Source organism: Aplidium turbinatum, chromosome 4 (genome assembly GCF_918807975.1).
Source record: "Aplidium turbinatum chromosome 4, kaAplTurb1.1, whole genome shotgun sequence".
Taxonomy (NCBI): Eukaryota; Metazoa; Chordata; class Ascidiacea; order Aplousobranchia; family Polyclinidae; genus Aplidium; species Aplidium turbinatum.
Window position 1 is genome coordinate 33284965 of NC_137475.1, and position 116312 is coordinate 33401276.

The following is a 116312-nucleotide window of genomic DNA, read 5'->3' on the forward strand; positions in this document are numbered from 1 at the left end:
TCTAAAATAGGGCAACTCCAGTTCATTCAGAAGTGCGATCAAAAGAAGCGCTTGTTCATGTTCCCACCAAATAAACTAAAAAAAAAAACATCTAAATTTTCTGTGTTTTTTAAAATTATTTCTTGCTTTTTTCACTCGCTCCATCATTGCTTGCCTACAAGTTGACCGACGGCACTAATCACGTCATCATACTCGTGCGGTTGTTTGGTTTAAATCTTTATCCTCGGACTGACAAAGCCTCTGATAGATTATTCCTGGCACTTTCACATACTTGTAAAGGCGTTGAAGCAGTGACGGCTGATTACCAATTTTGGCAGAATGAAGTCTCTGCTTGTTGTTGAAGTGTAGCCTGGTTGTCTGTAAATTATACCATCCACTAGGTGCCGCTGAATGGAGGGCAGTTCTGAAATGCGTTGCTCAACCGCACACCCCAACAGCCAAACCAGCGCCGGTTAATTTTGAGGTTTCTTTGTGTAGAAAGTCAGGCGCTTAACCCCTGAGAAAAAGGGGCGGACGTCTCAAATTAACAGCTTAGCATATCATAACTGAGAAAACATTAAGAAACAAAAATGTCTTGTGGTAAAAACGTGAGCTTTGCCTGAGGTAAAAAAAGGTTTTGAAAAACATAGTGTAGGTAGGGAGACACGTTGGATGGGTTTTCGAAATCTCTCTGTTAGTGTTAGGCTACATGAAAATCTTCTATTTCCGATTCTTTGGACCCAAAATTTTGCATTGCCTATCTTTATTAAAATTTTAATTTGCTAAAAAGTTTAATGTTCTCTCAAATGATTTTACAAATTATGTATGGGCACCGGAGTTCCAATAAAGCGCACAGCTCATCATACAGCAGGGGGGGGGGGGGGGGTCAACAACAACAAGTTTCTAATAAATTTTACCACGTTTTGGTCACTTTTTGAGTATCTTGAGGTCTAACAATTTTTGTTGTTGTTGTTGAAGACCCACACTTTGTGTTTGACTAAATTTGTCAAATTGATATTTACCCGATGGGTAGACAAGGATCCCAGTTACTTAGCCTCTAAGAATGAGAAGATAAGGTCTTCTTTATTCTAACCCATATAGGCACAAACGAGAGTAGGGTGGACTTCTTTTCTTCAGCCGCATTTCTTCTAGCAACAACGCCCACCAACTGTTAATCTATTATAGGACTGGGTCAAAGTGAGCGGTGTTTTTTACAACCAGCCCGGATGTCCAAGCTTGTTCTCAATTTTCAAAACAGGCGCATCCGCTGTGTCATTCCTTCCTCCTTTACCAGGACTTTAATTTACTGCAAGTGTTGGTTTATTTTTTTTTAATTTTGTGTGTTTAAAAATACAAACATATTGTAGCTACAGATAGCCACAATCAAATAAGGTTACATAATATGCCAGTTGCATGCTGTGTCACTGCATAAGTTATAGCATATAAAGTTTAAACTTGCAGCTCATATACCCGTTTCCGGGTGTTGGTTGAACAGTATCTTGGCAAAGTCTGCATTGGAATTGCTTTGATGCTGTTGTCGCTCTCAATCTAGCACTTCCTGGTTTGTGACGTTATTTCGCTCTGTCATCATGTTATGGTTGTGACAAGTCGATTATTAATGCAGGATTTCTTTCAAAAGGTTGTAAGCCTGTTGTTTTTGCTTGATGGTGGCGTAATCAGCAAAAAAAAAACGCTGCTAGTGCTTCAAGCTGGCCTTCGATTCTAAATCAAGTCATACCAAAGACTTTGACAACGGATTCCATTGCGTTCTTTTTTGAGTACAGCAGTGTAGCCTATAGGCTACGGCGTGACAAAAATTTAACATTAAAAATTGGAGGTATTTCAAACACACCGATTTAAACTGCGTATTGTCAGTTGCATTGTCTGCATATTGTAAAGTTGGCTACTTGAGTCTATAAGTTTAATTCTAGGTCCCGTGGGGGGTGGGTGTAAGAATGTTATTCACATAAATTTTGACAAATTTCATCTTATATTGGTCGTTTTTAAGTAACTTATCTGTGTCTCTACATGCGCTTCTTGCTTACTTAAAACGTACCTTCAATTGCTGGAGATTTAACTAAAGTACAGTCAACAAATCGAAACTGGGTTTTGTAGAAATTAAATTTAAAAGCTTTGGTTTAAATTTTAATTTAAGTTTAAGGACATTTTTAAAAACAACTGAAATTAACTATATTTTGGCAACATTTTCACTTTTGAAGCCTTGTTTGATTGAGATAAAGCGGGAACAGTTCCAAAGGAGAACTACTTCGAACAACTTCTTTCTCGTTTAGTGACTTTATTCATCTGAATGCTGAAAAACTTTAATTAAAAACCAGCATTCTTTTTCCTTTTATTTATGGGTTAGGATACATGGTTAATTTTACTATCTTCTTCAACCTTGTTTTCAATCCACCACTTAGTCAGAACAAACCTGTCTTTATAGGCTGTAGCTCATGCCATTGGGTAATCTAATGCTGGCTCAATGTCATTGAGAGAGTAAAGCGAGAAAAAATGCAAGTATTAAGAAAAATTGCTCTATTTTGTCTTTTGGAGCACACAAGGAGGTAGGCCTACCCTCCAGATGCAGTGATAGAAAGTTATGATAAAATTGGAATAGAATGATGCAAGATTGTCTTCCATCTAATTCCATCTTTGATATTTTCCATTTTAAAATATACATTTCATCCCATGATGTATCCTGCCTATTATAACAAAAATTCGGATTTGCGTTCTTTAACCCTCTGTCTACCGAAAAAAAACATGCAAGTTTTACCGTTGGGGTCCATTGGACCTCAAATTTTAAAGTACTTGTTTTGAACAAAAAAAATCAGCTCCGATAATGAAATTAAAGCTCAATAGAAAAGGACGAAACCGACTACAAAAATCATAACTTATAAACACTGTAGAAAAAACAAAATACTCAAAATTTAACAAACAAATCACACAGTAGCCCGGCCTTGCACCAAGCAAACTGATACGGAATTGGTCTATTCTTGAGCAATGGCCACACTATTGAGAGGTTTGGCTAAAAAGCGCATATTAGGCCTACATATTAGTTCATAAGAAATGTTGTGAGTTTATATATTATTGAGTATATATATTATATATTCGTTGCGAATGAGTTGCGAGTGTTCTTGGCAAACGTTGAGTTTGCAAGTGACACAGAATTGTCTGCACTTTTGATGTTTGTGTATTTCGCAAAGATAGCATCTAGCCTTTTTTGATTTTAGCGCCTGATCTTCAACAGCTGTTTCTTTTATTTTGTTGCGGATTTAGATGTCTTGTTGATATTGAAGTCGAAGCTGGTAATCCAGCAAGCTCTTTTCCTAGTTGGATCTAAAAGTTTCATCTCTTTCATGCATGCATGCTTCAGTGTCGTGCTGCTATTTTGTCCTTGCAATTGATGCCATACCACAAAAGCATTGACAGCAGTGACATCGATCATACTGTAAAGTAGAACTATCGGCCATCTTCTCATCATTCTTTTGGAAGTTTATTTCCTAACCATTGTGTCAATAGTGTCGACTACTCGTTTAGTGCTGTACAAGATTACTCCGAATGCAGCAGGCTTGGGGTCCGTTGGACCCCACGGTACAAGATGCTATTATTTTTTTCTAGGCTACCTACTTTTGTTTCAGATCAATAATTATTATATTCTCCTAAAGATCAAGCAAAGCTGTGAAAAGTCAAGGTATATCAATATCGCATCTGCTATATGTCCTGAGATATGGCAGAACAAAATTTGTTTTGGGGTCCATTGGACCCCACGGTAGACAGAGGGTTAAGGTATCATTAGGATTCGCCAAACTAAAATATTTAATATGCGATATAAACATTATGACATTAAACACAACGACTAAGAAAACGACTCTTGTCCTTATTGTTGTCTTTTATGAGTGCGCGTGAATCGTTGATTCAATATGCTTGGCCAAGCATGTTCTTTGGCCACCTTTTGAACTAAGATATTAGTTCCTTGATTAGGAGTATTAAATAATAATGCAGTATATCGAGGCAAATTTTGTCAAACCAGTAAATCAAAATATATCTTTGCGTGCAAGAAAGTATTTTTTTATTTGAAAATGCCGTTAAAGTGTAGACTGCAGACGTTTCTACCAGTTTTCCTCAAATATGAAACTGCAACTTGGTCGTTAAAAGTGTGAAGCAAACAGAAAAAAATTGCTCTGTTTGTGATAAAAATTGCATTGTCATCGCAATTCTTGAATGTTGCCAGTGTTTGGCAGTGACATGTGTGAAAGTGGTTCCTCTAATTAATGACCGTAAAAATGTTCATTCATCATCGTAATTCATATATTTTATCACAACCTGATGTGATGATGTTTCAGGCAAATAAATAGATCAGGGCCTGAAATGATTTAAGAAACCGTAACATTTTCAAGGGGCCTGGGAACGAAGAAACCAATTCGTATTCTTCAGATATAGTAAGGTTTCTTGGAAGTGTCTTTATTTTGGGCCGGAAGGTCTCATTGGTACCGGGCCTAAACTATTAACCTATCTCAACGGCTCGTCTCCAAGCAGTTAAAATGTTAATACCAGTTAACTTCTTTCTTATATTTTGCAAGCCTCAATCAGAAAATAATAACCTATTTAAATGTGTACATTTAAATTTGTTTTGCTAGCTGGCTCGTTGTTTGTGGAAATTTGTATATTCCGTCTGAGTGATGAAGAAGCAGGGGCAGATCTAGCAAGTAATTGTAAGGGGAAGAGCGAACAAAACACAGTGATGTGCAATGTATATGTCTACAGTCTACACTAAAACAACCTTGCAAAAAAACTCCTTAAATGCAGTCACTTTTCCGTGTTTTAGGATGGAGGGAGCGCGATTTTCCAACCCACCCTCCCGGATTCGCCACTGTTTAGAAGTTATGAAAATCTTTGGGAGGCAAACAAAATCCTTCAGCAAATAACATCAAAGAAATACTTGGAAGTGTGGGCATTGATGATGATGATGAACGACTCAACAAAGTCATTTCTGAGCTGAAAGGAAAGAGCATCGATGAAGTGATGGCTGCAGGTTGTGAAAAACTTGCTAGTGTGCCTTCTGGTGGTGGAGCTGCTGCCCCTTCTGGAGGTGCTGCTGGTGGTGGCCAAGCCGCTGCGGAAGAGAAAAAGGAGGAAGTCAAGGAAGAATCAGAAGAGGAATCGGATGATGATATGGGATTCGGTCTCTTCGATTAAAAAGCTTTTAAATGAATAATAAAATAAAATTCTCCACAAATTCGAAAAAAAAATTCTCAACAACCCTGTTAGTTCAACCGCAAATCTTTATTCAACGACATCTAACGGATAGAATAATTTAAAACCAAGAGGAGAAAACTTTAAAATGCCGCACAGTGACTGCTGGGTCTGTGTCAGTGGTATGAATCTTGTGCAAGGATACAAAATTGCACATGATTAAGCCTTCAATGAGGCTTGAGTTACTCAATCCGAAAATAAGACTTTCACAATCAATTTGCTAGTTCATTTTCAATTCTCGACAAAAATTTATAGCATTGTTGAATTTAATTTTTAGTTTCTTGCAAGTATTTTCATTATTCCTTCAAAAAAGTCCATATTAAGTGAGTGAGTTCTGTTTTTATCAATTTCATGTAAACTCTCAGAGATGGCTGTGTCAATAAATGTATTAACCAAAGTTCTAAAAGAAACCATCTTTTTGTGCTTTAAATGCCCTTTAAAAGACAAGAGGAAATACGCCACATGCAAACGATTAATTTCCGGCTTAGTTTGACTCACGAAAGCTCGCTAGGTGTTTTCCTCATCAATTTAAAACACAAGCAACAGTGGTGAATCTCTGAATATAAGTTACCACGTATTAAGTTTCGTTTCATTCCAGCAATTGCTTAGCAAGGAAATGGGCGACAAAAGTGAGTACCGTACGATTGTTTTTAAATTATTGAAGTAATATTGATTAAAACTGCTTTAAATTATACTAATTCAAATTATTAAAGGAAGTGTACTTCTAATCGGCTATAAGTGAAAAGACTGAAGTATGAGGTAAGTTATTATGTTATTTTTAGAAAGATAACTTTTCAGGGTATGGGTTGTGATTTGTGAACCCACTCCCGGACGCAGCAAAGCCGAAAGTTTTGTTCACTTCACCATCTAAACCTGTATGAATTAAAAACACATGCATTTAGTGGATCTTAAAATATTCCGAACTTAAACAAGTAGGCCTAAAATAGTCTACATTAAATACATCGTTTCATAAATGGTTGCGCAGATTTTGTTTTTAATATTGAATAAGCTCATTTATTTGTTTACACAACAAAAATACTAAAGTTACAGACGTGGATAAGGAAATAGCGGCAGTGATTATCGGTGTCGTAAAGGGCTTGAGTTCGAAAATTCAATAGAAAACGATTGAATGAAGCAAGCTAAGTTACCATAACAACACGAACAGGAAAGCTGATGCTCAAAAGGAAGGATACAGAGAGAGCGGGATGAGTGATCTACGCACAGTCTTTACGCTTTGCTTTCTGTGAAGTGTAAATGTTAAACATTTTTGTTTTATTAAAGTGGCTTTAAAACTATTGGCAAGGTGTTAATGCATGAATATTGGGCTATGCTGTGCCCCGCAGCAGCAGCATAAAAATACCTTGAGCGGAATTGCAGCTCATCGTGCTACACTTTGCGAACAAAATTTTTGCTCACAAGTCTTCAACATTTTGACAAAATTGGTTTTGTGCTGCTTTCTGGCAGGAGTCAGTTGCAGACTTTGTGCGAATGATAGTGTCAAAAGTCACAATATGCAGTATCCTAAGTAAGCTACTTTGCATGGATCAAATTACAAGTGTGTTCGCAAAAGACCTCATGTTGCATTAAAAGACATACGCAAGGAAATAGCAATTGAATTTACTTCTGAACAAGACTGCTGTGAAAAGTGAAATGATCATTTTTTGTTGATCATTTTTTGTTTCAAATGTGATGAGATAATAACTATTTAGGATAAACGATCAAAGAAAATAGTTGAATGTAGCTATAAGTTTATTAGTTTTGTGTCTTTTCGACGGAAGTATGGTGGTGTATGGTTTTTAGACGGTATGGATATAATTTTTTCATCTCGCATTTGCACGTCATACTTTCAAGAATCAAGCGGACATTACGCAACATGTGTCGTGAGCAAGCCTCTTCGCAGTGTAGGAAGATATAGCATCCGGTGAACTCTTTTTATATCTCTTTTATTCTCTTTGAATGCTCTCCCTCTCGCTCACGATTCTGCCAGTGGGAGATTCTTGAGCGAGAGCAGTGAAGATAGCTGATATTAACAGCGGCTTTTTCCAATCAGTAGTTAGATGGCTGCTTGAATGATAGAGGAAGTAAGGGCCCTACCTGGCATGCAGTATTGGCTGCAAGTAGATCTTAAACACTTAAGCTGGTTAATCAGCATAACTGACGTAGTTTACTCGTAGCTTACTAAAGCTTTATTACACCCAAGCTGTTGAAATGAATTCAACGTAGCCTACTGTTACGTAAAGCACAATGAGCGTGAGTGATGACAAAAGCAGCTTCTTTTAAGTCAAAGTTAAAGTACTATCTTGAGATTAAAATGTTGTGTAGATACAGAAACTGTAGATTCATTCCTGGCACGGTAACCGTCCTCTTTTGGTGCAAGCAGTCTGCAAACTGACACCTAGCACCATTAGAAAATGGTAATTTTATACAGGAACTATCATCTCTACGTATCACTGAGGTTACTATAAGCTTTCATAAGGATTTATAAAGAGCATTAAAGCACCAGGAAAAGTGTAACTGCATCTCTTCTTTTACAGACTGGCACACATTTAGACTTTCGGTAGTATATCTGGAGAGCGCTACATCTTTTGAAGCGCAACTCTCCAGCATAGCAGTTTTTAATCTGTCAAAAAACGATGTGAATCATTTCAGCTGTTCACTAAACCTGCAGCTCACTTTTTGTTGGATACAAAGCTGTCTTGACGTAGCAAACATGGCAAAAAACAATTAAAATTAATTTGACAGCTCATTTTTCTTTCAATTTGAAGTAGGCCTACTTGATATAGTTGATCATTGTCTCTTCTTTTAGAAACTTCAACAATGAATTGACTGCGCACATCTTCTCTTTGCGTATGAAGTGCTGGTGGCAGTCACGTTATTTCATCCAGACGCTGTTTATGGTTTGCTTGAAAATTTTCTTCACATATTTTAATGTAGATTAAGCTAGCGGCTGCAGAGTGGTAACCTTCAAGCTATTAATCTTTCAAAATAGTATCGTTGTAACCTACGTTAGCATTTACTATTCTCCATTCTGTCACTTTCAGTAGCTCATAGGCTACTTATTGAAACAAACAGTTCTGTTTCCATCTGCGCATTTACCATATGCCATGCCCATGGCATCCTATACGAAGAAAAATTTTACTCGCTTTCGTGGAGTGGCAGATCCATCATGTAACCTTAAAGGGGGAAGGCAATTTCAACAAAACACAATGATGTATAGGTCAACATTAACCTGACTTTGCAAGCTGCAAATACGCCGTAAACAAAGTTTTTTGTCTGTTTTTTTATGGGGGAGGTGATCGTTCGCATGGATTCGCCACTGCTTTCGTGCAATAGTTACTGCAAGCAATTTGTAGTAGGCCTATGTAGCCTAGGCCTAAAATTTCTTTAAAGAGCGTAGCTTAAAAACATCTAGGTTTTTTAAAGGACACCTCACAGTTGTAATAATCTAGAATAGATAACTTGCAAACAGTTCTGTTTAATCTCGTGCTTTCGGTTTACCTTTCGTCGGCTTAGACTGGTTGTTGAAGGAAAAAGGGTTTACCACTAGGCCTACTCATGTCAGCCTATTACAAAATCGAGTAGGAATCGTTGATGAAGAAAAGGCGGCCGAATAAAAGGAACCGGTTCCCTTTTTGTACTTTCCAGAACCGAAAGCCTGGTAGGCTACGTTGCCAACCTTCCGTTTTCATCTCCAGATGCTTGGTATTTAAGTATGCGGCCGTCACTTGACGTGAGAAGCTTTGTGTTGCGTTAAACCATTTTTATTTTTCAGAAATGATTGGCCGATTCTCTCTACGGAAAAAAAATATCTTAGTCTTTGAGAATTACAAATTCGTCTTTTTAACTAAACGGACCAACGTTACTTTGCCCAGCTGGTATTTTAACATATTTTATGTATTTAGGCTACATTGATGAGCTTAGATTTTCTTCCGCTTGGAGATGTCCTTGGTACGTTTTCACGCTCATGCTATGACATCTACATGCTGTGGAAAGAATATCCTAAACAAATCAGGCCTTTTCCTGCAATTTGATGAATATCTGTTTGCTGTAAGCATAGTTTCAGCATTCGGAAATGGAAGAATCATGTTTTATTTGGAGTGGTTGCTAAACTGCTTTTTGTCACAAGCATATAAACCACTCAAATAACAAAATAAAAATGCACTGGACATGTCTTTTCAGCTTTCAGTACCAAACAGATACCAAACATTTATGTTGCAGCGGACAAAATCGGCTACAATTGACCAACTTATTAACACATCGGCTACAACTCACAAATTTGAACATATGCCTACCAGGTTGACACACTTCTTGCTTGAAATCCTATTGGGAACTTAACAACTTAAAATAAGTTACTATAGCTGTTTTCTTCTGGTCTCAACTAGCGCATTTTTACCCTATTAACGGGCAAGATAGAATAACTAAGTCTAATCAAACAATGGTGATACATGTAACTGTAGAACATGAATCTCAAACAATAATTTGCACATAATAGACCAGTTAGCTTATGTAAGTTATTCATTTTTTTTACAAGCCTAGATTTGCACACTCTAGTCTAGTTCACGACTTCCACCACTGGCAGGCCAAACACTGAATGTTGGATGATAATGCGCATCATCTTACATTTCTTGATAACATAATTTTGTGTCATTTTTTACGAAAGAACGTTATGCAGTCAACAAATAAATTTGATGCAATCCCGGACGCATGTGAGACAGTTTATTTCACCCCAGCTTGCTCTGAAATTTCCGATAAGCTGGTTTGTTCAATAAAATACTTTTTTACTTTGAAGTCAGGAAAATATATAAATAAAACAAATGGCCTGAATATACCTAAAACATTGAACAATGTGCAAATGGCGATTTTGATTTGTTGAATAATGAAATATTTCGAAAACCATTTATCATAAAACAATCGTATTTATCAATAGCTTTTTGCATTCTGATTTAAAATAATTGCATTTGTAGTCTATGTGATGGAGACAAAATTGCAGCTCAAAATTAAACATTTGCAACCCACAAATGGTATGTAAAAATATTATCATGTCGCAGCTGATATCTTACTTTTGTATTCATCATAACAAAACTGACGCAATATCACTTCCACCTGTGTGACGATTATAAAACCAGACCAGATCTGACATTTCAACACAGAATGACCCTTTCGGTAATAGGTAGTTCCGTGTAGGCTACGTTTCGCCGCATTTTCTTTTGCTGTAGCCTAAATTGCTAAAACAATAAAACGTTTATTTGTTCTTTTTCGACAAAGTTCAGTCGGTAAGTCTTCGTGGCTGCATAGGCGAGTGGTGAGAGCGCTGGAACGCAAATCGAAAAGGCGCCGGTTCGACACCGCTCAAGAGCATGTGGCTATGTCTTAGGCAGGACGCTTAAAGGCATGCCTGAAGGTGGAAATGAAAATTGCCTTTTCGTCCACTTAATCTAAATCTTCAACTACCAGGTGTAAGCCTGGATACGACAAACAATAGGCTACAGCGGTAGCCAAATGAGGAAATTTGTTATGATTTACGACTTACGAGAGATGATAGGCTATAGCGGAACGTGAGCTAGAGCTGGAGTCGGATCTGCAACTGATAATAGCTAGGGAGATGGGGTTCAGAACCGCTGGTGTGAAGTCAGGACACTTCGGAGGTGGAGCGAAGCCTCTGTTTGTACTATAGTTGTAGTACAGTTCCTAAACTCCAAATAATTGAAAACCACTGTACAACGTGATGCTAATCATGTAATTAAAAAGTAAGAGGCAAATAAAACACGATATCATTATTACATTGTACAAATTGCAAAAGTAGAAAGCAGTGTCAGAATACAACTTTCCTCTTCTTTAATTTAAATGGAACTCACAAGCGTTAACTAGCTGTCAGCTAACGTTACTATTTTAACAGGCAAAAATCGTTTAAATCTCTTTGTTGTGGTGGTACCTTTACACTGGAGACGACACGCGTGACAACAATGCCATAAAATTCCTTGTAGGCCCAAACATTCTGCTTTAAAGGAAACAATAAATAAATGATTCGGGACGTTTCGTGGCCCCACTTTGTAGTCTACTGTGTTAGTGTGAACTTTAAACTTATTACAAGTTATACAAAAACTACCTCAGGCAGACCATACAATAGTAAAATAGGTCTTATTGCGCAGTAATTGCAGAACATATTGTCGGCTACCATCAGCAAATGCCAAACGATAAAAAAATCTAACAATTTATAATCTTTTAAGGAAAAAAATATAAGCTACTTCTCGCTTACAAGCCTACAAGTAAGTTCAAAATCGGTGGTCTGGTTTTCAGCCAGTGCAAACAAACCCACTGAATGCGGTCAGTGATCACTTTGTATTCGGTTGTCAAGGCCAGTGGTTGAAAGAACGCTAAACGCTTATACTACCAATCTCAGAAATATCTGCGTCATGAGAGAATGCGATGACAGGCCATGATTTAATCAGTTATTGGCTGCCCAACGCACTCAGTGCACTGGGCCATGTTTCACATCATTTTATATTCCCCCACTTATTTGTTTCAAATTATTTGTTTAAGATATTTCAAGCAACCTTTCACTGTCTTGGTTTTTTTTTAATAGAATTCATGCAATGGCTACAAACGTCTGGCAGTATTTGATAAATCGTAATTTAACGAAATAAAAGTAATTTTATATTTGCACCATCACAATTTTTTTTTTGCTTGATGTAAAAGTGATAAAACCAGTGGAGATTTGCAATGTTGAATTTTCCTTATCACCTCTCTTAAAATACCGCTTTCCTGTACCAAGTTAGAGTATTTTTTTGTATGCCGTGCTTTGTCACCTATTATTTCCATCGCGTATTTTTATGACGCTTGGTGTCTGGTTACGTTTTCGTGGATAAGAAGATGAAGTATGTTGTCGAGTAAACGTCGCAGTTTGATAGTTCAGTAGACTTCGTAAAATGAGCCTATTCATTGCCATTGGCCTGAGTTGAAATTATCCTCGCTTCGGTGAAAATGGAAGGTACGTCTATGAAATTTTTGTGGATTAGAATGTTTCTTTCTTATATAAACTAAAGCCGGTAAACAAAGCCTAAAGATGCTTTGCTTCTTATTGTTAGAGAAAACAGGTATCTCAGTTGGAAGCAAGAACAGCTTTCATATTGAGAAGGTTGAGTGTGACAGTCACATCGTTTACTGAAAGTATGATAGACTTATTTTGGCAATAATAAACTAAAATTTTAGTACTGTTTGTGCTAGGCTACTTCTATATGAAAATCGGTTTAGTATATTTAACGTCAAATTGAAACAAATTACTTTTTTTATCAATCTAAAAGCTGTGGTTTGACATAAAAACTTCCGTAAAATCTACAAAAGGACAGAGTTTGTGGAATATCCAACTGCTATTAGCTGCAAATTTTTGACCAATCATCAGCTAATACAATCAGTGAAATGGAAAGCCCAGTGAAATCCGCAAAGCGTGTTGTGATTCGAATTGATCCAGTGCCTGATGTATTAGATCACCCAACAGCGAAACAGGAAATTAATAACCTCGGAGATGCAGCTCGTTATTTGACACCAAATCAAGCAAAAACCGGTAGAGATGACCACTTCAAAGTTTGTTGTAGCACTTAAAGTTTCTTTGCCACGAAACTTAGTTTGTATTCAAAATCATTTAAATATCTGCTTGCTGGTTTGGTTCGGTTTATGAGGGGTTTAGCCAGGGGCGTAGTCAGGGGAGCAAAAGAGGCAATTACCTTCCTCCCTGAAATATTTTGAATACATTTGAAATATTTTGCTTCTGTTACAGCACATTTGACAGAGTTTTACTATAGGCTTAAAGTACTCTCGGAATGCGCAATTTTAAGGTATTTTTCAAATTTTTTTGGGGAGAGTCTCCAGATCCCTCCTCCGAGTGATTCACTTTCGCCAACTCGTTGCCCGGCTCACTCACACGTGCAAATATTACATGGCTATATGCTCTCCCCGCACATTTTTTCTGGCTACGCCCTTGGGTGTAGCCCACTAGCTACCTACTGAACTGGAATAGAATAGGCCCTATAGTTCTATCTTGTTTTAGCCACTTCTATTGCGTCATTACAATAAAGAAACACAGTGATATTTTCTAAAGACACTTGTTACAACCAAAAAAGTTTTTAAATTCTCTTGCAAAATTAAACTACTTACCCCAGCACATGGTAGCCCTGGAAAGGGTGTAAACTGTGCAATTGTGAGTTAGAACGAGCTGGCCACTTTGTGGGCTACCACTGTGTAACAGCTTGTGTTTTTTGTTCTTAGTTTTTGTTCATAATTTTCATTCTTGTGCATAAGCTACACTACCGTAATTCATGTAGATTGTAGCTGTAAGAGAGTAAAAGCAACTCTACTGTAATATCTTCAAACTGGGTAAAATGATCATTAGTAGCTATGTTGCATGGCTTACCTCAGGGATGGCGAACCACTGACCCGCGGGTCACGAAGTGACCCATCACAGATTTTCAGTGACCAACTTGTCTTTTTTAAAATAAGGAAATTTAAACAAATCTTTCATCAAAGAATAAATGTTTCACTAAATATTTGTAATAAGGCCCCACCCTATTTTAATCTAGTACCGTACCTAATTGCCATATAGCAGTCTGACACAACTAAAGCTAATTAAATCGAATTGTTGGAAGAAGTACAACTTTTTTTAGCTGAAAAAAATCAAAAATAACCAGAGTTAAGCGAAAGTACGTGGTTGAATGATTTACATTTTTTCGCTGATTTCACAATGCATTACAATAAGTTAAATACTAAATTGCAAAGCTGTGGAAATATTGTATTATCCATGTTTAGGCACATTAAAGCATTTGAGAAGAAACTCGCTATTTTTTCTGTAGACCTTGAACAAGGTCAGCTGAAATATTTTCCTCAGTTGTTGAAGCACTTTACCAGCACCAATTTAACTTATGAACAAAAGCAAACTGCACTCAACAAGTAGGCTATGTTTTACTGACGAAAGAGGCCAAAACTGTAATGTCAGAAAGGTTTACCCAGTTCCGAAAGCTAGATACTACATTGCAGTTCATTCTTTTCCCGCATGCAATTCAACTTGAAAATCTTGAATTAATTATCGAACTTCGAATGGCTTCGTCTTTACAACTTGGAAATGGAAATGATAGACTTTCAAGAAAGTGCAGTTTGGAAAACAAAATTTGTAGACTTAAATCATCTCCTACAAAAAATTGAAATGAAAACGGATATGGATGGCTGTGACTTTCCTGCTGTTGAAAACCATGCTGAAAAGATAATTCTTACATAGTGGAACTCCCTGCCAAATTCGTTTGAAACTATGAAAAGATTTGCGGTAGCTCTGTTAACGTTGTTTGGTTCTTCATATTCGTGCGAATCTTTATTTTCGCACATGAATTTTATACAATCAAACACACGGAATCGTCTCAGCTTAGATATGAGTGCTGCATGTGTAAAGCTAAAAACTACGGATAACCAAGGATAATAAGACTTGCAGAGAAGATGCAGCAGCAAGTTTCGCATTAACATGTAGTTTCGCATTAACATGTAATTAAATGTATGACCCACTTTTTCTTTTTCAAGGATTAATATATCTTTTGTGACCCGTGCACTAAAAAAGGTTCGCCATCCCTGGCTTACCTCGTTACGCAAGTGCTCGCACTAAATTGAACAAAATTAATGGAACTTTGATGCAGAACTTCGTAAATCTCTTTACAATTTTTTATGTAGTTCTCAAATCTTCAAATAGTTGTTACATGAATGCTCTCTGCAATTCCAACGCTTTTATTACTTGTGAATATGGACTTGTTGGTTTGATCAGTAGCGCTAACATAGAGGTTCAGGGGGTACTATTGAACTATGGCCGGGAAATTTTAGGGGCGCAAGGGCCTTAATCTTTCCAAGGGGCCCTGGAGCTTGAAGAGACCACCACGTATTCTTTGGATATAGTCAGTGGTTACTGGATTTCATTCGTACGGGGGCCAAAAATAGTAAAAAAAACAACATTTAAATGATTTAAATGTATTATAAGCAACGTAATCATAGCCTACCTTGCAATTTTAACTTCATAATACTCAAATTTTGTGGTTATTTCATACATGTTTTGTTTTATAGCCTACAGTTTCAATACTGTTTTCTGTACATATAATTCAGTTTCAATACGTTTCAGAGGGACATCCAAAGTCATCTCTCAAAGCAGGAAAACGTCGGCAGTCACTGCTGGTTGTAACAACACCGCCATCGTCAGAAACGACTGTTTCCGCTAGACGATTATCTGAGCCATCGTTTTCAGAACAAGATGACCCATTTAAGCAACATCACCGCACAGAGATTGAAAAAGTCTTGGAAGAGGAAGAAGAAGTTATTCCTCAGCATCACCAGGTAGTTTCACTTTCTGGTGACATGTTTTTACTGATAGCTTTCAAGGCAGTTTGTAAGGCTATGCTCACAAACCTTTATAGTACCACACACAGTTGATTCAGTAATGCATTGCTTCATTCGGTTGCACACTGCAGCTTATAACAACACCTTACAAGGAGGTATGCTAGCTTAATTTCTATCATCACAATCAAATCTCATAATTTTTGCCACGTTATATCAGATGATAAACAGTGTCATATTTTCTTTGTCCAGCTTGCATTACGTTAGTAGGTAGTCTCACTTCCGCATTGGAGTACCTGCCTATACTCGTTCAACAACAAAAAACTAAAGGAGCATGTATCAATAAATTCTGTTTATTGATGCAATTAAACAAATTCAAACAATAAAAAGTTTGCTAGGCCTGCGTGTATTGGAGAATTACACCTACAAATACAAAGTGTTGATAAGCAGCTGCGTGCAAAAATTGGTGATAGCATTTTTAAATGCTTTGAAGGCATCCATGCTTTTGTGGCAAATGTGCTATCAGTTGGTGCCAATACAGTTTAATCAAGCAACAATGCAACTGTCTGAAGACGTGTACATGACAAATGCACTGATTTATAAGCCAACAATGATACTTTCAAAGGTTTTGTATGATCTGCTTGGATCCGACAAGGCGGAATCAATTTTAAATCCAAAGATGGAGGAACCATCAAAGACTGTAGATGACACGTCGACAGGAAACGGGCAAAGGAGGAAGCTGCCAGCAGGTTAATTGAATTTTGCTGATTGCATTCGTTAGAGTGCGATTTATATTCTAAATTTGAATGACACAAAAGAACAAATACTCACATCTTTAAAATGTTTGCTATTTTATATGTGTTTTAAGTGTTTTACTTTTCAACAATACTTCTTTTTAAAGAAATGTTTACTGTTGATGCTTTTGAACCCAGGAGTAAGGTCGTTGTACATCCAGTACTTTTTTCCAGTACATCCAGTACTTTATCGCTTGTCTGTTGGTTGATGCATTGTTTCATTTGTAGTAAAACAAGATCCTGTGAGGAGGGCATCACATGCGAAAATATATGTAATTCTATGTAACATTTACGTCGGTGACATGCGTGAACGACCTCGCTCTACGCTACTCATACGCAATACGCTGTACTCATACGCTATACTACTCATACTGTATGCTACGCTACTTTACGAGTATTTCATTAAGTTAAGAGAAGGACTTAATCTACAGCCAAATATGGCTTTAATTTTGGATCATGGGAACTCAGATTGCAGAGACTTAGACCAAGCTCAGCCAAAACCATTGCAACATGATACCATATAAATTCTTAGCACCAAAAGAAAGAAGCAATTGCTCACATATAAATAGCGTAATGATGCTCTCCGTGCCAAACTTTTAGCAGGAAATGATTTGCTTAGACGTCTGGCTGGATCGTCGTGGGGCGTTAACATTGTTGTACAAATGCTCTTGCACTAATGGCACCACTGAATATGCCTCTCCGATGTGGTACCGTAGTGCACATGCCTCCAAGTGTATTGATATAGCTCTCAATGACATCAAGAATTTCACAGGATGTACGCTACACTCATTGGTTCCCCACCTGTATTGTCATGTATCAATTCATCCAACTTGGGTAGAGACAGACTGATATATCACCAACGCAACAAACTGCATTAGGTAATGGTAATCGCCTAATCCAGGGGTGTGCAACCTTTATTACAAGAGGGCCACATATAAATAACTGGGTGAAACCGCGGGCCGCACGTTTATTTAACATATGATTTCTAGTAGTTGCAGGCACAAAAAAGTAGTTTTTTTGTTTTTCATGTTATTCTTATGGCATTATTAGGGGTTATTTCCTTGCAGAAATAATAAGTTAAGACGCATAAATTTCTGAAGAAAACTGCTATTCAAATTTATTGTTTCACCGTCTTTAAACGAGTTCAGTGAGAAGTTTGCAGCAGGCTTCTTTTCCCGACGGCTTTTTCCAAATTTACTTTAATGGAAGTGCTAGCAATTCGAAGTCCATTTTTCAAGTGTTCGTCTGTCAGAACCGATCGATAGTGAGATTTCATCCATTTTTGAAGCAATGAATTTTTTTAAATGTGGAAAGTCATCTTGGTTGAGATGTTTTCGGTAAAAATAGCCAACATTCATTTCTAAATAGGCTACTTTGCTTTCAAATCCGTTTTCTCTTGAAGATCAGTCGGTTCAAGTTGGATATCAGCTGGTGCTTTGCTAATGTCTGTGTCGAATGGCGAAGAGAATATACCAAACAAATATTCATGAAATTTGAAGTCCTTGAAACGAGCCAAAAATTCATACAACAATTTTTCAAATTTAGTTTTCTCAGGATGCATTCCATAGTCTCTCAAAGTTGGAAAGTGGAAAAGATTTCCTATCTGTATGTGAGCTTTCCAAAGTCGTAATTTGTTCATAAAGCCTTTTATGTGACCATACATTTTAACGTTCCAAATAATTAAACACGATGATGATATAGCGGTGGCCGGTGGGAGATTTCTAAAATGGTTAACAGAAGGTGCGAAATCTATAATAATCCACTCCACAATGAATTCTTCACACGTACCAGACTAAACTAAATTATAAACGCGTTTCGCGGATCGTACACAATTCAAAATTGGCATATCTATGCGGGCCGCACAATTTTTCTTCGCGGGCCGCATTTGGCCCGCGGGCGGCACGTTGCACACCCCTGGCCTAATCAATATTGTTTCTCGAAAGACCAACTTGCAAATCTCAACTGCAAACCCACTGTCTCATATCTTTCTAGATTGTGGTCTTCTTGGCTTTGATGCCAACTTAAGCATTTTAAAAGTTAGTCTGAAGTAATAGTGGAAAAGAAACTGCAAGACCATAATAGTTGATGTAGTCTGCTAAAACATCAAGCTTTCATCAGTATAGCAAACACGAAAAAACTGTTTGAGGCCTATGGCCTCCTCACTGGCCACTACGCCACACATCAGTATGTATAAAGGAGGCTGCTTTGTCGCATCGCCATTCCGTGAATGTGGACCAGAACCCCAGATCGCACAACACATCATTTATCGCTACCCAATTTACCAACATCGAGATGACGATATGGAGCTCGCAGTGCTGAATACCAATTGCAACTCAGTTCAATGGCTGAATTCCTGTTGAGAACTTTATAGTCGTCGATAGCGATCGACTAATTGTTTAGGCTACACATGTGGTTGCTTTAGTTAACTTTTGGGTGTTCTTTAGTGTTGCCCCAGGCAGCAGAATCCGTCATTTTTACATTGACTCAACGTCTACATTAATAATGTATGTAAAATATACATTAATAATGTACTACAATAATGTAAAAATGACGGATTTAGCTATCTGGAATGTTTGAGAGAAACGAAACCGATGAAAACTGTATTTGAATGCATTCCGTCATATCCTACAATGAAGTAGATATGTTCACGACAGACCCTATCGACTTCCTGCATAAAACCGTTAAGTTTTTCTCGCTGTTGATTGCAAACAGCAAATTTTCTTATTTTTCAGTTGACACTGGTTTGGGTGCAGATGTGCTGTGGGGCATTTTGAAAACTGAATCAGACAAAAAGTTGCACAAAATGGACAAACGAATTCCTGAAGAATGGAAGGTATAGGCTGGGAGTGATGTTGCTGCTAGGTCACATTCCTATTTGGCACGTATATAAAGAACTTTTCTTAGCTTTGCCCATAAATTTTTTGCATTTTAATTTTTTTTCACTGGATACATCAAAAGATTTAGCCTAAACAAACTAAATCATTGATATATATCTCTATTGCCCTTAAAACAACGATTGTATAGTAATTAGTTTAAACATAAATTAACTCCAAACGTTTACTACTTGCGTTGATGATTAGGCTATGGTTAAACACATTGAACATAACAAGAAGTATTGCTATTGTAGTAAAGAAAAAAACAAAAATAAAAAATACGCCATTTCTAATAAGCAACTGCAAAGGTAGCTTCTTCTCCTCAAAAAAATGTGTCTTCGGGCCACTCTAATCATATATCTACTGATCGTCCATGAAAAAAATTACATCTAATAACCTACTTTCCTTTGTTGTCCAGCCGATGTTATACCCTATTTTTTAACCTACCTACCCTTTATCTTAAAATATAAGTAATATTAACATATTTGCTTCTTACCTTTTTTGAGATGATAGAAGTCAAATGGATTATTTTTTTATTATGACAAAATAATATCTATTTCAAAATCTTGCTTCAACTGAAAACGAATATGAAACAAGTATATCTGGGTGCTATTTTAGATGTGCACGTAGGCTACAATTCAAAGCAGCTTAGGTTTAGGAACAACCTAATCAAAATGACAAGCATCTTGCGATAGGTTGCTAAACTGCTGAATTTAAAACTCGTTTGTATCAATATGTTGCGTTGTCAGTTCCATAAAAATTTAGCCCTACGACGTAGAGTGAAGAAGTAAAGATGAAGCAGGTAAATTATCGTAAATGACGAAGAGGAAATTAATCTGAGATATCATTGTTTATAGTCAATATTTTTGTAATAATGCAAGGGACCGTTTGTTTTTGCGCCAAAGCATAAATACATTGCCACGATAATTTACATAACAAAAAATCCTTTAATCTTTGTAGTCTAAAAAACATAAAAATCTTGCATTTAGACCGCGTTGCATCCTAATTTCAGACGCCGATAGCCTACAACAGGCACCCGATTCACATTGCCTGTGCTCAATTAGACCTTTTTGCCACTGAAGATGGCGTCCTTGCAATCTATAGTAGGGGTGATCAACTGATTATTCTCAAATCAGAAACAAACAAACAAACAAACGTGCATAACATTACCACGAGAAGTTGTTGTCGGTTTGTTTAGACAAGCTAGGGTGGCAGAATACCGTAGTTGCTAATGTAAACTAGCTATTAAACTAAATTGTTAGTTACCAAAATGCAATTTGTGGTAATATTGATTGTTCATGGAGCTTCCATTTCAGCATCACTCAAAAGTGTGGAAGCTTTAAGATCCCTAAAATATCTTCTAAGGCCTCTGAATGACAAAACCATACTCAATCGCCACTAGCATACAAATTCTGTCCATTGTTAGGTCTAGTTACGTATAGCAATGACTTACTAGTATACACCTCCGGTCGTGCCTACTTTCAAAAGTAAGGAAGCATTGCGGTTGCACTTGACAGCCGAATTGTCCGCTCTTCTCTACCTTCCCAAAAAGAAAAATCTATAAAATTACAAGACATTAACTGACTGAAGGGTCAATTACTCGTAAACTTGTCAATGAAAGAGATAATTTAGCACCAAAAAAAGTTCTCTTTGAAAAATAGAATCCGAAATAGACGCAAATGTGTTATAATACTCAGGTATAGAAAAACAGGAATTTTCTTCCATTTTCCCGTTCCCAGGAAAGATTCCGAGCGACTGAAATCATTCCGGTCTGAACGTATTCCTTGCCAGTGATGCGTATGCAAGAAAAAAAAATCAGTTTCAATTGTTACCCACTCAATCGCATGAAGGTAGTTATCAAAGGGACACATATGCTCGAATACAGGCTCTTTTTAAAGTTAATCTTCAGATCTTGTTTGCATTGATTAATGCTCTTGTACAAGACACACAAGGTCTCATAAGAAGGCAAAACAGCTCAATAATTCAGTAAGTTCAGTAAGATGATGTGGCAGAGACGCAAACTTTGGCTTATAAGTTTTTGTAGCCTACCAACAGGAACTACGCATTCGGTAAACTATGTGACTGTACTCAAATGTGAAAAGTTGCATTTTTGATTACACCCCAAAATACAATGAATAGAAGTTGCATGAAGCAAGGGTGTGGTTAAAACCTCCACCGTGCTTTGCGGTCGGAAATATGATAGGTCACTTCATGTTACCGAACAAAAGATAGCACATAACAGGAAAAGCTAGTCATATCTATCAACAATACGTCACAAAATCGTGCTGTCTGAATAGGAAATTGCATGACAGAAAGCAGATTACTGATACGATTGCACCACGATCTTAAAGTTTTCTGTCGCTAGTATATGATGAATTGCAAACAAATTGCCTTATGACTACTTGGATATCTCTGTAAAGCAAATCATGATATGTGTATTTGGAAGAGCTTTGTGACTAACAATTTTTTTCACCCAAAAGTAATGCTTACAAATCAAAACTAAGTTTATCCTTCTTATTTTCAGTCTTGTCTTTGCTTGAATAATTAATCAATCAAGTCATCAGAAGTAAAGGTTGTACGTTTATTTTTGTATCATATTTACAATGTGGTCAGAGTATTGAAAATCAGTAGCGTTGGCACGGGGTCCGGGAGGTACTTTTGGACCCTGGCCCGGAATGATTTTTGGAGCCCTGAATCTTTTCAAGAGGCCGGGAAACATGAGAAAGCTCTCTTACTTTTGAATATAATGCGTTGTGTTTGGAAGTATCTTGATTTAGGTGCCGAGGATCTCATTGGTACCGGGCCCAAACTATCCTTTCAACGACTCTGTTGAAAATATAAGGTTTTCTCATCACACTAGTCCTTCAACACTCCCGAAATTACAATGGCAGATCTTTTCTTTAGGCCCATTTTCCTTTAGTAACTACGCCTATCCAATTCATTACACAATGGATTGAGATGAGCTGCGTTTTTCAAGTAGCAAGGTTAAGCAGGATGCAAACCAGGGTCACATGAATGAAAAGAGAGTGCGGGTGCATCGTGAAATTAAGCAAAGCTGCAAACTAAAATGTTCATTTCAATTGTTCACTCTCTGAATGGTTTGTTTTTGTTCTTTTCACTTTTGCATGCAATCTCACGTGAATTGAACCTCATTTTCTTTCTGCAGACATCTTATGGAGCATTTTTGCGTGACAACATCAACAAAAACAAGCCACTGGTTCACCGAAGCTTTACCCATCACACTGACGTGCCTGAACTCACAAAGTTACTGGACAAGAGATACAAGGTAATTCAAGTTATTTTAAGTCAAAAAGATTTTGAGTATTGACGTGGTTGTGAGTTAATTTATTACGATTTACGTAAGTATCTGGTATTCACTCAATTACCCTGCAGGCTGCATACCATACTGTACGCCAGGGTTACTCAACTAATGTTAAGAAAGATCCGGTTTGACAAGCTGAATGTTTTTAGCGGTCCGGTGAATAAATTATTTCGTACGCAACCAAGCAAGTTAAACTATCAGTGCCATTACCGAACCATTAATTTAGGTAAAATGTATCTCGACTTGAATTTGTGAGAAAGTGTTCAGAGATCTTGATGGCTTAGCTACTAAGATAATCACAGAAAATTTTGTTTCCTCAGTAGAAATATGTTGAAAAAGGCCCTGAAATGTGGCAATAAGGTTATTTTTTCAGAAGCCCGAGGTCCACCATCAACACCCAGAAGGTCCGGATTCGGACCGCGGTCCGCTGGTTGAGTAGCCCTGTGTACGGCTGTACGCCCTGTGTGAAGCCAAGGATAGGCTTTATCGTACTGTAGACATTCAAAAATCTTAACAAGTCTTCCAGAATGTCTGTTTGAAAATGTTTGCACTATAGGTAAAACGTGCACTCGTACAGTACAATTCAGTTTCATTACTCACCATTAAAGAGAAAGCAAGACTTGCCGCAATAAAGCAAATGATGTAGAAAAGACTAGATATAATAACACGTTCTCAAGGTTGCAATAAGGTAGGCTACTAGCCTAAGTAAATTATAAAAAGCAAGGAAGAAAACTTTTGTGTCCACCTTTAAGCATACTGTTAAATTTCTGGTATATCCCCACCCCTTTGCTGTCAAACCAACAACCTTTTTACTGTTAGTCACTCCATAGTTACGCACTACGCAGTCGAATAACCTACTGTAATAAGGAAACAAGTAAAGTTAACAGGAAACAAGCATAAATGGTAACCATGGTTGTTTTTTTAGTGTCAATATCATGATAAGCCGTAGCCTACTGCACCAACATAGCCTACATTGACTTTCCCATTGGAGGCAAAGCAAGCCAGTTTACCAAAGTTGACCCTTAAGCCGTTGGCGACGCTTAAGTTATGGAAAGAGATGACTTAAGTGTGCTAGAGCTAGAAAACTACTGAGCTCGCTCAACAAGGGTCTATCGAACAAACAATGATGTTTCACAAAAAATAACTTTTGTGTAACGCACTTGTAAGCCCTCTCCTATATTTCTACAATTGCACCATTTCTACATCACTTTATTGACAAAAAATTTCGGTGGCAACTTCAATGCCTGAATAAGCTTAACGTTAACAAAGAAAAGTAAACATTTCAACCAAGGCTTACTCTTGTTGACATAACTTACAAGAACAGCGTGAAATTCAACGACAGGCAACGTTGAAGCGATGTAAAAATGATAAGTTTTGTTATCTGGGCTAGTATGTTTGGAATAATTAAGTTGCTTAATTGTGGTTAAAGTTGTTTGTCAAGTTAGGTTTGGTTATCATTGGTATAGAATTTGTCAGTGAGACTTTCAGAACCACGAATTTGCTATGGGTGGTTGTGAAAAGCTTGATCTGCACACTTTACTAGTTTTAACCGGATCCAGAGATAAATGCCGTGTGCAAGCAAGTGCAAGACCAGAACTGATAGCTTTCATATGTGCTAAAACATTTTCAATTTTAATGATACTGCCGGACCAACACCAATAGCGCTGACGATGATGTGGGGTGTAGACAGTTGAACAACGAGATGGGAAATGATGTAATGCATTACTTCATCGCAAAGCCCGGGCAGGATAATATTTTTCCTGAGATCAAGCTAAGTTTTGACTGTTGAACCCTGCATGGAAATATGCCAACAAAAGTTTTAATAAGAGTTCGTAAAACAAAACTTTGTTTTGTAGGAACGCGTAAGAAAAGCACGGCACCACACTAATGTGATGTTTCGGTCTTCTGAAAACAATAAGAACAAAACAACATTGTTATTAAACAACAATCCTGTACCTGATTACAATGACCGGGAAGGAAGAGATACATTACAAAGGTAATACAAATTAAGAGTGACATCAATTTTTTTTTAAACTAATCTGAGTAGCAAGGTTAGGGCTACTAGACTAGCTTTAGCTCGAGCTCAACATTGGTAAAACACGTAGGGGACTGGGTCTGTGAACAATGTAGCCTACTCGGTTGCGTCTTTATCCGCCTGCGCTGATACTGTTTGCTTTGTAAAGCGCTGAAGCAACACGACATATACAGCGTAGGGATGCATTAAAGCGCATTATTATTGTTATTTGATTACACTTCTTAAGTATAATGTTAAAATATTACACATTTTGTCCAATTTTGTTCAGGTATTTTACCGACATCTCTTGTGGAGAAAGATGTATTGCATCCCGAGAGAGTGTTCGATTGCCAGATGTGCCAAACTCCACAAGCGCAATGCAGATAAACAAACGTATAAGAAGCCAGTTTGACAGCCTACGTTTTCTTACCGAGAATGCAGCTAGGACAAAAGGAACGTTTTATGGCAAATATGATAATGTGGATGTGATAAAAATGGTAAGGCGTGGTTTGTAACTTTTTACATTTGCCTAAATACTGACAGTTGTTCTTTGCGTTGATGTGTTTTAGGTATGTTACCTCTGTACCGACATCTTGTGGCAGTGTGCAACTGTTAGCAGAGTTTCCTTGCACTTCGCTGTTTTTAAGTATTCCAGGAATCGTATATTGGATAACAATATTTGACTTGACAGCATACAAACATTTTATGTTTATAACGAAATGCTCTTCTGCTTTCTTTTAGGTTACCGATTTTCCAGGATATAATGCTAAACTGCCTCCTTCCCTCAAAGAAAGAATAACTGTGAGTGCTCCAGTTCACGACATGACAGGAATTCGGTCATTTTCAGCACATCGTCGAGTCTTTTCCCAAAATGCTTCACCCTTGAAAAGAGATCCCACATGGCAACCTCTCACTGTTGGTGCGCTTATGGAATACGCTTCCACCAAACACGTATACGGTTTGGGAGAATTTAGACACGGCCAAAATCGAAGATGGCAAACAACAGTTTCTTCCACTGGATGATGCAGTGTTTATAATAAAGTTAAAGTCTTCAGAGATTCGTCGCTTTTTTGTTATTTAAAAAAAAAATGTTTTGTTTTGATAATTTTTCATCTTTCCCGAGTGTACTGTATAGTCAAGTAAAACTGCCCCATAAGTTGTAGTTGAGCACTTATGTACCGAAAAAAAGTGATTGTGTCACAAATATATAATTGAGTGTTTTGCACGTGAAGGAGATTAAAAGTTATTAACAAATAACCCTGGTTGATTTGGAAGCGGTATAAATGGAAATTAAGTAGACTGTAAAAAGCTTAAGCAGCACAAGTTCTCAACAGTGTTTCTGGTTGCAATAAAGTGAGACTACAACAGTAGCCTATTGCAACGAACAACTACAACAGTAGCTTATATTATTATGTCAACAACCGCTTTTAGGGCTAGGCGTTTGTCACTCTGCATTTTATGAGTTCTATGCCCGGTTCTATGTAGCCTATTGATCTCGTGAAACACTACAATGTGCGATGTTCAAAACGAATAAAACGTCTTGTACTACAAATTAGGTTACTGCAAACTGCAACGAGCAAAGCGTAGCCTACGTTTGACTAGGTTATTATTGTGTTGAGAGGATAATTTGGGCCCTGTACCAGTGAGATCTTCGGGCCTACAAATGAAGACTCTTCTAAAAAACGCACTAGCCTATATCCTAATAATACACTGTAGTTTCTTTGTTCCCGGCTCCCTTGGAAAGATTAAAGGCCCATGAAACCATTCCTGGCCGACTTTTTATTGAAATCTGTATCCTATTTTACATATCAAAAGTAAAAGAAGAATGGCATTTACTAAAAAAAAAAATACAAATAAATAAGCTGGTGGAAGTGTTAGCAGCTGGTGGAAGTGTTAGCAGCAGGCGTATAATTTACCTTTTAAAATAATTCCGAAGAAATTTAAGACTAATCTGGTACTTGTACAAAAAAACAAAGTGATTTTTAGTCTTCAGTATTAGTTTATGACATCACAATTTTTCAAAAAGTAACCTCAAAATAGCCTGCACTATTTAAATTGTTATTATTATAAAGCTTGGCAAACTAACTTTAATTTTTTACGTACAAAGCAAAAGAAAAGATGGACGATGGCCCAAAACCAATGACATCATGCGAAAAAGTATCAAAAAGAGGTTTAATCTCTCTAAATAGCATTTGTATATTTGGAGGTATTTTGGCAATTATTGTGGGAATAATTATCAAAATCAATGTCTTCCAATACATCGATCGCATTGCGGTAGGTAAGTGGCTTCCAGCAATGTTGATGTTAGGCAGCAGCACAGGCCTTTAGGTTACTTAGCCACAGCAAAGGCGGTATTTACTGGGCTTACAATTAAAAAAAAACTTATGACACGACTTTTAACTAGAAATAGCTTATTATGATTTATTTACTTTGGTGAATTGCTTATTAAGACAAAGAAGGAACACAAAGTTCAAACCATTTCATTCAAATGCTCATATAAAGTCTTGCAAGTTAGGCCTATTTACAAAACGATAAAATATTGTAGTTGATGCTCTATGAGTCAATGGGCTATACCACATAAAGCAATGAACAACGCAATAAACGAATGAGTTGAGCAGTCTGGTATATAAGCTATAGTTTACTACAGCACGCTACTGGTTAACTTAATTAGCACTATTGACATGAACTATAAAACTAGACTAAAAGTATTCTTTCTTCAAGCTTTGTCATATAGCACCAGCTCAATGGAAAAGTCAAACTTTTTACTACACTGCCTGCGATTGATCCTATTCGAGCCAGAGCCTGCAAAGGACTGTGGAGTTTGATCGAAACTACCCATCTCTTAATTTTTGACAGGGACCCGACCTTCACAATCATGCTGATTATTTATCTTAATCGTAATCTTAATCTAGCATTCTAAATTAAAACAATTTAGTTGCAGAGGGGAGCAAGTTTCGAAGAATATTTTAACTTTTAAGAACATTTTATATATTTTTTGAACTCTTTTAGGAAGTTTGAAGGTCGCAGCTGAGTTTCTTGCCACAGCTCCGATATTGATTTTGCTTTTAGGCATCGTAACTGTCATAATTTCACTCTGTGGATGTTGTGGGGCATACTTAGAAAAAGTTTGGCTTTTGAAAGTAAGTGTGATTTGCGTAGGCCTATATGAGGAAAAAATGCGTGTATATAAAATGCAATTTTAATATTTAAGCCTACATTACGAAAATAGCCTACTGGTACCATCGAGATGACAATTTTGTGGAAAAGTTTAAAATGCACGATGGATCATGCCAGTGGCGTGGGCTACGTAAAAATTTTCATAAAGAAGTTTGAAAAAAAATTGCGTGAAGCTACATGAAACCATTGATGAGTGTAAAATGTCATAAGGAATCAAACAATAAAAAAGAAACAGATGTCATGCTCAATGGGGGCTTGAACTTAAAACCTTCTCCCTTTGCGTAAGCTGATGGGTTATATATTTTTATGAAAGACAAAAAAGGTATTGTAGGTTAGCATACAACTAATCAAAACAAAAAATTGATCAAACTTTTAAGTCTGTGAAAATAAGTTTACTTGTATAAAAAATAGCTCAATAAGCTTAGGCTACCTCTAGGAAATATGAAGAATAGCATAATATTAGTCTTATTTGTGCACAGATATATAAAGTGATTTTAATTGCGGTGTTGGCTGGGTTGGTCATTTTAGCCGGATTGACATTTGTCTTCAGAGCATCCATCCAGCAAGCATTGCAAGATGTACTACGAAGTAAGTTCAGTTTTTCTCCAACAAGCAGTTTTAATTTACAATCCGTCGTTCCTGGAAAGCTCAATAAACCTATAACAGAGAGAATTTTTGAAAGCAAAAATTATTCCAATATGTAGGGGAGACCGGGGCTAGTTGTAACATTTTTTGAATTATTTATTATATGTCTGTAAAAACAAGTCTGAGCGAATTTTTTGGAGATTAGTTGTATAGGTAGACTATTTACGCATATTATTCCACCTAAAGCCCTGTGATATATATGAAGGATTTTGAGAAAATTGGCCTAGAAAAACTTTAATCGGGCGTTACAACTTGCCCCGGATCTGGGGCAAGTTGTAATACAGGCAGAGGCAAGTTGTAACAGAATATTTTTCCTGCGAATAAATAGCAAACACTTTACTAAACATTCACTTTTCTTCAAGAAAGGTTTATTCACTCCTCAAGGTCAGAAAATTTTCACCAGAAGGTACACACTGAAGCAAAACTGCACACAATATAACAGGCATTTCAAAAATTCACATTTTTCCTTTACTCCTCACAAAGGTGACAATAATACTTTGGCAATCCCTCGGTACATTGAGAATGCGACCAACCATGGCACTTTTCACACCTGACCCAATTTTCTCCCGGTCTACTGTTCGAATACGCTCGAAAGACATAGGCCTACAGGTGTTCAATGTTTTTTCTTACAATCAGTAAGCTATCTTAGGTAGGCTAGTTAAGTTTACCTTTAACTTTCTTAACCAGTCTGTACAAAGTCACATGGCATATGTTGTAATCTTTGGCAATTTTTCGAATAGACTCATTTCCAGTGATGGCTTCCTCAGCAGCACGTTTTAATACAGCAGGTGGAATCTTCCCACGTTCACTTTTTCTTTTATAATTACGCATAATTGTAACAGTTACCAAGTAATCTAGCTCATTTACTGCCAAAGAACATAACACAGCTCTTGTTACATCTTGCCCCAATAGCAGTTAGCCATGAACTGTTCGATATTTCACCAATAAAATGCCACATATTTTTGGTCACCTTTAATTTTTTAAATACCTAAGTAAATGGTTATATCAAAAAAAAAAGACCAGCCCTTTAGCTTACTTTTTCTTGTCGTAGTAACTACAAGTTTATTTTTCTAAAATTTTACTTTCAGTAGGCAAAAAATGCTTTTCGTTATAACTCAACTGTACGGAGAGATATTGAAACGAGGGTTTATCTGTAACTTAGCTACAATACACTTGATAGAGGGCGCAATAGAAAAATACATTTTTCTGTTTAGTTGGGGAGAAAATGATAGTGTTACAACTTACCCCTGTTACTTTTAGCCCCGGTCTCCCCTATTGTAGGCCAGGGACACTGAGAGAATAATTTGGGCCCGGTACCCCTACCGATATCAATGCGATCCTCGGACCCCAAATTGAGACACTTCTAAGAAAAACGAACTAGCCTATATCCACTCATACGCGGTGGTTTCATCAAGTTCCATGGCCACTTAAATCACACCTGGTCCAAGAGAAGCCTTCACCTCCTTGTCAACACTAAGCTACTGCTATGGGCTAATAGATTTAGCCTGTATATTATATGCTCGGGTGGTTCAACGACTTTGTGCGTCCGCCAGTGTTTATAAAGGCCTATATTTGAAATTGATCATAATTTTGATTTAAGCATTCTTTATATAAAGTGCCTGCCAGTTTTTTGTGTTAAAAAAGCATGAGGACAAAAATATACTTACGAAATTCCATGCTTTAGACAAGATATTACCGAAGCCCGAAGGTAATCAAGCATGCAGCTTATTATTTTGTTGCTATATAATGGCCTACTACTACTTTGTTATAGTAAGCTAGGCCTATAACCAGAGATGGGCAAGATCACCAATTTTGGTGATGTTAAAGTTCAAGATCACTTTTTGTGTACCGTAAAAATGAAGTTTTTAATGAATGATGTTGCAAAAAAAAATAAAAAAGAATACTACAGTATAACCAACTTATTTGAATGTAGTTGGTATTTTTAAGCTTTTAACTACTCGATCGCTTGTTACTACTACTCGATTGCTTTTAACTACTCGATCGCTGGCCTGAGAATTGTAATAGCCTAAGTTAGCGACTGTTGATACTCAGGGGCGCGGAACGATTTTTGACTGGGGGGGCAAGATTACGAAAAAAGGGCACTTTTGTTTACTAAAAGGCCAATTTTTTTTCAAGTTTTAAAATAAGATATAGCGATAATGCTAATCTATCAGCTCACTATGTATTGAGTAATGATAGCTTACAAGTGTCCGGTATACAAAGAAGGGCATCATGCTATGTTATAATGATGTAACCTTCTGTCAAGCCTTAAAGCAGCCGGCGGCCATGGCCGCTAAGTAGTGCTTGAATGACCGCCGGTGCTACCTGTGCTACCTCCGGTGCTACCTCCTCAATCGGCCAAGTTTGGCCGCCAGTCTCTTCTAACCGATTATTTAATTTCGCAGTAGAAGGATTGTGGATTAACTGTCGAAAATATGTAGCCTAGTATCAAAGAGTGGCGCAAAATTAGGTCAGCGCGTCATAATCGCCGCTGTTGCGTTGTGCGAGAATATTTGTTATTGATGGAATATTATTATCCATCTGCGATTACCAGCGCTGTAAGTTTGTTTAAGTCAGTGTTTCTCAAACTTTTTCCAATCGCGTACCGCTCATTTGTTTTTTAATACACTGCGTACCACCTGGCTGGTATTTATTAGTTACCGCATTACTATACCATAACACCAATGAATAGCAAGAAAATACAATTTAATGCGATGGATGCAAGTGTTTCCTCTGCACAAGCATGTCTATTTGGGGTACAACCTTACTCACAGCACATCGGAAACATAGGCGTAGCCAGGGGGGCGAACGGGGCCATGCCCCCCCCCAAATTTTCAAAGTTTGGATTCCAAAGTTGAACCCTTTGTTGAAAATATAATATAATTTGTATAAATTTATATTGTTTTCCAAGACATCTGGCTATTAACACCCCCCAGGACTTGTTTTAGACACACAGAAAGACACCAATAAATTTTGCAAATCGTAAATCGCGCAAAGTTTACCCGATTTACGCTTCTTTTAACTAATCAGTGGAAGAAATTTCAGAATCGCTTACTCTGTAGGGTTTTTGTGTAGCTGAGTTTTTTGTGTTCTTTAATTTTAGCTGCAGTTTTTGCCCGTTCGTGTGTAGATAAGAGCTACCTTTAATAAGTTAATAGCTGTTTATCTGCTAATAAGTTTCATACAAATATTACCCTGAAAGTGTTTCCAGAAAGCGTTATAATCCATTATTTGAGTGTAATTTTGCAAAAATTTTTCGGATGAGCATGCCCCCGGACCCCCCTAGAATACGCGTGCCTTCGGCACGCTCTAACCCCCCACCAGCTTTATTGCTTCCCTTGCTTAACCCACCAGGATGCGCCACTGCACATCAGGTGACGATGTCTTAAATCAAACATTTTGTCGTTCTCTTCAATTCATCAAATATTTGGCTCCCCCCAAAAATTTTTTCTGGCTACGCCACTGATCGGAAATCATGTCCAGGCGCAGTTAGACGATTTCGGCTCTTGGACTTAATAGCCAAGGCCGAGAACCCTTGCTCACACCCCCATGTAGAAGGGAAAACGAGTAACTGAGGGACAGCATTTCGGGCCAATGTTGGGTAAGTGGAACCCATGATTAGCCAGAAATCTATAGGGGAGCATTCCTTCTGCTTTGCTTTTGCTGTCTCGTCAACTTGAATATCAATTACCGTATCTCTTCTTGTTCTCCCGTTCCTACGGGTAGAAGAGCTGAATCGATGCAGAATGGATTGACAGCGTAGGTGCAACTTACTAAATCTGGGAAATAATGCATTTTATTAATTCCGTTCTGAGCAGCTTAAGGTGATCACCAATTTCTTGAGATAATTTATGACTGGGGTCCACTGGAAGAGTGGTAAGGAGTTTGAACATTCCGTACTGTTTGCTCTCCACGTTTTTAGTCCAGATACCTAGTTTGCGAATGAATGCTTCCAGCTGTGTAATATTGTTGTTCGATCCTTGGAACGAAAGATTCACAAAGTTAAGAGCCTGGAAAATATTCGACAAGTAGGCCAGCCGTGAGATAAAATGTCAGTAATTCATGCTTAAGTTCAAAGACCCTAATTGTCACATTTCCACGGGAAAGCCAGCGGACCTCTGTGTGGAAAAGGAGACACTTATGATCAGAACCGAGATCTTCACAGAGCCTTGCAAAAAGACGAGTATTCAGAGCTGATTTTTTTATGAAATTCACAATTTCAATGATTTTGCTCAAGCATGACATTAAATCAGAAGGGAGCACTTTGGCGCAAAGTGCATGAAAACCCTTTGAAAATCGTTTGCATGAAAACCTTTTCTAACGTTGAAGTATTTGTGACATCATGTATTTGCAGTGGTTTTGGCTACTGCAAAGTGCTGCAAATTGTATAGAGTAGACTAAATACAACAAAAAACCACCGAACTCTTTGCGTACCACTTAAAAAGCTCTCGCGTACCACTAGTGGTACGCGTACCACAGTTTGAGAACCACTGGTCTAAGTCTTGTTTGTAATTCTAGACGTTTAGTTTAACAAAGTCTTAATCCGAAGTGCTATCAGCTGGCAATATTGTCGTTTTTATGTCGATTCGATGTTGTCGGTCATTGAATCGTTGTTAAAAAGAAGAACTAGGTTAGTTGACATCCGAGGGAAAAACATTCTTTGATCATATTTTGCAAAAATTATGCTTCTTTTAGTACCGGTAATGTCCTTCACATCATTGAAATGCTTATTTTATTACCTTGCCGTCATCGTCAACACATGTCGAACGTTGTTTTTCGTTGCTAAAAAGAATTCTAGGGGAGTGGCGAACTTCTTTAAAATCAGCCACATTGGAGACATTCGTGCGAGTATCGTTAGATGGTCCCGCAGTAGGCTACTGGATTACAATCCCGATAAAGCAGTTATTGCGTGGTGCAACGATTCTATTGTAACACGTCGCCCAGGCCCAGACTTCAACAACGCTAAGTGATCATTTTAGCATTGTTGCAAGTTTAATTCTATTTAGCCTACTTGTGCTATCGTTATTTTTATTTTGTATTTTGGCGCTAAGCACGCAGATTTGGCCGCCGAGAAGGAGCTCCCGGTAGGCCACGATAGCTGCCGAAAAAAAAAACGAGTTTTAAGGCCTGTTACCTGTTTTGCAAAATTTTATGCCGTAAATATTATTTTGAGGCAAAAATGAAAGATTATAATTAGGCTGAAAGCGAATAGCAGAAAATGTTATATTGCAAAATGTGCAGTAGCTTACATGACTTTAAAAGGGCACCATTGCCCACCCTGCCCCTCCATCTGCAGAAAAATTGAGGGCAAGGGGGGCATCCGCCCACCCTGCCCCCCCGCTTCCGGCGCCTCTGTTGATACTAGGCCTATCTATCACTGTCGTAGTTGGGTAGCATCGTAACATGCAAAAACGTCTCCAGAGGTCTGATTAACGTGTTTGGATATCTCTTGTTGGTTGTTTGAACTGATGAAAGTTTAATTATGTTACGGAAAAATGTTACAATCAAACCACTTAAATTGATACTTCACTGCCCTCCAGTGGCAGTATTACAATAAGCCAGTGCCCGAAACGAAACCCTCACACCATAAAAAGGGGGCTATGCCAAATTCCGTTCAAATTGGGTGAGTGGTTGCCAAGAAAACGCAAATTACATTTTCTCCACTAATAACAGTAGATAAAATGAGTACTAGTATGCCCATGTCTCTAGACACAATCAGGGCACACATTTTTGAGTGGTGCAGTAACACAAGAGCTATTTTTAAAAGTTACTTTAACGACATGGCTTTAAAATAGCGTTATCTAGTGACAAAAAGTTGAATTTTTTTACAAAGTGGGTCACAAAACTTCTTCTGTCGGCGGGGTAAACATTGATAAATTTGTTTTAATTTTGGATTCATGATCAACAAGCATTAACACAAAAAAGTAAAAAAAGTCAAGCAAGTTTAGATAAGAATTTCAATTTCATGGGGCGTGTGCAACACCCTAACACAAACACATATTAACAGCGACTTAATGTTAGTAATTGCCACTAATTGCTTTGTATAGTAGGTTACGATTTCTAAGAAAATGCCTCAATCTAGTTAGTAAACTTCAATTTCATATAGCGATCTTGATCTTATTGTTCTTCAAGATCACTCAAAAAAAGTGGTCTTAGATCAAGATCACCAGAATAAAAGCGATCTTGAAGATCACTCCCGTCTCTGCCTATAACCTACCTTAGAATGAGTGGTTGCAAAGCATTTTTTTTCTTCGAAAGCAAGAAGTTGGGTGAACAGGTTTACATTCAGACGGTTGGTCTATGCCAGGATGGAACAAAAGCAAAAGATATAATCAAACATTGAAGAGGCTTGTTTAGATCATCAATGCAATTTTTACAGGGGGCAAAAATGCGAAGTGGGGGTTCTGGCTTGAGCCTATATTATAGCAAGTATCAATAGAGTTTGACAATTTAACACAACACAAAGTCTTTGCTGTTCAGATTTTTTGGAAACATACATAAATACCAATGAGGTTATGGATTTAATGCAAAGCCAGTTAGACTGCTGCGGAGTGGAGTCAAGTATGGACTGGCAAAAAGTTGAAGGGTGGAAATCGAGAGCTTCAGAAAATGCCTTTAGATAGTACGTAACTAAGTCTGCAATCTACTGTAAAAACAACGTAAAATTAAACATAATTTGCTAGCCATCTCCCAATATTGCTGTAATTTCATCAAAAACTTACGACAAAGTCCCCGGACAAAGTACAAATGATTTTTTTTTTGTCGTATCCAGGCTTAGACCTGGTGGTTGAAAAATTAGATTAAGTGGACAAGAAGGCAATTTTCATGTCCACCTTCAGACATGTCTTTGTGTCCTGCCAAAAACACAGTCGCATGCTCTTTAGCGGTGTCGAACCGGCGCCCTTTCGATTGCCGTTCCAGGGCTCTCACCAATTGGCAATAGCCTACAAATGATGTTATAGTTGAAGTACTTTCTGTTTTATAGCAATCGAATATTGGGCACCAACCCTGTTCCAGACAGCTGCTGCATAGACAAAACAAGAGATGGAGAAGGATGCGGTCTCGGAAACTCATTTCGTTTTAACTCAACAACCGTTTACACCGATGGATGTTCGAGCGTTTTATGGGGGCGGCTATCTACCAATGGGTCGTTAGTCGGGCTATCTGGCCTGATACTTGCCGGACTGCTACTGCTTTGTGTGATATTCGCTTGCAGTGTCATTGCGTTTGTTGATGAATCTCACGGAAGAAATTACGCAGCATAACATTACAATGAAAGCTCGCAAGTGCTGTTCAACTTACGGATTGTGCAGAGGAACGCTGTAGGCCTATCGTTGTAACTGTATAATGATGTATATGAAGGCAGTGATATGATTAAAACAACAACAGAATAACTGTTTGCAGAATTTATTAAACATAATAAATACTTTCAAAAAAATTTTTACAACATAGGTTATTTCAAAAAAAAAAAAAAAAATCAGGCCACTTGTCTAAAATCAAAACAACAACACGAAATTCTGTAACACAGACGTCACAAAGGTGGCTAAAGTAAAGCGATAACCAAAATAAAAAAATTGATGTCACACTCACAGTGCAACTAGCTATTTCTCCAGTGAATTATATGTCGTATCAAATCTTATTAGTTGCAATTGATCCTATGCCAAGCACCAAATGCGATCATTTTTATATCTTGCAAATGTGGTGCTGAGGAACAGATCGCAAACCACATCATCTTCGATTGCACCACCTTCAACCCACCTAACGCAGCAATAGGTTTGTATGTCTTGTACGATGAAATCAAAGACTGGCTGCTCTTCAGCAGCTTCCCAGTGTAGCATCGTAACTCATGGGTGGAAAAAGAACAGATCCTCGGCCCCACAAGCTCAAACGAAGAATGTGTAAAAAAGCTTTTGCTGGTGGGGATAACAAAAAGTAATTGCAATTTTAAAACAAAAACATTAAAAAATCCAGCTATGCGTTCGGTTGTTTTCAAGCATTACCGTAAGATGAAGCAAATGATAAAAAAATACAAGGTTGTAAAAGTACGCAATCGTACAAAGGTGTATAAACGAAACACTTTTCTTTGCTTCAGTTAATTCCCATGAGAACATTGTTTGCTTAATTGAAATTGCTATATTGCCATGGAAGAAGGCAAAATGTTGCAATTTTTTCTCGAAAATGCTATTTTTTGTCAAAAAAGCTTTTGATCGAAACAGAAACTTGTCTTTTGCTCGTTACTGTTTTCAATAACATTTCAGGCTTCGATCTATTGTAAGAATTGACGATCCTGGGCGGTTTTCCTTTAGAATAATCCAACTGAAGTTTAACAGCATTTCATTTCGCATAAACCAAAATAAGATTGAGAACAAAGAGTATCAAATGACTTGTACAAGTATATTCCCCCGACTACAGATCCACAATCGAAGGATGCCTGATTTGGCTCACCTCCAGCCCAAACTGCCTTTTCTCCGGCAACAGTGTTGTCAACCTGCAGAGTATGGAAATTTATTGAAAAGTTCCTCGCCAACCACAACCCCATAAACTTTGGCAGTGAAAAACACGAGAAATATAGGCTACGTGTATTACACGAGTTTCCTCAGAATTTCACGTGTTTTTCACGAGCCAATGTTTATGGGGAACTGTTCACTGCTCAGCCTACTTTCATGTAGGCCTAGATGCCTGTCTGATCATTAGTAATGAACTAATGCAGATTTCTGCATTGCCTTAGAAACATTTCGTGCTCGTGTACAGGGTAGGACAGAAGTACCCTTCTTTCGAGTGAGTAACGTTTGAAATTAAATTTTACAAAAATTTATACTGACCCAATAGCCGTACAAGACCAAACCATTTTGGGGGGGCAGAACGTAAATTTACCCAAATCTGCACGCTTTTATAGAAATTGCCCAAATATAATGTGCGGTGCATGATCACAGTGAAAAATTAACATAACAAGATCACCAGCTAAGCTAGAATTTCTTACCAAAGTAATCAAGATAGAACAACTGAATTCATCTTTGAAGATACGCATGCAGCTTGCCAACATTTTTTTGCAACCAGAAAAAGCAGGTCAAGTTAATGCAAACAACTGGATCTGTCTCCACAGAACAGAAGTTAAGATATTAATGAAAATAAGTGGAGCTGCCATATTTCACACAAGATCTTGCAAAGCAAAATATTTGCGAGCTTGCATAGCAGGTTGTGAGTTTGGAAAGCTTTGAAATAAATGAATGTATTATGATTGGTTTGAGATTATATATTTCAGCAGTAGCATTTTAAATGTTGGTGAAATTAACATGACATAGTTGCATAAACAAACTAAATATTATTTTTGGTGCGCAACTGCATCATTTTAGTTTGGGTAGTTTTATAAAAGTAACCAAACAAAGCTAAGCAACACCACAACATCAACATTACATTTAACAGGTATAACATTTTTTTGTTAAATGCTGTAGTGTTGCTTATAGCTATGTCCGTTTATGGTTGAAAAAGTACTGTAACCTCTCCACCCGAATTGTTTTACAAAAGTATTCACCAGATTTATATAAATTCATATTTTGTAGTTGCCCAAATCAAGGTGATGCATTTATGAATATTATGAAAAAAATTAAAGACTTTGTAAATTTTGATGCCGAGGCAACTGCATCATGCCAATTTGGGCAGTTTTATAAATAGACTATGATCAGATAATTTCATATTTTTTTGTTGCCCAAATCTAAACGATACAGTTATGTAAATGGGAAAAATTAATGAATTTGTTCATTTTGTGGAAACTGCCTCACGCTAATTTGGGCAGTTGCATAAACAGACTAATCAGTTTCATCAGATAATTTCATGTTTTCAGCTGCCCAAATCAACACGATGTATTTGTGAAAATTAATAAAATTAGCTATATAGCAAATTTTGCGTTTTGATTTGGGCAGTTTCACAAAAGTATTAGAGACATATTTAGGTGGCTGCCCAAATTGGCATGATGCAGTTGGTTACATGTATTTCGTACTACAGTTTGATCACCATGCAATACAATACATCAATATGGGTGTGCTGAATGAAAATTTTGCGGCACATTTCTTGTGCAAATAAAAGGCTGTACTTGGTTTGATAGGTAAAAGATATTAATTTATAGTTTTTCTTAATTCATGCAATTTTGTAGCTTTTCATATAGCAATTTTTGCCCTAATAATTTCAAGATTTTGCTCAAATTCGCGATGTTTTGAAACAACAGGGTGGCAGCTGCCCCCTGGCTCGTACGGCTATGACTGACCCAGACAGCAAAATCTATCATTTTTATTTGATTCGTCATTCAACGTTTTCAGACGTTGAGCCAATGTAAAAATGACAGATTGTGCAGTCAAAGGCAAAATAAAAACGATTATTCAAGACTCATAAGGAAATTCGAGCGATACACAATAACCTTTGCCTCGTTAAAGAGATTCGCTATCATGTGATTGAAAAGTAACGCACAAGACTGCAACGGGTCAAGCGAAAAGTCACGACCACTTAAAGTGAAACCAAAATTTATCCCCAATAACATTAATCTAAAACAAACACGAAATATCAAAGCGGAGTGAAGAAAGCTAAAAGTCTATGTTCTCTCCAACCGGAAGAATACCAGTTGATAAAGTTACAGTACGCTCCAACAAAAATGAGTGTTCCATATAGTCTATACCGCATATTCATATACCGCATGCAACAGATTTTATTAACATACCGTGGCAAAAAAGTACTCATTGCCAAGCAAAACATTTGAGCAAAGTGAATTAAAGCAAATGATTGGTACTTTCCTAAAACCTTTATTCTGCTCACCCTTGGTGAGATCGTCAGAAAATTTACAGCACAAATACATAGCACGATGATTGACGATCCATCCTGTCAATCCCATAAAAAGGGGCAACTTTTATAGAATGAGTTCAATTCAGAGATTTTTGAATCTTACCCATTTCCAATCCCTTTCATTGGAGTTGTAACTGAGCCCAATCCAATATGGCTGTAAAGCGTCTGCGATGGCGATTGTGGTTAACCGCCTAGAAATAATCAAATTCAAAAACTTCCCCTGACAACCGACTACGTGCGACAAATTCCGTTACAACGTGTTGTTTATTTTCGTCCAAACGTAGGCTACGGTTGTTCACTTTCAAAGTATGTTAAGCAGCAGGGGGATTGACGATGTTGTTGATGTCATTGATATCGGATCAGGATTTCTACGAGCCGTTATTAATTCAAGAAGAAACATCATGTCAGTCCTAGGCTATATTCTCTGTCGCTTAATCAAAACTTCTAATATCATTAAAGAGCAAAGACACTCAGTTCTTTTGCAACTCATTGACAATATTTTTGCTCTTTTTCTTTGGGCAGCGGTTCTTAACTGGTGCGCCGCGGAAGGTCGCCAGGTGCGCAGCATGCAAATCGAAAAAATATTGAAAGAAATCTGTAAATTATTATTTTTAGGATTAGGGTTTAGAAAGCATGAGCTCTCTGAATCTGAGTCAATGAAATGGGTAGTTCAGTTTATTAAATGGGGAGATATTTTTTGTAGGTCTGTGTCACAATCAATGTGCAAGGCCTCGCGTCGGGCTGCTTTGCGCCTTGACAGAATGTGCTGTTTTCATTATGGAATTTTGAGCGATGTGTTATTATCGGTTATGACCTGAAGTAACCTTGGATTGCGAATCTTTGTTATGTAACGTAGTTCTGGACCATTCTGTAAGATGCGAACCTCGTTACTTCTGTTGTTTTCTCAATCACTAATTATCGTTTGTCATGATGTCACAAGGATGTTTACCAATGGAACTCTGATTGCGAAATCGTTATTATGTAAGAGTACTCTACCCTACGTGACCTTCTTTAGACTTCTTTAAGCTTCTGCTTGTTGACATTTATTGCAACTTGACAGAACAATGTGACATTACGTAACCTTCCCGATGTTACTAGACCGAAACAACTTTCTATAAATAGTGGTGTAGTTTGCGTAATGATTATTATTGAGTTGATTATGTGATTATGGGAGTTGTATTATTATGAGTTGATTATGAGAGTTGTGTTATGAGTTGTGGATTGGTAGTTGGTGCAGAAATTATTGTTGATTGAGAGTTGAAGTAATCGAATACAAGTAGATGAGAATTGGTGCTGATATAAATTGTGTTCGAAATTAGAGTTATTTGAGAAGCCGTTCGTTACAGTCCTTCAAGAAGTTAGATTATAATTTCGCTAGCAGAACCATTCGACATTTAATTGACTGCTTTTCGGTTTGACCCATTAAACTACGTCATTGAACCTTTCCAAGTCTTTTTCCTGGTAAGAGATAGAAAGAAATCGTGACATTCTGGGGGCTCGTCCGGAAAAAACCGAAAAACCGAAGAATACCGAAGGATTTATTGAAAGAATAATAAATTAACAACAAGCTGTCAAAATGGCGGATACCGTCAAACATGAGATGATTGAAGACTTAGGGAGCATGGCTGAACGAATGGGGCTGAATGGTAATGAGAAGTGTCAGTTTGTGATGGAAGAGTATCACAAGATAATGGACCAAAAAGCTCAGCGAGAAGCTGACGAAAGAGAAGATAGAAGAGCTGCTCGTGAAATAAGGAAAGCAGAACTTGAAGCTGAAGAAAAGCGAGCAGAACTTGAAGCTGAAGAAAAACGAGCACAGCGTGAAGCTGAAGCTGAAGAAAAACGTGCACAACGGCAGTACGAAGCAGAAGCTGAAGAAAGAAGAGCGCAATATGAATTGGAAAAGTTAAAACTTGACATAGAAAGACAAAAGCTGGACATTGGTGAGCAATCAAATTCTACTAACGATAATGCTCGAGATGTTATTGTGGCGCAAGTTAGACGTCCAGATTTGCCATCATTTGTTGAAGAAAAGGATGAGTTGGATAGTTATTTGTTAAGATTTGAAAGATATGCTACAATAGCCAAATTGGAGAAGTCGACGTGGGCTACCCAGCCAAGGATGTTATTACCAAAATTTTTTCAACGAAAGGTTGTGCTGTGTGTCTTCATAATTTGATATTATTACAATACAGGCCTCAACGGCTTTATTTCTGATACAAAATTTTGCTTTCTGTTTCGGCTTATCTCATTGAGCGTACAGTTAGTACTTTAAAGATAATGCAACTTTGAGGTCCATGTAATTAACATTTGCAAGTAAACCAAGAAAAATACCACCCAAAAAAATTTTGCGCATGCATCGCTCCCCTGATGTATCATCACATTTTCTGAGGTCTGCAAGTGCGCCCTATAAGGTAAAAAAGTTTAAGACACACTGGCTTAGAGCCATTTTTGTATATCAACTCCTTACCACCGAACGATGAAATCAGTGATGCCTTTATGAGCCAAATATCCACCATAGTTCTGACACGTTATTTTTGCTGCCGCCCAGGTTTGCTTTAAGTGAGTGATTCGATAAACATAACCGTTCAGCCCATGCATCCAAACTGCATCGTCATGGCCTGTGTAAAGGTAATTTATATTGGTACAACAAAGTGGTATTATGTGCTACAAAGCCGAAATGCTACACTTGGCATCTATATTTAAACACTGAATATTACTTTTGCCGTAATTGGATACACATCGCTATGAATAGTGAGCTGCTTGTAGCCATTGTTAGAACGTTAAGATCTTGTGGCGTCATCATTTCATACCGTGGATATGAGGCCTGATTTGTCGACTTTTGCAAGCTCGGCCGACTGTTGCTAATGGTCGTCAGACCACTCGGCATGAGACAACTCAGCAAGTGCTTCAACTCAGCAAGTACATTTCCGCTACTGTCCAAGTCAGTAAATGAGATTTACTTGCTCAGTTCGGACTTGCTTGGTTTTTTAACTAAATTTTCTGACTTGTGTCATGCCAAGTTTCAGCTTTCTCAGTTGTTACTAGCTCAGTTTTATCATTTGCCAACTTCAACGACCAGCTGAAATATTTATAGCTCAGTTGTCACCAGCTCAACTGCTATTTGCTCAGTTCACAACTGCTGACTTATAGGAGAGTCGTTGCAAACAGATTGATTGAAAGCGTTGAAAAATCACATTTTCTATCTTAAATGCATGATAAAGTTGTAATCGTAACACAATTTGATTGCCGAACGTGGATACATTATACCTGCTAATCCGTTGTTTCTTGTGGGGAGAAGCAAGTAATGTATGCGAAAACCTAACCTTAAGAAAATTTTATTCAAATTGTAAGTAACAATCGGTAAAATGTAAAAAATCAAGCTACATCTTCAGACAGCCATCGTGCTTAGATTAATGACCGCACTGCTAAAAGTCAAATCTTTAACAAAAAAATCCTATTCGCCTACTTACGATTGTGTAACCGACCGGTTGCAATTGCGATTTCATCTAAGTTTTTCTTGTAGGTTTCATGTATAAAAACGTTTACAGTATTTTCAAGAGTCCTAATTTTCTGTCTGTTTGATGTGACGTCTAAAAACAAACAAAAATGTAACTTATGTTGAAATATTTATAGCTTACTCTTGTTCTATATGTAGCCAACCCCTGCAACACTGCTTTATTATTTTATTACGGTTGAATGCCTTCCACGTGTATTCATTGAACTTGAGGTCACCTGACCAGCAGTTTGTCTCATGTAAGTGAATGACTGTGCGAACGGCTTCGTGCTAATAAAGGTTATATATGCACAGATATTACAACTCTGACATTTTGGTACAATTGGAAGGGCCAAATAACGATCCACAACATCGACCAGCAAAATTTACCAAAATTTTCATAATGATGAAAAGCTAATTAATTTAATTACCCAAATTTTAGAGCATTGTATAGTGCATACCTGCTGTCAACAACGCCATTTCTTCCTCGGGTGATCTTGTTGTAGTGGTAACTGTGGTGACTGTAACTGCTCCTGAGCCTGAGCCTTCATCCATTGCTGTCCCAGATCCTTCTTCTGGTGTTGTTGTTTCGGATCCTCCAGACCCTCCATCTATTGTGGTCGTTTCAAACTCCGCCGTTGTCGGTGCGAAGACTGTGGTTGTTATTAGTTCTTCCGATGCAACTTCATTGGATCCTGAAGCCTCTACGGATGATGCGTTGGCAGAAGAGTTGGAGGAATCCAAAGCATCAGTTTTACTTTTCAATGATTTTATTGCTGTGGATGTACGCATGCTGTTTGGTAACAAGTCACACGATATAAAAAGTCATACTTGTTAAAAAATTTCAAACTTACCTTACAGTTTAAGGTAAGTTTGAAAATGAATACGTTCAACCAGTGGGTCCTCATCAACCAGTGGGTAAACTAGCCCAATGTGTAAAATTGAAAGTTAAAATCAAAGATTTTAGGTTGCGCTGCTGAGTTTTAAAAGAGCCTGTTTGCTGGAAAGGAAGTGTCTTCGACATATCGATGAAGCGCGTTTAGTGATATACTGGACACAAAGATTAACTTCCTTGCCTTGGTGTTTACTCAACCTGCATCTATTCTATTCTATAACAACCAGATATTGGCCTGGCTATGCCAAGAAGGTAGACTAATTGTCTATGTCTACTATTACATAACTACAACTATAGGATCTGATAACCTAACGCAGAAAAAAGTAAACATGTTTCAATTCCACTTACAAATGTTTAATTTTTCTGACTCGTCCGTCAAAACAGCTTTGTGTTCTTCAAAATGCTCTTTAGTTGCGTTAAGATTTTCTTCTGCGGTGCCAAGGTTGGTGGATGCAATGTCGACGCTTTCAACCGCTGAAAACAAAGTTAAGTAAGCACTTCGTTTCAAAGCAACGATAACAAGGTATGCCAAGATATAGCCCATATCATTTCTGCTTGGCTGTCTGAGCAAAGGAACAAGATAAAAAAACAATGGACCTGGGTGTTGTTTGATTTTACTATTTGTCCGTACACGAAGTTGGTCTTTTATTCAGCCAAGCTATCGAGACATTTTCTTCCTATTGACACAATTAACTCAATTTAACGTCAGCTTTTATCGGAAAGTGATTGAGCAAAAATAAAATCAATATTCTAAAAACATTTCCACTGCAGCTCTGTTCAAATTTGTTGTTGTTGAGCAGTCTTACAAAGACGAAATGAAAAGTTGGAATTTGCAATAGATTGCAATAAAAAAGCGAAACTTTGCTCTTCTTAGCACTATAACTGTTTGGCTTACTTTTCCGTATTTCTGCTTTCAACCCGGTGATTGTCTTATTCAGAAGAGCCTTGTATTCATCACTGGCCCGTTCTTCAGTCAAGTTTCTTATAGTCTTGTTTGTGCTGGTTGCAGTCTTGTTTATAACTACATCTAACTCTTCACTGCTATTGTCGAAGGACAGGTGCAAATCATCGATTGCTGAAAACGAAACACAATTGAACTAAGCAGAATTACAAGGCTTACCCTATATGTCTCTCTTGGTGGTCAGGATGGTTTAGTGCACTGCTCTTCAAATTGGGTTCCACGAAGTTTACTAATTGTATAATTCTGCTACTACTAACGCACTTTTATTTTTTGTCAGCAGTAGGCTACAACAGATAAACTTGTTTTGCTCACCACACTGTGGCCTATTTGTATGCATTGTTCTATTTGCACTTTTGAACGCTCTGTTTTCACGCATCTTACTACTCTCAGCAAATCCTGGAATTATGATTCAAAATTCATATAGTAATTTCATCTTTCGAGTTCTTCATCCGATTAGACATGGGAAATTATGATAAGACACATGATGGTTCAAGATGGACACCAACATTGGATTCTCTGCTTTCCCATCCACAATGCAAATCCTCATCAACCAGGGGTTAGCATGAACAGTTGAACACAACAAAAAATAACAACTCAACGGCAAATTAAGCTTTTTATTCAATTCCAGGTCAATTTTTGAAAACCGCTGGCGATGCCGTGGCTTCGAACTATATCTGCTATTTTAAAAACAAAAACTGGCGAGATACTATATATAGCCGGAAAAATTTCAACCAGTGTTTAGATTGCTTACTTTCCCACGATTCGAATCTTTTAATATAACAGAGCATGTCCAAGAATTCCTTAAAAAATCAGTATTGCTGTACTTTTGTCATTTAATATTTTTTCTTAATGCAAACCTTCTTCATTATTTTATTCAAACAAGAACCATGCTTTGTATATCAAAACATATTCAGATGCTTAAATAAAGTTAACAAGTCTTTGTTTAGATGTAAAATAGTGATTTTTTATGTGAAAAGAAGAAAAAAACTAATTTTACACTTACTTTGAGTTAGCGAATTAACATCTTTATTAATTGCGGAAAAAGTGAACGAAGTATCTAAAAACATGATGATGTTTACTTTGCATCTGACTTGGATGGTTGCAATAAATAGGCCTACTTGCTGGCGTAGGATTCCAGCCTCACAACTTTCTTTCTGTCCTGTGCTATTCAGTCCTGTCTGTCAGACCAGACCAGCATTTCAGTCCTGTGCCACTCTTATTGGCAATTATGGTTATTTTTTTGTCAAAAAACCAAGATGTTTTGGTCTTTTTACTTTGGGTATGTCAATTAGTGTCCATTTGTCTATAGTAGGGGTCACCAAACTTTTTTCTCTCAGGACCGGATTGCTGCGAGATTAACAGCTGCGGGCCGGATGCAAATTGGGAAAAGATATACAACTATTTAGAATCTCCATTGACTTGAATTGAGCGCAATAAATAACAAAGTCAGCGGTGAAATAGAAAAGTTGTGATGAAAATCGAAAGGTTGCTGGAAAACTTATCCCCTGCTGTGATACTAGGGTGGAGTGAAAAATAAAAAAATTGAATTTCAAAAAGTGGTCTTGATATATGGCCCCAAATATCAAATGAAATACTTCTATCATAATTTTGGGTTCTTGCACCCTCTAGTGGCCGTGCAATTTCACCAAACGAGCTGAAAATAGCTAATTTTGCCATATCTCGATAACCGCTTATACGAGAAAGTTAGTTTTTGGCTTAAATGCTGCAGAAGTGACATGTTTCTATCTTATTTCTAAACAACTTTGTCTTAAAAATGTACAGAAAAAAAGTTACAAGCAAATTACTGATTTTTTAAAGTAAAATCAAACACTAATGCAGTGGGTGCGATGTCAAAAGTGTATAATGAATTAATGATTGATCTTATGACTGTGAAACATACCCCATCAATTAGAACTACTTTTAAAAACTTACTCAAACAAATGAAGTCCTCTTCTAGTATAAATACACTTGATCTTAGCAATTAAAGAATCAATAAAACAGTCTAGTTTCAAAATGGACTTCAGGTAATCCACTATTTTTATGGCTGATTCACACTGTCACAGTTTGGCTTCGTTGAGGCAGAATATAGTTTTGTTTTAGAAATTGTTAAATAAACTAAATTCATTATGTGCATATCTAATTTGTATTTCAAATGTCATATCGGAGTCAAAGCACTTAGTGTGAATCAGTCCTTCACATTCTCACAGACATGCTGTTGTATGGTTTATATCACACAACTCCATATTGAAAACACAAAAATTTCAAAGCTGGTTTCAGCATCACACAGTATTCGTCTGCACAAACATTAAAATCATGTTTGGTATTGAAGAATTTCATCAGCTTTCGGGACTTTAGTTTTTGTCTGATGAGGCCATCTCTACGTTTTAATCCAGATACATGAGCAGATGCCTCAGTCGCCACTTTTACATGTCTTGCTACTGCCTTGTTGTGGCAAGGATGATTGAGCCTTAATGGTGATTTTCTCAGATTTTCCAGCTCGAGGTCTGGCAAGTTCTTGATTGCTGGCGACTGTTCGATATCTTTAAGGTTTAAGTTGACAATTTGGTGAAAAGATTGAGCCTTGATGTTAATAACTGGAATTTGGAACAATCTGATGTTGGTATCAATGTTGCAGGACCTTGATTGGTTTAGTTGAACTAGATCTTTAATATTTAGAGGTTGGGCCGATTGTTCATCCAAGATGGTTGACTCTTGCATGTCGAATATTGAAGTTCTATGTGGGACAGAGTGAGCTATATGGTTTGAAATCAAAATGCACAATCCCATTGTTGCTGGTGGTAAGAATTTCTTCAATATTGACACCAACATCAGATTGTTCCAAATTCCAGTTATCAACATCAAGGCTCAATCTTTTCACCAAATTGTCAACTTAAACCTCAAAGATATCGACCAGCCGCCAGCAATCAAGAACTTGTCAGACCTCGAGCTGGAAAATCTGAGAAAATCACCATTAAGGCTCAATCATCCTTGCCACAACAAGGCAGTAGCAAGACATGTGAAAGTGGTGACTGAGGCATCTGCTCATGTATCTGGATTAAAACGTAGAGATGGCCTCATCAGACAAAAACTAAAGTCCCGAAAACTGATGAAATTCTTCAATACCAAACATGATTTTAATGTTTGTGCAGGTGCAGACTAATAATGTGCGATGCTGAAACCAGCTTTGAAATTTTCGTGTTTTCAATATGGAGTTGTGTGATACAAACCATACAACACCATGTCTGTGAGAATGTGAAGGACTGATTCACACTAAGTGCTTTGACTCCGATATGACATTTGAAATACAAATTAGATATGCACACAATGAATTTAGTTTATTTAACAATTTCTAAAACAAAACTATATTCTGCCTCAACGAAGCCGAACTGTGACAGTGTGAATCAGCCATAAAAATAGTGGATTACCTGAAGTCTATTTTGAAACTGGACTGTTTTATTGATTCTTTGTTTGCTAAGATCAAGTGTATTTATACTAGAAGAGGACTTCATTTGTTTGAGTAAGTTTTTAAAAGTAGTTCTAATTGATGGGGTATGTTTCACAGTCATAAGATCAATCATTAATTCATTATACACTTTTGACATCGCACCCACTGCACCAGCGCTTGATTTTACTTTAAAAAATCAGTAATTTGCTTGTAACTTTTTTTCTGTACATTTTTAAGACAAAGTTGTTTGGAAATAAGATAGAAACATGTCACTTCTGCAGCATTTAAGCCAAAAACTAACTTTCTCGTATAAGCGGTTATCGAGATATGGCAAAATTAGCTATTTTCAGCTTGTTTAGTGAAATTGCACGGCCACTAGAGGGTGCAAGAACCCAAAATTATGATAGAAGTATTTCATTTGATATTTGGGGCCATATATCAAGACCACTTTTTGAAATTCAATTTTTTTTATTTTTCACTCCACCCTACTGTGATACACTACAGGGCATTGTGCTCTTGAAAAAACATTAGGCTACATTTTTCCAAATTTGGCCTAGGCTGTCCCCATTTGTGGTGGCCTAATGATAAACAGCAACGTCAGTCCTTTACAAAAAGTTTGGTAACTTTTTTCCTTAACAGTTGTAGTGCAGCTGTTATTTCCGCAGCACGTGGCGGGCCGGATGAAATCAGTTCGCGGGCCGTGGGCCATAGTTTGGTGACCCATGGTCTATAGCCTAAGCTACTAGATTTAAAAACAAACACAAAACCGTTATTCTAACCAAATGTTGATTACAGTTTCGTTTATACAGTTTTAACTTTCATTTTAAATTATACGAAACATTTCTCAGGTCTGTTAAAACATCACAATATCTGCACAAAATGAAATTACTTCAGTAGCAAAGAATTGAGAACTTTCAACGCACAGAATCCGTAGATAAACATCATGGTAACCTATCCAGCATCGGGTTTAGTCTGGAATCGAACACAACATAAATTATTTTATTTTTCTTTATTTGTTTCAATTAAAAGTATCGCCGGGCATTGATTACATAGCTTAGCATAACAGAAAGCAGTGTTGAAATTAAAGCCTACCACTTCTCAGCGCAACAAGTTTTCCGGGAAAGATTAGATGTTTGTCGTGCATGGTTTTTACATTTTCAACTAGCTTTGAGTTGACCATCATCACCGCTTGTAACTCTACAAAAGAGTTCAGAACACATTTTAGTCCACAATTCACAACTGTAAAGTCACAGAAATTTATTCACAAAATTAAGCATAAAATTTTTACAACAGTTTCATACAGCATTGCATTCTTACGTGAGGATACGCCCATAGTGACGTTCAGAATATGCTCCTTGTCTCTGAAAGCCTGTTCTTCTATTTTTAATACTCTTTCCACAATGTCTGAAATCACAAATTTCAACAAGTGAAAATCGAATCTTTAAACTCTAAAGCGAAAGGAATAAATCCAACATAAAATTACAGGTCTAGTCATCGTTGAATAAACGTAAAAACAAGCGCAATACCTCGAAACTCGTCAATTTCGTTGGTCAGTTGATCTTGCTTTTGTGCCGAAGTGCTTGCTGCATCTTCAGTTTGTTCAGACTGCAAACAAGGCAGGTTACCATGAATGCAAGCAATTATTACATCACGGGCCCGTGATGAGTTATCATTCAAATTCGAATCACAATGACGAAAGAAAAACGAATGTTTTCACGACACTAGTGTTGAACAAAATAGGAAAATTATGACAATTTTAAACGTTTACTAAACATTTTTCACGAATATTGTCACGATTTCTTTCTATCTCTTGCCAGAAAAGACACTTGGAAAGGTTCAATGACGTAGTTTAATGGGATATTACTGAAAAGCAGTCAATTAAATGGTCGGATAGTTCTACTAGTGAAATGATAATGAAAATTCTTGAAAGACTTTAACGAACGGCTCAACACAGCTTCTCATGCAACTCTAATTTCGATCACAATTTAGATCAGCACCAGCTCTCATCTACTTGTATTCAATTACTTCAACTCTCAATCAACAATAATAATTTCTGCACGATATTACCAGCTACTACAACAACAGTCTACAACTCATAATAGTAACGCAAATTACACCACTATTTATAGCAGGTTGTTCGGTCTAGTAACTTCGAGAAGGTTACGTATGTCACATCATGAGAACTCATTGTTCTGTCAAGTTGCACTACACGTAAACAAGCAAGTTAAAGAAGCTTCCAGATTTGCACGTAGGGTATAATGTTCTAGAAATACGTTACATAATAAAGATTTCGCAATCAGAGGTCACTACAGGACAGTAACCGATAATAACATATCGCTCAAGAATTCCACAATTAAAACAGCACGTTCGGTCAAGACACAAAGCAGCCCGTCGCGAGGCCTTGCACATTGATTGTGACAAATATAAAATGCAAAAAAACTCTTTTTTACGAGTGTAAAGAAACTATGAGATTGAGTTGGATCTGGTTAATTAGTTTGTTTAGGCCCACATAGAAAGCATCGTTCGATCACATCAAGAATACGTTTAAAAACTCTTTGAATACGTTTAATGCATTTGCACCCTTTCGCTTCATTCATTCATTACACACAATTGCAGTGAAGTGTCTACTTCCGAGGACTCGACCAACCAGGAAATATATTTTCAAATAGTCGAGTTTGAGTGGAAATTAATATGCAATTGCAAAAGGAACGCAAAAAACTAGGCGTGCCTCTGTTTACACCCTCCTTGACACTGATTTACCGTGATAACAAGGGTTCGCCTATTTACGAGAAAACAACACAAAAATGTGGAGACACCATTTATTGTTCATTCAAGTCCAACATTAATAATAATAATACAAATACTTGTACACAATGATTGATGGGTCTTTCTACAAATCGTACAAGCTGATGCAATGCAAAACACTCGTTACCTTGATGTATCCGGTTAATCCAAAAATGAAAGATAAAACTATGAACAAGCCAACTGTTCCTATCAGAACGACTGAAAAAAGAATATAGATAATGACTCAGCAATTAATTTAATACAAAATTTCAATCTACAAGTAGGCTATGATGATGAGTTGATGACTTGCACAAAAAAATTATATTACAGTTCAGTAATTCAATTTTGGTAGAGAGGTGATTTTCTTTAACCATAAACAGATAAAACCAAGCAACCACACGGCATTTAACATCATTCATACTGTATATTAGAGTGAACATAAAACTATAAACTACGAACGTTTTCGGCCATACTCAAGTTAGCCTTTCTCAAGTAACGAAAATAACTGATTTTACAATAACTTCTACATTAAAAATAACTGATCTATATTGAAAAAATTATGAAAAAACGTTTCAGAGATAGGGATTTTTTTCATAATTTGTTGTATGATGCGCTTTTTGCCTCGCGTAATTAACCGCCTTGTGATGTGCCTTTCTCCTCCGCATTGTAGTTTCATTCTTGTGCATTTAGTTTTTTAATTCATTGCATAGATCAGTTATTTTCAATGTAGAAGTTATTGTAAAATCAGTTATTTTCGTTACTTGAGGAGGGTTAACTTGAGTATGGCCGAAAACGTTCGTAGTTTATAGTTTTATGTTCACTCTAATATATCATGTTAAATGCCGTGTGGTTACTTAGTTCAGTAATTCGTGGCAACTTTCCGAGTATCGCATTCATTGTTATTTTTTCTCTGGTTTTGCTGAAATTTTGAAGTAAATTATGAAAAGGAATTTTCATTCTACCATCAGACACGTATGGATGAAGTTTGGTTAAGTTTAGATTTTAAAGTTATTTAAGTTGAAGCGGTACTTTTTGAAACGAGATAAAAAAAACTAACAGATTTGTTTTCGTTTCTAGCACTAGTTGCAACGTTGATCTGATGAATATAAAAGCAAAGACAAACAAGTTGATTTATTGCTTCACTGACGTTTCGCGCACCATGAAAATGCGCATCCTCAGAGCGAACAACATACAAAATAAAATTTACAAAGTTATATACTGCAGTGCAGTTGAAGGCAAGAGAAAAAAGTGAAACATACATTATTTTGAACGGCAATTAAAAGATGTGTGAGCGGTTACTTTCTACGTCGCAACTACAAACTTTAGTTGCATCTAACTTATCACGAGTTCGGCTAGATTTACAAAACGGGTTTTAAGTCTGAGCAAAATTTACATTCTAACGTAAAATTTATCCATCATTAAGTAAATTTACTGCAAAAATGCATTATAAATGCTGAAACCTGACATGAAAAAAGCTGATGTTGAGCAACAGTGAAGGAGCCTAGCACCGCTATACCAACCTTATCGTAGAGATCGGTAAGTAATGGGTTGCAAAATGTTCGGAAATCAGGGCTTGCAACTGTGCCATATTCATTACAAATTCTAAAGTTACAACAGACAGGTTGTGGCAGTTGTAATCCTTCGATTTCTGATGAATTTTATTAATTTTGGAATTTCTTTTTACGTGGGACAGCTTTTGGTCAGAGATTGCTTCCTCAAGCTTTGCCCAAACTAAAATATAATTTTTTGAGAATTTTTTTTAACTGTTTATAATTAAAAGTATGAAAGAACGCAAGAAACTTTAATAGATTGTGTGAGTCACAAATTCATTGTGAATTTACTGAAACTACCTAGTCCTAGAACATAAAAGATAAAAACTTACCCTTCGGTGACATTTCCATCTTTCAGTTGGTTTTATCAACAACGCTCACAAAAGTAACTTTCTGTTGAAATTGTTGCAATAGCACGTAAGGGAGCGTTCAAATATTACGTAACGCTGTTTTTTCCGAATTTTTGACCCCCTCCCCCATGTGACGTCAACGTAACGTTTTTGTCAACCCCCCCCTCCCCCACGTGACGCTTCTCCATTACAAAGCCCGTTTTGCCAGTTTATATCAAAATAATGACGTGGAAACACGTGCTGATAAAATATCTTGGTTTGTATGCACCTAAAGCTTACGTTTGAGACATGAAATTTTAGCTATATTCTTTTTTTGGAATTAAAACGTTATAGTAGCCCACCGTCCAAAATGTTTTGATCCAAACCTTTCATTGTTTGGTTATGTATTGAAAGAAACATCACAAAAGCGCAAAAGAAACCGCAAGGAAAGCTAAGCATCTTCGAATGGGGTCATCAATGCTTCAAAAATGTTTCTATATATTGGAGCAGTACTCTCGCTTGTGTGGTTCGAACTTGATGCATAATTGTCTTCTTCAGACTCGCACGTATGAATGTCTTCTACCTGTTGAGAGGTTTGTGTCAAAGTCGTTTGGTTCTTAATGAACATATGGTCGTTGTTCTATTGCAGACATGTTGTGCAATGCCCGCCACGCTCTCTTGAACGGTCTGCGTGATGCTCAGCATGATGTTGTATTGTTGTTCAATCTTCACTCACATCAAAGCAAGCTTTGTGGTGTAAGAATGTTGCCTTGCAATTTCGCAATGCGAGGCTTTAAGCACTTAGAACCTGTATGGAATGACGGGAATTACAGTACCGTAGTTGATACTTGATAGAGATTTTGTTGGTGCTGAATAGGTGCTGTTGGATATGGTTTCAGGTTAATTTAGTATCCAAACGACGATACCAGCCAGCACAAATAAATTACTGTACCGTACTCGTAAGCGTTACGTAACGTTTTGCTTGAACCCCCTCTCCCCGATAACGTAACGCTTTTCATAACCCCCCCCTCCGCCTCGATAGCGTTACGTAATATTTGAAAGGTCCCTAAGTAAGTTACCAGTAGGCCTAAAACCGTTACACCTGTCTTTTCAACGCTTTGTAGCTAAAAGCAATTAAAAAGTCATAGCCTATATGGCACTGTAATTGTTTTCAAGAAATATAAAGTAGTCTACCGTAAGTTAAGAAGTTGTTAATAGGCCAGAGGGTAAGGAAATCGCGATAAAAGTTTTGCAAATAATATTTTTTTTACTCGATTGAACAGCTTTTGGTTAAAGTTGTAGAATATCATCTTATTGTAGCCTACTCTTCTCTATCTGTGGTTGCCAATGATTTTTTCTTCTACGCCACGAATAGGGAAAACAAATAGCTGCAAAGTAGCTATTTTTGGTTTGTATGGACGGATAAACATTTTGCCAAATGAAAAAGTGCCAACGGTTGTTTTAATGCAGAAGTCGGCAACCTACGGCCCGCCACGGAAAATCATCCGGCTGGCAGCCCCTTTACAAATTATAGGATTATATGGCACGGGAGAGGTATATCATAATCGAATAGAAGAACAAGTACTTTTTCATTAGGACTATTCATTTTGATAAGCCTACATCTTCGATTTGCAGTGTTTCTGTTTCTGTAAACAAGGAATTCAACACAAAGCGCCATTATGATATAAAACATTTTATTTCTTTCAAGTTAATGGGTCAAACAAGGAACGTCAAAGTTAATCTAAGTTACTCAAAATATCAAATTTCTCTGTTGCAACGAAAACCAATAAATCATGAAATTCTTTTGCAAGCTACAAGGAAGCACAATTAATAGCAAGAGACAAGGAATCGTATAGGCCTTAACTGATGGCGAATTTGGGAAAAGATGTATGATGATGGATGTTATAGAACATATTTCCAGAGAAAAAAAATCAAACTATTTCTCAGATACAAGTCTTTCACCAAAAACAGTAACTCGACGAAAAGAAGAAATATGTGAGAACGTAAAATCTAGCAAAACAGTTATTGTAGATCTACAATTCATCTCAATGACGATAGATGAGAGCACAGACACGCCTGCAGCTGAGCTGGCAGTATTTGTGCGTGGAGTAAACAAACTCTAGGTGTCCGCCCATTAGCTCAGTGGTTACGCGCCCGGCTCAAGATCACGCGGAGCAAGTTTGACTTTCGGCGTGTGCGCTTGAGCAATGCACTGTTAGGACTGCTCTCCATTCAACGGTGTGAATGGAGTATTCATACACCTAGTGAATGGAATAATTCCCCGGCAACAACACTTCAACAATCAGAAACTTCACTATGCCAATCTCGGTAACCGGCCCTGTGTCAAGAGCCTCTACAAGTCTGAAAAACTACCAGGAATAGCCAATCAAGGCTTGATCAGTCCGGGGATAAAGATTCAAAAACCAACCAAAAAAACAAACAATTTTGATGTTGAAGAATTGGTTCAGCTGATTCCCGTCAAGGGTATTACTATAGGAGCCGATATGCTGAAGCCTTTATGTTAACGCCTTGAAGTCATGAGTCTAAATCTATTAAAAGTGGTATTAGTTTCTACGACCCGCTTAATCTGGCCCGCTGTTAGAAAAAGGTTGCCGACCCCTGTTATAAAGGAGGAAAAGCATTGATCTATAGTTTATTAAAGACGGCCAAGGCTTATTTCTTTATACTTCAAAAACCAACCATAGTTTTTTTTTAGTGACGTAGGCTATAGCCTATTTGAGTAGAGAGAGAAACCTTTTATTTCGTCTGTGGCGAGAATAGTAAACGGTCAGGGGCGCCGGAACGATTTTTGACTGGGGCGGGCAAGATTACAAAAAAAAGGGCTTTTTTGTTTACTAAAAGGCCAATTTTTTTCAAGTTTTAAGATAAGATATAGCGATAATGCTAATCTATCAGCTCACTATGTAGGCTATTGAGTAATGATAGCCTACAAGTGTCCGGTATACAAAGAAGGGCATCATGCTATGTTATAATGATGTAACCTACTGTGAAGCCTTAAAGCAGCCTGCGGCCATGGCCGCAAAGTAGTGCTTGAATGACAGCCGGTGCTACCTCCTCAATCGGCCCGGCGTTAATTTTAACAAAGTCTAAATTCGGAGTGCTAATTGACATCGGCTGGCAATATTGTCGTTTTTATGTCGATTTGATGTTGTCGGACATTGAATCGTTGTTAAAAAGAAGAACTAGGTTAGTTGACATCCGCAAAAATTATGCTTCTTTTAGTAATGTCTTTCACATCATTGAAATACTTATTTTATTACCTTGCCGTCATCGTCAACACATGTCGAACGTTATTTTTCGTTGCTAAAAAGAATTGTAGGGGAGTGGCAAACTTCTTTAAAATCAGCCACATTGGAGACACTCGTGCGAGTGTCGTTAGATGGTCCCGCAGTACTGGATTACAATCCCGATAAAGCAGTTACTGCGTGGTGCAACGATTCTATTGTAGGACGTCGCCCAGGCCCAGACTTCAACAACGCTAATGTGATCATTTTAGCATTGTTGCAAGTTTAATTTTATTTACTTGTGCTATCGTTATTTTGTATTTTGGCCTCCAATCACGCAGATTTGGCAGCCGAGAAGGAGCTCCCGGTAGGCTACGTAGCCGGCCGAAAAAAAAACGAGTTTTAAGGCCTGTAGCCTACTGTGTTGCAGTTGCAAAATTTTGTGCCGTAAATATTATTTTGAGGCAAAAATGAAAGATTATAAATATGCTAAAAGCGAATAGTAGAAATTGTTATATTGCAAAATGTGCAGTAGCTTACATGACTTTAATAGGGCATCATTGCCCCCCCTGCCCCTTCATCTGCAGAAAAATTGAGGGCAGGGGGGGCATCCGCCCCCCTGCCCCCCCGCTTCCGGCGCCCCTGTAAACGGTACAATTATAAACAATGCAAATAAAACAGCACCATAACAATATAGATTCCACAACAGACAGGAAACAGTGAAAGACTAAATTATTAGTCATCGAGTCAGCTGCTTCCAGTGTTTTAAATGTAACAAATATCAAGCATCGGCATTACGTTGAAACAAGATCTCAGCCAGCAAGCCCGAGTGGGGCCCAGTAAAAATTCAAGTGAGCACTTGGCCTTGTGAGAACAATTGTGGGTTATTTATATGGGTCACTAATGGGTTAACATAAGTCCAGTTTTTCATGTGTGTTTAATTAATTGCCACAAACCGAGCCCCATCTCTTAATTTCAACTCACTTTTATTTTATTTCAGTTCGTAAAAGAAAGTAGAAAATATGAGCACTTATGTGGGTTGAATTTGGGCAGCCCAGTTGTAATTCACCCCAACATGGGTGATAATTGGGATGCTCAATATTATTTTTTTTACAAAACAAAAGTATTTTTATTCGCTGCATAAAAACAACTTTGTCAGAGTTGTTTTTATACTGCCAATAATTACAGTATTGCAAGGGTTAATGTGAGATCTCATGTGAGTTTAGTCTGGGCAGCCCATTTGCACAACAACATTTTACAAAGTTTAGTTTGAGTTGAATTTCCCACATTAGTCCAGAATATTAGTAGCCTAATTTAAATTATGATGACAACATAAATATTTTTAAACATTTTCTTCTTTCACAATCCCTTCAACTACGAAGAAAAGTTACTTTCATTACCTCTGGATTCGAAGCTTTTTGGTGTGAGGTTCAGTGGCATATCGTATCCTCTGAGATCTAGATACCAATGACATCAGTTCGACACCGCTTGGAAGCGTTTTTTTCAAACATTTTCAATCTGGGCTGCCCAATTGGGTAGGAACTTGAGCCCGCAGACACATACAACTGGTATCCAATCGGGCAGCCAAGTTGGGACCCAATATAGGCTATTGCCCCTTTGGTACCCAGAAAGGCCCCATTTGTCATTGCTGGCTGGGATAAGCTTATTTTCAGTAATTATGAAAACAAAAAGTTGTTTACTGCTGCCAGTACCGGTCTTAGGGTATTTCGGGCCCTGTGCGAAATATGCTTTGCGGGCCCCAATGACAATTAATCCAATTCAGTAGCGTAGCTAGGTACTTTGAAAGGGGAGGGGCGGCGGTGGCGGCGTGATCGTCGAAGGCTACAATCAGCGGCGGGGGTCTGGGGGGCTTCCCCCAGAAAATTTTGAAAAATTACTTTGAATTTGGGGCATTCTGAGAGCATGTTCAACAAAACTTTAGGTATGAATATTACTGTAAAATAGTGCTGTTCGGTGGCGTAGCAAAAGGATAAGATTATGCTTTCTTTGGCATTTTTCGGAAATAAAGCTATGTCTCTATGTTGAGTCTGGAGGCAACCTATTTCGTCCCCTGAAAAATTCGTACCCTGAAATCGTGTAACAAAATTAAATTTCGACCTATTTCATCCCCTGAAAAGATCGAGAAATTTTGAAATGTTTGCGACAACTCCGATCAGCGACTTCGGCTATGTCGTGTTTTTTTTCTCGATCTTTTCAGGGTACGAAATGTTCAGGTGACGAAATAGGTAGAATTCGTTGAGTCTCTATGTTTTCTTGCTGCTAATTCCTTTGTTGAATTTACTTGTTGAATTTTTCCATTGAAAATGACAAAATTACTGCATTTTCTGAGTAAATTGCGGGCCCCCTAATTTGCGGGCCCTGTGCGATCGCACGGTTTGCACATCCCAAAGACCGGCACTGACTGCTGCGATAGTCAAGTGAAATCCTGTGGTTTTATTCCACATCAAAAATAATCAAAATGTCATGCCGTACAAAAGTAGTATTCTGAGAGAAAAAAAACCCTAGGCTATGGAAAAACAACCACTGTTAACTGCTAGCATAAAGGACGAAGTAAAAACACTAAAAGCAGGCTTAATCATAGTTTATAACATAGGCCGACTTGAATACAGTTAATAAAATGACAGCCATGCATACAGTAGCCTACGTAGTAGAAAGTTATGCAAAGTCAAATGACAGCAAAAGCTACATGCAGTACAAATCTTCTAGTTTCGCCACTAAATTAGTCTATGTTGCTTATTTTACTTAGGCTACTACTGGAAATAGCCTACTCCGTACGACCAGCCTTCTTTTTTTTCTCGTCACCCATTACTCTTCAGGAACTAGGTGGAATACCAGCTTCGTTGGCTAATCAGCAAAAAAATTCTTAGTTCTATTTGTTGGCAAGGTAGTGTTGTCAGACACCGCTAAAAATAAATTTTCAAACTTCACAACGTGAAATGTTCTAGTCTATAGGTGTGAGGGCCAAAGCACGCCTAAGTTCACCACTGCTGCTTCACGAATTCCCCAGTTGCAAGCTCATTTCACCATCACCTTTTCACCGTAAATCGGATTCAAAAGTTTTTCAATTGAGTTGAAGGTAATCTTCAAAACAAAGATCTTCACTTGCTTTTGAGGCAGTTTTTTTAACCAATTTTTGTATGATGTTAAAAAGAGATCTTCTTTACTTTTTTAGACGCCAAGCTTCCTGTGCAGAGATCGATTCCTGCTACAACTTCATCTCAGAACCTGGAAATTTTCCGAACTCAACATTTTTGTCTTCAACGGCCTCGAAATATTCCCGATTGACGACAAAATCTTCATCTGGCAACACTGTTACACAAGGTTTAGTGACCATTGTGTCAGTTACGTAACAATCATGTAAATTTAGCTTGTATTTAATCCAGCGTTTCCACTTTAGTGGATTTCCTCATGCTTGTGGTAAAAATGTGGTGCCGGTAATGAAAAATTTGTGGTACGGTAATATGGAAATTTTGCCAAAATGTGAAAATTATAAATTTTAAAAATTTGACATAAAATTTATCAATAAATAAGAGCATCTAACTAAACTGTTGTCTTCCGAAATCGAACAGATATGCAAAAAATACTGATATTAGCATACGACTAGCATGTTCGGCTGTTTTCGGTTTGATTCCGGAATGCGTCCTGACTTTTAAAGTAGGGTGACCATGTAATCATAGTCAAGATGTCTTTCAAGTTCTAGCTGCGGTGTCAAATACTTTGCTTACTTATTTCGAACGTTTTAATAACTGTTAATAAATTGAGTAGTTGTGCTAGACCAGTGGTTCCCAAAGTGGGCGCCAGCGCCACCTTGCGGCGTTTGCAACCATAAAAGGAAAGCTGGCAATAAAGTGGGCGATTGGGGGGCGTTTAGAGTAAATCGGGGCAGTTACAAAAAGAGGAATGCAAAGCATTTTTTGTCATGTTTCGCTTCAAAGAAACACAAAAGAAGACGGTGACTATACGAGCTCTGTGGCAATTATGTTGGCAGCGTCGCTTCGCAGTGCTTTACAAGTTTGTTGAGGTCGTAACGCATGACTTACTTTGAAGCACTGCGATTAGGCAAATCCGATCTTACAATCCAAGAGTATTTTGATCGAGCGAGTTTACCCACTGTTTCAGGAATGCGAATTCCATTCTAACTTTGTTGACGTCATAATTAGTTTTTTTTTTAATTTTTAGCTTTACGGTACCGGTACTTTTTTGTCGAAGAGGGCTTTTGACACTCTGTACGTTGTCCAGGAGGGCACTATTAAAAAAAGTTTGGGAAACACTGTGTTAGACCTACGAGCCTAGGTAGGCTATTAAGTTTTTTACCAGGGTTGCCAGATGGCCTTTTTTTAGGCCAAATTCCAGAAAACTGGCCTTTTTAAATTGCAGTTGGCCTAAAAAAATTGATGCAATTAAGACCAGAAAATCTGGCCTTATTTGGCCCTTTTTATGGCTGCAAGTTTTGACCGGTTTAGAAAGTATTATTTTAAGGAAATTCAATTTCAATTGTAATATAAAAGTATCACTTATCATCACTTAGAGCCTAGCCTATATTCGTTTTAATTTTAATTAGTGAGTAGAGACATAGGTAGAGAGTAGAGAATGTGTTAGCAGTGGACAGGGCGGTTCTATTAGGTTGCACCTGCCGTAAACCGTAAAGTATACACTTGCCCTGTTTGTTAATGTGATGTGTTTGCATTCCATTTGTGCAATCTTGTCGTATTTTGTTTGCTGCTAAATAATTTCAAAACCGAGTATTAGTTTTAGTTCTTATGACATCTTAAACGTATTGATTTCGTACTGGGTTGGTCTGTGAATAAGTTTATTATAAAAGCCTACGACAGTACGACAACACATATCACTGATTGTTGAACACTCCACGTTTACTTCTGATCTGGTTTACAATACGCAAAATGCTACAGAACGACAGGAAATCTTTGCATTTGTTTATTTTTGATTTTTTAGATTAGTGGTTTTAAACTTCTATACATCAAATAAGTTTTGATGTGAGTGAAGGCTATATTTTATATATATTGTTATTGCGAAATTGAATTTTATACATTCTTTAGTTGATACAAACAGTGTTTTATTTTAATAATTCTTCTGTAGTCATGTATAGCACTGAAAATAGTTTCCAATCCTGTAGTTGTAGACATCCCTGGTACATATACTCAATAAGACAAATTCATGCCTTTTGCTTAGCTAGATGTTCCAAATAGCACTGTTTATGAATTGAAGTAATAATGGTTTCTAGTTTATCTGCTACTACAGTAATTTTTCATTAATCAAATTATGCAAACGAACCGGTCATTATGCTCTGACAGTGCTAAACTATTATCTGTCATATTTGATCGTAAAATGGCATTTTCAAAAAATTATTTCAATTAAGTTGTTAGCGTTTATTTAGCCTTAGAAGTAAATAAAAAATTTGGCCTTTTTTTGGCCTTATTTTATAATGGATTTGGCCTTATTATAGCTTAAGTATCTGGCAACCCTGTTTTTTACCAGTAGCCTACTGTCAGAGTCACTATAGGAGTACCGACACAGTTCGTGTATTTTCATCAGATTCTAATGACTGTCAATATCTTGCTGAGGATGAAAGAATTTCAAAGCAGAGTGTTGCAAAGAAGGCAAAGATTATTAAACTGAAACGAAGTTTTGTCAAAGCATGGCTATAACCGACAAAAATTTTTCTAGATGGCTAGTGGAAAAAGAAAGGAAAGCCTTTTGCAAACTTTGTACGACTATCATATATGGTCTTGCCCTGTACCAGTCAACATCAGTGCTAACTCGACACCGCAATAGTGATAAACAAAAGCTAGTGTTTCTTCCAGTAGCAGCTCACCGACAGTAGCAACTTTATTTTCGAGATCACAAACAATGACATCTAGCAATATCGATTCGAGTCAATTGTTTAATGTAAAAGTAAGTCAAAATACGATTGAAATTGGGAGGAAAATCACAGTAGAAAATGTGGTAGCCAAGCCCGCAACCAGGGGGGGGCATGTGCCCCCCCCCGAAATTTTTTGAAAAAATAAGCGTTTTATGCAATATGAAATGTACTATGAATAGACGTACAGCCATACTAGTCTGAGCGTAAAATGCGAAAATATAGGGCTGCCTGGAATAAATTGCGACCTTAACAAATTTGGTATCGTTGGAAAGCTTAATTCCTCTAGTTTAGGATTATCACTCTCCTCCAACCAGGGACCCTTGGCAAAAAAAGTTGTGGCCGTTTTTTAAGCAACACCTTGCGCCGCTAGTGGCGCAGCTAATCTAGCTATGTTTTCAGCAGAAACAGCAAGCCGTGTAACTGTAAAATTCTGGCAGTCGAAGTTGCTCCGGTGACCACTGACCAGCTTATTGGCCATGTAGTGGTATCCATCTTGAACTCTGAGCGTTGCGCAAAAAGAAAAAAAAAACAGCCATGAGGTTTGTAAGTAACTAGGCAGTACTGAGTAGGTTTGGGACAGCAAAGATTCTTGATCTACCACTCTGCTCTGGCTGCAGTACTAGCCTAAATATCACAGAACTGAGTACCGTACTAGGCAAGCATACCGTAGTTTAATTTGTTTTCGAACTGTTTGCAAGAACATCATTATCGGTATCGTAAGTTATGTCAGGTTATTCATTTAATTTGGTTTGTAACAGAAGTCAAAACGTTAGATAGGGTACTGGGCAGCAGGCGATACACATTACACAGGTGCACTAGGCCTATAACAGTGTACAGTACGGTATGCTGGGCTATGATGAAAGTTAAAGGAAACAGGTCTAAATGTTTTTTACATGCAGCATGTCTTATCATCTCTAGCTCATGTTAAATTTTTGAATTTACTGTTGTTCTTTTAGTTGAGTTCTCTTTCATTTAACATCTTGGATTTTAAATGACATTGCATGCAGGTGTGAAGTATTTGTACCAATGAATGCAGTATGGTAGTAGTAGTAGGCCACTGTTACCAGTGTACTGGTGCACAAACTGACAAAGGAAGGGTGTTTATTGAGACCTGGTAGCTTCTAGTGATATCCATGCAACAATACGTTTTCTGGTAATTGCACACACTATCAGTTAAATAAGGAGGCCAGCCTACCAGTAGGAGCTATGGTTCTTGTTACTTCTGAGACCACCTGTAAAGGCTATAACATATTCAGATATACATTAAGTTTGAAAGAGCAAATGTTCTGTGTGGCCATTTTTTTCCTAGGTCTGATGTTAGTTTTCTCTCTTTACAGCTTTAAAGATTTTTATGAAATACCAGTAATGATTTCTAAGTTGTATAGCTTAGTTTATTAAACAGTTAGAATTGATAGACTAGTTTTCAGATGTTATGGAGATAATGGAAAATCAATCAAGCTTTTTATAATGAAAGTTTATGCATCAAATGCCAATCTCATAATTTATCAAAGCTACAAGAAGTGAAACGAGGTGGACTGAAGACATTAATCAGCTATGCACAAAACATTGGTGACAGTCATCTTTATCAATATCTAAAAGAAAAAGAAGAGAGCGAAAGTAGTTGTAAGGTGCATGAGGTGTGTCAAAAATTACTTGCTGTTTGCTCATGCTTGGAGTGAATGTGATACAACTTCTGCAATATATCAACAAGGTACCAATATAATTAATCAGCTTTGGTAGCAGTACATTTTAATCTTGCTTTCAGTGTTTTATCTATAGTGTTTGTTACAGTGTTTTATATATTTCTGAACTGCTTACCATGCTTGTCTGAAAGTACATTTTTACCATTTTCTGATCAGCTTTTAAAAGATATGCAAGAATTCAGATGGCAGTCATTACCAAATCCACTCAATATTATTCTAATATTGTAATACTTTTATTTGGAATGCCAATGTATGGAGTGTATGCACACATTATTTGGTGACAATTATTAATTATGTCATCTGTCTTGTTGCTTAGGAAAGCTAAAGATGTTCAATTACCTGAAGAAGGAAGAATTTCAACAATCTGCTGATGTATTTGGGAGATTAGATTCTACACGTTAGCAAATAGCTGATGCTGGAAGAGATTTATTATTGAAAAGGTTAGTTACTGGGACTGTATTGGTGCACAGTTAATTAAATAAGAAGAAATGAAAATGTTGCTGAGTAGCCTACCAGTCTGAATGAGATTCACCGATAGTAATGCTATATTTTGTTGATCCATCAAGCTTTAGTGCAAAACCTGCCGATTCACTTGGCCAACTACGGTACGTCAAGCACATGCAGATGGTTGCAACAGCTTCCACTGTTCATCCTGAAAGATTGCCACCCACCGAAGCTGCAATTCGTTTCCATTCTTCAGAGTACATTTGCAGGTGAAATAATAGTGCGTAGCCTAATGGTATTGTAACACAATACCCGTAATCATTTAGTATAAAAGCGTCTTTGCTCTATAGATTATACCACTTGAAGATATTTTTCAAGAATTGTTTATTGTCGGTAACTTCAAAATATTACAGCAAATTGCGCTATTAAACTGCGGTAAGGAAAACATGCAAGTTATAGCAAAACAAGTTGCGTTATAATATGACTAGCATAAACATGTGGTGTAGGCTACTACAAATCAAAAATTTTATGGCAGCAAGACTTGATTTATCTAAGTTGATATCAAACTGTTGCTTCAGGTATGTCAGTGGAAGCACCTTGACACTGAAATCTTGGATCTCGCACAATGGGGATGGAAAGCTGACGCAGCAGGTGCAGTTATGCCAATAAAGGCCAATTTAGATCCGGCACCAGAATGGCTATTGAACGTTGTACGATGCAAATGCAAAGAATGAACAAAAAATCAATGTGGTACAATGTCTTGCAGCTGCAGAAAACATGGCTTAAAGTGCGTTCAGCATGTGGAGAGTGTCGTGGGGAAACTTGTTGCAATCTCAGTTGTGTACAAGAAGACTGCCCTGAGGATTGCGACGGTTTGATCATGTTTCAATAAATGATCTGTTCTGCCAACAAATTAAAATCAAAATTTTACAAGTGCTCCAGTGATATTAAAAACGTTTTATTCCGTTCATATTGTACTCCAATGTATGCATGTCATCTGTGGGAAAATTATCATCAACGTAACATTAATCGCCTGCGTGTTGCCTTCAATAATGCATTTAGAATTATACACAATTTGCCTAAACATTATAGCGTACGTGAACATCGTGAACATCGTGAACTTGTGCAACATTATAACATTTGATGCATTACTTCGGAAATATGTTTTTTCTTTTGTTAGAAGATGCGAAGTATCCGAGTGGTTAGCGCGTTGGGCTCGCATTCGAGAGCCTGCATGCTCGACTCCAGCCACCCGCACTTGCTATTGTTTCTCTGGGCAAGAAACTTTACGATAAGTGCCTCTACCCAGTGATCGATTTCGAGTAATGGGTAGTACCAAATTTAAGTCATAAGTAGAGTAGACAACCGGAAACAAACATTGCCGTCGGCTGCAGCGTGGGTCAGGTGTATGTCGGAAGGCGTAGGCTACACCGATGCATAGCGCTCAAGTCCGCTTTCCCGCAATGCAGGATAAAGATAAACAAACAAACAAACTCCATTGTTGCCTCCCTGATGAGGTCCGATTGCCATCGTATATGAAATTATCGTTTTCATTATAATAATTCTATGTATGCTGATATCTAGTTTTGATGGCTGCCATGTCATCTGATTGTTTTTATCGTTCTGAATACTCTCAGTTCTTCTAACTTGCAACACTACCGTACCATTGTCTGTAAACTTGTAACATTAGATAGCCTATTTAGTGAGATTTTGTGCATTTGCAGTTTGTGTATTATTTCGTTGTTGTTGTTCGTTATTTGTGCATTTGCAGTTTGTGTATTATTTCTTTGTTTTGTATATTGACAGCTTTGTCTGATGCAAATAAATATTATTATTTGTGTAGCCTATTGCCCAAATTTGAGCTACCCGAAAGGTTCCACTGGATAGTTGAGCTGTACTCCTCAGACATGGCATATCCACTAGCAGTTTGAGTCGAATTTTCACCGTCGACAAGAACAATAGTTACACGCCTTGGGCACTGGTAGCAGTGACCGAGTGGTTAGCGCGTTGGGCTCGCAGTCGAGAGCCTGCATGTTCGACTCCAGCCACCCGCACTTGCTGTTGTTTCTCTGGGCAAGAAACTTTACGATAATTGCCTCTACCCAGTGATCGATTTCGAGTAATGGGTAGTACCAAATTTAAGTCATAAGTAGAGTAGACAACCGGAAACAGACCTTGCAGTCGGCTGCAGCGTGGGTCAGTTGTACGTCGGAAGGCGTACACCGATGCATAGCGCTCAAGTCCGCTTTCCCGCAATGCAGGATAAAGATAATAAAACAAAAACACTCCACGGCATAATTATTGAAGTAAAGTTTTAAAAATTTTCGCTTTTTTTGTATAATGCCCATAATATACTCTAGCCACTTGTAGCGTTTAGTTTCGTCATTAAACCGGACCTGGGGTCAAAATGCCCCCTTGAATCATTATATGAAGCTCCGTTATGTCTAAAAACGATTTTTTAGAACAAATGTATTGGATCTGCAATTATCAATGGGCTGAGAGTAATAGGTAAGCAATTTTAATTTGATGACGTCATTTAAATATAAATAATATTTTATCAAATGTGAGTTGTCTCTTTCTTATACACATAGGGAAAAAAGTTAAAAATGAGCCTAAAAACTTGTGCAAAAGGAAAAATACAGTTTCGCCACTAGCGGCGCAAGGTGCTGCTTCAAAAACGGCCATAATTTTTTTTGCCAAGGGTCTCTGATTGGAGGAGAGTGAAAATCTTAATCTAGAGGAGTTAAGCTTTCCAACGATACCTAATTTGTTAAGGTCGCAATTTATTCCAGGTCAATACGTTTTACGCTTAGACTATACTGTAGAGCAGTGGTTCTCAAACTTTTTCAGCTTGTGGCACATTAGAAAAAATATAAAACGCACGCGGCACACTTACAACAGAATAAAAGTTGCTTTAAAAAAATTATTTTCACGTGTCAATGTGATGGATGTGCTTGTTTATACCAATATAAGCTTCGACTGAAACGAGGTTGCATTGTTGACAAACATATACCCGAATTCCATCGTCAATTCTAAGCAGTCTCTCTCGTTTACAGCTTTTAATTTCAGTCAATACAGAAAAGCCATGTTCACATAGCCATGAAGATGCAAATGACAATATAATTTTGATTGCTTTTGCACGGATCATGAAATAGAATTTGGAAGCAGACAGCCAAAACATATCCAAGTTTTTTTGTGGAAACAGCGTTTGAAAAAATGGGTCGTTTCGTAAATCAATGAGCTGTTTTTCTTCTGCAGAAAGATTGCTTCCAAATGGTGGGAAGTAATGTTACTTAGCAATAGCTAACATAGCAGCCCAATATTGACGTGGCAATTACCCTGTTGTATCGGCAATGCCATAATTGGTTTCATCGTCACGTGTGGTTATTTATCATTTATTGAAGGAGTTAAAGCGCTTTTAAGTCGCATGCTTGTCTGAATGGTTTATTTTAAATATTTATACAGTTCTTTTCCAAAATTTCAAAAAGATTCGCGGCACACTTGAGAGTCTGTGGCGGCACACTAGTGTGCCGCGGCACACAGTTTGAGAATCACTGCTGTAGAGTGTAGACTATCGAAACCGAAAGTAGGCTACGCTGGTTGGAAGCCATGCTAACGATTTTGTTCGATAAATTAGGCTGGCACCCTCATTAAATTCCAAGCGCGGAATTGGTGTTAAACGAACTTGCCAAATCAAGTAGAAAGTTAGACATTATGCTCTAAATTAAAATGTCATTTTGCATTTGCAAAGTCAACTTCTTTGGGCCTACAAAAATAAAAACTTGTTGAGCCAACAAAATGTTTCAGGATTGTAATTTGTAACAGTGCCGGTCTTAGGGTTTTTCGGGCCCTGTGCGGAATATGTTTTGCGGGCCCCAAGGACAATGATCCAATTCAGTAACGTATATAGAAACGGGTGGGGGGTGTTGACGGCCGGCAGGCGAAGCCTGACGGTATGCTCGCCGAAGGCTACACCCAGCGGCGGGGGGTCTGGGGGGCCTCCCCCAGAAAATTTTGAAAAATTACTTTGAATTTGGTGCATTCTGAGAGCATGTTCAACAAAAATATGGGTATGAATATTACTGTAAAATGGTGCTGTCCGGTGGCATAGCAAAAGAATAACATCATGTTTTCTTGGGCATTTTTCGGAAATAAAGCTAAGTCTCTATGTTTTCTTGTTGCTAATTCCTGGCTGAGATATTTGAATGTTTGGTATTGGCAAAACTAGCTCTTTTAATGTAGTTTCGTTTGAAATTAGACAAACTTTGTTTTAGAGACATAGGTTGATCGCTTTTTTGCCAGATTATTACAGTTTTATTATTGATTAATTTTGTCCTTGGTTGATCAAATAACGATCTTATTCCGGTAAGCCACTAACTTTTATGCTTTAAAGTTAACCCAAAGTTTAGAAAATGTAAATAGACGTCATACATCTCGATGAGTGTCAGACAAAAAGCTTTAAGACAGTGAACTTACTTAATTTCTGATATATTCAAGTTTTGTATAACGAACCACTGTAATCAGCTATATATAAAAGGTCAGTGCAATTTTTCACAGCTGTGGATATTGCAGTGTTTCCATGGACTGTACGAGTTAGCTGCAGACTACTATGGATACTAAACAGTTGTAGAGCATTCTAGATCCTATCTATACCATACTAATTTAGTGTTGATTAGAAAGCACAAAACACTGAAAGCATAATTTTCAATATCGTGACACTACACGCGTTCCAAGGAGGAGGGGGGGGGGGTTGTAAATCCTAAACCCTCACATGGCTACGCTACTGATCCAATTTGTTTTAAGAAAATCGGTTTACTTTTACTTGGTTGCATAAATATGCATACAAAGCATGAATGAAAATACATCAAAAACACAATGCTCAACTTTCAAGAAATGTGTGCATATTGTTTTATGGGAATATTTAAGCATGAAATACAACAATGCAAAAGAAACAAGCCCAACCAAATGTACCTGTACAGCAACCAGCAAGGACTCCTTATTATGCTTAAATTGGTCGGAATCCATCTGAACTCAGAAGTAGGTACCTAGATTGAAATTGTTTGAAATGCTTGCAAAATGTCCAGCAGGTTCACTTTAGAAAAAGTTTTTACTAAAACTGCTGGCTGCCAAACTCAAAGTAACCCTGCAACTGAAGATGGGCAATATTCTCTGTCAGAGTCAGTTTCTATACAGTGGCAGAGCAGAATTTAATTAAATTGTTTGCCTCATTCCTGCAAATGCAAGTTAAAACATAATTAAGCAGGCTAGAAATGGATTCGTACATGAAACTAAGCCACAACAGGCAAAACAACAAGGGGAAATTTTGAAGACGAGTGAAGGTGTTATTATTGAAGACATCATGCATCAAGTACGTAAACCATGCAATCGTGCATCTTAATACTTTGCGGTGAAATACCTCATGTTATATACAGTACAAACATATTGAAAAATAAATACAGCTACTCAATCCAAGGAAAAAAGCACATTGAGATGTCTATCTCAATAAGTTAAATATGAAGTATATATCATAACATAATAAAAATATGAAAACCACTGCACTTGCTATTTGCATGCCACATCTAGTAGCTCAGGGTAACAACAACCTGTAAGGTTACATTTACAAACTCCCCGTGACAATTGACAATACTAAGTTGCGGAATATATATCAACAGTAAGGACCACTAGGGGAATAAGCGAGGCCTAACACAATCACAAAGCATAGTTTCATGAAGCATAGTTCTCACTCTCACACATTGCCGTATGAAACCAAACCACTTTGGGGGGGGGGGGGGGGGGGGGGCAGAACGTAGATTTGCCCAAATCTGCACGCTTTTATAGAAATTTCCCAAATATAATGTACGGTATGCGGTGCATGATAACAATGAAAAACTAACATAAAAAGATCACCAGCTAGCTAGAATTTCTTACCAAAGTAATCAAGATAGAACAACTGAATTCATCTTTGAAGATACCTTGCTTGTGCAATGTGCATTGCTCGATGCTTCTGCACTTTGGCATAGTAGGTAGGAGTAACAAATATTGTTTTACACACCACAAATAAAAAACAACCCCACTTCAATATTCTGTATAAAAAGTATGGCAGGCTACTGGTTAAAATTATACCTATATATACTTAGTGCACTGATCAATAGACCTTGAAGTTGAAACAATGGAGCCTGTCTGCAGGTATATGAATGCACAAATCATATCAGGAAAATCAGCAACAGGAAATATATTAGTACCGGTACTTACCAGGTATATTAGTACTTACCAATTAGTACCAGCTAGGTAAAAATTAGCCAGCACATCACATTTAGAGGAAATCGAGCATTTCTGCTATTGATCTAACATCATTGCAAGCAGATGGAGTTTGAATAAGGCAAAGCTGACCTCAGAATTTAGTGGAATTAATCTGTTACCACCAGTAGTGACATCATTTAAGATGTTGTCAAAGAAGTAGATTCACTGGTGTCATTACTGCATTTACTGCAACTAGTAAGTTATATTTTAAAAACTTAGAAATTGAAGAATGCTTTGTATAATTGCTCAACAACTCTTTTTTTAAATCCTTTTTTTCTTTGCCCCACTTTTACAATGATTAGGTATAGCTAATGGATAAATCACTAATGGAACTCTATTGTTGAGTTCAACAACCTTTGCTGGTACAAAAATTACATTGGTATATCATCAATCAATCACAGGATTATATTACTATTCAATGAAAAAAATCCAAACAATGAATAAGTGTACAATGTAGCCTACTGCACAAACTGTATATATCTAAATACAATAACAAGAATATTAAGATTTAAAAATTGTTTAGGTTGGGTACTACAGAGTAATCAACTTGAAACAATTTGAAAAGATCCGGGCCCCTTAAATGTTATTTTTCAACCCATGGAATAACAATGACATTTTAGTAGTGTACTGGACTGGAAGTAACATGTATCTAAACACAGTTGCCACAAGATTGAAAATTTTGGTTTCTGTTGTCACTGAGCAATGTCAAACATTAGGTACATGGCGTTTTCAAAAAACCTGGGCCCCTCAATATTAGATTTTAAAAATTACATGCATAGGGCATAATCAGGGATTCATAGGCATAATAATGATAGTTTAATACTGGAAGTAACATGCATTTAAATTTTCACAAGAGTGAAGTTTCCTGAGTGGTTTGATACATGGCGTTTTAAAAATCTGGGACCTTTAAGTGATTAGTTTAAAAACTACATATCATATATATGGCATAATAACAATGGTTTTGTATAGAAAGTAACATGTATTCTATTTAAATGCAATTGCCACAAAACGAAATTCTGTTGTCACACTGCAATGTTAACTATTTGGCACATGGTGAAATGTCGTGGGGGGGCCTAAAAGCATATAAAATTGGCCCGACGCGACAATCTCAGCACTTGCCTCACCCTAAAGCCGCAACTGACTTCAAGGATACCGGTACTTGCTTGGGAATCGAATTTTTTTTGGACATGACAAAAATTACTGCATTTTCTGAGTAAATTGCGGGCCCCCTAATTTGCGGGCCCTGTGCGATCGCACGGTTCGCACACCCCAAAGACCGGCACTGATTTGTAATTACCGTGTTGAGTTTATTCATATATATCTTTTTGTTTATGTTGATATAAATATATGTTATTGATTAATTTATGACTCCAGTCGTGCCAATGCAGTTCGTAGCCTACAGATGTTGTATTTTATTTGTAATCGACTGAAAACATTACTGTATTATCGTAATTTTCTTCCTTGGGTAGTCATAGCTAAATGAGAAAAGGTTACAAAGGCTAGTTTCCTTTAATGCTGTACTAAACAAAAACGTGATTGACATAAGTTATGACCACTGAACCGTAACATGGTAGTGCCACACACTTTATAAATGGGTGTGGACATTAACATAAAAATGTCACAATGCATCATTTTAATGTTTGTTCTTTGATAAAAATTAAATGCCCCCCTAAAAATATTTGCTGGTTGCGGGCCTGGTGGTAGCCTAATACAAGTGGTAATCTAACTTTGTAAAAGTGGAAGCACTGATTCAATCATCATCTCCGCTTGCAGCAGATTGTGCATCAACATGGATTATCTGTTTCATGAGTTACGGTTTTGGAGCTAGCTCGACGCTCGCCCAGTGTCGTCAAATTGACTTCGAAAGAGAATACCAAACTATAACATTTCGCCTGCCTACTTGTTTTACCGTCTCAAGTTTTACAATACAAGTAAGCTTAGGCAAGACATTTTCAGCCTCCTGCTTCTATCGGTACCGGTACTACAAGGATTCAAAGCAAAAACAATTTTGCAGCGATATGAAAATTTATTGTAAAACAATTGCTAAAATCGAATATGATTGGATTTTCATGATTGCAGTATGGACATAGCAGATAAAAGAAGCGTCTTTGTTGGAAGCCGCTAGGAAATAGCAGCTCGTTTCAACTGACAAAAGGACCATCTGAAAGTATAAAAAAAAGAGTTTGCATCAGTGTTTCTTGACCTCAAGCTCTCCGGTGCGTCATTTTCACTTACCAAATGCTTCCATCGTGGGTTGTAAAAATTAAAATCTATTTGTTCTAAGCCATTAAGCAATTTCCATAACTAGTACTACACAATAACAATAACTACAGTGATTGTATAATTTATAATACCACACAATTACACATGTTTTGATGTAGTTTCATGGCCAGCGTCAGCACCATACTGGCACAAGAAGCAATGCACAATGCTCGCTAGATCGAAGTTTAGAATTTAAACAGTACGACATGCCTAAGGAATGTGCACTGTAAATACAGCCAGAGGCATGGAAGCAATTATAAAAATACACCTTCATCCACATGTGGCTGATACTAAAGTCTTTGATTATGTTTTTCAAATATGTGTTGTAATAGGCTACTGATACTTGAGAAGGAGCGATCTTCCTGGCGTACTGATAAGCCCAGCCTCATAGGCGAAACACGTGTCTGTTGGTGAGTTCTCGCTACACTCGACTGCCCAGAAACACAGGCTACTGCTATATAGAAAATCGAATGACATCACAGGTCACAGCAGTTAGCCTACCTCTCGCCAAAGGCCGGCATAAACTCGTCTTCGATATTTACAGACAAAGGTTCATCAAGATTGTTGACTTCTTGCGTGAAGTTTTTCAGACCAACGGCATTGGCAGATGCACATACCTGTAAAGTTCAAGGAGTATTACAAGACGTAAAGTCACACCCTTTTCAACTAAGTCTGCAAACAGGGGCGCCGGAAGCGGGGGGGCGAATTCCCCCCCTGCCCTCAAATTTTCTGCAGATGGAGGGGCAGGGGGGGCAATGGTGCCCTTTTAAAGTCATGCAAGCTACTGCACATTTTGCAATATAACAATTTCTGCTATTCGCTTTTAGCCTAATTATAATTCTTTCATTTTTGCCTCAAAATAATATTTACGGCACAAAATTTTGCAACACAGTACAGGCCTTAAAACTCGTTTTTTTTTTCGACAGCCATCGTGGCCTACCGGGAGCTCCTTCTCGGCGGCCAAATCTGCGTGCTTGGAGGCCAAAATATAAAATAACGATAGCACAAGTAAATAGAATTAAACTTGCAACAATGCTAAAATGATCACTTAGCGTTGTTGAAGTCTGGGCCTGGGCGACGTCCTACAATAGAATCGCTGCACCACGCAATAACTGCTTTATCGGGATTGTAATCCAGTACTATTCAAACGACACTCGCACGAGTGTCTCCAATGTGGCTGATTTTATAAAAGTTCGCTACTCCCCTAGAATTCTTTTTAGCAACGAAAAACAACGTTCGACATGTGTTGACGATGACGGCAAGGTAATAAAATAAGTATTTCAATGATTAAAACATTACTTGTAGGCTTTAACTGCCCTTTATCAGAACTGACGATGCACTAGCAAGTGCGAAATATTTTTTCTGTTACATCTACTGACATCTGATCATGTTGCCTTAGCAATTGAGGTTTTAGCTATTTCAATGATGTACATTACTAAAAGACATTACTAAAAGAAGCATAATTTTTGCAAAATATGATCAAAAAATGTTTTCCCCATTGATGTCAACTAACTTTGTTCTCCTTTTTAACAACGGTTCAATGTCCGACAACATCGCATCGACATAAAAACGACAATATTGCCAGCCGATGTAAATTAGCAATTCGGATTAAGACTTTGTTAAAATAAACGTCGGGAATTACAAACAAGACTTACAGCGCTGGCGATCGCAGATGGATATTCCATCAATAACAAATATTCCTCACACAATGCAACAGTGGCGATTATGACGCGCTGACCTAACTTTGCGTCATTCTTTGATACTGCATGTTTTCGACAGTTAATCCACGATCATTGTATTGCGAAATTAAATAATTGGCTAGGAGAGACCGGCGGCAAAACTTGGCCGATTGAGGAGGTAGCACCGGCGGTTCATTCAAGCACTACTTAGCGGCCATGGCCGCAGGCTGCTTTAAGGCTTGACAGTAGGTTACATCATTATAAAATAGCATGATGCCCTTCTTTGTATACCGGACACTTGTAGGCTATCATTACTCAATACATAGTGAGCTGATAGATTAGCATTATCGCTATGTCTTATCTTAAAACTTGAAAAAAAATTGGCCTTTTAGTAAACAAAAGTGACCCTTTTTCGTAATCTTGCCCCCCCAGTCAAAAATCGTTCCGGCGCCCCTGTCTGCAAATGAGTCTAAAGCAAGGGTCTCAAACACGCGCCGGCGACGCACTTTTGAAATTTCAAATTTTTAACAACTAAAATTCACTCTTATTCACTAAAGATAAAATTCACTCTAAAATTGCTTAAAATTCTGAAAATGCCTATCAAACTTCAACCGACTTTTAAGCGCAAGCCTAATGTCGCGCATTTTCATTACGTGCGAGAAAGCCATATTGTTACATCATAATCACATTGCTTGTTACTTCTGGTGCCCTTATCGCAATAGAAAAGCCTATTTGCGACAGTCAGTTCTTAACGAATTAACGAACTTAAATAACTAACGAATTTTCAAACTTAACGAATTTTTCGGGCTTATTGAAAGTCCTTTGCAAGATTTTTGCTTTCCAAGTTCGAGTCGTTCCGTTCGCTTTTTTTTTCATTTCGTTTTATAGTGTTTTTCTATCTCTTTATTCTTGCTCTTTCTTCTTTTGCGATCTTACGTTCTTACTACGATACCTCTTTTATTGCGTTCTTACTGGATTATTTTGTTTCTTGAACGGTAATGAAGATGAGCTGTTTTATCAGCATCGACAACACACGGGTAGCCTACAAATAATTGACATGGTGAGACGAGCACAACAAAGCCAGCCAGGTTAGACTTAAAGAACTGGCCTGCAACACCCGTGTTTTGGAGTGGCAATGCACCGGGAGAGGAGGTCCACCAGCTTAGGTTGCAGGGGCCAAGTCGGGGAGTTGAGGCACCTGTGGAAGGAGAGTGTGGAGCGAAAACTCTGTAGGTCACTTCGCAGCCTCCCGCTGATGTGATGCTATTGTCACTTTCTTTTTTTTAATTGTTATCTTTTCAACAGTTTTACTGTACATTGTGTTTTGATTTATCGTACATCTTTTTCGCAGCAGCCAATGAACATCTATCTAGCTGTAGGGCGAGTCGAAACAATTTAACAAAGGGAACGGGCTAGGGAGACAGGCTTAACTTTCTGCAATGCAAAAAGGTATTGCTATCCTCGGGCTAATTACAAGTATTCATTTGGCAATCAGAGCAATTTGAGTTTGAGACCCTTGGTCTAAAAAGCTATGTTTGGTATATGGAGATTTATATGCACAGGCCATGCCAACATCAGCCTTCAAATATCGTTGAAGAAAAGCAACATGAGGTTGCTATAAACAGCAAACTGCAGTTACAATTGACGACCTCTCAGTTTATTCTTACATGAGTTAACATTGCTCCTTCTTTGTGCAAGACTCGTAAAGATCGATTGAAAACTTCTCGAAAGAACTTTGCACCAGTGCTGCTCACATCAGAGAAGAACACTTGAAGATTCTGTAAAGAAAAAGCAACCACAAGTTTCGAATATGCTACAATCGATTAACTTCATCAGGAAAGAAAAAATAAAGTCGCATTACGGCCTGGTTCAGCAGTGACAAAACTTTGTCGGGGTAGCTAACTTTTACATAATTTCACCTTATTTTCTTTATCTTCTATTTTTTCTTCGATAGGAAAGTCAGTTATATCGCTGATGACGTAATCGAATTTCAAACCTTCGTCTGCGTATTGCTTGAGGTAGTCCATGCAGTCGCCGACGATGATCTGCAGAAAGTACAGACCTAATGAAAGGACTAACGTTTACCAATTGAAGCACCGAAATATTGCTTCTTGGGTTTTTGGAAAGAAAAAAGTCGAACTAGTGGCGTATAAAATTCCAAAACAAAACTTCGTTCCTAAACTTTTCATCAAATTTTCCTATAATTCAACTGATGATCCACTGGGATGCACGGTGTGACAAAACATTTTAAATAAAGTAAAAAATATCACACCAAATCAGAAGAATCGGTTTATTTAAATACAGAGCTTTCGCCACACAAGTGTGTGGCGTATACTCCGCGAATGCCTTGCATGCTCAATCAATTTCTATAAAAACGAAATAACTTTTAATATTACATATGAAAAAATCTTTTTTTTATAGAATAGTAGAAACAAAAGTGAATTAATAATACGAAACCAAGGAAGTTTCCACAAATATTTGATAAAACTACCAATCAACGAAACTTTTTCTCGAACCGTTGAAAATTCCATGATCAGATCACCGCTTCAATGCGTGATGGAAATCTAGAGGTAAATCTGCATCTGGCATTGCAGAGTGCAAAAACATTGTTGTAGAACGCGTTTTCGAAGATGAAATTTTCATCAGTGCAACTACGTTTATGAACGCATTAACAACGGTTAAATTTAAACTCAATACATTACAAACATTATAAGGACATATTCTCAGTGTTTAATTGAATATTAATAAATCCAGAGACATCAGAAAATCACTTTCCGCAAGCAATTCCAGACCGACATTACTCGCATTACTCATACACGTAGTTGCACTGATGAGAATTTAATATTCAAAAACGCGTTCTGCAACACTGTTTTTGCACTCTGCAATGCCTGATGCAAAATTACCTGTAGATTTCCATCACGCATTGAAGCGGTGATCTGATCATGAAATTTTCAACGGTTCGAGAAAAAGTTTTCTCTGCCTATAAAACGTTGAATTGTAGTTTTATCAAATAAAAGTGAATTAATTTAATATATTATGCAAAATGAAAGATTTCGAAAAATTACAATATAGTTTTGTGGTGGAACTTTTTCATGTGTGTAAAAATTCTTTATATTGTCCTGGTAAGCCACATGGTAGGCTACAGTAGTGACACTAGGCAGTTGTTTCTATTTGCACCAGTTTGACACTTGCGTCATTAAACTGCATACATTTACAAATCAACCAGCATATGCCACTAAGTCAAACCTCATAGTTTTCCCCTGAATAACTGTCCATAGAGTCTTCACAGCAACCTCTCAGGTGTGTCTTGCAGGCTTGAATCACCACATCATCGATCTCTACCATGGTCACCATTTTTGGAGACAATTTTCTCAAGTAGTTAAGAGCAGCTGTAAAAATGTTGCTATGACGTTAAGGAAATTAACATGAGTAGATACGCAGACACCAAAATTCGTCATTTTTACATTGATTCAACGTCTGCAGACGTTGAATCAATGTAAAAATGACGGATATTGCTGTCTGGGTCAAAGAGCATAGAACAAGATTAAAATCAACTCAATTTAGCGGTGAAAGCATTAAAATTAAACGGAAATTTCACCCTGTTAATCACAAAGCTGCACATATTTTGAACCGTATCTTTTGAGAAGTTAAAGTGTAGTAAGATATTGTCGCCTAGAAGAAGTAACGTATGGTATTGGAATTGCACTTGCGACGGTCCACTTTATGATGGATACTTGAATCAGGAAGTCTGTTTATGGGTTACAACCAACTCACCACCATCGCCTCCACCTAATATCAAAACTGTTTTATTCTTGTAATCGAATCCATGTTTGATTCCAAGAAGAGCCGGTGTGTATAAGTCATCGCGTTCTGATATGTCTAAAAACACCAAACATCATCAACTTTAGCGAACTAGAAAAGAAAGAGCCTTCATTTGGATTGGTAAACCTCTTGGTGTGGTGAGGAAAACACCTCCGCTGTGCAGTCAATTGTCTAGCAATTTTGCAAGGTAATCTTAAAAAATCTTATTTTAATAAAAAACAAAAACGCGAATTTGCCAGAGCAAACTAAATTTTCTAAAAAAAATAGGTGAACAACAACGAGTGCTACCCTTTGCTTTCAAATTGGTGTTTTGCTTCCTCAGTAAACCCACGTTTTTCAGCAAGCACGTGAAACAGACGCGGTTTTGCACAAAAGAAGATTTAAATCGTTAAAAAGCGTTGTTTTCTCATCTACAATAATAACCTCGCATACCTGCAAACTGGTTAATTGTTAACTTATGAATTTTATCAAGACTTGAGCAAGTCACACCAAACACGTGCGCACGAAAATTGGATAGCAAGGTAGTTTTTTACCACGAAGTTATTTTTGGTCACACGTAAAAAATGCTCACAACAAAACGACAAAACTAAAAACACTAACTTACTGTCCACACCATCCAACAGCAACATGTTGTCAAACATATCACTCCGTGCAATAGTGACTCTTTGATATTGACTTTTTTTATCAAACAAAATTTTTCCAAAGTCAAATTCTCGTATTCGTTTGTCACTAAAATCTGCATATTGCCAATACTCCCTTCCTCTGATTAATGGAGTGGTTCTAAACCACAAAAATACTGTTACAACAGCTGTAAACAAGCTAGGTTAGAGCTGCATAGAAAGCCCATAAATTTAGATAGAAAATTGCCACAAAATTTCGATTTAAAAAATTAAATTTAACAAGTTAGGAAAACAAAAAACATGCGCAATTGCGCATAGCCTAGAATAACACTAGTGGAGAAATTCAAAAGCTTCACTTTTACCTCAAATCAAATAGCATCTGATCAGCTTATGAAACTGGGTTTGTGATGGGAGTTTGGGTTCATTAATTCTGTAAACTTGACCCTAGTTTCTTTTTTTTCTGTTTAAAATGAAATGTGTTGTGGTGGAGACTTGATGGTCATCCAGAAAACAAAACAACATGCGTTATCTTATCACAAAGAAAATGCGTGTAATACTCCAATTACTGTATAAAAGTTTATATAACATATAAAGCTGTACCATACCTGTTAATTTCACATAGAGGCAAACGTGCAGATAGATCTATCTGAATCTTTGTAGCCAACTAAAATGCATACACGAATAATTTTGCGTAAACAGTATAGTATATATACACAATAAATACATCAAAGATAGGGTGTCCGACGTTTTTTTCGTAAACAGTTGTTCGTAAAACAATTGTTCGTAAACAATTGTTCGTAAAACAATTGTTCTTAAAATTAATTCTTCGTAAAACAATTCTTCATAAAGCATTTCTTCGTGCATGCAAAAAATTTGAGAATTGATGTATATATACCAAGAAATGATTTACGAAGAATTGTGTTAAGGATTTAATTTTACGAACAACTGCTTACGAACATTTGTTTACGAACAATTGTTTATGAACAATTTGCCTATAACCAAATATAGTTATTACTTTCTAAAACTTCTACAGCCTGCTTCACCCTAAAAGGGGGATCATCAGAAAGTCCTTATTCAAACAGAAATGTGTATATACAATAAATAGGTGTCAATAAAATTTCAATGGCAACATACAACTTTAATAGAAGGTTGGTGAAAAAACTTAACTTTTTGCAACAACTTTCTTTAATTCATTGTGAAAAACATAAGGGAAATTGCATGGAAGAAGCAAATTACAATGCTATAGAGCAAATCACAAATTTTGTAATAGGTTAAATAATTCCTAGTCAATCATGACAATACTTTACCTGATGATAAGATGAAGTATCTTCCTTTGTCCCATACTCATTGCAGTCAATTGTAATCAAGTCTTGCATTACTGTTACCAATACTGTTCTCCTGCACATGTACACAAGTGATGTTAACAGTATCTACAACAAAATTCATACTGTGCTTGATAACCACTGAATGTGTAAGATTGAAACATCTGGCAACGACATTGGTCTCAAAAATGTTAGTATTAACAAATTTAAACACTGGGTAACTATGCGACAACCGGAGAAGCATTTTTTCCTTCCTAATTTTAAAAAATAAAGGCAATCATATTATAATAAAATGTATTGTTATCTTCTAATGACTGTAAACTAGGCCTGGGCAGTTGAAAATGGTAACCAGCTTTCTTTCCAACATTTTATCAAGGGGCTAAAATATACCTGTCCTGCCAGTGCCACAAAATGGCCCATCACAGAAAGATAGTCATACAGTGTATAAAGTGTTAAAGTGAAAAACTGTTGTGGTACATACTTGACTGACTGTGCCAGAATACACCTGGCACAAGAGAAATCAGTTCCTACTGTTGATAGGGTGCAATCTTTAGCCAAGCTTAGTCACCAAAAAAATGCAAGAAATTGTATAATTAGATGCCTGGAGAGTGGTGAACAATTTAACTCTGTATTTTACATGTCTTCCTTACTTGTTATATCTTCCATGATACAAAACATTTGTCAATGGAAAGGCAAGAGCATCAGCGGATGATTTTTGAACTTCCTCAAACTCATGGGCTGCCAATATTTCTTTCACATGTTTAAATGCAGCAGATACATCATCTGTAATGTAACAAGACAAAGTAGTAAACATGGCAACACTGTATCCAGTGGTAATATGCAGAAATGTTGCATCATAGAAGAGTTTTGAAAAATATGTTTGTATGAGGTTACATTTAATTGTAACTATAACAAATCCAGTTTTTCTGTTTGCTGTAGGACAAAAACAAATGTCCACTTAGTGACATTTTGTGGTATTAAAAAAATGAAGATATCAAGCTCAATAAGTGGGTTTGAACACAAAAACCCTATCCTTGCATACACCACTGACTGTTTACAAATTGTTGATAAACCTTACAAAATAAAAAAAAACATTGCAATAAGACTAGCTTGACAATGATAATAATGTATGTATACTGTATCCATCGCAGATAGCCTATATGTTGCTCTTATTGCTTTACAAAGCAGACAATGCCAGTGTACATTATAACGCTGAATCTATTCCTTCACTAAATCTCAACCAGAAATAAAGTTTAAAAATGAACAAAGATACAAATTATTCAGTTAAAAATTTTACTTTAGCATATTTTGCAAAGCATTGAAATCTGTAGGCCACATGTCTGCAAATTTATCCAGGATAAGGAAAGTCAATTTCCATTTGCACATATTCTAAATAAAAAGTGTAGGCCTCCCACCCCAGTAAGCTATTTGCCTACTACTTTCCAATAGTACATATATTATGAATTTTTGCTCGTAAAATCATAAAATCATGTCATTACATAGGACACACACTTACCATGAAGTGATTTATTGCTTGCTTGCACAAACCTAATTTCATACAAAGTTGAAAATGTCAACATATTAAAAAATCTATCACAATCTCTTTGTCTATCCTGAGCTGAGCAAACAAAACAATATCGTACCTAACCAAGATCATAAATTGAAGAACTATTTTGAGCCAAAATTTCTTCATAATTGCTTTGCATAAGCTTAGTCCTGTTAGTTTTTGTCACTACAGTACTCAAGTCAAATAAAAGCATAAGCAATTTAGAAAAAACTTTTTGGTGACTAAAATTTTGCATATTGTCGAACAAGAATGCATTAGAATAGCTATTACACAGAAAGCCTACTTATGGATCTAGACTTCAAAGTGAAATATATAAAGTTGATAAAAAAAAGGTTTACAATTATTATTTTACAGTGACAATTCAATTAACTTATAACATATTCAAAACATTATTATTCACCGCTTTGCTACAACTCACAAACATGTTGATTGGTTGTATCTTTATCCTCGGACTGGGAAAGCTTCTTTGAAAGCAATAAAGCTTAATCTGGCAGTCTCGAATACTTATATAGAGGCTTTGAACCACTGACGCAGGCCTAGTCACTGAAATTGACTGAGTGGAGTTTTCGATAGTTGTTGAAGTTTTGTTAGACTTATTTCAGTTCTGAGAGCCGCCTAACCACGAAGCTGACGGGCTTGCAGATCAACTATGTACACATATCTTTCGCTTCCTTCCTCTCTCACTTCTATGTAATGTACCAATGTATTTGTCGTGATAATTTGAGAAAAAAATAAACCAGTGATTGATTGTTTGACATGTGATACATGTTGCAGAACAACCGATCTGTATACACAACACAGGCCTTGCCAACATGCAAACTGGAAGCCCATTTTATCTCCAACTCTAAAGCTAAATTTACTTCATACCCCTTTGAAATAATATTTTTAAGAATTCAAAATGCAGGTACAAAACCACTGCAAAATTTGCAAAACTAATCTTCACTCTTGAGTCTTGCTTGCGATTAAAAAATGACAAACCTTCTTTCCTTGCCAATTACTAGTGTTGCCAGACGGTTTTAAGATTTCTAACACAAGTGTCAAAATCTAGTTTATTTTATTTGTATAGCAACAACCAACAATACCACAAAAGCAGTGGCGTATCTAGGGTATGGCAAGCAATTCAGTAGCGCACTCAGAAAAAAATTTAGGGGGGGGGGCTAATTCAGAAATGTCGGCTGAGTGATTTGCGACAATAGTGACAGTGACAATAGGCCAATGCTCATCCCTTTGATTAATATTTAAAGGCACTTACAACCCACAGGTTGCCGATACATCAGGATTTGTTCTCTCAATCAAATTAGAAGTTGGCTTAGTGAACCCCATGCTACTAGCACCATCAGCATCCTCATCCAGTGGCGTAGCCAGGAATTTTGGACGGCGTGTTTACCTATGACGAAATCCAGCGGCGGGGGGTCTGGGGGCCACCCCCAGAAAACTTTGAAAAATTACTTTGAATTTGGTGCATTCTGAGAGCATTTTCAACAAAAATGTGGGTATGAATATTCCTATAAAATGGTGCTTTCCGGTGGCATAGCAAAAGGATAAGATCATGTCTTCTTCGGCATTTTTCGGAAATAAAGCTGAGTCTCTATCTTTTCTTGCTGCTAATTTCTGGCTGAGATATTTGAATGTTTGGTATAGGCAAAACTCGCTTTTTTAATGCAGTTTCGTTTAAAATTAAGCAAACTTTGTTTTAAAGACATAAAGAGTCTGAAAGCATCATTCTCAATATGGTGACGTCACACGCGTGCCAAAGAGGGTGTTGAATCCACTAAAAAAAACCTTGGCGACGCCACTGCCTCATCCCTACGTCCACTCTTGCAATCTTCTATAAATTTCGACTTTTTCGTCAAAATAGAATTAGCTTTCCGTTTGCCAACACAAATAAGTGCGAAAACAACAACTAGCACGAAAACAGTTTCAAACAAAACATTAATTTTGTAGCCTAAACAATAAATTTGATGTGGACGTTTTTCCTACTTACAAAACATTCAAATTCAGTTCGTATTTTCAACTAAAGCCCCAGACGCCTTCGTCTCTCTGCTCAAATGTCTTATACAGTTTTACATGTCCGTGTGATTCGGCATTGACGTACATCGGTATGTCCACAGACATTTGACCACGAGAGTAGGCTACAGGAGCATCTGAACTTTAGGGAGTTAAAGAAAAGTGCCATCAAAGACCATATCATGGAATATTCTTTTTGCTTTGATCGAAAATTCTCTGCCGACTCATTTAAAATTTTGCGCAAAGGCAAATCTCAATTTGACACCAAAATCTAGAAAGCACTTTTAATCAAACGCTACAACCCAAATTTAAACAAACAATTATTTGCTGGAGGCGTGTCCATTCTCTTCAACATTTACTTGATGTATCACGTTCCCTGTGGTGCAAATTTTTTTGTAGTTATTTATGTAGTTGCCTTTTCCTAATGTAATTTTACCTTCAAGAAGTTGAAATTTATTACATTTTTATAAATATTTTCGGATTCCTGAGGAGGGCTTAAGTTAAACCGAAAGCGTTCAACTGTTAAAACTATTTGTAAATATGTAAAATATATTGTTATAATGCTCAGCCCTGTTGTGTCTTATTCATACCTAACCTGTAAGCAAAATATATAAATTGAGAACATGCAAAAACTTCATTTTTAGTGGCGAGTTTGGGGGGGGCTTGAGCCCCCTTAGCCCCATGCTGGGTGCGCTACAGGCAAGCATGGCTCGCGCCATGGGCGCCACATTGATAGGGGCGCAAAAATCGGTTGGTAAAAATTAAAATTTGTGACTTAAACTTTGTTCAAAATCTAATTTGCGCCCAATACAATATAATACAAAGATCAAAAAGGAGTCTCTCACTCTCTCTTTTACTGTGGCCATTGTTAAACAATGGAATTGTAACGTTGCAAAAGCAACATTGTGCCTCTCCTGGCTCAGTTTGCACTCAATCAGCAACAATTGAAAGTTTAGTAAAGTCGCTAAACAGCGATTAGTTGAAGCTTAGAAGTAGCACCAGAACTTAGCCTACTTATTCATTTTTATGAGAATTTATAATCTAATCTGTTGTATGAGATCAATTTGGCCTGACCAGAGCACCCAATCTGTTCTAGGAAGAAATTAGTATTGAAGTATTATTGAACCTATAAGCACGATTACATTAAATTTTGAGACCAAGAATTAGGCTAGGTATGATTTATTTTTACGTGCTGTGCTGGCGCTGCCTAGCAGTCTAAAGTTTTTGAGGTTCATTCACAACTTCACAAGCTGCGCTTTATGAATATACGGTACCGTACTTTAACCTAATTTCCTCAAGTTATCAAACGGATGAAATGAACGCAATTCGTAGAATGTTGGGATTGGGAATGATTCGCTATCAGTTTCGTCAATCTCTAGTTACCATACAAACCCACGGTCACAAAACCCGCCGACATGCCAACCAGGCCCGTAACTAGCTGGGAGCACTAGGGGGGGCAACAAGTATTCTAGAGGGGGCCCAACTTTTACCTTCTGTATCATGTACGAAAACGACATTTGTACAAAATGTGGGCACGATGTGGGTATATTTACGCAAAAACATTCATCGTAATACAGCGTTTACATTAGCATAGATTATTATCATAGAAACAGCAGCGTGAACTGGCATTATAGAGTGAATTATATGCTGTAGCTTAAACAGTTATAATGACGACAGCATAGAAATTGAAAAGCAAAATCATTTTTAAAACATGCCACCATCAACTAGTGATAAAATGGTTAAAAATTGGCATAGAAACCGCAGCAAAATTTATGATTTTGTAGTTGATTCTTTTGTTAGTTAATCCATTGCCTTTCATGAACTTTGAGTTCGTTTTAGTTTATTTACATTTTCCTCTAACGCACTGCATAAATCACACAAAATATACTCGGCCTATACATAGAAAATAGGCGTTGAACCATGATCAAATAGGGCTGCAGCCGCTGCACCTGTCACTCATCGTTTTGTAGCCTAAATAATTGTAGCCTACAATGCACCTCATTTTGTCTAGTGCAGAATCAACAATCATCTCTTCAAGATCAATCCTTTAATGATAATAGTGAGATTCTATTTCACACCATCAGTAAAATGTATCCTCGCCATAGATATAGGTTAGGTCCTACCGCAACAGAAGGCGTGGATGGACTTCACTGAATCTATTAACAAAAACGTCCAGGTCTATTTTCTCGGTCATTTTCTTTTCAAACGCCAACAGAACCAAGTTCATCTGGAACATAGACCTGCGTGTAGGCTTGTCTATTCAAGATTAGACCGAGAAGCCACTCTCACAAACCGCACTACTGGACCCGAATGATGCCACAGTAGCGGCATGTTTACATGCATTTGGGAATGCCAGTCGTTGATTGATTGTAGGCTACAGTTCTTTCAGTACCGTACTGTATTGGAATCCCGGTGTTTTGCAACTTCCACATGGTCATGTAAGAATTGTTTTGCGACTTGCAATTCCGCCTCTGATGAAATATCTATCTTCAGTTTCGTATGTAGTGGAATGAGCGATTCACGGTCCAAGAAGTTTTCATTTTTTCTTGAAAGGGCACGAACAGATGTGTAAAACCATGAATTGTCTGCAAATCTGAGTTCCAAACTGCAGTATAGAAGCATACCTAGAATGCGAATGCCAAGGTGGTTGTCCGGTACTTTAATAACGCTGAGTGGCAGTCAACTGCACAGTATTCTGGAGACTGATCGGCTATCACACTGCTTAGCTCAGTTGGAAACTGGTGTAAGCCTACACAAGTCTGGATCTTACCAGCAATAAATGTTGAGTCTGTCTGTTGAGTCTGTCAGTTGAGACACACAATGTTTACAATTAAACAACACAAGAAAATTGAGTATAAAACTAAAAAGTTAGCGAACAGAGCTAATTAACATAATTTTTTCCAAGGGAAGCCAACATTATCGCAGGGGGGAGCGAAGCCCAGGGCAACAGCGTTGGATAGTTTATAGTTATCGCATTGGTTGGATGGTTATCGCAGGGAAACAGCGTTGAATAGTTTATAGTTATCGCATTGGTTGGATAGTTATCGCAGGGAAACGGCGTTGGATAGTTTTTATGTGGGAAATAACTTGGTAAGAAGGCACAAAGCGCAGCATTCTATGAAATTGACTATAGTTCCACAGAGAGAAGAAAACTTGCACGGCGAAAGAATCTCACGTGACTGCCTTTAAACATAATAATACTGCAATAACACATTTTTTTCTTCGTGATTTGTTCATAAAAGACTTGTATGCAATATTTAACTTGAATTGTTAAAAAGGGCGCACATTTAGACTTTGCCATGGGCGCTATTTTGCATAGGTACGCCACTGCACAAAAGTAACTCAAAATATACACAAAGTTTCATTTATTAACCACTACTCAAACTATCAGTATCAACTGACATAAGCGATTTTGGCTTTCAAATTTAACACATCGGTCTCCACTCAAATTTGAAGCTGTACGTTGGCATGGCGTAGCGTGTGTAGTCTATTGTATAAAGTATAAACTATAAAGGTCCCAATGAGCTACACGTGCGGCACCGCAGATTGGACCATTTTCATTGTGAAGACAGTGAAAATGTCACAACCAACATGCATGAAAATTTAAAATAAGGCTAATGTTAATGGCAGAACTCCGCAGAAGTTATAGTTAGGCGATACAAACATAGTGGCGGCCCGTGGCTTTTTTTAATGGATAGGCTGCAAAAATGTTTCTAGTTTTACTGAAACAGCTTAAAAACTTACTACCAAGGATATTAGCATCATTGTTAATTGGATTGCGCATTTATGTTATGAATATGATGATATACAGGCGTACACCAGGACAAAAGATAGAGATTCAATCACGAAAACCCAAATCCTATCCCAACAAGGTAGGCTTCACAGCTTCACCCAATTAGAACAAGCTGCTACTGAGAGAGAGAGAACGAAACCTAGCAACTATACATGTTGAGGCATCAAGCGTATTCCAACTGAGTTAAATCATAGCGTTATGAAATGATATCACTCCCAACATGCGACCTCGTTTTTGAAACAATGCGTAGTTTCCGTTTTATTATCTTACCAGGCCAATTAGTTAAGGTTACCATATTTTCATCATCCAAAAGAAGGACACATTTCAATGACCACCGCTCACTAGTAGGCTACATCAATTTTTTGGTAAACGCATGATGTTTTTTATCCTAGTGAAATAAAAGTATTTTTCACACCATATTTCTATGTTTGGTGAGTTTTGACGTGCTTTTGGCATACTACAGCCTATACAGGCCTAATGAAGCCTGAAGATGCAGCAAAAAAACAAGGTCTTAACCAGATTTTGTTGAACTATGGCACGAGGGTGTCAGCGGGAGGCGAGCAGAATATGTGGCATCTGCGTATATCAAATGCATCAGCCTTTCCAGCAACAAATACTTAATGTTTTTGGCTGACAACTGCTCTTGACAAAATAAGAACTGGACCCTGTTCACTTCATTTGTCTGGTGTGTCAATCAGGGGTGGGGACCCCAAAGAATTACAATGAGGTAGGCTACTTGGAGATAGGGCACACGTTCATGCGTGCCGACAGTGTCCATGGTAGCATTGGTGCACAAATAAAAAATTGTCAAGCAATTCACACTTCATGATTATGTGGGAGGGCAAGCCGTAAGATTATGCCAGTTGTGATGCACCATGATGATTTCTATCAATATTTCCGGAAGAAGGACACGGAAATCGAAAAAGGTGGAATTGCCCAAACTTTCAGAGCTTTGCGAAGTGGAATTTAGAAAAGGCTTCAAATCAATGTTTTACAAAAAATCATTTGATGTAGAGAAGTGTCCAGATAAGAGAAAAGAGCCACGTGGAATCTTCCAGGCCAAGAAAGAAGGCATTCTCAAGCTCATTGGTTCATCTCTCGGAACAAAGACCAAAATCTGGATTGACATGAATGAGACTGATGAGAGCAACGATCTGCTTCAATCCTTTGAATAAAATAGACTTTAGTTTTGTTGTTTATTGCGGTCTGATTACAAGGGTTGGTAAATCGGTCTCGAAAACGTCTGACTCCCGATTGGACTCTTCTTCTCAAAAATGCCTAACTCCCGACTCCGACTCACCTTCTGAAAATGTTCTGACCCCCCGACTTTTGAAAACTTTGCTGATTTTCAATTGGGTTTTTTGAGTTTTTGACAAAACTTTAAAATTTTTGACCTTTTTTTATAACAATGTTGAAGCGACTCCCGACTCCGACCCTGGACTTGGCGAATGCAAAATCCGACTCGGTCAAAAAACACTGGTTCTTAATCTGGCAGTGGTTCTTAACCGGGGGGACGCGCCCCCCCAGGGGGGCGTGAAGCATCTCTCAGGGGGGCGCGAGCTCTACAACAATTTCAATTTTTTTTATTACAATAGGTAATGTCCTAGGACCTATGCTGTTCGTCATATTTCGTATTTTATCTTATTTTATATTGTATTCAGTAATTTTTGCTTTATTAGTTGGACCAGAACTTTACAAAACTATTTTGCGCTGAACTCCTTCAGATTTATCAAATTTTCTCGACGCTGCTTCACTTTTACTTTTTGTTCATATTGCATTTTTACAGTTTTATTTACGTAATGCTCTTAGACTCTTAGTAATGATGGAATGCGCCCCAGTCGCTTGGAACGGCATTTGAAATCGAAGCAGTGTCAAGTATCGCACTGATGTGTACAATAAACAGACAAAAATGCAAATTTTTTGGTATGATACTTATTTAAAATCTAGGGGGGCGCGAGGCACATGACCATTATTAAAAGGGGGCTTGATAGAAAAAAGGTTAAGAACCACTGGCCTAGGGCCTTTCTTATTTTAATCCGTCCCTGGCTACACTACGACAGTGTAGCGAAGTCACTATGAAAGAGAAGTTACATTACAGAGAAGGCCAGCCCCAATAGCTCAGTTGGTTAGCGCGTGATTTCTGGAACGAAGAAGCTTCAAGATCAAGCCGCGCTGGTTCGACTCTTGGGGTGTGCGCTTGAGCAACGCACGTTAAGGACTGCTCTCCATTCAGTAGCACTCAATGGATGGAATAATTCCAGGCAACAAGACTTCTACAATCGGGCACTTTACTCTGTCAATCTCGGTGACCGGGCCTGTGTCAGTGTCAGTGATTCAAAGCCTCTACAAGTATGCAAAACTGCCAGAATTAAGCTTTGCAAGAAGCTTTCCCAGTCCGAGAATAAAGATTCAATCAATCAATCAATCATTAGCAAACTTTTAAAATTTCACTTGAAGTCATACAGAACACCAAACAAACCTTCAACAAATAAATTATTGACACCCTTCTGTTGAAAAAAGTTAAAAATAATGTTGAAAAAGTTACTTCAGTTTCAAAACTTGTAACTCAAACTTCTACGAAGGTCCGGTTGTGATCTACGCCTTGATCAAAAAAGCGTCTTAAGGCCTAAAATGCATAAAAAACCACTGAAACAAAGTAAAATTTTCCGAAACATTCTTTCGCTATTTTGGACCACCATTTTTACGTTGCCTATTTTGTCTAACAAAGTTTTGCTTCGCGGAAATGTCGGTGCTCCTAATTTTTTTCATATCCGCTACTTGGCATCAATAACCCATCAATCAACACTCGAAGAAGGATAAGTACGATAGGCTACTGCAACTTTATAAAGCTTTGCAGAAAGTTATCGATATTGCCGGTTGTCTTATATTTTTTTCCTACTTCTGATTGTTTTAGAAATGCAACTTGCTTTGCAGTTCTACGTAGGCCTATATCTTCTTCTTCAATTGCCTTGCCTGAACCAGGCATCGATGGCTTCAGACGAATAATTAGACCAAATATTCCTATCGTATATTGCATGGATGATTGTTTCTGTCTTGTTGATAAATTGCTTCAGATGTGCTTGTCTTTGTCTGCCAGGTGCCCGCTTTCCAAAAATTTTACCAGTTAATGAGAGATGCTCCACTTTTTGCTTTTTTAAAGTAAACATTATTTTGATTACCTTGAACCTTGATAAAGTTAAGGCTGGAGTGTTTGGACGGGATTAACAAATTCAGGAATCATAAGAAACTTATCCTACTTTCATGATTAAGCAGAAATTAAATTACAGATCAACTATAGTAGGAGAGTGCATGACCTTAGACAGATTATAAGCAGTCATAAAAAAGAGAATGAGTAGTGCATTTCTTTTTATTTTTAACGTAGGATAGACAGCGTTGTTTGCGTAGGACCCATCAAACCCACAGAGATCGACTTACATTTTCGAGTTGCAACGCCTGTGAATTTCTGGAAGGTCACCTCAGGCATGATGGGTTGCCTATATGACAATTAATGTAGCCGATGGTAGGGTTATTCAATAAGTGCTAGGCTATGTAAAGTTATACAGTATTTTTGAAGTTACTGCAGTCTACAATATAAGTGGTTGCAATTAATGAACATATGATGATAGGCTACTTAAAAAAACATAGTTTTACAACTGCAGCCAACTGAGAAAAGTGGTAGACAGCTACTTCAGCATTTTTACACTTAGGCCTACTTACAGATCTGGAAACGTTGAGTCTTTCTAGATATAACTAGAATGCCATGACAATGGTGTTAAGTCAGATTCGTGATCCAGAATCAAATTGTTTAAAATGGTTCCGCTTAAGCTATGGCCCACATAAGCTATGGGCAACTCAAATAGCAAGTTATTGTGTAGGCTTATAATGTAGTTTGGGTGATGGGATATTGTGCCATTTTTAGTTATATGTTGGAGAGCCAGCGCAAGATTATTTTTCACTCTAGGCAAGGTTCATTTTCTGCGCTCCATTGCTCTACATCAGGGGTCACCAAACTTTTTTCTCTCAAGGCCGGATTGCTGCGAGATTAACAGCTGCGGGCCGGATGCAAATTGCGAAAAGAGATACAACTATTTAGAATCTCCATTGACTTAAATTGAGCACAATAAATAACAAAGTCAGCGGTGGAATAGCAAAGTTATGATGAAAATCGAAAGGTTGCTGGAAAAGTTATGCCTGCTGTGATACACTATAGGGTATCGTGCTCTTGAAAAAAAACATTACATTTTTCCAAGTTTGGTCTACTAGGCTGTCCCCATTTGTGGTGGTCTAATGATAAAAACAGAACACCAACATGTAGGCTGCCTGGTGGAAAAATATACAAATTCAACATACAACAAAGAACTATAAGAATGAACAATTTTAACAAAGAAGTCGCAATTACACAAAAAGGCAAAGCCAAAGACGGTTGCTAATACCAAGGGAAGCACAGGTACAGAATTGTAGTGCAGCTGTAATTTCCGCAGCACGTGGCGGGCCGGATGAAATTAGTTTGCGGGCCGGTTCTGGCCCGCGGGCCGTAGTTTGGTGACCCCTGCTCAACATTTACCGTAATGAATAATAAAAGTTATCAATTTTTTCGTGATCTGTAACTCAAATTGTTGTTCGTAAAATTATTTTACAGTTATAAGGAGCAGTTCAAAATTAAATTATAGTCTAAATTTGCACAATGCTGGTGCATTGATACAGTTTAGGCTACGTCAAAATAGCACTTTCATGCTTACTTTTTTATTTGCAAGTTTTGTTGCTAATTGGCCATATTGAGTACAAAAGCATAGCCAGGCCCGATATGTAGGCTATGTCATAGCCACTAGTGTTGATATGGGTGTTCCAGTGATTACTTTTGGACGAGAGCCCTGGATCATTTTAAGTAAGATATTATCGAAAAACCTGTTGAAAGGCCCAAGTAATTTTATAAATATCCTCATTTTTGCATTCTGTAAACTGAGGTGTCCTTCGTTTTAAAACAAACTTCTTAAAATTTCTTCGAAAAAAAAGTTTAGATGCCTTTCAGAGAAGGTCAGGAATTACGCTCGGTACCAGGCCAGACCTGTTATATGTTTTCTCAGCGCCTTCATCGGAGCTACTTTAAGTCATCATTCTAACAGTAAACCAGTTAGTCAGTTTTTTAAATTGATTCAACGTCTGTAGACCGTCTGTAGACGTTGAATCAGTTGCGCCCGAAGCCACTGCTTAGTTCGCCTAATGGACGCGCCGGCCCTGTATCTTGGTGAAGTTTGTTTGCAAAGAAACGTTTGCAAATATTTTCCTTAGTTTTAAATATCAGCTAAATTTTGTTTATCGGTATTTTTTACAAATTTGCATACAGTTTTTTTCTGTCGAGGACATGATCTAGTGTCGTGCTGAATTTGTTCTGTTGTTGGTTTTGTTAATGTTTGAACAACTTAGGTAGAGTTCACTTTGTTATAGGGTACCACAAAGATACAAAACGTATTAGGGGAAAGGATTTAAAAATGGGCCACCTAAGCAAAACTTGCGATAGCTCTCACATATTAACCTATTTTTTCACCAAAATCGGCTTGTTGATAAAGACTATATAGTTTATAGTAGCCTATCGATGAAATAGCTAGAAAACCAAGGCCAAAAACCCACCTTACGTTTTCAATCAATAGGCTACGACAACTGAATAAAATAATGATAGATCGCAAATGCTAACATTCATAACAAACATTGTCTCGCAAAATTATATCTGCACGATCTTATGTGATTGTTAGGATATTATCTTCTTGATTATTTTGTGGTGGTACAAAATCTGCTATTTTGCTGTCCACTAATTCATGGCTTTTCAAACTTTTGGAACAGATTGAAAGTGGATAGTTTACACTGCGAACTGCTCACTAAGGGAGTCGTATAACAAAATTTTTTTTAAAAATAGGGTCACACTATAAAAAAGTTTGAGAAGTCCTGCAGTATTCAAATTTTTTTAATAATTTTTTTAACGTTTTCTAATTTTAGTAATGCAGTGGTATTGATGCTGGTTTGGTTTTGAGGATCATAGCTGAAAGAATTAAATAATTCATGGTTTACTATGATTTTGTGTGTTTGAAGTAAAACCATTGCATCTTGGTACTGATTTAAAGGAACTAGTCGAACTACTCTAAACCAAAATTCCAGAGTTTTGTTTCACAGCCAAGTAAAAAAGACATTAAATTATTCATGTTTTACGGAAACGATTGTAACCCAAAGCGCATAAAAATGCAGTGATCAACTACATTATTCATACACCATTGAAATAATCTAAATTACACAAAGCAGGATCAAAATACTCCTAGTTTATTATGGCAACACATTCGTGTGGCAACACTTCAAAACAATTTTCAACTGTAAGCATTTTGCTGTCAAAAAAAATCAGAACGAACAAAAACAGTCTAGCTCACAGCTTAAGTTCTAAACTTTTTATTTTAGCAGTTTTTCCAAGTTATTGTTCCTCGTAAGTTTATACACTTTAACACTTGGTCAAGTGATGACTATTTGATAAAAAAGGCCAAATTTTGAAAGAATACAACTAAAAAGCACAGAAATCCTATCAAGTGGGTTGTAGTCTATTGATACTACACAATTGTGAAGTATGGAAGGTACAACGGAACCAGTTTATTCTAATACCACCCTGATGCATACAACGATCACACCTAACTTGCAGTACCTTGTCAAAGCGAGATATTTGACAGTTTTTCTTTTTCTTATAGCGACGTATTTGTTTTTAGTTCTACTCATCTACGAAATTCGTAAATCAAGAAAGAAGAAGATGAATATAAATTTTCTGTTGGTCATATCTGCTTTCACCAGTCTGATATGCTGCATCAGTCAACTCTTTGAACTTTTTGAAGGTGGACTATCTTGTCAACTTTACCGTTGGACTACTGCAATCGCCTTTCTTTTTGGTACCGTCCTGACTTTCACCGTGATTTGGAGAAGGCAACGAAAGTTGTATATCAATCCATTACTGGCAAAAACAGTTGGAATGATCCCAAAGTTCTTAAGCTATTTTTCTATAATTGGTATTTATATTTCGTTTATAACTATTGTAACATTAGGTCTTTATACTTATAAGTTTGAAAAAACAGCTGTGGGCTGTGTTATAACATGGGACGTGTTAACATTGCGCTACATTGTGGTACCGCTCTTAATCTTTGCAGCGTTAGCCATTGTATGTTTTCAAATGTTGTTGCTTATTTTAATAGTATATCCTTTATTTTGTCAAAAAAGTATTTCAGTCAACGGCAGTGTTCGCGTTTCTGTTTGCAAACCACAAAAAGATATCCGTAAATTGTTAAAACGACTAGGTCTCTGTACATTGATCTGTATTGCATCATCCCTTGTGTGGTATTCCCTTTCTATAATATCAGTGAATGGCACAATCCAAGTATACTGGTCTAGCTTTGCCACATGTGATGTATTGATAAACACATTTGTCACGGTTTTATCACTTTCCAACTGGAAAAAAAGATTGTCACTAGGATTGGTCAGATAGTTGTAGCCTACAAATATTTTATATGGAAAATGGGTGTATCTGGAATCTGGACCCTTGTTGATTGTAGCATCCGGTTAATCAGAACAGGAGCGTACCATATCCAATTGAAGTTTTGCTGGTCAACACCTCCTTGAGCATGATATCTAAAATTATCTAATTGTTCTATCTTTTACCATTGCTTTGTTGCATACTAGGTTTTTCATAACATATTTTCGTTTACTTAATCTATGTGTGGTTTTGTATAAACTGAGTTTAAGGAAAACGTACTTTCCTAGTAGTATAGATATTGCTACTGATGCAATAAAATATTGAGACGAAACGCAACAACTTCATACTGTATATACAAAATTGTATACAAATACGTTTACAAATGTTTAAAAATCATCACTAAAAAACTTGCTGATAACAAAGCACAAATTTTTCATTTCAAAGAAAAAATTATTCCATCTTACTCCTATGATTTAAAATGGAAGCTAGTAATAATAACAAAAATGACATCAAATTTGTCCAATCGTTTCAAGCACAAGCGGACCAGCCACCAAACTGTCACACCTAGTCTGCACCTCACTCAACCCCTTATTGAAAGACGTTCCGGCACACCTAACTTACAGTCAAGAACTAGGCTACTCACCCAACTCAGAGACATGCTATAAGATACCCTGAGAAAACTCAACTTTCCTTTCAGTCTGGACGTAACAGCAATATACACTTCTGTTTCTCTTAAGGAAATGATCGACAACTTGATCCAAAAACTGTCGCCTGAAAAAAACACAGCTCTGCAGCCCGTTCCACCTTGAAGAGATCGCCTCTCTTTTCGAGATTACCATAGAATTAACGTCTTCAACTTCAAGGAGAAGTTCTATAGCCAAGTTGACGGCCTGCAAATGGGAAACGGAAACGCTGGAATCTTCGCCATCGTCTTCATCGACACTCTTGAAAAATAGTCACTGCGGAACCCGACAAATCTGACACTTTACAGACATACGTTCATGACACGTTCTTGCTAACAGTCAACAACGGAGAAGTCATACAATAGTCCAAAACGCTCTTAACTAAACGCACCATCGAGGGTAGTTCGCGGCAAAACAAGTCGTCAGGTAAAACTGGTCTGTTTGATTTTAATCAGGCATAACTTTTTCTTTTGGAATAAATACACTCAAAAATTGCTTTAACTCACTTAAGTGGGTTATTTGTGATGTGACAACAGCAGCTGCTGTGCAGTTTTTGCTGGCTATCTTGGTCTATAGGCTGCAAAACGTAAGTTAGCGTAAAATTTTACCTTTGTGTTTTTGACAATTTTTTTTTTGTGGTTTAGACTAAACAAAGCATTACCCTATGAAAGTTGTTAATTAAACCAAGACTTTATACTTTAAGCCAGGGGTGTGCAACCTTTATTACAGGAGGGCCAGATATAAATAACTGGGTGAAACCGCGGGCCGCAAGTTTATTTAACATATGATTTCTAGTAGTTGCAGGCTCAAAAAAGTAGTTTTTTTTGTTATTCATGTTATTCTTATGGCATTATTAGGGGTTATTTCCTTGCAGAAATAATAAGTTAAGACGCATAAATTTCTGAAGAAAACTGCTTACACCGTCCTTTTAAACGAGTTCATTGAGAAGTTTGCAGTTGGCTTATTTTCCCGACGGCTTTTTCCAAATTTACCGGAACTTTAATGGAAGTGTTCGCAATTCGAAGTCCATTTTCCAAGTGTTTGTCTGTCAGAACCGATCGATAGGGAGATTTCATGCCCATTTTAGAAAAATATTGTTCGCACAAAGCCAAAAAGAGCCATTTTTGGAGCCATGGATTTTTTCCAATGTGGAAAGTTATCCTGGTTGAGATGTTTTCGGTAAAAATTGCCAAGATTCATTTTTAAATACTTTGCTTTCAAATCCGTTTTCTCTTGAAGATCAATCAGTTCAAGTTGCATATCAGCAGGTGCTTTGTCAATGACTGTGTCGAATGGCGAAAAGAATATAGCCTACCAAACAAATATTCAAGAGATTTGAAGTTCTTGAAACGAGTCAAAAATTCATACAACAATTTTTCAAATTTAGTTTTCTTCTCAGGATGCATTCCATACTCTCTCAACGTTGGAAAGTGGAAAAGATTTCTTTTGTGTTTGTGAGCTTTCCAAAGTCGTAAGTTGTTCATAAAGCCTTTTATGTGACCATACATTTTTACGTTCCAAATAATTAAACACAATGGATTAGCGGTGGCCGGTGGGAGATTTCTAAAATGGTTAACAAAAGATGCGAAATCTATAATAATCTACTCCACAACGAATTGTTCACATGTACTAAACTTAACTAACTTATAAACACGTTTCGCGGGCCGCACACAATTCAAAATTGGCACATCTTTGCGGGCCGCACAATTTTTCTTCGCGGGCCACATTTGGCCCGCGGGCGCACGTTGCACACACCTGTTTTAAGCAAAACTAGAATTATTGTACTTTGTCTGGAAACTATTCATTGTGTAGTTCTTCCTTAGAAATTAGCTTTATTGGGTATTTATTTTTGTTCATTCATGGCTATTTTGTTTGGAGCAAAACATGTCACTCATGAAGTGGTGTGCCAAAATTTTGCCTCGATTAATGAAAACATTTAATTTTTTAACCAAACTTTCGTATACCTTATTCATAGGGGATTATTTGCGTATTACATAAACAGTCAGCTTACCCTAGTGTGAGAGTGAGCTAAGATTTGTGCGTCCAACCCGTGGCCCGCGGGCCACATGTGGCCCACGAGAAGGTTCTGAGTGGCCCGCGTGATATTTATCGAAATGACATATATTATATAATCAACTCAATCGCCAACGTAATTTATGGCGAACTTACATTCCTATAAATTGGCATTTGTTGTTTGCTTTCTTTCTCTATTACTCTATAATCCCTAGTGCATGGTGTACGCAACTGTTGAAGTTAATTTTATTGTATCACAATGCACATTGTTACGCATCACATTTTCCACATTGTTACGTCCACCCTTTTCCTCACAATAGTACTGGTGCTTCAAGAGTCAGTCAATCAGCAATATTTCTTGCTTTTAGCGAGAGAAGTTCAAAACTTTTTATTGCTAGAATTTTACAAAAAAATTGCCAATTTGACATTTTTTACGCTTTGCTGCTGGCTTGCTTTCAACTAAAAACCTTGCTTAAACCAATTTAAAACCAACTTCACTCTTCTTAAATAACCCATAAAATGTACAAACACATTTCTAAGATTAGAATTTGGGTGTGAGGGTTTTAATTAGAAATTATCAGACGGTCATTTTTAAGATTACAAATTAGCAGTAAATTACTCAAGTGGCCCGCGCAACCATTCGTAAACTACATGTGGCCCTTTGGCCAAAAAGGTTGGACACCCCTGGTAGGCCTACCCTTGTATGCACATTGCTTTACAGCTTTGTGAAATTAGTTGTAAGGTATATGGTTTGTTCAATCAAGCATTTCGGATGCTCAGTTTGATTGGAACATATCAAACATTTTCAACGGCTGGATCAGGTTTCTGCAACATTAATTAGCCCACATTTTTTTTCAAAGAAACACTACAATTCAGAATAAAACTGTTCACCAGGCATTTATTACGCAAGATACGATGCTATCAAATACTACAGGTAGGCTATATGGAACAAAGGCATCCAACTTTATTTTGTCTCAGGTCAGTTTAGAAAGTCAGATTGAGTTTGTCAGCCAATAACAATGTTGGCTCAAACTAATCTTGTTAAAACTATTCTGTAAATATCCTTCTCTGTCAGATACAACAACAATTAACAGGATAAAATTCAAGGCCCCCACGAAACTTTGTGTGTAGGCTACTTTATAAAGGAAATTCATTACAAATAAAGAAACTAAAGCTTCTTTATGCATGTGACTTCAATAGCTACTCATAGAATCTATCTCAAAGACGTAAACCACCTACGCTGTTTTATTAACAGTTCCATTGAGCTCTTACCACTACACCTTTACTTTTTGTTTCTCATTTATCATTATATTGTAATTAACGCTTCGAATTAAGACCCAAGCTAACAACTGTAATAACGTTCAAGTGCTATAAATTGTAAAAACTATGTTATCGTTAACTCTTTTGTTATTCGGCTAATAACAAACTACGGTACTCGGATATCAGATTGCTGAAAAAGCCTTGTTTCTTTTGTGTCTGGGTGCAAGGCTGGTCAATGTGGAGTCGAACCTGAGCACTCCTCTTCCATAACGGATTGATCAGCTATAACCTTCCTTATGAACTCCGTCCACTTGGTTCTATCTTTGAGATTTCTTGATAATGCTGAAAATTGAATGAGGCTGTTCACCAGGCATTTAATTAAATAACATGAAGCGTTCTACTGGTGCAAATTAAGCTAAACTATCACAAGATGTAGGCTATAGGCCTATTCAGTGTTGTACGTTGACGCCGTCAATTTGACGGCGTCATTTGACGGCGTCAACTTTTTGTTGACGCTGAGGCTAGCGCCGTCAATTTATTTTTCAGTTGACGGAAGTGATAGCGCCGTCAACTATTTTGCCGATTTTAAGCGTCAAGCGCTATGCGTCATTTTTTATTTTCATGGAAAAAAAATGAAAAATCTCGTTTCACAATTAGAGTTTCACATATGGTTTCACAATGTATTCTGGCCAGCGCAACTCATCCGAATTACCGGCTTTTGCGTTGGTTGGAATGGCTCCCTGGAATACACGCGGAAGAAGTTCGCAAAATGGTGATCACTGATCAGTCTAGGGCCATTTTTATTTTGACCTAAAAAAAAAATTTTTGACTTTATTTTTATCAAATTTTGACTTTATTTTGACCTAACGAAATTGCTTATTTGTAAAGGTCACATTTCTTCCTTGAATTGATACTAGTTATCCAAACATAATATTTTGTCGATTTCAGACCCAAACGTAATATTTTGTCGAAAAGTCAAGGTTTTTATGGATTATAAAAAGTGCGTCGTGTTTTTCGGCGATAGGAAAATCTCCACAAATCTGTCTAAATTTTGCTGAAGACGATTTAGCTTGGCTATTCCTAAAATCCAAACTGTTGATTTTCGAAAAGACTACGTTTGTGAAGATGGAGCTTTTTATAAAAAATATTTAAATACGTAACAATGAATAAACAATGGGCAATTTGCGATAAAAGGTACTGCTGATCCGTCAGCATTGTGACATATTTCCTGCTTTTATGGGTTAATATGGTTTAATTGTGTCGCAGTTCCTGATTTACAATGCTTCCACGAGGATTTTGACAAAAATTACTTTCAAGAAACACAAAAAGTTTGTCAAAAGCCATAATTTGACAAATTTTGACTTTATTGAAAATTTTGACTTTATTGTCAATTTTGACTTTATTTTGACCTATAAACTTCTTAGAAACAGTCCCCTAGGTGCTAAAAATAACTTTATTCTTGGATTCGTGGATAGACGAGGTCCTTAAAAATTTTTGACTTTATTGACTTTTGCGGGCCCTAGTGATCACCCATGTATTGAGAACGAGAGATCAGAGACAGAAAGCGAAAAATCCATGATCGGCTTCGCGGAACGTTGAAGATACTTTATTTCAAGAGCTTTATGCCTCTGAAAAGAGCGATGTTGGTGCAGTGAACCTGGTTAAAAGATTTATACATGCTAAACTATCACAGCACGTTAGGAACAGTGATACCTTTCCGAGTAAACGTTTTCAATTTATTTTTGAAATACAACACACCAATACCAACCAGCGCTGCTGTGGAACGCATGTTTTCACTTGGAAAGGACAATAGCCTAGGCCAGGGTTGTCCAAAGCCTGGCCCGCGGGCCGCATGCGGCCCGCGACCTCCTTCAATGCGGCCCGCCGCCTCTTCTAGAAAACTTTTAAAAATTACCGTATATCCTCGCATATAAGCCGACCCTAGAAAAACAACCTTAAAATGGTAAATTTATAAAAATCCGCATATAAGTTTTATGTTTAATTTGTAATGAAATGATATCTGTTATGAAAGAGTACAATGTACAACGACACTACAGCACTCTTCATGTCACTGGCTATGATAAATACACTGGTGAGGCGCGGCGAGCCCTACTCAATGATCTCAAATCAAACCTGCGTAAGCGTCAAGAAAACATGTTTCAATTAGTGAAGCCTTCGCCTTCTACAACCATTGCTTCTTATGATGTATCACTTTTGATGGCTAAATCCAAAAAACTTCAATGTATTCAATGCTCCGCTGACTATAACTATATCAGAAGCCGATGACGATTTGCAGCTTGAATTGTGTGACTTGCAAAGTGACCAGTTTTTATTAAGCAAAGCTACACTGCTAATCACTCAATTTTGGCCTCTTCTTTCTGAAGAGCATTATCCTAATTTACGCCGTTTTGGATTGCACTTGCTATCAATGTTTGGCAGTACCTACCTTTGTGAAGCAGCATTTTCCGCAATGAAGTCGATTAAATCCAAAGAGAGGAATCTACTTAAACAAACATCTCTCGAAGCCTGCCTTCGTTTAGCCTTAACCTCAGTTGACATTGACACAAAGGAGCTGGCTTCCAAAATGCAGGCACACCCATCTCACTGAATTTTAAGTAAACTGTACCGTTTTACGTACTTCCTTAAATATTTTTTACGAATAAATTTATGGTTTATTCTTATTCATACTTGTCAGTTATTTATAAGGTTTCCTGGTCTACTGACGTTGCTTAAAATTTCCAAAACTCTCTTATTCGTAGTATTCACATCTTAGCTTCTTTAATCTATTCCCCAATATTTTTTTATGATAAATATAAAGATTCATTTACACATGTACGTGTTTTACTTTACATCTGGTACGGTGAGACAGTGTATAAGAGGAAAAATGTCAACTGCGGCCCGCGATCTAATTTCCTTGCCGAATGCGTCCCGCGTCCCATAAAGTTTGGACAACCCTGGCCTAGGCTATGCGTCCCAAACGCAGCAAATTGTCAGACAAACGTTTTGAAATGCTTGCTTTTTCTGTAAGGAAATAACTAATAGGCTAAGCAGCTAATTACAATACAGTCTCAAAACATAATATCTGCTCTTTATTTTTAGCTATTGTTAGCCTAAACTTGGTTGAAATATTTCCGTTTTATGAGACGCTGGCAAAAAATAGCGCTAGAAATTAGCGCTGACGCTGACGCCGTCAATTTCTTTAAGAGCTTACGCAGTACTTTACGCCGTAAAGTTTTTAGGCAATTCGCGCTGACGCTGACGCTGACGCCGTCAATTTATTTCAATGACGCGTACAACACTGGACCTATTGTGATAATTTTTTGTCTAAAAGTTGAATTTTCATTTTGCATGTTTAGTTGATTTCAGAAACATGGTTCTGTGTTTTGCCCCCTGAAGAAGTTAGTCGTGTCTGATTGACGAAACGTCGGAATAAAAGCAGATTGTCACAGTATACATCTTGTGATAGTTTAGCTTAATTTGCACCAGTAGAACGCCTCATATGATTTCTTGATAATGTCAAACTTTTTCATTTTTTGTCTTCCACTTGTTTTGTAGGCTACTAGTAGTTAAAATTCGACCAGTTTGGAAGTTGCTTTTTCTTCGCTAGCGAAACGTAATTTTCCAGCCAGTTAAAAGATTGTTTTTTTTGAAAAGTTGTGCTAGAAAGTAATTGGAATATGTTAAAATTAAAAAATTGAAAAAAAGCAAGAATTTGCCACTATAGCTTAGGACACAACAATCAACCAAGACGGATCCAAAATACAAAAGATTGGATGCTACTTTTCAATCACCCTCGAAAACAACAATCTAATCCAAAGTATTGAAATTCGTTTTTAGGTATTTTCTTTGAAAAATTTAAAAAGCGTTTTAAAATCATGTAATTTTGGCTTTGTGTAGAGCTACATGTTCTTGAAGGTTGATAACAATTTTTAGTTTGCTTTACATTTATTAGCCTCTTTTTATGCAACCACTGCTGTAGCTGTTAAACTTATGCCACTCAAGTTTGAAAAGTATTGTTAGGTTGGATTGTGGGTAGGACTCTTGGGAACCTTTCTGTCACTTATTGTTCTGATCAAAAAATTAGTTGACATTAACGTTTCGTATTAATTTGTAAATTAATTTGCAAACTAATACGCCTGGATGGCCTCCATAAGCTGCAGTCACAAATTTATGCATACGACACAGGACACACCTCACTCAGTGGTTTCCAAACTGTGCGTCGCGATCCCCTTGGTGAGTCGTCTGAAACGTTTAGGTGTGTCTTGCATTTTTAACTGACGAAACAATAAAACTGTTTCGTTGAATGCCATTACGAAAAAAAAAACGTTTAACGATTAAGTTCGGTAATCAAAGATGGTGCTCACACAGCTCTGGGTATGTAACAGACTGCCAGTGGCGATACTATTGTATATTTAATTTTTTCATGTATTTTCTTTATTTATAATAAGTAGCGTACGAAACATGTTGATGAAATACAAAACTCAAACATTTCACTGTAAACTTGTAACTTTGATTCAGACTACACATGTTGGATTGATTGAGGAAATCTTTATCCTCGGACTGAGAAAGCTTCTTTGAGAGCTTAATCTTGGCAGTTTCGCATTCTTGTAGAGGATGCAGCTTACAAGTCTTCTGTGCTGTTCTGCTCCTGTGTTTTCAAGTAAAGATATGGAAAAATTCTTTGTCGCCAGTTTGCATACGACAAGGTCACTGCATAAACGTTTACGCTGAGATCCAATAAAAGATAATTCGATATTATCCATTGAACGTAGTCAAACGTTGATAAAAGAAGTAATGTGTTACAAACAATTGATGAAAGCGTACATGCTGAAGCTCCTATTGCCAACCGACGCAACAAAGACTTAATGTCTTTTGTTGGTGAGAGATTTGAACCACAGGAAGTATTGAAGTCACAGTCTTTGATAAGCAGAGGATACGCAATAAGAAGTAGCAATGTCACTTGGAAAAATATGACCAACGCTATGGCAGCCCATGCCACTACATGAAATACCTTACGATTTAACGTAACCATACAGATACCTTTTGTTACAAATTCTCTTTTGAATGTGTGACTGCTGACAGTGGTAATATATACAGTTGCCAAAGTGACATAGATTCCAATTATAAGAGTATAACTGAAATACTTGGTTCCAGTAGGCATTTTTGCCAATAATAAAGAGTTAGAGTATAACACTTTCTGCCGAGACCAAATCACCGTATACGTCAGTGAAATGCCCAAACAAGTAGCAACAGAATTTGTCCATCGGTAAAACACACAAGAAAATCCCACTTCAAACACCTCAAAAAGTTGAGTAGTGGAAGTCAAAATTCCACAGAACGCTGATATTACAATAAGACTGTGAACGTTAAAAGGCTTTTTTCGTTTTTGATTGAATTCGTAAATTGATAAAACAATAAATATATACACGAAAACTGCACAAATCGTTGAGGTCGTGTATCTGGCAGAGCGAAGGATTCGAAATTCTTCTGTGTTATTTCCAAGAGGTTGAGGAGTGGTGCTATTGTTGAACCCAGACATTTGTACATCAGGAGACAAGTCAGTTTTCACAGCAAGCAAAATTTATCACTACATCAAAGCGTTGCACCAAAGTTTCAGGACTTGCCGGTTACTTGTACGAGTTTGTGGAAATGTTTGATTGAAATGCTTTGGAGTTACGGTATTTAAAGTTGAAAGTTCTTTTCTTGCAGTTACTCTTGTATGAGGGCTATTGTGTATGCACTGACATGTTGTAGTATGACCTCCAAAGAGTTTAAATACAAACAACACTAGAAGACAGACCTGAAATTAATATTTAATGAACTAACAATAATTAGATATCGTTAGAAAAACTGTTTTAATCAATTCGATATTATATAAATAGTTGGTTAACATTTTTGGTGGTTATAAATTCTATGAAGGGTTTTGGTACTATTTTCTCATTTACACTAGCGTTGACCTTGATAATGATGGTTCAATGGTTTGCCCTGCATACCAGGGCTGTGGAGGAGGGATTTTGACGCATCTGGAGTCAAAGGCCAGCTACACACCAAAGAGTCTGAATTGTATATTTTCGCGAGATTCTACAGCCCTGTCACGGCTGTGGAGTCGGAGTCATGGATTCTGAGTAGAAGGGGTATTGACGTGTCCGGAGTCGGGGTCGGCCAGGTATAAACCGAGGAATGAGAGTCGTACATTTTTCGCCTGACTCCACAGCCCTGGTATATACTACAAATGCTAGTCTATGTCGTAGTCATTCTTGTGACTGAAGTAATCAAACAGCAATGGGATTTCGAAGACAAACCATGTTTGATTTTATTATTCATTCTCATGCATGTTTGAGATGCTACTTTTCCTCTACTTGTTATCAAAAACAGCTAGGTAGTTGCAAAGAACATATCTTGTGTACTCTCTGAAATTAAACTTTACAGTAAGTTATAACGATTCAGTAACTAAAAAGCAACGTCAGTTAGGCTATCATTTGTTTTCTTCTAGCCCATATAGTAAATGAACCGTTTTTACATTGTTTCAACGTCTGAACCAATGTAAGCGTCTGCACACGTTGAATCAATGTAACACAGGTTGAGTTGCTGTCTGGGTGGTTCATAACTTTTTTTCTTTTTTGTCAGTTTCAAGTGGAGAGAATTTACTTTTATTACTCGTGGGCCAGTTAAACTTGGGAATCAAAAAGCGCTGTCTCATCACAACACTTCTGAAGTAAATACTGCATTTCTGAGTTCAGCATTTTTACGTTGTTGATGAAAACAATTGTTGCTGATTACGAAGGCTTTACTTTTATCGGTTTTCCTTGCTATTGCAAATACAGTATAAATAAAAAGCTTTCTCGCTATTTTGTAATTTAGATAATAAAAAAATGTTTAATAACCTATGTCAATACTGCATTCAATGCATTGTGGTTTATGCATAGCCTACTATCGCCATAGCTGAGCATTGCCGTGCGATGACACTACCAAACAAAAACACAAAAGAGCCACTCAGCACTTTGGCTATGTGCGTGCGATACAACTATCCGTTGAACGTTTGGCTGTGTGGCATTGAAAATTTGTTTTTTATTGAGCCAAGGTAGTGTCAAATTAAACAGAAATATTGTTGCAACTTCAGAAGCAAACCTCGCATTCTTCTTCGTTTGAACCTTCTTTGCCACTCCAGGGGTTGAGGGGCTCTGTCTTTTATAAATTTTAAGGCAAAACGTTTCACAATAAAAAAAACAAAAAAAACTTTAACTAATCTCTTCAGAGGGAGCGAAGCTCTTACGCACGAGCGGATCCAGGAAGTTGTCTTGGGGTGCACGATTTCAACAAAACACAATGATGTGAAGTTCTAAATTAATCCGACCATGCAAATACAACGTAATTAAAGTAACTTTTTCTATGTTTTAGGGGGTAATCTTTCCAATCGTCCCCCCTAGATTCAGATTTACACTACATTTCTGCAGCTAAAAAGCAAACCGAAGACTGTGATCAGACCATATGACATAAGTATTACTTATTGCTCCTCTTTCTCAGCCAGATTCTTTCTTTTTTGCTACAAATAAAGCTGCTGCAGTCTACTGTAAGCTACTTTGTGATAGCCGCATGCCTACACATATACTCAGTGCTACTGCAATTGGATTGGACAAGCCCTGAAAACAACACTGAGGACCTCGCAAATTGTGGGCTACACACCCGCTATTTTCTATCCAAAGCAATACGTTAAGCTTCAGCAAGACATGACTGCATAAAGCTTTTCATAGCGGAAATTGCTACTTTTTAGTCGCAAGTTGCTTGCAAACAACTACAAAGCATGGTAGACGTCAGGTCTGGTGTAACCGTGCTTGCAGCAAACTAATAACATGCAACTCACCTTCCTCTTTTCGAACTGCAGTCATCGAAGCGATGATCTAAAACAGTGGTTCTCAACGGGGGCGGTACCGCCCCCCAGGGGGCGTTTTGATTTTTCAGGGGGGCGGTATGATTACCTCGGATTAAGGGGAGCGTTTTGATTATTAGAGGACATTTTGGTTTAACCTATCTACCGCACAGCGTAACGACTTCGTCAAAGAGCTCGTATCTTTGTGGTAGTATTTCCTACCTCATACCTGGTGGAAAAGGGATTCAGCTGTGTTGTTCTGCTATATAGCCTACCTCCTACCAACCCACTTGACATATCCATAAGAGGTGATCTTCGAATGTTTCTCACTGGCTTTACACCGGATGTGAAGAAACTGACACTTTCTCATCAAGTCCAAGCTAGGTTCACACTGACTATCAGTAGGCCTATAGGCTACTGTTTTCATGCTCGCAAATATATATTTGCTTTTCATCAAATATAGGCCTAGTTACTATAGGCCTAGTCTCCAAAGCCCTTACAGCCTTATATTCTACTAGAAATGTAATTCTATTTGAATAAGGACCTTCTGATGATCCACCTTTTAGGGCAGTGGTTCCCAACCTTTTTGACCTTGCAGCACCCTATCAAAGAGATAAATAGTTTGCGGCACCCTGGCAAAACTGGATCAATTTTATGAAGTTTCTGTATTTCAAATAACTGTATGAAATAACACAGAATGAGCTGTACAGTATACCGCGCGTAATTAAATGTATTTATTCAAAAGTTAGTGTGAAATTTGGACTTAACTTCTTGTACAAAGTCCCTTACACTATATGGAGGCACATTCGATAAAGCCACCCTCATTTCTTCCTCGACTATAAGCAGTCGTTCTCGTTTTTTAGTTTTTATGTTTGTTAATACGGATTACGGAAAATCTGCTCTCACATAGGTATGACGTGGAAAACTGCAGCAAAAGCACAATAGCTTTCTTTCCACCGCAAGGATATTCATTTTGAATTTTCATCTAGAACTCGTCGAGAGGCTTCTGCTTGTGGATAAGCTTAAAATTTCCATCGTTACGAATGTCAATTAATTCTTCTCCTTCTTTAGGATTCAAAACAATATGAGAGTCCAGTAAAAATGGATTTCTCACCGATGCATAATTTTTCGTGGACAAGCTGGGAAAATACCTCTCGGTTTTTTTTTTTCTTCCAATGACTTTAGTTGCTGAGTTAGGCTACTTATTAGTGAGACAACTTCTTTGTTCTTCATTTCAGAGAAGTGTGAAAGCATGTCAAAGTTTCCGTTCTCCACTTTTGAGGACCACATTTTCAGTTTTTTCTCAGTGCTTTCATTTTATCGGTTGAAGTTAAGAGAGTTTCATTTTTGCCCTGCATTTTGGCATTTACGTTATTTAAATGGTCGAAGATATCTACTAAATAGTCTACACTAATTTGGAGACCCAATTGTAATCGCAAAACAATTCACAAAATATGTTCGTACGTTCAAAGAACAAATTAATTATAACTTAGCTTTTTTCGATTAGCTGTGTATCGTGCTTGTATGCGCAGGTATCCCCCCCAATGCAAAAATTTCCAATTTTATAATGGTTCGCAAACAATCGTACTATTTTATAATCGTGCTGGGTCACACAACCCGATAATCCATCACTGCAATTTGACTTTGTGCAAACACAAAATAAAATCATGAAACATGGCAATTATTATTGTAACTGTCTCCGCCGCCAGTGTAGCCAAATCGTTTGGCATCCGCTGGCTTTGATCAGTCTTTCAACAAGGTTGATAGGATCTCTATTCTGTTTTGTCCTTTGCGATGTTTTGCAATCGATGGAGATGTGGTTTGCTGAGCAGGGATCCCAGGCCAGCTTTTCTGATGTCAGATCTCGGCAGTTGTAATAAGTTGGTACGGTGACGTCCGGTTCGGCCTTGGTACTTTTTGCTGCCAATTATCGCAAATTCAAGGGCTTTCTGGGGAGGTGAGTCCTGGTGAAGTCTCAGAATGTGTCCAAACATGTTCCATCTCATGGTGGAGATCTTGCAAGATAATGGTTTACTGTTGCATATTTTGTAGAGGTTTTTGTTCGAGATAAGACTGTTTGGCCAAGTATGACCAGTTATGACAGGTAAATGTAACATGGCAATAATGATGCGTTTCAAATGTTTTTATGGAAAGATGGGAAGCAACGAGTCAAAATCTCTTTCACACTGTTTTTCCTGGGCGATAAAACAAAGGCTTACCGCAGATTAGACTTAAAATGAATAAATAAATTCCACACTTAACGAGTAAAGTTAAAATAATGAATGGGCCGCAGTATTGCAATATCTCGCGGCACCCTTGAGCATTGCAATTGGCACCCCAGGGTGCCGCGGCACCCCGGTTGGGAACCACTGTTTTAGGGTAAAACAGGCTGTAAGGGTTTTAGAGACTGGTAATAGCCTATATTTGATGTAATTCGCTCTGCTTGGCATAGAGCACTTTTTGTAGTACGGTATTAATAGTAGCCTACGGTATTTATTGTTTTATATTTGCTTTTCGTAATTAATCGTTATTGTTGGGGGGCGGTAAAATTTTTCCAGCACATGAAGGGGGCGTTGGGCCAAAAAAGGTTGAGAAACACTGATCTAAAACGTAGCCTAGTCGTAGAGAAATGAACGCTCTGTCAACCACAACGGAATCCCTGACGAAATGTGACACCGCATGTCGTGCATAAACTTGACAAGTTTACTTTAAAAACGCTGCGTTGTCTTTCTAGGTCGCTTAACGCAATATTTAGGTCGCTTAACGCTAGATCGCTTAACCATTCTTGTCGTCTTATTACTGGGTGTCTGAAGCCCACAAATATCAACAAACTTTATCTGCTTGCTGGTATTGCATCACCACACCTAAGAAGAGACGTTAACAGTCAAGCTGAAAGGCTAAAACAAACATGTGATGAAAAACATCCTCTATATGGAAAAACTGCTGCACAAACCCGGTTGAAATCCAGAAAAAGCTTCCTAACACACGTTCAGCCACTAACCTCAACAAAAAAAGAAACAAGACTTAAGCAATGGAAACAACAATTCGAAAATGACACATCATGCACTGAAATGAAGGTCCCACCATCAGAGTCCCTCCCCCCAGGAGCAAACGCTCCTTGGGGAGAGTGGTAAACATTAAATCGACTCCGAACCGGTTGTTGAACGCACTAAGTCTGCAATGGTGGAGTGGGGCTACGACGCGGGCCCAGTTGCATGTATCTGTGGCACCGAGCCCCAAACAGCGGACCACCTTCTTGTTTGCTCTCGGCTTACCACCCGGTGCAGTAAGTGGGACCTGTCAGTGTATAACTCCGTTGCGGAAGAATGTGTCAATCTATGGTGTATGTGTATCAACGAGCTTTAGAAGACTCGATAGAAGAAGAACGCAATATCCGGATAGTTGTGAATATAGTTCTTGTGAAGACAAACCATGAGGTAGGCCACCGACATACAACCTAGAAGGCCGTACCACAAGTTGGGAATCATTGTATTCCTGCCAAGCCCACCTAGAGCAATTTGGACTGGTCGGAAAACATTACAAAAATGAGCTCTAAAAATGTCACAATCAATGTGCGAGGTCTTACGACCGGCCGCTTGTATCTCGATCGAGCGTGCTGTTTTGATTGTAAAATTCTTATGCTATAGGTTATCATCGGTCATTATCCTGAAGTAACCTCTGATTACGAAATCTGTATTATGTAACGTGTATTCTAGAGTCTTCTTTAAACTTGCTTGTTTATGCCGCTCAATGCTACGTGACCGAACGATGAGTTCGTGTGATGCAACATTACGTAACCTTCTCGAAGTTACTAGACCGAACAAACCTTTTATAAATAGTGGTGTAATTTGTGTGATTTATTATTTAGTTGATTATGTGATTATGGGAGTTGTGTTATGAGTTGTGGATTGGTAGTTGATGCAGAAATTATTGTTGATTGAGAGTTGAAGAAATCGAATACAAGTAGATGAGAATTGGTGCTGATATAAATTGTGTTCGAAATTAGAGTTATTGAAAAGCCATTTGTTGGAGTCCTTCAAGCGTTTTTATATATCATCTCACCAGTAGAACTATCCGTGAATTTAACTGACTGCTTTTCGGTTTGACCTATTAAACTACGTCATTGAACCTTTCCAAGTCTTTTTCCTGGTAAGAGATAGGAAGAAATCGTGACATTCATCAAAAACTTTAGTTTTCATGCTTTTTCTCAGCTGTTTGCAATCTCGACACGAAATTAAGGTCTTTAAACTGCAAGTTTTAGCAACAAACCATCGTCTTATCACCAGGGGCGTTGACAGGGGGGTCTAGGTGGTACTTTTAGACCCGAGCCCGGAATATTTAAGGGGCCCGGATTTAAAAAATTCCCCCGACTTCAAACATTATCAAGATCTTAATATAATCAGATCTAAAGGAATTGCCAACAGAGGTTAAAACAGCCATTTCAGCCGTCAGATGGTAAAGTACCGGGCCCTTCTGGGTACCGGGCCCACTTCAGCTTTCTGGTGGTGAAATAGCCACTTCAACCACCAAACAGTAAAACAAGAATTTAGTCTAGAATAGTGATTTCCCTAACCACGAATATTACCCGAAACACGAATTTCAAAATAAACAGGCTAATATTTGTTCAAACTCAAAAACTGAAATGGCACAGGTAAGAAAATTACTATCCTTATTTCTGCACTAAAAATTAGACTAAAACTGCTTTTCAGATTGCAGCAATCAGCAAATGTTTGACCTAGGCCCAAACACCTTTCCCAAATCAAATTAAAAACTTTCTGACTGTCTGCATTGTTGTAAATTCTCTTCTGGTGAGCCTAGAATGACCAGTGAAACATCATTGGAATCGGGAAGTAATACTCTAGCGCCATGTGACAAATAAAAGTTCAAAAAAGCAACCTCTAGATAGAGATAGTAAGTTTTGCGGTTTAAGAAATTTTAAGATTGCGCAAGATTTGTTAAATGACCATGCTTAAACGACATCAATAAAAGTTTGTACACAACCTTTATATTCACAACTTTGTCGATGAAGGGGGCCCGAAAATAAATTGGTACCGGGCCCGAAAAATCCTGTCAACGGCCCTGCTTATCACAATCCACGCTCAGTTCGCAAACTGGTTCAAAGGCACTAAGTCTTGCGCACAAAAATCATATAATACGTTTCCATTTAGGCTACTTTACAAAATTTGTTAAAGAAAAACAAACCTTTGTTTTGTTTTATTATCTTTATCCTGCATTGCGGGAAAGCGGACTTGAGCGCTATGCATCGGTGTACGCCTTCCGACGTACACCTGACCCACGCTGCAGCCGACTGCAATGTCTGTTTCCGGTTGTCTACTCTACTTATGACTTAAATTTGGTACTACCCATTACTCGAAATCGATCACTAGGTAGAGGCAATTATCGTAAAGTTTCTTGCCCAGAGAAACAACAGCAAGTGCAGGTGACTGGAGTCGAACATGCAGTCTCTCGACTGCGAGCCCAATGCGCTAACCACCCGGCCACTGCTGCCGACTTTGTTTGTACTTTTCATTATTTTCACGGAACAGTAAAGTTTCGAAATTGCGATTGAAGTGTCTTTAATAAGTTACAGTAAATATTTACTTCATATAGGAGTGGATTATATTATGTAAAAGGATCGATCTATCTGGCGTCAGCACGAGGCTAGTAGACTAGGCTACTCACTATAGAACAGAGAGCATTAAGTTTTGGTAGCAACATCGGTGGAACCTTCATTGTATGCGTAAATATTTTTTGATGATGACGAAAGATTTTATTAATTAATGTTTTAGGAAATCTTAAGCAGTCCTTATGTTAATTAAGGGAAGGTGGACAAAGTTGGAATACAAGAATAGTTAATTCTATGACAAATTACTAGTCGTAACTTCTAACTTACTACTTGTAACTTTAGACTATAGTAACTTGTTAACTAGTCGTTACTTCCAACCCTGAATGTAGGCTGTATTGATGTGACATCGGTTTCTTAATAACCAACCAATAGTTGTCCTCCTGTAAACCTCTTCTGTGTTAAAGTTGTTCTTGATGTAACATCACACCGTTGTCTGTTTTACTTTTACTTATTAAAATGAAACTTGATTGGTTATTGCCTCTCCTTCATCTAAAAAAGGAGAAGTTTGCACAGTAGCTTAAATGAAATTGTGATGCATAGCAAGCAAAACAAGAACGAGGTAACCGGAAAAGCCGATTTTGCTTAAGTTTGCAATTTCATAGTTCTCATGCCATATGGCATAATACAATTTTGGTAAAGAGGCGACTTTCTTCAACCATAGACATATAAAACCAAGCAACCACACGGCATTTAATGTAATACATTAAAGTGAACATAAACTATAAACTGCGAACGTTTTCGGCCATACACATGTTAGCCCTTTTCAAGTAACGACATATAACTGATTTTATATCTACATTGAAAATAAATAACTGATCTACACAATGAATTGAAAAACGAAATGCATAAGAATGAAACGGCAAAGCAGGGAAGAAAGGCACATCACATGGCGGTTAATACGTTTTTTTACAAAGTCAAGTTTTTGTTGCGATGATTTCCGTTATGTCTGTGATTGACGTGTGAACACACAAACATATCTAAATGTGACCTCTTGTTGTCTTGTAACTACAAGCCAATATTTCCGTTTATGCCCGTGCCTGAACCTTACGTCATCAACTGTGGTTGCAGTAGATTTTAAGTTACTGTAGCCTAAGCGTATCTCATAAATTTCTTCAATGCCCTCTCATCTTTTTTAAATACGTCTCGTGGTCTATTCAGGCTATATACATCATACAATTTAAAAGCTACAGGAAGCTCTTGTAAAATAAACTAGGCAACAAGTTACCGGTCTAAAGCAACCGGATGGTGTTTGGTTACATAAAATAGCCTAACACCAATGACAAATTCCTTTAAAATTTAGCACACTGTGGGTGCGATACGCTCATCTACAGAAAAAGTCGTGACTTGACTAATGACAATCAGCCTAAAAAATCATACCACGATTAATGAATGACTGAGCTTTTTGTACTATTTTTTAACTATTGGCTAAATTTAGCAGGCAGTAAGAACAGATAGTCATAATAAAAGCAGCCTTAACTGACTCGGCAAATATTCTATCATAAAGGGATGAAATGGCAAGTAAGCCTACGCCTATTTGTTTAAATCAAGAGTCTTAAACTCAAATTGCTCTGAGGGCCAAATGATCACTGTAAATCAGTGACGTTCGGTGGCTTAAACCGTTGGGAAAGCAACTTGGAAATATGCTGCAGCAAGGTAGTAGGCACGAAGGGCGTAACCGTCGGGCGAAGCCCGAAAGCGTGTTGCCGAAGGCAACACTTCCAGCGGGGAGTCTGGGGGGCCTCCTCCAGAAATTTTTGAAAAACACTTCCAATTTGGTGCGCTCTGAGAGCATTTCCAAAACAAATCAAAAATAAAAATCTGTCAAATTGTGCTTCGCCTATGTCGTGATCATACATCTATTTAATGTTTAGAAGTCATGAACAATCTTAATTTTAACGTTGCAGGACCAAACTCCAGTGTTAGACATGGAATAATAGTTGTCTAAATATTTAATTCGTCATGAATGTTCATTCTCAGATATTCAGTTAGGCCTACACTACAAAAACTAACACTTAGGCCTAAACATTACAACCGCAAGCAATTTGTACAAAAAGCTGGATAAGTTTGCCTCCTGCGTATAGAAGCTTAACGAACTAAATATGGCATCCGCAAAAATACAATCTATGCTGTTTTCCACCAACTCGAATAAGCTACAATGTGACTAAATTTGGAGCTACCCAGTACTCGCCTTTGACAGTAAAGTTTCTTGCCCAAGGAACAACAGGCGGTGGCTGGAGTCGAACCCTCAAGCTCTCAACTGCGAACCCCACGCACTAACAATTACGCCACGACTGTTAGTTCAATGGTATAAGCACTTTATTTGCATAATATTAATTAGGCTAATTGCTTCTGTTGCATTTCAGAATTCCAACTGGTTAACACATTATTAGCTACTATCTAGGGCTAGGCTAACTCTACTGCAATAATTAAAAGCAGCTTCATCCAGTGTAGGCTACCTATTGCACTGAGGAGGCCGGAAGGCCGAAACGGTGTGCCATTGTCTGCACTTACGAATAATAAGCTTATGTAGGCTTGCTGATTCTTTCTGTTGATTCTATTACCAACTGCAACACAGTCGGCTACCATCAGGGGTAACTGTTACGAAAACTGACATGAGATTCTATACAAGAAATACAGTTCTCTGCGGTCTGAAATATTTCTATGACATCTTTTCACTTTTATGATGCTGTGCTGTGTACCGTGACGAGAGACCATTCTGTGCGCATAACCAGTTAGTCTAGCTATTGTACGCATTGACGTCACTGGGAAAGCAACTCTAACCATAACACATCTGATTGGCTAAGCAGCTGGTGACGTTTTGCAAAACGAGTGAGGATTGGATAAAACGAAGGCGTTTTTGACATTTTTGAACCTGGGGAAAGCAACTTTGCAAGTTGATTTCCCTGGAGAATCAGTGGTTGTTTCTGACAGGAACGTTTGCGTTAATTGGCATTTATAGGCAAGACATGCGGTTTGGTGAGGACTTAAACTACTCACAAGCGTTACAAGCATGGGCTCCGTTAGAGGGGGGCCGGGGGGTGATTACCCCCCCCCACCAATCGGAGTGGGGGTCTGGTAACTAATGCAAAATTACCCCCCACTAATGTAGAGATAAAAATTTCATTTTTAATATATTTTTTACTTTTGTGTTTTATTCTTATGTTTTTTTTTTTTTTGTACAACTTTTGAGGTTTTTGCTTGGAAACTCCGACTCGCAAGACAACGCCAAGTCATCTATGGCCAAACTATGAACCATGTCAAAAATATACGCATCGCAATGCGCTGTGTGTAACGTCATAGTTTCTCACTGCTACAAACTGTTTAATTTCGCTTTTACCACTCACGAACGAAACCCACTGCAGTTGCACTGTTTCAATGTCTTTATACTTTTGGTTGTTGTAAAAGTTAATGCATTTTAGCTTTTATTTATTTTTTTTGTGAATTGAATGTAGGCCTAGACCAGGGGTGCACAACCTTTTTGCTATTGCCGGCCGCATTCAGATTAATTCTACAAAGCACGGCCGCTAGTGAGTTTTAAATGATTTTTTTTTAATTTGCGTTATTAAAGAGAAGAATTTATTCGTTAATATCTACTAAACTTATCATACTTATACCTAATAGCGCCATAACACTTTTTGAAATGAATTTATTCCGTCTGCGACATTGCAACAAGTGACTCCCTTGATTTTGCATACGAGCAGATAAAATTGCTAAGTTGAGAACCTCTCGAGATACAGTCTTAGTTGAGACTCCAGGTTTCCGTCCAACAATCGCGTTCGGTAGGCTACTCGTTTTTCAGGTAGGCTACTTCATTTGTGAAAAGGCAGACTCGCACACGTAGCCTAAGGGCTTCCGAAAAGAACAAGAGTTTCTCTTGCCAATTCTCGCAACATTGGATAATCAAGTGCACTTTTCCACATTTTCGACACAGATTTTCCTCGACTTGCCTAATTTTGCGTAATTGTGTGACATATGACGACGAAAATGCTGCTTTGCATT

General features: G+C 37.5%; 5 protein-coding genes, 1 long non-coding RNA gene and 2 pseudogenes across 11 annotated transcripts; 4 read left to right on the top strand and 4 right to left on the bottom strand.

The window, feature by feature from the left end:
* Positions 1–3975: 3975 nt before the first annotated feature.
* LOC145769562 (uncharacterized) lies at positions 3976–5203 on the top strand (annotated as a pseudogene).
* Positions 5204–12090: 6887 nt separating this feature from the next.
* Positions 12091–26055, top strand: LOC145768625 (testis-specific gene 13 protein-like). Of its 2 annotated transcripts, none has more exons than XM_082580169.1 (8): positions 12091–12220; positions 15377–15588; positions 16214–16337; positions 19115–19215; positions 22422–22541; positions 24434–24573; positions 24881–25088; positions 25333–26053. In XM_082580169.1, the coding sequence occupies exons 1-8, from the start codon at positions 12214–12216 to the stop codon at positions 25612–25614; spliced, it is 1194 nt and encodes a 397-aa protein (XP_082436295.1). In that variant the 5' UTR covers positions 12091–12213; the 3' UTR covers positions 25615–26053. The 2 variants fall into 2 exon arrangements, with proteins under 2 accessions (XP_082436295.1, XP_082436293.1); XM_082580167.1 differs by lacking the exon at positions 12091–12220 and adding an exon at positions 12576–12793 and having other exon boundaries at positions 25333–26055.
* Positions 26056–26672: 617 nt separating this feature from the next.
* Positions 26673–59344, top strand: LOC145768634 (CD63 antigen-like). Of its 2 annotated transcripts, XM_082580183.1 has the most exons (5): positions 26673–26869; positions 27601–27731; positions 28248–28356; positions 34894–35035; positions 35399–35790. In XM_082580183.1, the coding sequence occupies exons 1-5, from the start codon at positions 26710–26712 to the stop codon at positions 35676–35678; spliced, it is 822 nt and encodes a 273-aa protein (XP_082436309.1). In that variant the 5' UTR covers positions 26673–26709; the 3' UTR covers positions 35679–35790. The 2 variants fall into 2 exon arrangements, with proteins under 2 accessions (XP_082436309.1, XP_082436310.1); XM_082580184.1 differs by lacking the exons at positions 34894–35035; positions 35399–35790 and adding an exon at positions 59142–59344.
* LOC145768635 (zinc finger BED domain-containing protein 5-like) lies at positions 31120–32306 on the bottom strand (annotated as a pseudogene).
* LOC145768633 (uncharacterized) lies at positions 35805–57443 on the bottom strand. Of its 4 annotated transcripts, XM_082580178.1 has the most exons (14): positions 57349–57443; positions 52707–52767; positions 50973–51043; positions 49567–49645; positions 49358–49444; positions 49133–49237; positions 45599–45652; positions 44530–44709; positions 43983–44108; positions 43201–43515; positions 42717–42836; positions 41714–41864; positions 39347–39434; positions 35805–36901 (listed from the first exon to the last, which is right to left on the bottom strand). In XM_082580178.1, exons 2-14 carry the CDS (start codon positions 52723–52725, stop codon positions 36737–36739), a joined length of 1560 nt encoding a protein of 519 aa, XP_082436304.1. In that variant the 5' UTR covers positions 52726–52767; positions 57349–57443; the 3' UTR covers positions 35805–36736. The 4 variants fall into 4 exon arrangements, with proteins under 4 accessions (XP_082436304.1, XP_082436305.1, XP_082436306.1 ...); XM_082580179.1 differs by lacking the exons at positions 45599–45652; positions 57349–57443 and having other exon boundaries at positions 52707–52829; XM_082580180.1 differs by lacking the exons at positions 39347–39434; positions 57349–57443 and having other exon boundaries at positions 52707–52829.
* Positions 59345–63380: 4036 nt separating the features above from the next.
* LOC145769629 (uncharacterized) lies at positions 63381–65839 on the top strand. Its single transcript, XR_014289027.1, has 4 exons — positions 63381–63561; positions 63870–63993; positions 64120–64266; positions 64576–65839. It is a non-coding gene; the product is annotated as an uncharacterized LOC145769629 (long non-coding RNA).
* Positions 65840–72309: 6470 nt separating this feature from the next.
* LOC145769514 (spermine synthase-like) lies at positions 72310–81639 on the bottom strand. Its single transcript, XM_082581163.1, has 11 exons — positions 81519–81639; positions 80653–80785; positions 79988–80078; positions 79286–79344; positions 78665–78840; positions 78013–78117; positions 77485–77627; positions 76158–76283; positions 75906–76016; positions 73061–73176; positions 72310–72458 (listed from the first exon to the last, which is right to left on the bottom strand). The coding sequence occupies exons 1-11, from the start codon at positions 81580–81582 to the stop codon at positions 72419–72421; spliced, it is 1164 nt and encodes a 387-aa protein (XP_082437289.1). The 5' UTR covers positions 81583–81639; the 3' UTR covers positions 72310–72418.
* A 21637-nt stretch (positions 81640–103276) lies between these two features.
* Positions 103277–104565, bottom strand: LOC145769665 (uncharacterized). Its single transcript, XM_082581333.1, has one exon. The coding sequence runs from the start codon at positions 104357–104359 to the stop codon at positions 103442–103444; it is 918 nt and encodes a 305-aa protein (XP_082437459.1). The 5' UTR covers positions 104360–104565; the 3' UTR covers positions 103277–103441.
* Between the last annotated feature and the right edge of the window lie 11747 nt (positions 104566–116312).

Coding starts and splice junctions, on each gene's coding strand:
- LOC145768625 (XM_082580167.1), top strand. CDS start 12,649: ATGGAAAGCCCAGTGAAATCCGCAAAGCGTGTTGTGATTCGAATTGAT. Junction 24,574..24,880: donor GGAAGAGATACATTACAAAG/GTAATACAAATT, acceptor AATTTTGTTCAG/GTATTTTACCGACATCTCTT. Junction 25,089..25,332: donor ATGTGGATGTGATAAAAATG/GTAAGGCGTGGT, acceptor GCTTTCTTTTAG/GTTACCGATTTTCCAGGATA.
- LOC145768634 (XM_082580183.1), top strand. CDS start 26,710: ATGGACGATGGCCCAAAACCAATGACATCATGCGAAAAAGTATCAAAA. Junction 27,732..28,247: donor AAAAAGTTTGGCTTTTGAAA/GTAAGTGTGATT, acceptor ATTTGTGCACAG/ATATATAAAGTGATTTTAAT. Junction 28,357..34,893: donor ATTGCAAGATGTACTACGAA/GTAAGTTCAGTT, acceptor TTTGCTGTTCAG/ATTTTTTGGAAACATACATA.
- LOC145768633 (XM_082580178.1), bottom strand. Junction 43,516..43,982: donor GTCAGAAAAATTAAACATTT/GTAAGTGGAATT, acceptor GTACATCCACAG/CAATAAAATCATTGAAAAGT. Junction 41,865..42,716: donor AACCGGTCGGTTACACAATC/GTAAGTAGGCGA, acceptor ACCTTTACACAG/GCCATGACGATGCAGTTTGG.
- LOC145769514 (XM_082581163.1), bottom strand. CDS start 81,582: ATGTTGACATTTTCAACTTTGTATGAAATTAGGTTTGTGCAAGCAAGC. Junction 80,079..80,652: donor TATCATGGAAGATATAACAA/GTAAGGAAGACA, acceptor GTACATGTGCAG/GAGAACAGTATTGGTAACAG. Junction 76,284..77,484: donor ATTCAGGGGAAAACTATGAG/GTTTGACTTAGT, acceptor TACTTTCTGCAG/ATCATCGTCGGCGACTGCAT.
- LOC145769665 (XM_082581333.1), bottom strand. CDS start 104,359: ATGTCTGGGTTCAACAATAGCACCACTCCTCAACCTCTTGGAAATAAC.